The 120,746-nt window shown below is 48.6% G+C and overlaps 2 protein-coding genes and 1 non-coding gene across 16 annotated transcripts; 2 read left to right on the top strand and 1 right to left on the bottom strand.

The window, feature by feature from the left end:
• Positions 1 to 303: 303 nt before the first annotated feature.
• On the bottom strand, positions 304 to 87,919 carry LOC142040230 (USP6 N-terminal-like protein). 12 transcript variants are annotated; one of them, XM_075047818.1, is made up of 20 exons: positions 87,825 to 87,919; positions 73,774 to 73,855; positions 65,649 to 65,826; positions 63,049 to 63,170; positions 39,413 to 39,700; positions 37,287 to 37,554; positions 36,393 to 36,542; positions 32,002 to 32,075; positions 31,411 to 31,496; positions 30,587 to 30,626; positions 29,781 to 29,861; positions 21,729 to 21,836; positions 17,432 to 17,541; positions 16,428 to 16,476; positions 14,824 to 14,944; positions 13,782 to 13,876; positions 12,029 to 12,094; positions 6,649 to 6,748; positions 5,219 to 5,371; positions 304 to 4,998 (listed from the first exon to the last, which is right to left on the bottom strand). In XM_075047818.1, the coding sequence occupies exons 7-20, from the start codon at positions 36,490 to 36,492 to the stop codon at positions 3,698 to 3,700; spliced, it is 2,484 nt and encodes an 827-aa protein (XP_074903919.1). In that variant the 5' UTR covers positions 36,493 to 36,542; positions 37,287 to 37,554; positions 39,413 to 39,700; positions 63,049 to 63,170; positions 65,649 to 65,826; positions 73,774 to 73,855; positions 87,825 to 87,919; the 3' UTR covers positions 304 to 3,697. The 12 variants fall into 12 exon arrangements, with proteins under 12 accessions (XP_074903919.1, XP_074903920.1, XP_074903916.1 ...); XM_075047819.1 differs by lacking the exon at positions 63,049 to 63,170; XM_075047815.1 differs by lacking the exons at positions 63,049 to 63,170; positions 65,649 to 65,826 and adding an exon at positions 38,307 to 38,728.
• Positions 87,920 to 88,041: 122 nt separating this feature from the next.
• Positions 88,042 to 88,114, top strand: TRNAA-AGC (transfer RNA alanine (anticodon AGC)). The gene has a single exon. It is a non-coding gene; the product is annotated as a tRNA-Ala (tRNA).
• A 4,862-nt stretch (positions 88,115 to 92,976) lies between these two features.
• Positions 92,977 to 106,965, top strand: RNH1 (ribonuclease/angiogenin inhibitor 1). Of its 3 annotated transcripts, none has more exons than XM_075047812.1 (10): positions 92,977 to 93,109; positions 96,834 to 96,939; positions 98,635 to 98,805; positions 100,569 to 100,739; positions 101,403 to 101,573; positions 102,429 to 102,599; positions 103,101 to 103,271; positions 104,213 to 104,383; positions 105,634 to 105,804; positions 106,225 to 106,965. In XM_075047812.1, exons 2-10 carry the CDS (start codon positions 96,854 to 96,856, stop codon positions 106,310 to 106,312), a joined length of 1,371 nt encoding a protein of 456 aa, XP_074903913.1. In that variant the 5' UTR covers positions 92,977 to 93,109; positions 96,834 to 96,853; the 3' UTR covers positions 106,313 to 106,965. The 3 variants fall into 3 exon arrangements, with proteins under 3 accessions (XP_074903913.1, XP_074903912.1, XP_074903914.1); XM_075047811.1 differs by lacking the exon at positions 92,977 to 93,109 and adding an exon at positions 95,114 to 95,181; XM_075047813.1 differs by lacking the exons at positions 92,977 to 93,109; positions 96,834 to 96,939 and adding an exon at positions 96,951 to 97,137.
• Positions 106,966 to 120,746: the final 13,781 nt, after the last annotated feature.

Below are 120,746 nucleotides of genomic sequence, written 5' to 3'. Positions count from 1 at the left end.
GATCCCTGGATTTAACTGTGGTAGAAAAGCAGGGAGGAAGGCAGAGATGGAGAGGAAGGTGCAGCTGAAGCACACTTGGTGAACCAAGCTAAAGGCCAGCAGGAGAAGGCAACCAGTCTTGCTGCAGCATCTGTCACTGTAAGAAACCTTGTGGAGTCTGATTTTATGCTAAACGTCTTTAACCGTTACCATTACAACTATGTAAAACACAGCATCAAATACTCTGGAGTGTCTTTGACTCAGTGTAAAAAGGAATGATTGACTCCTCCCCCCCTTACAAAAAAAAACAAAAGAAAAAAAAAGCACAGACATAAAAATGTTTTTATAAAGTAATAATTATAATACATTAGAAAGAGTCACGGAGGAAGCGTTCCACGCTGTAAACAAGAATAGCAATTAAAAAAGAAAAGCAGATGTTAGCCGGGCTCTCAAAGTGCATGGCCGAGAGATCCCGACCTCAACTGCCCTCCCACACTGGAGCTGGTCCCCAGACCAGTCCCTGTGGCTCCTGCTGCCTGCTGGCACCGCAGCCACTCAAAATGCTCAATTGCAACCCCACCCCCCACCCCCCCAAAAAAACCCCAAACCAACCAACCAAAACCCCAAACCTGCAATGTTGGTCTTTAAAACTACATGGAGGGCAGCAAGGCGAGAGTTGTCCCAGGGCTGCAAGGGCAGGGATGGGGCGGTGGGGGGCTGCTTTCCTGAGTTTGCTTGTGGTAAGAGTGGCTTTTGCTAAGGGGCTGAGGCCATTGTAGGAGGCTGGGGCAGGGGTGCAAGTGGCAGTTATTTGTCCTGCTGAGCTGCCACCCTTGCCCTTCTCCTTCCCTTTCTGTCCCCAGCAAAAGAGCTGAGGCTGGGCCATGTCCTGCCCACCCCAGGCTGCCACAGACTACCATGGCTGCACCTTCATCTGCAGCAAGAGGCAGACAAGGCGAGAGCATCAGTCATCTCCCAGTAGATGTGTTGATGTGCTGAAGTGAGAGCATCGCTCCAAGGAAAGCAATGCACATTGCTGGCTCCCAGTCAGCTCAGGCTACTTTGTCCCCAGGCACTCTTCCCAAACCTGCCAGCTTTCAGAGGCTGCAGGTTGCAGAAGAGCTTCTTGGGTGGCACAGGGAGGAGCTCAGAGACCTTCCCAGTGAGAAGCACACTAGAGGGAATGGGGAGCCTGTGTCTACCTGGTCCAAAGGTCACTGAAACCACCTGGTGGCTTCCCCCAGGCTTGGAGGTGACCAAGGACTTTGCTGCTCAGTCCTGTTAGGGCTTGGAGGGGAGGAACACCCCCAAATTCTTCTTGAACACCATGCACCATATACCATGCACCAGGTACTGTGCATTTGACAGTTCTCCCAAGATTGGAGCAAACCACCTTTTTAAATGTGAATACTACAGAACATCCCCGACACGCTGGGTGAGGAGCCTGGGTGCACATGCAACACGATGTGCAGAGGCTGTGTGCCCAGAATGAGGCGAAAATGTAAAAATGAGGGGAAAAAGGTCTTGGCTCTTGCACATGTGAGCCAAATGCTCACATTAGCAGGAGTCCTATGTGTGCTTCAAGGAGAGGACAGACCCCCAGGCTACAGAAACCAAGCCGAGAGGTGACCACCAGCCCTCAGATGCTTCTCGGTGAGCTCCAGAGGCCAGTGGCCTGCTAGCAAAAGGCAATCAATAGCTGTCCTGAAATACTGCCCAGGTATTTTAACACACATATAGGTTTAATTACTGTATGGTTATTGGAAAACGTACTCTAAATTAAAACCAATTCAAGCACCGTTGTCCTAGAAAGGACCCATGGCGTCTCAAAACACAAATACTGAACATTCATACAGCAGTTCTCAAAGAGCAACTCTTGACTCCTCACAACACCCCTGCGAGGTAGCTAACAGGGTTATCCCTGCTTTGCAGAGGGAGAGAGGATGGGCAAGGTTAGAGACTCAACAGAAGATTGGGTCTCCGACAGAGGAGGGGTTGCAACAGAAGCTGAGGGTGCTGTGGTCTGGCTGGCTACATCCAAAGAAAGATGGGGTGCTCCCTTCGATGCTCTCCCTGCTGCTAACACAAACCACCACATGAACAGAAAACAAACAAACAAACAAACAACCTGATAAACCCCACAAAGTAATTTAGTGGAAGTTTCTACTGGGCTTCCAGGTAGGCTTCAGATCAGGTTATGTTACTGAAGCAGCCTGTGAGATAAACAGTGTTCAAAGTCTCCTTAGAAGAGCTTTTGCCCAGGGTCTCCATTGAAGGGATGGAAATCCCACCTGCAGTCCCCTCTAAAGTGGCATCTGCAGCCACCCCTTCTGGAGAGCAGTCAAATACAGCACATCTGGCCTAGTTTAGCTTCTGCTGCATCCATCTTCCTTCCCAATGAAGTCCCTTCACCTATAGGGGTGAAGTAGATACGGGAAACAGGCGTTTGGACCAGCTCTTTCAGTGGGATGAGCTGTCCCTGGGTCCCTGCTCACCTTCAGCCAATGGTTTGGATTGTGCAGCAGCAACACCCTGGGATGGGGAGGAGATGGACAGGCCACCAGTATAGGAAGGGCATGTGGGCACCCACTGCGTTATCTCTTCAGCAGTGGGCTGTGCTGACAGTGATGCTCTGCAGCATCATCTTCCAATCCTCTGTGCCCAGGTTTCCTTCCTTGGTGGTTGATTTCTGGGTGGGCTAAACCAGAAGGGCTGGGATCAGGTTCTAGGCAATGTGCTCCCCTTCCTCAACTCCTGTGCTGGTTCCACCCTGACACATAACTTGCTCAAAGTAAAAGTGGGCTTCAGCTTGAGCACCATGATTAGACACCATCGCACCTCCAGCAGCTTGCTAGCGGAGGCAGGAGTTTTCCCAAGGCAGCAGCCCCTTTTCCTGTTCAATGGGAAGGCAGCGAGCCCGCTCGCTGCCCTGGACCTGTGAGGGAAAGGCCACTCAGCCCAAGAGACAGGGCTCAACCTTCATCACTGTCCTTATCACCTTGAGCACCTGGGAAAGAACCACCCCGCTGGCTGTCCTTTACCAGGGTCACACCAAAGAGAACCCCTCCACCCTGGCCAGGGACTCACCAGCCGTTAAACCTCCCCCCTGGGACCCCATCCACCACCGTGGCTGGAGCCAGGCACCACGCTGTGGAATTGCATAGAGTAGGCAGGAGGCTGTCTGTGCCCTGCCGGGATGCCATGGCCCTGCCTGAAAATGCTGCTGCCTACAACCGCGAGCCTGGGAAAAGAAATAAAGATCTATTGCTACAAAGGCCTTTGAAAGCAACGCTGTTGGCTGCGCTGATCGGGCATTCTAAAGAAAGCATTTCAGACTCCTACGCCTCATGCCCGCTTCCACAGCCATGGGTACTATGGCAGGCAGGCACAGAAGAAAACACACAACACATTCACCAGCCCCGCCTCTGCCCCCCAGCCCGACACGCGACAAGGCTCAGGGAGCTTCGAGGAACAAAAAAGTGAAAGCGTTTTCCAATTTGTCCATAGGAAAGATGCAAACCCAATTTGCTGGTGTCTCCTGGCGCTGGCGGCCACTGCTCCATCGCCTCACCGCGCACTCGTACCAAAGCACAGCTCCACAGGTGATGGCTTCTGTGCTGTCACCCCCACACAGCCCTGCTGAAGGGGGGGTCCCAAAAATGGGGCAAGGGTGCTGCTCCAGCACCTGCTTCCTCTCCCTCACCTTGCCCTGTCCCCACTAAAACGTCACTGATTTGGGCAGTTTTGCCAGGGCAGGAGAGCCTGAAAGGAAACTGTTCTCCGAGTGGGATTTGGCAACCTGCGGCAGTAATTTTGGTTTGGGGCTCAGGGGGGGTCGTGGGGCTTTCAGTGTGTTTAATGGTTTCTGGAGGCTTTTTTGGGCATCTACTTCCTCTGGGTCCAGCGCAAGAGGCGGTGGCATGGAGGTGGCAGGCAGGGGTCGTCCAGTCTCTGGCAGAGGCAATGCCACCTGCTTTCTGTTTGAGAAGTCCTGCTCTGTTGCATGGGCCAGGTGGAGGGGAGTGGTGGTTTTTATAACAGTGTAGGGACTGTTCCGCCCCGCCATGGGGGATGGCACCTGCTGGAAGGGGCAGCCCTTGCCCAGCCCCGCTGCCTCTGACTCGCTGCCGGATAAGATGGGCACGCTGCCACCCGCCAGCCCATGTGTGGGCAAGACGCCCAAGCCCTCCGGCCAGTGCACGGTGCCGGTAGTGTTCCCTGGGCCATTCTGCTGCAGGCTGGTGAGCTCCCCTGTGGATGCAGCTTTGGATGCCAAACGCTTCAAGTCCGTTTGGTCTGGCAGCACTGCTCTGCAGCGCTTCTCGGCTGACTCCTCCCTGCGCTTGCTCTCTGGGGAGCCGTCGTGCTGCGATGTGCCGGAGAGCTGCTGCCAGCCACCCGGCTGAGGATAAGGGGGTGCTTCGAGCGCTTTCTCTTTGCAGAGGCAAGATGCTTGTTCTCCTGCCGGCAGAGCAGCAGGATTTGACTGCCACACTGAGTGGTCCGTAGCAGAAAGCTCCGTGGTGCTTGAGTCGGGAGGACTCGGCATGTTTTGGAGAGAGGAGTCCAAGGATTCATGGTTGGCCAGGGTGGGGAGGGAGACCGACTCATGGTCCACCGTGGTACGGCTGGGGGTGAGAAGAGGCTGCTCCGGTAGCAGGGCTGTGGGCAGGAGGTGATGACGGGCCTGGGTCTCGCTTGCCTTCAGAAGAGACGGTGGCTGCCCGTTCCCAGTGGGCTCCACCTGACTCTCCTCTCCCGGTGGCCCCCCGCCAGGAGGATGCAGGTGGACGTCTGTTGCTTCAGCTGCTTCACTGTGCTGGAGGGTGGGAGTCCTCGCCTCTGCCACCATTGTTCCTCCTGGCACCCCAGGACCTCTGTGGGGATGGGGCTCCCTGTCCGGGGGGTGCTCACCCACCTGGCCATTCTGGCCATTGGCTGCCACATTGCCCTTCATGGCTACCAGGTTGAGGGAGAGCTCCAGGCCCAGGGGCTTCCGTGGGAATTCCTCAGGCTTTGCTGCATTGGAAGCAGAGGAAACAAACCCCAAAATGTGCATCAGTTAATTTTTGCATCTGGCATGCCCCAACTGCGGGGCAGGCAGATGCTGCACCCAATGGGTGCCAGACTTTCTGGGCTGCCCTGGCTCCCAGCCATACCAGAGGGATGCTCTGGTCCCCAGTACACACAGGTACCACTGGCCGTTCCCACTGGGCTGCCTGCCTTCCCCTTTACCCACCTGGCGGGGGAAGGTCAAATTTCATCTTGCGCAGTTCAGTCATCGACACCTGCAGTTGCTCAATGACGGCATCATCCTCGTACTGCAGGGAAGCGGCAATTTTCTCCTGCAGAAATTCCCGTAAATCTTCCAGCGCCATCTTCAGCAAGCGCTCTGGGGACGGTAGAAAGGAGTAATGGCAGTGGAACGGCCAAACTGCAGGGTAGCATGAGTGTGGGTTGCATTGCTTTGGTTTTGTCTGGGATTCTGCTGCTGTTCCCATGCTGCAGTGGGACAGCCTGAACGTTTTTGCCTCTCTCCCACCTTCCCGCTGTTGCTCAGGGTTGTCAGTACATTTACATATCTGTGCCACCTCTGGGCAGTAGCTCAGCAATGGCAGGACAATGGTGGGGCTGGGACCTATGCTGACCAGGATGCACGTTTTGGGCCATTTCTGGAAGTTCTCACCAATACCTCTAGGAGGAGGAAAAGATCCATGAGACTGACCCCAAGCATCAGACTGAACAGCCACTGCCAGCAGCTGCTGCCGCCACCGCCAGCCAGGGATGCCAACCTGCACCAGCCAGCAGGCAGGGACACAGGCAGAGATGCTGACCCACACCAGGGATGCAGGCAGGAATGGGATGCAGGCAAGGATGGGAGGTAGGCAGGAACACGATGAAGGCAGGGCTGCTGATCTGCACCACACATTCCTCAGGGAGGAGAGGTGATTTCACAGCCAGGCTGAAACTTGGGCCTGCCTGCCAATTTCCCAGTCTTTGCAAACAAACAGGATACTTGATATATTTGAATAGCCTGTTCTTCATTCAGCTGAAGGAAGAGCAGGATGGCTGTTTGCAGAAGCCGACACATGCAGTCCCATAAATCCCACTGGCCCAAAGGTTCCCAGCTTGCACTATCAGCATCACTCTTGTCCCACATTAAAGACCTAACAGGGTGACAACACAAGGCTGCTAGCTTATGGGAGTGGAGGGGTTCAAAGTCCCAAAGATATCAAGGTAAGAAACATCACTGCCTTAACGTTATGTAAGAAAACCAGGTTTTGGTCATTTTAGAACTATATTAATTGATTTATTTCTCCCTCTACAGCCTTTTCAGTTGAACTGCCACATACAGCTTTGCAGACAGATTGGTTGCTGCCTGTATTGCCCCTAAAAGTGTGGTGATAAAAGATATCAGGCGCAGCACACGGAAAGAGGCAGTTGGGAGCATTTCAGGTGGGGTTTGTTGTGTGCTGAGCGCAGCATTTCAACCCTTGCGGCATCTCATTTCCTGCCTGGAGCATCAGCACGGGACTGTGCCTTTTGGGGCCAGCGCAGGGCACCGAGCAGGCTGGTAGCAGCCAGCAAGGCTTTCTGGGGCGGCAGCACAGGCGTGGCCCAGCATGGTGCCACTTCTGCCATAGGAGACGCGCTTTGCCAGGACCTTACTTTTGTGCAGTTTGAGGATGGTGTAAGCCATGGCCGTCAGCACCCGCTCTCCTTCCAGGATGTAGATATCCCACAGCCGCAAGGTGAGGGTGAAGGGGGTCTGTTTCAAACACAAAAACAAAACCCCAGCTCGTTAGCACCACACTCATTAGCACTGATTGATGGGATGATGATACAGAGGTTGGTGGCATCACTACATCCCCTCGCACCAAAACACATAACAGGGCAAGGTATTGGATGTCCAGGACTCATCTGTAACACAAAAACCTATTTTATTGTCTATGGTTTTGCCTTAAAGCTAACACCCTTGGGTGGTCAGGAAAGTACTTAAAACCCAGCCGTGAATGCAGAAAAAGGAGAAACTTTCCACACAGGCATGCTAACACATGGATTCCCCCATCCTGGAGGGAGCATCATCATCTTTCAGCCTTGCAGGCACACAAAACCACTCCTGCATCCATCCAATTTGCCCAGACAGATGAAGGGCTATTTATGGAATAGGTCTGAAGGCCCAATGGTGCTTCACTAAGCATTGGAAAATCACTCTTTTGGTGTCTATAGAAGTGCTCTTCCTTATATACAGGCTTATTTCTGCTTGCTAGAAAAACCTCTACAAGAGGTTTTCACTTGCACCCGGACCCAATCTGACAACTAGGAGTGAACTGATATCCAAAATGATGGAGCAGCCCATCACTCTTAGCCCATCATCTCAGCGCAGTCTGCAGCAGACACACAGCCCACGGCCAAATAGCCAAAAACTCCCCCACCAGCACACACAGAAGGAAGAGGAATCAATAACACAGAAGAATGGAAGTTTGCAACAGCGAGGCCCTGCAGGAGGAAGAGACTTCCTCCGAAGCCTGAGGTGCCCTTGCAGAACTGCTTCACTGCTCTGCAGACAGGAGAGGAAAGACCCGTCACATCAGGAGATGCTGGAGCTGAGTAAGGCAGATGGATCTGCTCCCCATATAACACCCAGCGCAACTATGAAAAAGCAACGATAGTAGTGATAGTAGTAGTAGGTCACTCTTCTGAGACGTACGGAGGCACCCATCTGCCGACCTGACGCACTCTCTAGAGGTGTGTTGTGTACCGGGGGCTCGTGTCAGGGATGTCACTGAGAGACTACCAAGCCTTGTACGGTCCACCGACTATTATCCGCTGCTGCTGTTCCACATGGGCACCAGTGATACAGCCAGCAGCGGTCTGAGGAGTATCAAAAAGTATTACAGAGCCCTGGGAGCAGTGGTAAGGGACTCTGGAGCACAAGTAGTTTTTTCATCAATCCTCCCAGTCAAAGGGAAGGGGTTTGAAAGGGCCAGTCAAACCTGGTGAACCAACAAATGGTTACAGGAGTGGTGCCACAGCCAGGAGTTCGGTTACTTGGACCACAGGACTCACTTTGAGAAACCTGGTCTACTGGGGCTGATGGGGTCCATCTGTCAGAGAAGGGAAAGAGCATCTTTCTTCGGTCATAGGCTTGCGACGCTGGTGAAGAGGGCTTTAAACTACAGTTGCCAGGGGAGGGGAACCTCAATCCATCCCACTCCCACCAGTTTGATGCCAGTGCTAGCAACAGATGCCCACAGCCTGGAGGGGGATCACAGGTCAGCAGGAGAGCACCTGAAGAGCAGCACAAAGAAATTCCAGCCGGTAAGTCAGCTTCATCAGGGGCCCAACGTAACTGCCTCTATGCAAATGCAAGTAGCATGGGGAATAAACAAGAGGAGTTAGAGACGTGTGCACACCTGCAGGGCTTTGATCTTACTGGCATCATGGAGACGTGGTGGGATGGCTCCTATGACTGGAGTGTTGGAATAGGAGGATACAGGCTCGTTAGGAAGGACAGGCAGGGGAGATGAGGAGGGGGTGTCACCCTCTATGTCAATGACCAGCTGGAGTGCATGGAGCTCTGCCTGGGGATGGATGAGGAGCTTACGGAGAGCTTATGGGTCAGGATTAAAGGGAGGCCAGGGACAGGTGACATTATAGTGGGGGTCTGCTACAGGCCACCCCACAAGGAAGACTGAACAGATGAGGCCCACTATAGGAGGACAGGAGCAGCCTCACGTTCACAAGCCCTCGTCGTCATGGTGGACTTCAACCACCCTGATACCTGTTGGAGGGACAAGACAGCACGGCGCAAGCAATCCAGGAGGTTCCCAGAATGCGTTGATGACAACTTCCTTCTCCAAGTAATGGAGGAGCCAATGAGGAGAGGTGCTGTGCTGGACCTTGTTCTCACCAGCAAGGAGGGGCTGGTGGGGAATGTGAAGCTCAAGGGCAGCCTTGGCTGCAGCAACCATGAAATGGTGGAGTTCAAGATCCATAGGGCAGCCAGAAGGGTGCACAACAAGCTCGCTACCCTGGACTTCAGGAGAGCAGACTTTGGCCTCTTCTGGGATCTGCTTGATAGAGTACCATGGGATACAGCCCTGGAGGGAAGAGGGGCCCAAGGAAGCTGGATAATATTCAAGGATCAGCTCCTCCAAGCTCAGGAACAATGCATCCCAACAAAGAGGAAGGCAGGCAAAAACACTGGGAGGCCTGCATGGATGAACAAGGAGCTCCTGGACAAACTCAAACACAATAAGGAAGCCTACAGAGGGTGGAAGCAAGGAGAGGTAGCCTGGGAGGAATACAGAGAAATTGTCTGAGCAGACAGGGATCAGGTTAGGAAAGCTAAAGCCCTGATAGAATTAAATCTGGCCAGGGATATCAAGGGCAACAAGAAAAGCTTCTATAGGTGTGTTGGTGATAAAAGGAAAACTAGGGAAAATGCGGGCCCTGTCCAGAAAGGAACGTGAGACCTGGTTACCTGGGCCATGGAGAAGGCTGAGGTACTCAACAACTTTTTTGCCTCAGTTTTCACTGGCAAGTGCTCCAGCCACACTGCCCAAAGAGGGACTGGGAGAATGAAGAACCACCTGCTGTAGGAGAAGATCAGGTTCAAGACCATCTAAGGAGCCTGAAGGTGCACAAGTCCATGGGACCTGATGAGATGCATCCACAGGTCCTGAGGAAACTGGCAGATGAAGTGACTAAGCCACTATCCATCATATCTGAGAAGTTGTGGCAGTACGGGGAAGTTCCCACTGACTGGAAAAAGGGAAACAACCCCCACTTTTAAAAAGAGAAAAGAGGGGAAAGAAAGAGGGAAAAAAGGAAGACCAGGGGAACTACAGGCCCGTCAGTCTCACCTCTGTGCCCAGCAAGATCATGGAGCAGATCCTCCTGGAAACTATGCTAGGGCACATGGAAAATAAGGAGGTGATTGGTGACAGTCAGCAAGGCTTCACTAAAGGCAAATCATGCCTGACAAATTTAGTGGCCTTCTACCATAGGGTAAGAGTGTTGGTGGATAAGGGAAGAACAATGGATGTCATCTACCTGGACTTGTGCAAAGCATTTGACACTGTCCTGCATGACATCCTTGTCTCTAAATTGGAGACATGAATTTGCCAGATGGACCGCTTGGTGGATAAGCAATTGGCTGGATGGTTGCACTCAAAGAGTTCCAGTCAAGGGCTTGATGTCCAAGTGGAGAGCAGTGATGAGTGGTGTTCCTCAGGGGTCGGTATTGGGACCGGCACTGTTTAACATCTTTGTCAGTGACACGGACAGTGGAATTGAGTGCACCCTCAGCAAGTTTGCCAACAACACCAAGCTGTGTGATGTGGTCGACACGCTGGAGGGAAGGGATGCCATCCAGAGGGACCTTGACAGGCTTCAGTGGTGGGCCCATGCAAACCTCATGAGGTTCAACAAGGCCAAGTGCAAGGTCCTGCACATGGGTTGGGGCAATCCCAAACATGGATACAGGCTGGGTGACAAGTAGGTTGAGAGCAGCCCTGAGGAGAAGGACTTGGGGATGTTGGTTGATGAGAAGCTCAACATGACCTGGCAATGTGTGCTTGCAGCCCAGAAAGCCAACCGTATGCTGGGCTGCATCAAAAGAAGCGTGGCCAGCAGGTCGAAGGAGGTGATCCTCCCCCTCTACTCTGCTCTGGTGAGGCCCCACCTGCAGAACTGCATCCAGCTCTGGGGCCCTCAGCACAGGGAAGACATAGACCTGCTGCAGTGGGTCCAGAGGAGGGCCACGAAGATGATCAGGGGGCTGGAGCACCTCTCCTGTGAAGACAGGCTGAGAGAGTTGGGGTTGTTTAGCCCGGAGAAGAGAAGGCTCCAGGGAGACCTTACAGCAGCCTTCCAGTACCTAAAGGGGGCCTACAGGAAAGATGGCAAGGGACTCTATCAGGGAGTGTAGTGATAGGACAAGGTGTAATGGTTTTAAACTGAAAGAGGGTAGATTTAAATTAGATATTAGGAAAAAAAATCTTCACTGTGAGGTTGGTGAAGCACTGGAACAGGTTGCCCAGAGAGGTTGTGGATGCCCCATCCCTGGCAGTGTTCAAGGCCAGGCTGGATGGGGCTTTGAGCAACCTGGTCTGGTGAAAGGTGTCCCTGCCCATGGCAAGGGGGTTGGAACTAGATGATCTTTAAGGTCCCTTCCAACCCAAACCATTCTATGATTCTATGATCTCCCAGCAAAGATTTGAGGCATCTCACCAACACAGAAATTAATACTAGTCCTACAGTGACATTTAAGTTCAAATTTAGGATGCTGCGCTTACTCTCCCGAGTTTAGCATGACTGGCCATTGCAGCTCTTTTACCATGTTACTGCAGTTAACGGGATTTTGCATTTTATACAGCTTTTAGTGACAGACTGCAAAGCAGTGAGCTCCCTCTCAAGGGGAAGAGGTCACCCACTGTTTTGTAGGAGACGGGGCAGCAGAAAATTGAGACTGGGGACACAGAGGTGTCCTAAACATCAGCAAGTCTGGATCTTGCATTCAAGTGTGCAAGCACAATGCTGCCCCTAAAAATAAAGCAGTCTTGGCTTGGGACAGGCAAATTAGCTCTGGACAAATCAGGGTAATTTTCTCACACTTTCACGTGTCTCCAGTGCCCAGCCTGCTCCTTTGCCTGCAGCTGCTGCAGTGCTATTTGTTGAGGTTTGTGCCTCCAGCTCTTCTCCCTACATTGTTTTCAGAGCCAAAGTGAGGTTAATGCCTTTGCAGCAGTGCCAGTGGGCAAGAAGAAGATCTCTCCTGACTTTGAAGCTTATACTGCTGCTGCCAAGCCATCTCCCAGTGACCGTTTGTGATGAGGCAGTAGGAATTGGCTTGTCATCAGTGACACAGTTATTTTTAGCTTCTCCCTTATTAACTTTTTTGCCTTATGAGAGTGTGCATAATATCCCACCTTATAAAATATTAACACCTTCTTCAAATTATGATACTTTTTTCAAAAAAAAAAGGTGGATTAACCGTGCATGCAAGTGGCAGAGCAGCAAACAGCCTGCAGAGCATCCTCACCCGGTCAATGAAGCATTGCAGGAACCACTTGGTCGTGTAAATCCCTGTAGTCATCTGCTCTTTGTCCTAGGAGGAGACAGCAAAGAAAGGTGTTTCACCAGGATGGCTGCTGGAGGTTCAAGCAACTCGTAGGGCTTTTGGGGAGGGTGGTTGGTTGGTTGGTTGGTTTATTAATGCTGGGGTCTGGGTGCAGGATCTGGCTGTGGTTTGTCTCCCAACAAAGCCCCTGCTTTAAATACCAACGTTGAAGCCCTGCTTTGGCCCTTTGCCCAACACATTCATCGAACCTGATCCTCAATGTGGCCAGACTTCAGCCACAACTTTGGAGAGGGATTTCTAGGACAAGCTTTTCTGGTCGGATATCTACTCCAGGGATTTACAAAAACCTTCCAGGAACCCAATCCACGCACTCCTTGCAGACTACCATTTTTCTTTCCATAGCAATTCTCATGCGAGTCTCTCAGAGCACCACAAAAATGATTAACCCCAAGTATCCCCACAGGTAAATCCAGAGCTGCACAGTCAAGCCAGCTTTGCTAGCACTACCTCACTTGCACGGCATGGCTGCTGCAGAAGCAGAACGGCCTGACAGGCTAAGGAAAACTCTTAAAAACCTCACAAACGTCACCGCAGTCTATCACTTTTCTACCTCTGTCTGGCACCTGGTGCAACACTCACACACAGCTTTGCTTTTTCTGGCATGGCTGATAGCCTGGCATAGCTGGTACTGGGATGCACAGTGCCTTAAGTCGACATGACCGCTGCTGCAAAGCCAGCAAAGCAGCGGAGATGGGAAGAGAAAGAAGCCTGTGGGATTAATGGCCAGCTCCGGCCTTTGCTTTTGGCTGGTGCTGAGCACCTGCAAGCCTGGAGAGCCTTTGGGAGCCAGAAAGCACGATCAGCTTTCAGAGTCATTCCCATCCTTCCCACCCAGGTTTCCCCCCTCCTCATGGCTATAATTAAGTGAAAACCTGTCCTGGCTCTGTTTCACTTTTATGGCCAGGGCTGGCTCATTTGCAGCATGAAGGAAGAGCTGTTGCAGATGATGGCAATATAAGCAGCTTTTCCTGGAGCCGGGCCACTGAGCCCCTTAGGAGCATAAGAAACATTCAGGAGTCTGGCCACTGAATACCAACTGTCTACAACAAATGCAAGGGGGGAAAAGGGGAAAAAAAAAGGAAGCAGGTGTTGCAAAATAGTCGCCTAGACATTAGACTGCAGTTGATGTGTCCTGCAGATGCTCCTCTAGCCACAAAATGTCCTTGTACCATCTGCTAGAGAGAAAAACAACTGGATGTGCCCAAGCAACCAAACACACAGCAAATCTTAGACGCCTCCTGTCTTTAAACAACAGCAAAGCCATTAAATGCAAGCAGTTGGGGCTAATAATTATTGAATTAAGACTCCAGATAGTCCAGCATCACCCTTTGGGCTTTGCAGCAGGTGTAAGAACACAGCCCAGCCTCACTGCTGTATGCAACAGCTCCTTCTACCGCAGGCTCCCTGAGCCTTCCTGCCTGGTTTTAGATTTTAGCAGTCCCTACACTAATGATGACCAGCAAGCAAATGTTAACCATATGCCTCGGCAAGATTCAGGCACCCCATTTAATAAACACTTGCCTCTTTGCGGCTGAGGCAGCCCTACATGGTTAGAAATACATTCAGTTGTGCATCTATTTGGCAGAATATTACATTAATTGCTTTAGCATTAAAACATGATATTAGTATGGAGAGACTGATAGCAAAGAGATACCATGTGCTTCTTCAGTTTGGGAAACAGTTTGCTTAAAATCTGCTCGTGGTGAGCTTGAAATCTCTGCAGCTTCGGGAACCCAGGAATGAAAAAACCTTCATGAGAAAAGATGAGAGAAATAAAAAGTAATCAGAAAAGCTCTGCAGCAGTAATGGAGGCAGCCTCATTTTCTAGAAACTCATCCCCTGCATTGCCTGTTTAAGTCGGCTGGACCACAGCACGCCCAGCTACCTCCCTCGGCATCCCTCCCAGAGCCCATTCTTCACCCTGTCTGCCTGGGCGACGGCACCCTCAGCACCAACCCCAGCTGGTCCTTCTCAGTCCAGCCCCGCAGAGCAGACCCACTCACCTCCCCACCACCTGCCCGCCTGAGACTTGGCTTGGCCAAGACCTCTCTGAACACACCTCGGTGCTTACCAAGGTTCAGAGAAAAGCTGAAGATGTTTGAACACCACAACCTTGTGCAGCGCCCCGTAATCTAACAGGACATGCATATAAGACTGTCTGGAGTTATCATGCCATGATGCTTAGCCCTCTGCTCATGAAATAACCCTCTGTGCATAGATTACTGTTAACCACAAGTAAGACAGAAGGATCTTTAATGTGTTTGAAGTAAAATAATCCAGCACATTTGGTGGAATTACATCTCCACAAAAAACACAAGGGCATGTAGCTCGTGGCATGCTAAAAACAGAGCATTACATGATGCTCTTGGATGTACTTCTGTGAGACTGTTTAAAAACTCGTAACCTTGAGTTAATTGATTGCCGAGGGCAAGGCACTCCAGAGGGAAGATAGCACCTCTGTGGAAGTGTTAATTACTGAGCACTAAAGCTCAGTGCCGATAAACCACATTTTTCTCTGATGAGCTTGTCTGCCTCCAAGAGTGAAGTTCAGCTCTGTAGTCAGGTTGCATCGGCACATAATTAAGCCTTACCCACTTTAAACAAGTACCTGAGGAGAAACAAGGCTCTACTGACCAACCTAAAGAGCCTTCCCTCCCATCACAAGAGCCCCCATCTGCATCCCACCCCAGCCTTACCATGCATGGCGTGCCGCTGGTTGGTCAGCAGCTGTGCCAGTGCCCAAAATGCATCCTCTTCGTTTAAGTACATCAGGAGGATGGCTGCGATCTGGCTCATCCCTTGGCAGTAGCTCACCTCCTGCAAGACCCAAGAAGGGCACACGTGCTGCCATGCCGTCAGACCCCACCATGATGCTAAAGCTGCAGAAGCAGGTCAGGCTGCCTCTGCCTCCCTCTCCTCTTTCAAGGTTTGCCCCATTTCAAGGTCTTTATCCTATATGCCCAAATTCACAGTACCCATATGTCTACAGCATCTACCATGTCACTGACTCACAGAGTGGTCTGGCGTTGGAAGGGACCTTTGAAGATCATCTAGTTCCAACCCTCCTGCCATGGGCAGGGACACCTTCCACTAGACCAGGTTGCTCAAAGCCCCATCCAACCTGGCCTTGGACACTGCCAGGGATGGGGCATCCACAACGTCTCTGGGCAACCTGTTCTCATGCATCACCACCCTCACTGTAAAAAATGTCTTCCTCATGTCCAATCTAAACCTACCCTCTTTCAGTTTAAAACTGTTGCCCCTTGTCCTGTCACTACAGGCCCTGGCAAAAAGTCTTTTGATCTTTCTTATAAACCCCCTTTATATATGGAGAGGCTACAATAAGATCTCCCCGGAGCCTTCTCTTCTCCAGGCTGAACAACCCCAACTCTCCCCCTTTCTTCACGGGAGAGGTGTTCTGGCCCTCTGATCATTTTCATGGCCTCCTCTGGACCCGCTTAAGCAGGTCCTCCAGCGGGAGGTGAGGGGCTTGCAGGCAATGCCCACCACGAGCCCTGCTCAAGCCTGGAGGGTGAGGGACAGAAACCCCAATATAAGAGGTGCCTGCAGCTACTTCAAGGAACGGGATGACAAACAGCATGTGGCTATGATGCTGTTTTGGATTCCTTCACCCACGTGAGCACTGAAGTAATTAAAGAACAAATAAGTCTGGTAAAGCATTTATCTGGTATGAGGGAAGACAGGGTCTTTGTTTCCTTGACTCCCCCCCTTAGCATCTTCTGTGCCTTCTGGGGTAATTGTTCCCTCCTGGAGATGGAGGCAGTAGGTTCAGCTGCTAATTTAGGCTTACTCTGCCTGTGCCCTTCAGCTAAAAATGACTGGTTCGCTGTAATAAATCAGTGTTTTCAACAAGGATGCCATTCAGTGTATGACAAAGTCAGAAACATGATGGGCCTTCAGCCAGGAGGCTAGTCTTGTTGGAAAGCCAAAGGGCAATCCCTTGTTCTTTGCTGACACTTGCCCAAACTGCATCTGCCAGATGTCATTTACCAGGTGACAAAATGAACAAGGGTATGAAACAACTGTGCAAAGACTTGTGCTGCCTGCGAGTCTTGCAGCTGTCTGTACAAACAAGTATTAGGACTTAAAATTGGAATTACCACTGGCTAAATGTGGGGCTGTGTGTATATATATATATACACACACACACACACACACAAATCTACATGTATACACATATATAGATACATATAAAGCTTTTAAAAAATCTTTTTATATATATATATATACACATAAAGCACAACGCTACTCACTTTAACTGGACTAACTTACTACTTACGGTGTTATAAACAGAGTATGCTGATAGGACATGGAAGAGTGCCTGTTGCCTGGGGAGAAAGAAGGATGTTAAAACACCTGAGCACGAGGTCTCCAGCTTTGTATGCACACCAACGCGTACACACAGAGAGCAAAGGCTCTGAAAACACCCAGCCAACTGGTACTTAAGCATTTTGCAAGAGTAGGGCTCACAGAACCAGAAAGCACCTTGATGGACGTACAATGGGACCTCCTCCTTCAGGGGGGAGTCACCAGTGGCCCCACGGAGCAGGGCTGAACCAGCCTGCTCCTTCAGCACGTCTCCTGGGGAGACAAGCACGTACCTACACATGCTCTGTTCAACACACCTACTCTTCGGGTTTGGAGTGGTGGTGGGTTTTTAATAGACTTGCAACCACCCAGGCATCCAGTGTTATACACCCTGGGGAAAGCACTGCCACCATTTTATGAGTAGGTTCCTTTCTCCCTTCCCTCCTTGCTAAAGGAGTCATCACCATACAGATACGCAGTGCAGGCTTCCTTGCAGACTTTACGTTTGTGTAGGGCAGCCAGGTGTGACTCATCCAAGTGACAAAGCCACTTTGTCAAACCTCTCCGACCCCATCTGTTGTGGAGGCCATGTCCACACCATCCCAGCCTGCTCCCAACAGACACACCCCATCATCCCACCCATCCCAAACCAAGCCCTCTACAACTGCAACCCTAGCACTTTGGGGGACAAGGCACCGCAACAGGCTGATGCTTGGCTCAAGAACTGGGGCTGAACGTGGTCCAGTGTGGACCTCTCTGAAGAGAGAATCAGCAGCCCAACATCTGTGGGTTGTACCATGCGCTGATGGTTTGTGGAGCAGGCAGAGATGGCTTTGCTCTCCTGTGAGCTGCTCTGAGCCAGGGGGGTGGTGGCCAGTCCAAGCCAGTGGGCTGCTGGCCACCCCATCCAGCTCATCCCACACACACCCACCGGCACCGATGCCTGTACAGCTGCGCAAAGCCTCCCGTACTCACTTCACTCCATAGCGATCCCGAAACATGATGTGGTTTCGGAAGGTGCGGTTAACGTCCAAATCTATCTGCTTGATTTCTGATGAAAAGCTCTTTGCTTGTTCTTTCATTTGCTGGAAGGGAGAGGGGCAGAGAAGAAGGAGTCAGACACCATCTCAGCCCACTCTTCCCTTCACACAGCGAGATGGCATGCTTCCTACCACAGGAGTGGCAGGTCATGAGCTGCACAGAGCTATCGCAGAATGACTCAGGGACACTGCCATCTTGCAGCGAACAACTATCTGCAGCCTGCAGGTGAATCCCAGGCCCCTCGGTTGTGCTGCTGGCCCAGGGAGAAGGGGATGACCCCATGCTCATACACTATGGCAGCGGCAGCTGCCAACCCAGCCTTTGCCCACCTTCCAATGCAGATACCCAGTTTTCAGAATCTAGAACTTTTACAATTAAATTCCACTCTGATTTCTTTGTGGTACCCAGTCTGGCTGTCATACGGCATCGAGACCTCTGCTGGCGTTTAAGGAATGACACACTCCTATAACCAACACACAGATGTACACACCAAGTCCCTGAGTGCTTCAGAGGCTCAGTCATAATCAAGTTCAAACTGTAACAAGATGGACTCTATGAAGTGATCTCCAACTACTACTTCTCCTGCAGAAAGAATCATCTTAGGTTTAAGGAGTTTCCACTAATAAAGCAATTCTGGGGTATTCCCTTGGATTGGTGCAAATTTTAAGGAACTGGTAGAGTCCAGAACAGAAGCTAAATTCAAAGCCGAGAATCCCCATGCTCCCCCCATGCTGGCTAATCATTTAAAGCAGCATCACACAGATAAAGGACTGAGGTCCACTGCAAAAAAAGGAAATTCAAACCAAAGCTAAGCCCACCTCAACCAACTGTGCCCTCAGAGTCCCAAGCTGAAGATGCTCCATGGACGAATCCCACAGCAGTCCCATTCAGAACCCACTACTCAGCCCTGTGCATGCAGACAAGGACCATTATGCTATAGCCAAGCATCTCATCTCACAGCCTTTAGATATTGCTGGTGATCATGCCCTCCTTCTTTAATATCTCCAGGGTTAATTGCATTAATAAAATATATTTTGTGGCTGTCTTCAGGCAGCCCGAGATCCACCAGCAGGTTAGGGGCAGCAGACATGAGCAGCAAGCCCAGCTTGCCTGGAGCCCAGGGTCAGGACCCCTCCTTGCTCACATAAGAGACAGAAAATAGCACATCTGCACAGATACTTAATCATCTGCTCCAGCAGCTGCCTTCCTATGAATGCTTGTCAGCCTGATACAAGGTGCCTCCAGGCTGCTGTTGACCTCTCAAGGTGGCCACATCAGCTCTGGGGAACACCAAAAGGTCATTAACAGCATCCAGATGTGTCCAGCACAGCCAGCGCTGAGGGCAGTCACAGCATCTCGGGAATATTAACTCTAACCTTGAAAGCAGCTGTATGGAGGAGCAACAGCGCAGGGGCTATTTTGAATTATTGCCTGCACAAGACAAGGGAGGGTAAAAGTGATGATGGAATGAAGATCTGATGAACAACATCATTTCCCTGCTGTAAATACTGTGCTTTCTGCATCCTACAGCACCTTGCCCTCTATAAAGCAGACAGACTACCTGAAACAAGATGACTATTCATATGCACCAGGTCACTTCAGTTCAAATTTCCCTGCTAAAGGCCCTCTTGTTTTCCTGGCAACACAGAAATCTCCCAAAACTGTAAAAACTCCTGCTTTGGGTTTTTTTTTAAATCACTGCACCTGAATAGCAGGTAGGTTGCACAGCATTTTGTCACCTCCATGCACATATGGAGGCTTTATTAATTCTGCAGATAGTAAACAAGAAGCCCAGGATGGGTTGTTCTCCTTGTTTCCCTCGTTTAAGTCACCTGGGGGGGTCCACAGATGCTCTCCCGAGCTCATGAGCGCTGTGAGCCCTGCAAGCCAGCAGCAGAGCAGAGGCTGGGAAGCTGGAGGTCCCATCCCAGAGACCTTTTACAAAGCAGCAGGTAAAAGCCAGGATGCCTCTGTTCTGCCCCACGGCCAGCACATTTCTCCTGCCGCCTTCTCAGCTCTCCTCAAGCCCCCCTGGCTGTGGCTATAAAACCTCAGGGAGGCAGAGCATCACAACCACATTAAAACCAAGTGTGGCCTCTGGCCTCCTGCAGCATCGGCCTTGAGCTGCCATGGCCTTGAGGAAGACTTGGAGACTTGCACGGAGAGGACTTAGACAACAGTTGGGATAAGATAAAGCACTGTGGAAGCAACTAGACCAGGCTTTTTAATCGCATCACTCCGGAGGTAGCACGGACATGGGGAGCAAGGTATCCCATGTGGCTGGAAAAGTAGCTCCTCCGCCAGCCCAAGCGCAGGGGGCAACACCTCTACAGAGGGAGCAGTGGGTATAAAAAAAGATAAAATCACCTGGCATTTGCCAGGTGGCACGCTCAAAACTCAAGGCACATGCAAAAGCCAGGCTTTTGTGCCACGGTTCATGCCCCAAGGAGAAATGGGGTGGCCTTGGGACCAGCCCCTCCAGGACACAGGGCTGGGGCTGAGGCTTAGTCCCTTCTTGAAAGCAAAACCCCTCATCCAAGACCTGCACTGAGCCTCTTCTGGAGGAAACTAGGGGAGAGCTAATTACTAGCGGCAGGTGGCATCAAAAAAGAGGTAGATTAAGATGAGCTTGTAGGGGGGTTGCATCCAACAAAGCCTATTAGCCCTGAAGCTCCTGTTTATTGCAGACCCCGCTGGAGTACAGATAAACTCCTTGTGACTTTCATTTGTTTGGATTGCTTCCCTGCCTGTGCAACACAGCTTCAAGGGAGGGGGGACGATAAGAATTTGCATGCTGGGAGAGCTTTGTTATCTCTGCTTATTGCCGTGAGCCCAGCCCGCCTTCCTGAAGCCCCTGCACGTGACTGCGTCCCAGTGGCATCTCGCTATTAACATCTACGCTTTACTAACTATAATGAGCGTTAGCATCACCCTGCTTAATAGGCAGGGATTTTTAGAAACACGTGCTGGAAGCAACACTCGACCTCCTGCCTCTGAAACATAACTGTCTCCACAACGCCCTGATCCTCGCTTGGGTATGTGATGGAAGCTAGATCATAACACAAGTTTGGAAAAGAAGTTAATTATCAACCAAGGGCTTCCACACGCTACATATGGAAAGAGGCAGTGTAAAGGAGCCAAGATACCTGAAATAAAAAATAACAAAATACAGCAAGCCCAGTCACTTGGGTTCTTGCGAAACACGAAACAGAAATTGCTTATTTTATACCAAGGAATCTAAGCCTGCAGCATGCAGTGCTCTCGTAGGAAGCAACGCAAGGCAGACTTTTCTCCTATCTGCAGAGAAGATGAGTGTTTTTAATAGAAAAATGATTTTTATTTGATTTTTAATAGAAACTTTCAAGACAGTTATAAAAAGATTGAAGATGGAAGATAAAAGAAGCCACTTTAATCCAAGCTCTTCCAACACTGCCAGTCAACTTCCAGCTGCACATCTAAGTGTAAGCCAGGACCCTGTGCTCAGAAATCCCCCCCCTCAAGCTTGCAAGACATGCCCTCACCTCACCCTTAATTGGGTTTCTCAACTAATGACCCATTGTCAGCTTGTTTAAGGCTTCTGACCTTGCTGTGCATTTCAAAACGCCCCGAGTGAAATTTTCAAGCACACGGAGAGGTTTGGGGTACTCCCATCCAGCACCTACCCGCTTCGCTTCAGGGTATTCGTGGCTACTCCGCATCACTCCGGGGAGTTCAGGGAACTGCAAGCAGTACCTTTGCTAAGCTTCCCCCTCCTCTTCCCTGCATCTTTGCCTAAGGATGCAGTAACACTGACAGCATCTTTGTTTGCAGCTTCCAGCAGAATAAATGGAAGCAGCGTATCAGGGAAAGCAGCTGGAGAACGTACTAAAAGGGCCCAGCTTAATATACACACATGGATAAAGAATCTATACCCTTTGCATTTTCGGCCCTCGCTAATTTTAAGCCCTTCCTTCTCAGAGGTCGCAGCAGTTCACAGACAGATTGGGTCTCACCACCAGTGCATGTTGTAGGGTGCTCAGCACGCTGCTACCCTGCGAGGGAGGATGCCAGGGCTGGGTGCCCACCCCTGGCCCTTAAAGCATCCCCGTAGGGACCCCCATTTCCCTCCTGCCCATGTTGGTGGAGATGGAGACACCTGCATCCACCACGGGTCCGACCAGCTGGTGAAGCCCCACCAAACCAGCCTCCCCATCACCTTGCTCCCATTGTCTTTGCCAGGAAGAGCCTGTACCTCATATTTTCCCTCATTCTCCTTCTTCATCTTCTCGACATCCAGCAGAAGCGACCAGACCTGGCCTCGCACCTGAAGTGGGATCCCTTTGTACACTCGCCGGCACATCTGTGCGGAGGGAAACACATTGAAGGTTAGCGGGTCCTGCTGGTGGCAGAACAGATTTGCTCCATGGTTTGCTGATGCGGACCACCAGCCATCTGAGCGGACACACCAACCAATCACTTCCTCTGCCTGCGCTGGCGCAGTGAGGGCATCTCCAATCTGATGGATGAGCTGAGCACTTGCATCCATCAAAGACACCTACTCAGTCAAAATCAAGCCACATCTCATGCTTTGAACCTTACTGGAAGAGCTGGACAGGGACCTTTGTACATGGAGACATCTCAGGTGCTTCACAGCGGTCCCATTCCATGCACACCAGCCTGCCCATGGACTCCTCTCCAAGGACCAGACATAGCACCCTTGGCTTGGAAGCCTTTGATCTAACCTGGCATGGCTGTTCTCACCTGGATCCTCAGGGACTGGGAGAAAAATACATTTCCCCTTGGAAAGGAGAGCCCTTACCATGAGAGCCACAGGCACGTATCCACAGCAACTCTTGTGGCTTGACAAGTAGCAAAGGAGGCTGTGGGCTACACCAAGGGCTCTCCCCTGAACATGCAGGGTACTCCTCAAGCAAGGAGGGGGATTGGGGACAAATGTGCATGTGTCGCTGCCTCCACATGTTCACTTCATCTCACAGATGCCTCTTCCCTTTTTCTTGACATACAGCCCTCTCTCTCTCTAAAGAGACCATTAAATTTCAATGGAAAACAGAAAAAAGAGCTTTTGTTCCATCCCTGACTTCTTCCATTAAAAGAAAAAGCTTCAGAAAAAAAAGAAAAAAAGCCTCATTTCTGAATGTTTTCCACCCTTTCATTCACCCTACCCATGAAACTCCTTGCAGATGCACTACAAAGCCAACTGTGGCACTCCCCCAGGTTCCTGAGGACCCTGGGGTATGCTGAAGGACCTGCTGCACGTGCCCAAGCTCCAGCCACGGAGGGGATTTACGTTGCGACATGGTGATCCCTCGGGACCGGGCAATTCCTTGGGAGGGGACAGAGGTGCTGGATTCCCAGTCATGGGAATGAGCTTAGGGCTGAGCAGGGCAGTGCCCAACCAGGCAATCAACTGGAGCTACTGGCATTGCCTGGTACAAATGCATTCACTGCCTTCAAAATCCGTCTTCTTTTTCCATAGGGTGTTCTGCTTCCCGCAATTCACAGGGAAGCATCAAGATCCTAGCAGAAGGTTTCCTGGACATGGTCCTACCAAGTTGCCTTTGCATCTCTTACACCAAGCTGAACATCTGCTCCTGTTACCTTTCCTTTCTGACCCATCTCATGTCATCAGCTTTTTCACTTCTAGCTTGACTTTTTAATGCCAGCCTATGCACAAGGTTATAAAGACCATAACCATGGCACTGAACTGTCAACCCACCTGGGCTCGCAGCCTCCGAGAGCACAGACCCATGCTCCTTGTTTCGTTACCATCTGCATGGCAGCACTGCACCTACTGAGTGCAAAACACAGCCACAACGGCTCTTGTCCCAAAGAGCTAATATGAGACGAGACAGGAGGTGGGGTTCAAGTAGACAGGCTAGGGGACAGCAAAGAAATAACACCACTATCCCAGTCAAAATTAGTGTATAAAATAGCTATGTAATAAATGCCAAGACCACCATGTAGTACTAGGAGAGCTAGATGTGTGTTAGAACACTTTTTCACGTCATTATGGTAAATATTTCAGTATTTCTGCTGACACAGAAAGTGTCAGTGTAATGTATCCTGATCCTGTAAGTAGAATGGACATTCAACATTTAAAATCCAGTTCTCAGTACTTGCCAAATGCTTGCCCTGCCCCAGGTGTTGCCTAGCACCAGCTTTGAAGGTCTAATGCATAGCCAGGACCATACCCTACAGAAATCCTTTGCAAGATCCTGTCCTCCCCTCTGTATGCACCAAATAAGAGCTGCCCCCTATAAAGCATCTCACCACCAAGATGTGACCATGGAAGCCACCATCCTATTCAACACATTCCGCATTTTAAGCTGGACATCACTAATTCACCATCTGCACACCCAGGGGAGCCACTCCACTCGTCCAAGCTCACCTGAGGAGGCGTTTCTGGAGGGCAGCAAACCTTTGTGCCATGCAGACAGCTTCATGCCCATGGCTGAAAGACCAAGGAGACGAACAAGAGATTCCCATTCCCTAAGAGTCACTAAATCAAGATGAAAGAAGTACAATGCCTTGTGAGACACAAAGTGACGGGGTTAGATGAACCACATCCCCACAGTGGTACTGGTAAGGTGTCCACGAAAGCCTGGCTCCCACAAGCGCTTGTGACTTCATGAAGCAAAAGCTGAGATAGGATCAAGAAACTGGAGGATGTACCAATTCAGATAAAATCACCAATTCAGAAAAAAATTATTTATTTCTAATGGATTAGGAGAGAACAACTGACAGCTGCCAAGGTAGAAGATGATGCTGAGCTCCGTGGGAAGAAAGTGATTTTGTTTTGAATTCCCAGAGCTGGTATTGTTGTCCTTTAATGAATGCAACCCTCACTGGCATATAGCTAATGTCTCTAATGATTTTCTCTGCATGAGAGTGTGACAGAACAGGGGAGTTACAAAACACACTGAGATGGAACTGAACTGAAATGCCTCCCTGTTATTTATCCAAGGGCTTTCCTCCTCCCACCGCCTCCAGATGTGAAAGTGATAAAACCTCAGAGCTGTGAGTCACACGGAGTTAAAATGAGCAATTTTCCTTCATTGTGAAACTTGAAGGAAAACATGGAAGTTACCATTAAAAGCAGCATTTATGCTGGGAAGACAGCAGGTGATGGCAACTCCTGCTCCATGTGAGAAGAAAAAAGCAACCCTCAAGGTCACCATCTTCTGTCTCTTATAAACCGCTCAGCCCTTACTGATGGGAAGAGAGCACCTAGACCATGCCCCATGCAGACTGACTGACAGACCAATGCAGGGCAGGAAGAATGGACATCATCCCATTTCACAAATGGAGATGCTGGTGGTCGAAGGAATGGCTCAAGATGCTGTGTAGAAAGGCTGTGTCAGAGCCAAGGACTGAACCCATGGTGTTTAAAAACTTGCTCTGGGTTTTGCCATAGGATCATCTTCCCTCTTGAGACTTTAACATACAAGGCTTGTGGCACAGAGGCCATCGTCACCCCACCCCCATCTCTCCCCTCCCCATGTAGTTTGTTTCCAGTAGGTGGGATGGGGAAGACTATAAAAGTACAGACCTGAGCTCCATCTTCCTGCATCAGAGATCTCCTCTGAAAAGTACCCAACCAAGTGCTCCAGGCCTTTAATTAGAGGGGTGGAGTCACTGCCTTAAAACACGCGACATCTTTTTGCAGTAGTTAAGACACTGAAGTTCAAAAGGGTTTGGGAGGGGTGGGCTGGCTTTTTAAAGCAGAATATACATATTTCAGCTCACTTTCACATTTTGGAGCCTGTCACTGTTAGCTTCTCAGCCATGTGCATGGTCCACCAGGAGGAGACTGCGGAAGTAATGCCCAAGTTTTGGGTATGCATGGCAATTTCAGTGTCAAGCCTCTCCGTATACCCACCATACATCTACAAAACCCTGAAGTGCGGAGCAGCCCCCCTTCCTCAGTTCCTTTAGGCCTCAAAGACTGATCCTTCTGGAGAGGAAGGGCTCCTTCACTTCCTCCACCAGTGATGCACCAGGGGAGCTGAGCTGTGAAAATCTTCACCTGGAGTGGTGGGTGAAGCCTCCACCACCACCACCATGACCACCACCACCCTACAGAAGAGGACTTGTTTTTTGCACCATGTAGCCGCCTGATTGATGAGATGGTCATGCAAGACACTTGACAGCCTGGACTTGGTTGTGCATGGTTTTCTTTTTGAATAGATAATGGTTGCTCCCAACTCAGCTGTTGTCCCTGCAGCTGGAGCCTTGGCTATGCTGGATGGGGTGCCAGCAGGTCTGCAGGAGCTTCAGCAGCAAAGCAGGAGCAAATTTAAATCCTAAAGACGATGTGTTGGGGGAGGGGGCGACATTTACATTTATTACCAGGACTGCTTTTGGGGGAGAGGAATATGCTACCTGCCTTTCCAAAATGGCAAAAAACCAGCAACAGAAGTCACCCTGCAGCTCCCAGGCACAACCCTCTTTCTTTCCTGTGGCATTTGCGGGCAGACCTGATTTCAGCCAACCCTGCCATGACAAACATCTGCTGGCTCTCCCCAGCGTTAGCAGATTATTCGCTCTTGGGGGTCTGTGTCAGTCCATACAGATCCCTGATTCATCCTAAACCGCTTTGCTGGCATGTACTGGATTAAACGCCCTGCACTCCCGTGACCTTAGCAGAGACAAGGCTACCCCTGTGCACAAAGACAGGCTTTGCCTAAAAAACAGACAACTCTGGTGAAAGACATCCCTCTCTAAAGGTCCCATCCCACATGGCCAGCAGCAAGAAGCAGCTTGCAAATGATGCAGGGGTCGTATCCTCTTCCTAAGACTGATACTTCTGGCTGAAATCCACTTATTTCAGGGCTACGATAAATAAATTATCCCACTATTGGAGCACACACAGCACAGCCTCTTTTTTCTCTGCAAAACTGTGCTGCCTTAACTGTGTAGATTCTTACATGGCACCAACCATTTCCTAACCTTCCCAAGCAGAGGCAGGCTGGGATTTAAACTTGGGTTTAAAACAGCAGTGAAGAGGACACAGACCACCTGAGCCTCCCTGTGCTGAACCCTGAATTACACAATTTAGCACTTCTTGGCAGGTTTGTGTACCTGAACTCTGCAAAGCAGTGTGGTCCTTGCATGGACTCCTTTATTTTTGTACCCTTTTGGTTGTGGAAGTACAGCCAGGAAAAGGCACCACTGCATCAGCCTAACCCCATCCAGGCGAGGAATTGTGCTGGTGTCACTTTTTGTTGATGTTGCTACTGAAATTAAATCAGATTGCTAAGAAATGTGCCTAGAACAGAGATGGAGACAGATCTGATGCAGTGATGAGCACAAGGAACCCCAGGGCATCACTTTAACTGGGATAATCCTATTTGTTGCTCATCCTGAAAGAAGGTTATGCCAGGAATGATTTTAGGCATAGCTGGGCCATCCTGAGCTAAGGACTGTAAAAAGCCCTCCTCTTTAGGGGTTTTTTCAGCTTTTTTTCCTATAATCTGTGACAGCCACAACAGCCAGACTGCAACCAGCAACACACAGGGATGCAAACTGGCAACAGGTGGGGGAACAGAGAGCAAAACCTGCTGCTCTCTGGGGATGGCTCATGGCAGGGGTCTGAAAAAGCTGCTTTCTTGCCCACTGACAGGTGGTTGCTTTGGGGCCAGTGCCCTGGATGGGTACACAACCTCCCTCCTCCTGCTGATGTTTCACAACCCAGAAGCTGGGACAACAACCTACGCCCCAATCAGGTACTAAGATGCTGCAAAACACAACAGCCTGCTTGATAAGCCAAGAGTCCCTCTTCAAGCACTTGCTGTGGTCAGCCGTCTGCCAGCTCCATCACATGAACTGGGATTCATAAGGTTGGCCCTGAAGTCCAGAAAGTCCCAGCCTGGAAAATAAGACAGGTTTCTACATCACTCCAGCAGCACCAAAGTCAGGGCAGCTTCCCTGTGAAACTGCCTGGGGTTCCTGCAACAAGATCTTTTTCCCTCTTATGAAGCGCAGTCTATCAAAATGAACATCAAAGGGAAGGCTTCTGTCTTCAGCAAGAGGTTTTTTTCAAAGCTTACATCCTAGTCTTTATTAAAGTAATACAGAGCTGCTGTCTTGTGACACTCAGGCTTCCATCACATCAGCGAAGTGGCGAAAACAAACCTGAAGGAAACGTGCAATGCAGATGTGACAGCCCGAGTGCTCAGAGAGGGAACAAAACCAACCCACTCTGCTTTAGAAAGATCAGATTAAGGGCTTGTCCCATTTACTTTAGCTAGAAAAAAAACCCATAACCATCTGAACAGCATGACTGTGACCCAGCAAAAGGCCCCTGAAATGCTATGTCTGAGCTGCACTGACCTGTGGCAGCAGGAATCTCCGAGCAGCTTCCATGCTCCTGACAGAAGAGCATGGGGGTGCACATCCAGGTGAAGGATACAACCCAATTTTATTATTTTTTTTAAAGCACTTTTTTTGTGCCTGTCAGGATCTTTGCACTTAACGCTGCATGGCTGCTCTGATGTACAGACCTTCCTGCCTGCACTTGCACTGGCGCAAGGCAGCAGGGTGTTAGGCTGGACGGGACTGAAACCAAAGCTCCTTTCTGCTGCCCGGGGTCACCAGACTCCTCCTTCCCTGCTTGGGGCCAAGCATTGCTTCTCCATTTGCTGGGAGGGGGGGGTGGCCATTTTCAGTCCCCCAGCATGGGGACAATGCCACGTCTGTGCCCAAGAGTCATCAACCATTTACAGGCTGTTATAAATAACATCATTTATTTCACTACAAGAGCTCTGTGATTTTCTGACCCAAAGACCCTCAAAACCCGCTTGCCAGTCTAGCCCCTCGCCATCCAGCAGACCTGAGCGACATCAGCTGCAGCATGCTTAACACACCCGCTAATTATCGGGGTAAATCCAAAAGACAGATGGGGATCACTACCACTCCACACATCCCTCACCCCGGATCCTGTCTGTCGCCACCGGCTGACCCAGGGAAGCCAAGGCATGCTAAAACCACTCATCATTACACGTCTCAAACAGCCCCCAGGTCCTGAAGGGATTCCCTGCACTCTGCTGGAATTTGGTGTTTTACCCACAAGGCCACTAACCAATTAGTGCTAACTTCTAATTGGAAAAACCAAAGCCATGGGAGAGCATCCGTTTTTGCCCATGAAGCAGCACCGATAAACAAAATAATTAGAACCACCCTGAAGTGAACAGAACAATTATAAAACCCATAAGTCCATCTCCATCCCATCCCTGCTGTAACGAAGATAAGATTTTGTTGGTTTTTTTTAAAAAAGGATGAGACTACAACTAGTCTTTGGCTGGGTGAACCTGACATCACTCTGGATGGCCGGGCGAGGGAGATGCTCTGCTTGATGCCCACCCTGCAGCTATGCCGATATCCTCCGCACAACCTTTCAACTGAGCTCAAGTTTCTCCCAAGGACTCTCAGAAGGAGCTAGAAGCAATACAGCCAAACACCCTGCTCCTCCAGCCAAACAAGGAGGCTGTAGAGGCCGTGGCAATGAGGTGACACTGGGCTTCAGCCCTCTCCTGTGCAGAGTGCTGTAAGCAGAGCAGCTCAGGCGTAATACTCCTCTCCTTACCCAGCAAGGGTCCTGTCATTAGGTTCAAGGGTTTTTTGTTTCAAGAGGTTTGTAATAGGAACATATTACAAATATTATTTATTAAAACCAACTCAATTTTGCAGTGGCGTTTGGTGCAGAGCTTATTTTGAACACCAAAGCCAACACACAAGGCTATTGTCTCCATCCTTGATTTCCACAGATGGGTGCGCACAATCTAACGCCTCGGGGGCTTCTCAGAGGCACAGCTAGGACCAAAACACAAAATCTAGGTGGTGTCCTAGACAAACAGTTCTCCCTCCAGGGAGAATTATGAGGAACATCAGCTGGACCATTATCAGTCACATCTCCCACGCCATTCCCAGGTGGTGGAGACATAGAAGTGACCTGCAGCATGCAACGCCCCCGGCTCTCAGGGCAGGGACCCAGCTGGGCACATGAACATCTCTGCTGTGTTCCTGTTTGCACAGGGAAGCAGAAGTGCAAACACGCCAGCAGCATTTAGGAAACAATTTTAAAAATTATGCTAGTCAGAACAGGATTTTTCCCTTGACTGGTAACCCAGCAACTTCAAGGAAAGATTTAAAGACTAACAGGTAGAATTAGGCAGTATTTTCCGGTGATCTCTGGTTTCTCTATCAACTTTTCAAAAGCCTGACACATTAGAAGGATGCACCATTCCCATCCCTCCAGACACGTGCTCTTTCTTTTCCTCCTTACCTTGTCACTGTTTCTGTATTTGCCCCATTTCTTCAGCATCTTTAGCCACTTGTCCACGCGTTCGATTTCCTGCTGTTTTTGCTGGTGCAATGGGGAAGAAGACAAGACAAATTAAGAAAAAAGCCCCACGAGATACCTTCTGAAAACACAGAACTTCATCCTCTTTAGGTTTAAACTTCTACGCAAAGACCTTGCATTGCGGGTGGGAATAATCCACAGGTGCTTGCAAGAACTGGTGATTTCAACCCGTGGTAATTAAAGCAGCATTGGTAAAAACGAAGACACACAGCCTTAACATAGAGAAAGCATTTCCAAGATGAGTATTCCTTGACAACAAAAATCTTTGCAGGTTCAGCTAGCCTCAAATCGCATCATCGTATCAGATTGGCAGAAACGAGATGCTATTTAGTCCCAGTTAGCAGGGTCCTAACAGAGGACATGCTCCCAGCTCAGGGGAGATGATGGTTACCTGCAACCTCTACCACATTCTGCCACACGAGCAAACCCATTTTCAAGCCACAGCTGCTGAACACTGTGCCAAAGCGGAGAGGAAAAAGCCCAGAATTGCTTTAAAAGGTGTGATTTCAGTGCAGCATGGAGGATGGGAGATGCCTGACCCAGCAAAATAAAAGCTCCAACAGCTGAGCATCGTGCAGCACTCCCACCTCTGTGTGAACAGCAGTGACCAGTGCACCCTGGTTGCCTGCTTCGCTCTCGCTTGCACATTCGTTTCCTCAAAAACCATCCCCTCCCAGCCAGTGCGATACGGATCCGATACCCACAATGGCAGAGCTGGCAGCTCTCACCTTCTCCTCCAAGGCGGTGCGGGTCGGCAGCTCCTGCTCACTGGAAAAGCAAGGGGGTCACCGGTTACTCCATGGGCAAGAAAGGGTGTGGAGGAGTGTGGCCCGCTGCAGCTCAGGGACCGCCTCAGGCACCTGAGGAGATATGGCCTGGGGGCTTCGTGACTTTCCTACAGCTGTCCCTGAGGAGGAAGAGGCACAAGAAGCACCAGCCAAAACCCCACCACCCTATGGGAGCTGCTGGGGGATAATCAAGCACTGGACATCGCTGGAAATCCCGGGCATAAAGCTCCCCTTCAATAAGCACATGATCAGCAATTAAAAGGGTGGGTGGGATGGATTTCTGGACAGCCATTGCTTCAACCCCCCCCCCCCCCGCACACAAAAGACCTACTACTATAACTTTTTGTTCGGTATCTCACTTAGGATGGGGATTTCCTAAGGGAACAGAGAACTCGGGTATCTTGTCTCACCTCTTCCTACACCTCCCTGAATCATCAGGGGCAACCACAAGAGCTTCTCCCTCTGCGACACACCGCAGGCCTCCACGGAGGCAGGGGAGCACCAGCCTGCACCTTCTGATGCCAAACTTGTGACGGGAAACCATTTCTGAGCCTTGCCTTGCAGCAGATTCAAAGCATCAGTGTTTGAACACGTGTGGTTGAGGGAGGAGGCACATCTAGTCTTTCCTCCTGCATTTGAAATTGATCAAGCCAAGGCACGGAGCGGCTTATAGGGAAGATGCTGGGTCTGCCACACTCGGTGCAGATGGATGGTCTGCACAGACGCGCGGGTCAGAGAGGACAGGAGAGGGCAGGAGGACTTACTGCAGGAATCCAAACCGGTCTGTAACCTTATACAGCGTGAAATCGGCATCTTCCCACGGGTCAATCTGAGCTCCTTCCTGCCTGCCCTGAAAGCAGAAAGGACACCCGTGAGCAGGCCCCAGCATCGGGAATGCCCCAGTGCCCGCATCCCTCCCTCCCCACATGCTAGAAGGCCAAAACCTGCTCTAAAGAGACAAATACAATGCAGGCAAGAGAAAAATGCACAAGTTCAGCCTATCCAGCATCCCCGGTGTGCCTCTGCTACAGGTTGGGAACGGCTGTCCATCAGAGAAACCAGTGCTGTCAGGCATAAGCCACCGTGGTGTTAAGGGAGCACTGAAGCACTAGAAGCCCAGGACTTTTTGGTATCTGTGCTGAGTGTACATGGGATCTGCGAGAAACTCTGGGGACGTGGTGAGACGGGATGTGCAGGCAGAAGCAGGCAGGGAGAGCTGGCATGAAGCCTGATGGCATGAGGGTTACTGGGGTGATGCCTGCAGGCAGGCAAAAGTCCTTATTTGAAGCATTCCTGATTGATTGAATAGCTCCAGCCCCAGCCAGCATGTCAGGCAAAAACATCAAGGTTGGTACCTTCTCATACTTGGCAACGATCTCTGCTTTTTCCTGGGCTATTAAAGACTCTATATCTTTCTTCATGTCAGAAGCTGTAAAGCAAGAACAAAAAAAAGAAAGGGGGAGGGAAGGGGGGAGGAGATAAGTAAATGTGTACACAGTATGGGAAATACTTTAGGAAAGTGCTAATAGAAAAAACCTTTGCTGACAACTTTAGCTTCCAGCCATATCCCATAGCTAAAATCAGGCTGCGGTTGAAAAGCCCCTGCACAAAGCGTGCATGGAGCTTGCCTGCACGCAGCAGGACTACCAGCTCCCCCGTCCCCTGCATAGGGACACAAATGAATTTGAGCAAGGGGGAGTCTCGTCTGCTGGAAGACAAGATGCCGTGCCTTTGTTCTTAGGCACAGACATGCCTGTATGAAAGACATTGTGCTTTTAAATTGAGACACACAAACCAGCCACAGAGCTCCTGCACTGCACAGGTTGCGTGCCAGCTGGGCGATGCACAGCATAGCATTTGTGTGGATGACAGCAAACCACCATGCTCTTGCCCTCAGCTATGGATGTGAAGCCATGAGATGCTCTGTAGGGGCATCCAAAGGCAGATTTAACATCAAAGGAGAAGTTTTTGTCTGCTGAAGTGTGCAGGGAACAGGTAAATTTGCCTCTAGATGATTACCTTCTATACACAGCCCCAAAAGAAAAACAACACAGCAGCAAGATGACCGCAGAGTCCCCATCTACTCTGAGATGGATCAGTCTTGGTCTAAACAAGACCTGATCTAGCTCCCTGAGGTCTGTGCCCACTGCTCTGCTTTGTCCTATACACATACATATGAGCAAGATAACTTCCCACGTCAAATGCAACTTAAGTGTTGTCTTGTACCAGCCCAAAGGAGCATCCTCGCTGTCAAGCCATAACTAGTTCCTGGTATCTTCCCCTTGCTCCCCTTCCCCAGTGCTTAGGTGCCTTTTATTTATTTTTTTTTTTAAAGCTTTTTAAAATAGTTTTAAGTTTTTCCCACACTTCTGCTATGAATTATAAACTCTACTCAGTGCAGACAGGATAAGCACTGGGAAATCATGCTGTGTTTATCACCTACATGGCTCCATCCTTCAGAGTCCTGCTGACTTGCCCCAGGTCCCAGACAGATACTATGCATTTCAAGAACAGCAAGGTAAAATAATTTTAGTCTACAGTTGCAAGCGGCTTAGTGTTTGGAAAAGTTTTTGAACACTTAAGAGTATAAAGCCTCTTAGAATAGCTTGTTATAGGGGCAGACTGCATTTTGCCTGCTCTAAGGAGGTTTTGCCTATTTTATCTGCTGTAAAAAGATTCAGCAGGGTTGGGAAAAAACTGCTAAGAGCCACCACAGCCTTAAAATATTTTCTGCACTGTCACATTACGAATGATCCAGTGATTTACCCAGAACATCTGAAAGCTAAACAACTTCAATAATACAGTCCAGAGGTTTCTTGCAGGGCTTGAAAGCAGCTCCCTGGAGCATCTGGGATCCCCCTAGCAGAACAGACTTGAAAGCCTCCCACAAGAAATTACAAAATTTTGAAAAGACTTTTGAAAATAAAAAAGAGCAGGTTGACTGCTGCTCAGGATGACATGTTGCATCTAAAGCTGGAAAGCAAATCCTGCATTGCTGTGCTTTAGTCCTTTCCCAAAGTGCTGGTGACCACCTCCTTGCAGAGAAGAGGAGCATTGCTACCCACAGATAAAACACTGTGCAACAGCTGCTCAAGAACAAGTTTACTCCAAGGTGCCGTTGCAGTCTCTAATGGACACCAGGGGCCATCCTGACCTCCCTTCAGGAGGAACCTGAAGGGTTCTTGTTGGACATGCTACCCCAGCTTCTGGCTGAAGCCGCATCTCAGCGGCAGTGCTTGGCACTGGATGAGCCTGAGCAGCCAACGGCGTTGCGCTTGGAATGATCTGAAGAATGTGATTTTTCCTTGAGGGATAAAAATATGAGCAATAAAAAAAAACAACTGGGGGAGATATGATGAGCAAAAGCAGCAGTGCTCGCCAAGGCTCAGCTCACTTCTCTGTACCTTCGGACAGCCGTAAGCGATTATTTGTCTCATCTTACCAACTCCTTAATGCAACCTGCTTGCTGCCACTGTGTCATTCAGGCACGGATGGAGACAGCTGGGAGATCCATCTTTCCCTAACTGTTCATTTTGAAAGTAGCCATTGCTCCCAGTTGCCAGCAGTGTGATAGAAATATTAAACCACACACAATAATCAGGGCTACCAGGGCAGCTCTTTCACGAGATGTTATCAGCCAACAGCACAGGCATTTCACTGCTTTACACTCACCTATGCAGACACCTGAAAAAAAGGAAACTCTTCAAATTCATGGCAGGAACGGGTGTACCTTTCCCTGTTATTGACTCCACAATCAAAACACAACAAGGATAGAAATATTAAAGTTTCTTTTGTTCTCTTATTTTTCCAAGCTGCAGCTCTTCAAATGTTCCCATGAATTTTGCTCAATACATGTTAATCACAGCTTTGTTTTTCAAAGTAGCAAGGTCTGAGTAACTGTCTTACGGTGTCATCTAATATAACTGCATCTTCTTCTCACATCTTTCTTCCACAAAGTTTAACTCAGGGATATTCACTCCCCCACTTCTGACATTGTTTATTGGTTGTTATGGGGCCAAAGAATTCAAATGAGGTCCTTAATGTGCTGCTAAAAATACAAATATTCTGCAGGCTGGAGGGAAAAAATAAACTTTATGTCAAAATTAATGGGCAATTTTTCAAGCCATTTACAAAGTGGAAGTTATTCTGAACGTCTCTGACCACACTCTGTAATAAAATAACCAAAGGAAGAGCGGCTCGGTAACATGGGAGGGTTTACACAGCAGAAGACAGCAGCAAGACCACATGTATCTTGGCATCTGCCTCTGTAAAAGCCTCTCTGCAGCCAGAAAGGCCAGACTGGTGCAAAGGAGCCAGTTTTGCATCTCATGCCTGGAATGTGCACATTTGTTTTCTCTTTCTACTAGAACAGCGCAAAAGTCCAAATTTAGGAAAAAACTTGAAAGCAGAGAAAATGGTTGATGGCAGTGGGAGGGAGGGAGAAGGCAAGTGGCTGCACCGGCCTCTGCGTCTGACCACAATACTGCAGCTTTTTGGCGTACAAAGGCAATGCTGTGCTTGACTAGGTGATTTTCAAAGTACTCTGGAGAGGTAACAGAATACAGCTTAGCTCTCTAGCAGCCTATATCAAAAATAGATATTGAAGTTGGATATATTTATTATTTAATTCTGCACGTACTTGGATTCCAGAGTAGTTTGACACCATGAAGTCATAGCATTTGCTTGAGGGAAATGACACCTCGTGTATAAGAAAACTACTGAGACAATTTATTTTCTGCAGAGTTTGAGGAAACACATCATTCTGCCCTGATATAAATAGGCTACCTATAAATAGGCACAGACTGTACCTGCCACGCTTCTCCATATACCTATATAAGACTGATAACTTTCTTTTTTTTTAAATTTACCACTCAAATGACTTTCCCAAGCCTGCCACCCAATTTTCTCCTGTGAGTACTCTATTTTCCCAGCAAACAGAGTTTGTTTTCCCCATGAAAAATACACAAGGTGAAGCAGCTATGAACACGAATGGTAAGAAACTGTGAACAATGCAAGAATGGTATTAGATAAATTTACTAGGATATCAGCAACAGAAAGCCCCAAGCCATGCACACTTAAATTCAGCTGGGAAACAAAGTTACCAACTAGTTCCTTTTAAAAAGAATGAGTTGAAAAACCCCACCATCTGTCATCTTACACTAAAACTTGCAGCTTCCAGTTTACAATTTAAGGAAGTAAAAATGAATCCCAGCAACAGTAAGCCTAAAGATGCTTAATGAAAATACATGTTACTGCCTACCCACTTTGAACACTATCTAGCCATCAGCAAACCTGAAATAAAATATCCAAATTTTGGATGAGAAGAACTTTACTGAAATTAATTTGCCAGCTGAGATCTCAAGTATTGGCAAAGGAAAGAAGGTGTCTGCATCAAAAATCCAAAGACTCAGTGTAAAAACTGTTATCCATAAATCAGATTTACTGTTGCAACCCTCCCCCCAGGCCCCCGTATTTTCCCAGTAAGATCTGCCGAGCTCCCACTGCCCTGCACGAGGTGGTACCCACCGGGACCAGTCTGGCCAGGAGTGTGGAGAACCTCTGGCCAGCAGTCACCCCACCTGCACGTTGCAACCCTGCTCACTGCTCCAAAGAGGAACCCAGCATCACCCATGGCCCGGGGGCAGGACGCACACACATCCTCTGTCACCCCCATCCATGACAATGTCTCCCGCCTATAAACCCATCGGCCATCACCCTGCCTGGTTCATTCCCCCTGTGCCGGTACCTGCAGAAGACACAGATGCCACCACCTCTTTCCACTGAGGTTGTTTGCCAAGGCCACATCTGCAGCCACCAGGTCCTTGTCTCCCTTCCCGCTGCTCCATTTATATGAAACAAGGACAAACTTCCATTAAACTCCACCAGGACGCGAGACCTGTATGCAGAATTTAATCCATCAAAAATGCAAATGGATGTGGTCTAAGGACTGGAGCTGAGACATCGAAGGCTCAGCCGATGGGCCCTGCGGGTGGTTGCACATCAGCACGCCTTGAGATGCCCTCTTGGAAATTCACTGCAAATGTGATTCCAGATCCAACTGCTCCGAGCCCACCTTGCAAAGCGGTTTTGCTGTTGGGACCTTGGCCAGAAAGCAGTTTCCCAGCCTTTGAATGGAATAGCTGTGGTGATGCTACCAAGCAACCCACCTGAGCCAAAGCTCCTGAATTTTCAGTCTCTTCAAGCCCTTTCTGCCTCCTTACAAGGAAAGTACAGAAGTTTTACACGCTTTTATACTGGTTTTACACAGGTTTTATACTGTCAGTCTGCACTACCACCAGACTGTATTGCTTGACTTCACCATTTTGCTGCAAGGTGAGCTGTAGATCCAGTGTCACTGGGCAGAAGGGCTTTTGAAAATGAAAATATCAGTAAAATCTCCTCCTTTTAGGAGTACAGCATAACACCTTGTTCTCAACCTTGGGCTGGATTTGGGGATATTCTGGAACCCAATTTTTAAATATTTTATACTGTAGAAAAGTACCTATTCAAGCCACTTGAGATGACAGACCACATTTTGGTTATTTCTCTGTTCCCGCTGCATCCACCAGTTAGAGCACATTAAAGGCAAGCACGATGCAGGCATACAGCCAATTGAGTTACAAAATCTTAAGTTACCTACCCCAAGCAGAGTCATCGCAACCACGTGCACCCCTGCTCAGCATGCTCCATCTTCAGGGCAAAACTTCTAAAATTTGCATTTTTGCTTCAGTAACCTTTCACAGCACCGTACGTTTCTTCTGTCCAGCTGCACCCCAGCCCACAGAAACATGTATAATTTTTTTTCTGCATGCTATTGCAAGCAGAAGGTCATTGAAAAAGGAGAAAGGAGTTTAGGTGAAGATGTGTTGGAGTCCTGAGTGTGCCCAGTTAACGACTAATAGAGACTGCTGTTAGGAGAAGGAAAAAAAAAAAGAAAAAAAAAGGTTTTGACTGACACACTGTACTTAAACACCACGCCGGCCTGTATCAGACTGAAACTACCGCTGTGGAATAAAGTAAAAAAGGTACACACTTACTACAACCACATCCACCACTGCTGAAACTCAACAAGTTGCCGTTCCTGTTTCACGTTCTATTTTAAAAGCACATTTTAACACAGCATTTTATGTCTTTAGCTGTCTATGGCATAAGCCTGCAATTTTTCCTTTGGGGAACAGGCTTAAAGGAAATGCTTATTCATCTATGCAAGTGGAAATGCTTATACAACATGTGCTAAGAGGCGAGACCCTCACACACAAGGCACATGTGGAGTCTGCATCACTTCCCAGCAAAGCACTGCTCTCACTTGTAAAGCTGCTAGTAGTTGTAACAGCGGCTCACGCGCTTGCACGCTCTGGAATAAACCCGGCCACGAGAAGCGGCGCAACAGTCTGCTTGCAAAGCGGCTGAAGCAAGCTGCGAAAAGCCGAATAAACCCTATCAGGGTTTTATTAAGTGCATGGAACAGGCGCCTCGAGATGCTTCAAACCGTGCAGGCTATCGGCTCACAGCAAAGGCCCCGTCCTGGTTGCCTGGTATAATTCGGGGGACACAGTCGGCTGCAGCAAGCTGAGGGGAGCTGTCGTCAGAAGCTCTTCTGCCACACGCTTAAAGCCTTTCAAAAGCAAAGCCGCGGGGTTACACCACAGTACGGACCTACCAAGCACAGCCAAAACGAGCACGGCTTTGGGTCTGCTTCGATGGCACTGCCACAGCCCCAGGAAAGCTCGAAGCCTCCTGAGGCGTCCGTGAGGAGCTGCGGGCTGCTGCGGGCCGTCGACGAGCCGCAGGAGGAAGGGAAGCGAGGGCCACGCGCCGCCAGCCGCGGGCACAGCTTCTGCTTCAGGAGAGCCGGCTCCCCACGCGGAAGTCGAGCTGCTCCCGAGGTCTCGGTGCAAGGCCGGCCAGCGTCCCCACCTCCAGCATCGCAGACGACGCAGTATTTTTGGCCAGAAACCCAAATTTCAATCCCCAAATGGGCAACACGCTCAAGGCGCTTGCATCGAGGACTTCTGCTGATCCCCATCCGCAGCTCTTCCCTCGTTAGCCAACCCAGACTCAAACGCCCTGGCCAGGCACCAGCTTCAAAAAAACACATCACCGGGCTGCACATCACCGATCTTAGCCCAAATCCGGCACTCACTTACAACCCTGCTACCGAAAAGGAAATCAAACTTGCACTCGCAAAGTGAATTATGACTTCAGGAATGAAATTACTATCAAGCAGGATGAACCAAGATACAGGAGATCCTGTTTGCATGTTTATTTCCTTGACTACAACAAAAACTCAAGAGCACACAAGCAAACTTTTTTTTTTTTTTTTTAGGAGCATGAGGACCCATAAGCCAGCTGAATTGCAAGGAGGTTTGTGTTTTAAGTGTCTCAGTGTCTTTGAAAATGACTGCCCATAGATCACTTTATATGAGCCACAGATGTGTTAAGAAAATTCAAACGCGCTCCTGTCCCACTAAACTTGCATTGTATCTGAAACTGCGCTGGATAAAAACACGCTCACCTCCCTTAGTAGAGGCACTGGGAACTCTCAAGTGAGAACCTCCACTGCAACTCGCTTTGATGCCACCAGCAACAACCCAACAAGCCAGAGCATCCAGCATCATCACAGGCGAGATCCTGCTGATTTATTAGCATGTATACCCACAGCACATGATGGTTCTTGGGGCGATTCCCACCTGCTCCGGAGCTGGTCTGTGAGGTCAGAGAAGGGAGCGTGGAAATTCAACCTGGCTCCAAGCAACATGTCCTTACCTGAGCCTGGTATCAGGTGCCGAGATGCATCAGTTCAGGTGGAGTTGTCCTCTCCCCTGCGGGCATCTACGTGGCAGGAATTGGTTGTCTCCGCCGTGGGGTGCCAAGGACCCCCAGCTGCTGCAGCCCACCAGACAAATATCCTTTCGCTTCACCCGCGCTGCCCCAGCTCAGTGCGGCAGCTCTCCCCTCCACTCCTTCAGCACCTGAGAGCTCACTGTGAGGGGCTGGGAGAAAAGGCAAGGCGGGAGGTAATCTCCACGTGCGCTCTCTCTTCACCTGGGCTCACTGTGAAGGAAATAAGAAGTTGGTAAGTTTTGCAGTTCCGGCATGGTAGTGGCATCATCCTTTACCAGCGCAGGGGGTCTTTGCATGCAGAGGCAAGGCAGGTCCCATTGGAGCAGGCAGCAAGCCCTCAGCCTGGTGGGGAAGGAACAGGCTGTAACGGGAGGGCACCCAACAGCAGAAAGTAAACTACGCTTGTCTGTGCTGCAAGAAAATCCTCAGGGTGGGTTGTGCTCCGATTTTGTTGATTCGGTGGGTTTTTCAGGATGAGTTTCCTCCCCACCCAGCTCACAGCATAAGCCCAGCCCAGCACGGACTTGCGCTAACACAGAGGACTTGTTATAGGGATTTTGTTTGGGACTGGGCAGGAATTTTACAACTATCTGACCATACATGCCAGCCTGCATGCCTTCAGCTGCACAACATCATCTTGTCGCAGGGGTTTCTCCAGGGGTGCTCAGCTCAGACATAACCCAGCACCTGGTTTGCAGCAGGGGCTGTGTTTTAGCCCATTTTCTGGCCTGGTTGAGTGCCAGGGGATGGAGGGGCTTCCCATGTAGATCTCAGAGTCCATCACACCTTTGTACCAGCAGACACACATGCTACTGGCAACTCAGCAGGCAGAACATGCCCCCTGCCCAAGCCAAAGGCACAGCGTGACACCCAACTTCGGCCGATCTAATATCATGTTGCCACCAAGAAGGGATGCAATGGGGGATCCAGGCCACTCCTCCAGGAACAAGCTGGGGGGAAAGGGAGATGCAGCATATAGGACTTCGGTCAGGTTAAGACCAGTAGCACACCATCACCAGCTCACACAGCCGAAGAGCTGGCACCGGCGGCACTGCCTAAGTCACCTCCTGGCACCTGCAGTTCTGACCCGATACATCCAAACAGTTAATGCTGTTCGAAGGACACCAGAGCTCAACATACAGCTATCATTTTTTTAAAATAAGTTTTTCATTCTCACCTCAAGCAACCCAGAGAAGCAACGCACTGGTTTCACAAGTGTGAAATCAAGACATCACCCCAAAGCATGACGCTTCTGTTGGCAACCAGCAAGCACCGGGAGGGGGAAGTGTGCACCAATGCCCAGGAGAGGAAGCACAGCTTGCTTTCGTCATGAACAGCCACTTTAATAACACCACCTCTCCTCCGATCCCCCTCAGAAGCACCTGTGAATGGACTTTTCCCCATGTTCCTGGGCTGTCCTGTGCCAAATTTCCCTGCTGTCACCCCCCCCCCAGCACCCAGACACAATGAGTCAGAGACCCCAAAGTGCAGAAGACTTAACACCCTTTCAGAAGTGGCCACCTCTATCATCAAGCAACCTGTAACACAGATTACATTATATTTACGTTATCACTGAGTAGATTATAATGTGGTTTACATGTATTATAATGCAGATTACACACATTTCCCTCTGTTTTCCCAATTTGCCCCAAGCTTTTAAAGTACAATGGCAAGCTGTGGTCACAACGATGATAATACTTTGCCACTAGACTATGGCAACACCATGAAACCTAAATACATTGGCCAAGTCTTTTAGTTATAGAAATAACTAAACAAAACATGTAATGCTGCATTTACATGTTATCCACCCCCCTCAATACTACCAGCATGCACACCAGCGCTGCCAGTAAATAAAATCTCAACCCTCTCGCCACCATACTTCCTGTGCTCCCAGCACTTACCTCTCACTCTCATTTTCACACACATTTTTTTACACTGTGCCTTGGGCTCTTCTGCCCAAGGATGGAGACAGGAGGAGAGAAGCAAGAGGGCTGAAAAAGACATTTGCTCTCCTCCCTGCTTACGCTCAGTAAGCTCAGCCTTGGTGCTTCTGCAAAGCTCAGCTGTTGCAAAGTCAGAAGATGCAGCTTTAGACGTAAGCTAAACCCTCTGAGAAGAACAGCGAGTCTATCAGCAATTCTTCATCAGCTTCTATTTTTAGATCTCACGGGAAATAAAAGAGCATCCAAACATTTTTTTTTAAACTCTTTTTGACAGAAACTCATCTTCTCCAGACAACAATAGCAAAAAAAACCCAAAAACAAACCCAAACAAAAACTGGCACAAAAAAACCCAAGGTGCACGAATTGTTTTGTTGGTTTTTTTTTAAAGCACCATTATTTAAATGATTTCTCATTTAAAAAAGAGAAGTAGTAAACTGAAGAATGCAAAAGTGCATGTGCTGCTTTGGGAATTCAAGACTAATCTTCTCTCTGCATTCCCTCCTTCCTCCATTCCAGTGTCGTCTATAAAAAGGCCAGAAAAGCGGGGGGGGGGGAGGAAGGGGAAGGGAGGCAAATCCCCTTTTTTCAGGTGATGCACTGACCTGGAAAGGAACTATATAAACATGGAGCTTAGGAACCAGCTTCTTCTGTTTGCTTAAGACTGGAAGAGTAGTTTACATTTCCTTAACCATAAACTAAAGGAAGTTACAACGATGGTCATTATCCACTTGGACATGCATTCCTCTCAAAATACTGTTATTTTATTCTTTTCAGTCCATGTAGCAACACCACGGGACACGCTACTCCTCCCTTTTACCATCCCCATGGTTGTTCTTGCCTCCAGCTATACATGGCAATTTTAGGCAAACTAAAAGCTCTTACTGCATCTCCTTTTGCTGTTTAAAACTTTTCCTGCTTTTCGGCTCAGTGGCCACAGCCAGCTAGAGGCCACCCACACTTAACGCGTGCCCGAAGCAGCGGGGTAAAGACACGCATCCTGGCTGATACCTAAGATGTCACCCTGGGCACTGCAGAGCTAGCAATGGTCACTAGCCAAAACCAAAGGAACAAGGATGAAAAAAGAAGCTATCGTGCTGCCAGCAGTCCTTGCTCTCCTTGGCACAGAGGGGCGGCATCTTTTTAGAAACACAAATAAGGAAATAACAAACGTACTATCGCATAAAGGCACTGGGACAGCCGAAAAAATAAATGGGTAGGAAGTTAAAAACCCACTAACAACAAGATGCAGCTTTTCCATGGAAAACTCACCCAAAATAATCATCAAGGCGAATGATTTATAAGTTACAGACATATAAGTTCAGTTAAAGTGAGACCTACGCTGACCATATGGAGTCTTGCACCACTTGCCAGAGCCCCTGGCTGCACCCCATTTTTAGGAGGGGAGGCAGCTTGACCCATTAGCCTGACCCTGACCCAGACTAATGGCCATCCCCTAGGAAAATATGTATTTTAAATGAGGTTTTCCGAGTACCATCCTCATTCCTTCAACTGCTGTAATAAGTTTAATCAGCTCAAACCGCCTCCAAACACAGAACCCCATGCAGTAAATTATTTGTATTTGGCAGCCTCTGCAGAGGACACTCGCTGACCGCTTTGCTGGCAGTACCTTGGACTTGCATTACCTTCAAACAGCATCTCTGGACTCTAATGGGCGAGCTGTTGTTAACTTCTTTTCTTCTACCAAAGCCCCGCACAGGCATATTTGGTAACAGAAAGCTTCAGGGGAACAAGAAGTATTTGATCCGACACTGGGAAGTACTGAGAAAATGTCTCCCAAAGCTCTATTACAGCCCTGAACCATATGCAGGACAGCGTTAGGATACACAAAATTTTTAAGGAGTATGAAAGCAATCTTTTTTTAATTACAACATAACCTTTCCCTTCCTTTTTGCTTGTTGATAACTCCTAAAATTACCCCAACTGAACAGTGACAGGAATTTTTGCTATTTTTTTTGTGCAAAAGCAACTTTTTATATAAACAAGAAAATTTAATGGTTGTGTTCCCTTTGAGGAAACTGTTCACACAAGAAGTCCCCCCCCTCTTCCCTTCATGGAAAATATGTTTATAAAATCCAACTGGAGGTGAAGACTTAAGGCAGATGTAATATTTCAGCTTACGAAACAGCAATGGTCATGTAGGACATGGCTTGCCCGGCAGCCCCCTCCCTGGAAGTGTTCAAGGCCAGGCTGGATGAGGCTTCGAGCAGCCTGGTCTAGTGGAAGGTGTCCCTGCCCATGGCACGGGGGTTGGAACTAGATGATCTTTAAGGTCCCTTCCTGCCCAAACCATTCTATGAGTCTATGACACCCTGTTAAAAGCAGCTCGCCAGCTTATGAGTCAATGTAAAAATAACTCAAGGGTTCTTGTTTTTGTTTTTTTTAATAGTCGAAATCAACATCTGTGTCATTTGGTCAGGGCTCCAAAATACATCTTACAATTCACAATGTATTTGGCTGTTACCACTTCACCATGGTCAAAGTAAAACTAAACCTGACACTAAAAATGGATCCATTGAGACATGCAACTTACTGAGCAGGGAAAATGAAATGGCACTGATATTTTGAAGTAAGCTGTATTACTGCAATAACAGTTTCTGTACTTTAGATATAAGTGCAATGAAAAGATGCTCAGGGAGCAGTGGAAACGCAGCCAGGCGGGCTGGTGCTGGATGCTGGTAAGAGCTAAGTGTGGGAGAGGATGCGACTCTCCCGGCCACTGGCAAAGCCCTAGTGCTGGCAGCAGGCAGCTGGTGAGGTGCCATGCTGGGCAGTGACCAACGGCAGTCAGCATCAGCTCTGGGCCATCAACAGCAGCCAAACCAGTGGTCCCAAAACTGCGGTCCGAGCCCACACCGCCAACCACAACCCTGTGCAAGTGCAGAGCCCATCTCCCCGTCACTGCAGCGGGAGTCCCCAGTCCCGGAGCAAAGCCATGCTGGTCCCCAGTGCAGTGGGTGTGAACAGCTGGCACAGTTGCATGTCTGCTTGGAGGATAAAATGAGTCTTCCCCCTTCCTTCACCAGCCCTACGTTCACCCAAAGCTCCCAACAACACTTTTTTCCATGCAAGCGCACCCTCAGCTCTTGGGGTATTCCCTAATTAGCTAAATGCCAGCCTCCAAAGAGCTCGGCAAGGACTGCTCATGTCACCACGCTGCCGTCTCACGGGCTTTATCAAAATGGCAGCACTTTCCCCCGACCCACAGCAGTAAGGGTGAGCCCCCGGCACGCACCCCTCCATCTGGGAGATGGCAGAGCACTGCCACACTTCGTGGCACGTACCACCACATAATGACATATGCCCCCAGCATCCCCAGGCCACCTCAAACGTCAGTCAATCAGAAATTCAGGTTTGCTGACTCAGCATCTCCCCCACCTCTGGTTTGGAAATCTCCTGTGATGATCACAGCATCAGGAAGAGGCACGGATTCAGCTTGGTTTCTGGGGGGAGAACGCTACGCTGGAGTACATCATCTGGGTCATCCCTCGTTTTACCCCACTAGGGACTCAAAGGTGGAGGAGTGGCACAATGAACCCCATGTGTGGAGTCCAGCTCCACGTGGTACACGGAGAGCCCCGAGCAGGTCTGCTGTTGACCTGCACCCACAGGTGCCACCATGGAGCTGAGTGCCCTTGGGGATGTAAAACCGAGTCAGCCAGGTGACACGGGCAGACATCAAACAGGATGTCATCTTTCCATTTCTAGTTTTTCGGAGGCATTCAGGCAGCACCTTCAATCAAATATGCTTGAGAAAGCAACACAAGGCACTTCAGAAAAACCAATGCTCAAAACTGCAGTACATCTATTACCTACAATTACTGTTTACCATGTCCTCAGCATTTCTGATGTGAATAATGGACAGCAATGGAAGTGGGATAAAAGCAAGTCAAAGGGGACCACAGCAGGCTCAAGTCCACTAATGAAAATGTTTGAGAAGGGTTCTTCCAGTGAAGGCTGGAGCTTGCATGGGGAAAGTGACAGTATGCATGGAAGAACTAAAAAAATTACAAAACCCCATCTCAGATGAGATAAAAAGCAGAGGGAGAAGTTTAAGCAGGTTACATCACTGCCACAGGCTCTCAAGCATTTGGTACGACAGAGACCCATGCAAGACTGCCCATAAAAGCAGCAGCAGCAGGTGCTGTTCTCCCCAGGAAACAAACACAACTCAAGTATCACCTGTGTTTCAAGATGCAGTCTTACTTAGCTGAAGACATGCTCAGCTAAAGAAAAAAAAAAAAAGATAATTTCAACTTGAAAGATGCATTTGTCTTAAAAATGCTTTAACATTCACCCAACAAAGCAACAACTTAGACAGTTCACTTAAAACAGCTCATTTATAAACACAAAATTTCAGTTAACTGCTACAAAAGACATTTGCAAGCAGGGTGATTATTTCCTCCGCAGCCTGGGAAGTGGGAATCTTCCTGTTCCAAGATCAAAACCTGGGAGGGCTGAATACATCCTACCAAAGTGCAGCTGGGCTCGGCCCTGTGCAAGAAGGCTTGGAAAAGGGAAGTTGTCAATAAATAAGCATCTGAGGGCAGTGGAGGGTGTTTTGATATGAAAGGCACAAAGAAATCCCTTTTTTTTTCCCCCTAAAGTAAAGAGTGGGGCCAACATAAAGAATAAGATGCATGTTCAAGTTAGAACATGCCCGCAGGCCTTCGGATAAGACTTCAAAATAGAATAGCAATTGCACAGGAGTTTTCTGCATTCTGTTTTTTACAAAATGTCAAGTCCTTCAGCAGGAAGGATCCTTCCCAGAGAGCAGAGATGAGAGCTGGTTCACTCTTTATCATCATCTTTATAATAGTGAGGAGCCTTTAATTTAAAGCACAGTTGCTTCAGTCTTGTCCTGGCCGAGTACAAACCAAGGAGTTCGTCTTCCCAGTTCCCATTTCCCCTGTAAGCCTGGCCCTGGATTCCTGTCTCGGCTCACTGGTCCACTGGTCGCAGACCCTCCTTTAGCACCTGCTTCAGACAGATGCACAGCTGCAGCAAAACAAAAGCGGTGCCTTTCCCACCTGCTCCGAGCAGCCTATCCTCTCCTTATGGATATCTCCCCACCGGACCCTCTCCTAGGACCCACTACAGGAGCACGAGCACTAAATGTCTTTTGCAGCAGTAATTCCTGCACTGCGCTAAACCTATTACGTGTTTCTCCCACTTCCTTCCATTGACAGAAAACAAAAGCTTGTACTGTTGCTCACCGTTATCAGAAAATATTTGCTTTCCCAGATTGTTTCTCCCCTCCTCGTTTCGGAAGAGTTTTCAGTAGAATAACAGGCTCGCTTCCAACAAAAAGCAGCAAGGGGTGATTTGGGACAGAGACCCTTCTGAGCCCCCCTGGCAAATCCAGCCCAGACACAGGCACAGCCCAGTCCTGCCCTTCCCATCCCTGCTGGGGACCGCACGCTCCAGCACCTCCTCCGTCAGGAGACGATGCTCCAGCTGCCTGGCCTGCAGAGATGGGATCAACTCTGCAGTGCTGACCTGGCTTCAAGTAGCTGTCCCTGTTTTCTAGCTGCAGATCATCTCCAGAAGATACTCTGCCCACTCTGAGCATCTGCTGTTTCTCTCTTCTCACCATGCACTGCACTTCCTTCCTGCCAGATCCCTTATCACCGCGTTTCACCCCAAAACCACCCGGATGAAACTTCCACTCTTGCTGATGCTGCTCTTTTATTCAGCAACCAAAGGAATCACTCTTGCGCCAGGCACTAAGCCCATGGTGGTCCTGCCAATGAGCGACACAGAATTAAACGCAGGTGTCACGTGGAAACGCGGTGCTAAGCTTACAGGTCCCAAAAAAGCACTGAATGCATGCACACGCTTGGTCACTTTTTATTTTTATTTTATTTTTTTTAAGCAACCAGAGTATCAAGTGTCAGGTCCTAAAACCAAGAAGGGCAACAAAGGTCCAAGTATTATTCAGGATATTAAATACTCAACTACTGCAACCCAAGCTGACACTTTGCAAACTCCTAATTAAAATCTGCCCATGATGGCTGTTGCCAAGCCCGAACACCTTTTAGACCCATGTGGTGGTTCCCTGCAATGAAAGCATTACCTAGACAGCTACTCCATACCCCGAAACCAATGCAAGGGAAAATGTGGAGTCGCAGACAACACGCTCCTGCAGGAGCTCAGCACCAGCCCTGCATTATCTACTGGTGAAAGCTCGTAGGAGGTCTCATCCAGAATAGGAAAGCTCAGGTCTTAACTCTGGCAATCGCTTTGGCATGAGGCTCCACCTAAGACTGAACAGATTTTGAAAATATGAGCTTCAAAATAAATAAATTCTTGGTCCAAGAACACCGGAAAAAAACAAAAGACCACTTTGGCAAGTTTCTGGTGTTAAATGATCCATAACCTCTTCCAAGCAAGATTCTCTTTACCATGGCAAGTCCTGCCCAGCCCCGGAGCAGCACAGGGCTTGCAAGCCTCCCCATACCCCTGCAGCCCTGCTCCTCGCCGCTGGCAGCTGCAGGATGTGGGCTCAGTGCTTCGGGGAGCAGTGACTTTTTTTTTTTTTCTGACCCAAGGCTGGACCAGTGACCGCGTGTGGTGTCAACACCTTCAGTAGGCTGGGCTGTCATTTCTGACGGTGCTTGTGGTCATTAAAAGGCACCACAGCATGAAAGGGCTTGCTGGCAAGCAAAACAGTCTCAGCTCAGGGAATGTTTCCTTTATTTCATTTATTGGCAATTAGCAGAAACTCCTCATCACCGATTTGGGTATTGAGAAAAAAATATCTATATAAAGAAGTAAACAACCACTTAAACACCTTCCTTGTCCCTTCCCCAGGCTCAGCCCAAGCCAGACACCTTCCCCAGCCCCCCCACCAGCATCAACGTCCCCGATGCCCACTGCGATGCAGTGGCATGCCGCCAATGCAGCACAGACACCTCTTGCCTGTCCTTCTTCCTGCCCGTGTTCACATGGCATGCGTTTATTATTTACATGCAGCTTAACTGCTTTCCTCACCCGATGTCATCAGAGGCAAGTGCAGAGAAACACCTAACCGTGCAGTTCACTTTGGAAAGCCCGACCATCTCTGCTGGTAACTACCAAGAGACAGATAGCATCAGCAACCCAACCTGAAAGCCCTTCTTCTCCTCCTGCTTTTTATAGCACTGCTCTTTAAGAAGCTTTTTCATGGCCACTTTGATGTTTGCAAAAGCCCAGGACCAGCTCACCTGATCCCAAAGATCTGTGATGGCTTTTCAGTCTGTAGACATCAGGCAAGTCCAGCAGCCTAGGGACTGATGAAGATGACCTTCAGGATGTACATTGGAATTTGTTGGCTTTCTTACCATCTCAGAGACATTCGCAGGTAAGTCCCAAGTGTCTCCAGACAGCCACAGCCCAAACCACTACACAAAGACCTGAAATTTAAGTTGCCATTACTTATGCCTGCCCTCCCATGAGATTCCTGCACTACAGCATCTCCATCAGCATGTCATTCCTCTGTCCAAGCTTTCCTCTTCCAACCTTTTAAACTTGTCCAAATTCAGTTTTTTGATCCCATTCTCAAGTGCTTTTAACTGGCAATCTTACAGCTGCTGCAGCCAGGGGAAAAACTGAAGTGCAAGCCACTCCTCTGACCTGGGAAAGGTCCCTCATGAGATGCACCCAACTCTAACATCACACGTTCTTAGGCACCAAAATCCACCAGAAAACAGATTTCAATATTTCTCCTGCCTGTGGGCTGCTCCTCCCTCTTCTCCTCCCCCCAGCAACATGCCTTTGGCTGAAAAAGTTTCTGGAACTACAAAAACTTTAAAGAAAGCATTAGAGAAATGTATTATTAAGAGAAGGTCATAAAAGAACAACAACTTGAGAATAGCTGCAGCTAAAAATACCTGATCCCCACACCCCTTCTTTAGAGAAAGCATTATCAGATATCACTTCCCAACGTTAAAAACATGTATGTTTGTTTTTTAATTAAGGTGGTATTTTGAACACTGAATTTTCTTGCCTGGGAACACAACAAGAGACCTTGGGAAAAGACCTTGGTTGTTTCCTCAAAGATCCCACTTTTCTGTGCCATCTGATGGTAAGATACTGTCTGAATCTGGCACCTGCAAATCTGTATTCTCTTCTAGCATCACCTAACTTTGCAAAATAACTTTCTAAAGAGACCAAAGTATTTTGGCCAGCCATACGGAGTTGCAGAGTGTTTGTGCAATATGGATTTATTTTTATTTTTTAATACTTCAGAGTATCGAGGTGGAGAATGTGGGAAGGAGATAACGTCAACAAGCAGAGCAGCAGCGCAGAGGAAGCATTGGCACAGGGCTGGAAACCGCCTCTCGCCTGACCCAAATCCTAGGCAGGGCTGGAAGAATCTGCATTATGGACAGACTGATTTGGTTACTCAGTATGCTGCCCAAAATCCTCCCAGCCCTAAAGGGTGTAATCGACATCTAGTGGACAGCAAAATAGCCATGATGTACAGCAATCTGATGGCTTCCTTACAAAAGTAGGATGAGCAGACTAAATGGAGTCAATTAAATGCCCCCCAGCAAACAGTTTTGTACCACCTCATTGCTTAAATAAGCTCTGGTTTATTGATCACGTAGAAAAATATCCAGGAATTACTGCAGGTGGGTAAGGGAACACCTGTGCTAACATTTCAGCAAAGCAAACATGTACAAGGGGAAGGTTAGCATACCACAGCATGCTTTTTCCTCCAAAGATGTAAATGAAATCCAGGAATAACTTCTCCAGAAGGTCCCAAAACCTTGCCCAGGTCACACTCTTTACTTTCTAACCCTTAACAAATATATACCTTTCCCCCATTCAGAAATGCTCAAAACAATACTTTTTTTTGAGAAATCACACACACAAATATAATTTTGTCAGTCCATTAATTTGGTGGCCAACTCTTGCCCTGCTGTCCCTCCCAGGTACCCCCTTCCCTCCACCATAAAACAAGCAGCACATCTCCTAAGTGCCCATTTCCCCTGCTCCCTCATCCCTTTAGACCACCTGCTCCCCATCAAAGTCATCTGAAACTGGCCTGATGCAAAATTTAGCAGCATTGAAGATACTGAGTGTGCAAGCCTCCTGCTTCCCTGAGAAGTCAGGGTGAATACCCACCAAAAAGCACTTCGAGGACTAACCTGAAAGCGATGAGCAGGAAGACAACCACAGCTGTTATACTGTTAAAAAGTTGGCTAAAGGAGACACACCAGTCTGCCGGGGGACCTCCCCGGAGGAGGATCGGGGTTCTTTTGAAGGACAGCCACTGAGCAGGACCACGGAGATGCATTAAGAAAGAGGCAAGGCTCAGCTTCACGGCCACCACCTCCCTCCATCCGCTCAGCCCGGAGGAACTTGGAAGACGTGCCCACATGATGTCATTACTGGGTTGGTGTCTAAATAAAGGAAGCTTTTTATAGAATTTCCCACTGACAAACTTAATCCAGTAAACCCCGATAGCCAAGACTTCGTCAAGCAGAAGGGAAGGAAAAGGGAAAACAATAACTGTACCATCGCTGGGGCCAGGGCAGGTGGGTGGCGTCTCAGGAAAGAAACCAAAACAAACCCAAATTTACTCCCTAATACATGCATGTCGGATAAAAAGCACAGGTAAGAGAGCAGGTAACTTAAGGGAGATGTGTTTTTACACCATCTGTCACAAGGAAGTGCAGCCTATTTCTGCGCCAGGGTAGGGGAGAGAAGGATGAAGACAAGGAGGGAGGATAGGGAGAGAAAAACTTTACTTAAAGAGAGTAAGTAAAACATACTTCCATGTCAGAGGGGTTTTCCAGCTTCATATTATTCATGTGGTAATTACTGTGCTTCCTAAAAGCAAACAGGGTGTTTCTGCATATTCAGAAGACTCTTGGCTGAAAACATCTTAAGCTCAAATCATCAGCAAGCAGCATTTGGCTGGAAGTTCTCAAGAAAAAATACTAACGAAAGCAAAACCATCCGGCAGTTAGTCGAGTTCATGTGTGCCTGCGTGTCAACCTCTTCTTTGTAACCCTTCGTCACTTCCACAGCACTAAAGAGCGGTTCCCCTTCCTCCCTCTGCTCCTCACTGCATCTTCAGCTGGGCATCCACTTGGAGAGCAGTTGCAATAGCCTAGTGACTCATGCTGCAGTAATGTGGGTGGGAACTGCTCCCATGCCCAGCTTCTAAGGACACAGCCTTTTATGGTATTTTTAGAGTGGAAGCTGTTGTGGTTTGCAGCACTTTGCCTTTTGTCTTGCAGGCGCCTCAGAGAAAAGAGCTCACGCTCCCCCGGGGCTCCAGCATGCAACAGCAAGGAGCCCACGCAGGTGATGAGCAAGCCAATGCCAGGCTCCGTGGACTTCCTCGTCCAGCCACGTCAGGGATGCTCCAGGATGTCACCCGCTCCACACGGCAGTGCCGTAGCTCATCCGCAGGCTCTCCCACCTGCGCCGTGGGTCGTCGGGTGGTTCCACTGCCCCACAGCCTCCACACCAGATGTAAGGGCAGGGTGTGGGTGTGAGCTGTGCTGCGGACACCTTAACTACTGCAGCCCAACTCTGAGTCATCCCCTGCATCCCCTGAGTCTTACCACCCTGTGGCAATACACGGACAACCTCTTCATCATCTCCAGTGATGAGCCACCAGACATAGTGTTTCTACCCTTCACGGGCTGCCAGAGTCCCATCTGTCTTCCCTCGGGGTGAGTCATTAACTTAGGACTCCATCTCTCCACCAAGTAGAAAATTAATTCTGTAGGGTTTCTACCCCATAGAAATTTAGCTAAAACAGGGCAAGAAGTTTTTAGGGAAAAGCACGCAGGGGCATTGCACTGAAACCAGGTTAAAAGCATCAGGGAGAAGTGCAGCAGCAGAAAAGACACTCTGCAGGCTTGTGGACCACAGCACGTGCAACTCAAACTTGGCAAGGTAACGAAGCAGACTCAGCTGCGCTCTTTAAAAGCTGAGGGTCACATGTGAGATTAAAAAGAGTATCCCAGAACATTACCCCAGAGGGCTTGAAACAGGACCCTGGCTGCAAAAGTGCAGCAGATTGCTCTCCAATCTCCTTTGCACCTGAAGCATTATCTGCTCTAGAAGAGAAGGGCATGAAAGTTTCTGCATCCCCAATCACAACTCCAACCAGCTGCTGATTTTAGTCCTTTTAAAGCTGTTAAATTCAAGAGGAAAATAAATTATACTCTGCACATGCCTAAAAAGTCTAGGAGAAAAGCTATCAGGATGAAGGAAAAAGTAGTAATCAGTTCTCCTGATGTAAAGCCACTGACATTAAATATATTTTCTTATTCCTTCTGAAATCCCAGTAAGCTCTGCAAGGAGCCAGGACAGACGAAATGACAGACCGTCCCTACAGACGGATTTCACCGAGTGGGAAGACACAGTGAAAAGCTGTTCTGGAGCGACTTCTCAGGTACAAGAGACACAGCAGAGGGGAAGTTTGGGGGAGGTCCATGTCAGCAAGCACTACACAGTCCATAACATAGCTTGGTGGTGAGACAACAGCAGCAGAACACTGCAACCAAAAACCCTCCAGCCCTAATACAAATTAAAAGGGGATTCAATGCATTGCCCTTGGCACAGCAAGCCCCAACACCTGCTAAACAAGATGCCCCACACCAGGGGCACAGCCAGAGCTCCCCAGACAGACCAAGATGGAGTCTTTTGCTTCCCAAGCAGATGAAATACATTTCCAAGTTTAGGGAGTCTTCTTGCTATTAGATAATGGATCGAGATTAGAGAATTAAAGCTTAAAAAAAAAAAAAAAAATCACGTGACAGGCTCCATCCTGTTCAAAGGAACACAATGAATTTCCTGTAGTCTTGCCCTAAAGACCACAACATCACACCCGATTACTATCCCATCTTACTCCTAACTCCTGCAGAGCCAGCTTGGTCATTGGAAAGCAAAATGAGCTCTGCCTTGCCTCATTTCTCATTAAACTACTAACTACACAGAGCAGTGGCTGTGTAAGAGGTAGGGCAAGTTACTTAATTTTCATTATCCTTTACTTGGACGAGCATTATCAAATTTGATTTAAAAAAAAAATCATGAAGAAAAACAAACTGAACACAATAACCAGCCCAAAGCTCCTACGGACAGAAAAGGGACACATCCAAGCCTGAGCTCAGGTTCACGTCTCCCATACCAGAGAGACCTCTCTGTAGGAAGCCTTTAGGTTTCAAAAAATGCCATTCATGCCCCGGGGAAAGCCAGGGAAAGGAGGAAATGCCACTTTGCCCCAACACGCTCAACTCCGCCACTGCTGCAGGCTGCCCTGAGCGTGGTGTGCTGGCAGACCCCCAGGGACCTTGCCCCACAAGACCATCCACCCACCCTCGCCTCCAGCTGTGCAGGACACCTGCATTTAACATCATTTTGATACTTTCGCCCACAAACAAGAAAGCTTTTCCAGCCAGCGGGTTCTCTGCAAACCTAAAAGCATCAGATGCCGATTCCTACAGAGCAACAACCTCCCCTAATGCAGAAGTTCACTGGTGCCAGCGCAGCCCGGGCTTGGATGCATCTGCCCTTGGATGTAGCCAGGCTTTGTGGCTGTCGGTGTCTCCAAAGGAGCAAATCCAGGCAGTCCCTCCAAGCACTTGCAGCCCTCTCCTCCTCCAGCAAGTGCTCCGGTGACCACCCTTCTGAACCCCACCAGAGCTGGGGTGCAGCTCGCCGGGAGCGGACCAGCCTGTGGCTTGCTGGGACAGCTGTGGGAAGAGATGGATGCCTTCCTCCCCCCCTTCACCTGGAAAGGGCTCCCTGGAAAAGCAGGCTGGGGGGACACAAGGCAGACATGCGTATCCAGAGGAAGAGGCACGGGCTTACAGCGTCGGTTAGCTGGAGGACACAACCCTGGCTCCGCTGAAATGAATGGGAATGTTGCTAATGAATTTACAATGAAACTCAGATTTCCACTAGTCTTCACACAAGGCCCATCTGAACTAGAAAGTAGTGTTTGCCGGAAAGGCTGAGCTTTTCTGAGCTCCAGTTCCCCATGAGTTTTCTCTGCTTATCTACTTCCTTCCCCCTCCCAAATTTGTAGATGGGTTCAAGCCCACAGGAGCTTCTGCTCTGGACACACCTCAAAGTAGTTCGCATCATCAGGGTTGAGTTTGATGTAATGACTACAGGAACCCTTGCAAGGGAAAAAAAAAAGATAATCCGAGAAATTACATCCTTCACAGGATCCGCAGATGGTGTATTCCTGCCAGCAGGACCAAAATTGTTTAAAAGACAGGTAAGAGCCTTCCAGAAGGAGATGCAGACAGCAGCAACAGACCCTAACGCCCAACTTTCAAACCCCTTTAAGATGAAAAGGAAGTTCTTCATTGGCATCCCAGCCAGGAGAAAAGAAGGGGACAGCAGACTGTGACACAGGTGGTGCTTAAAACAGACTGCCCATCATTTTACAGGAAGGGGGGAAAAAAGCGGAAAGAGAAGCATCCCACTGTATGCAGGCTTAACAACCTATTACCTTCACCAGTCCTTGGCATGGTCACAGCCTTCAGCTACGGATCTGCTTGGCTGGAGCCAGTCTGCAAATTATATAGTAACTGGAGGCTTTAAAAGCCTTGCAAGAAAATGCAGTAAAATAAATAAGAATCAGCTGGGCAGGTTCTGTCTGACAAGTCATTTTTTCCCCATCCAATACAACGCCACGCTGAGAGACGTGGCATGAATCAACCCATTTTGGCAGCGCGCGTCTAGCCAGGAAGGGCAGGACGCGTCACTGCGCCAGTACATGGGGAACACCCTCCAAAGGGCTCTGTTTACCCAGCAGGAGCCAATGCAATCCCTACACAAAGCCTGTAAGTACATTTAAGGCTCAAAAGTCATCTGAAACAGGTCCATTCTCCCCTCCCACTCCATAAATACAATCCAAATTGGGTCATCTCCTAACAATAAAAGAATGACACTCATTTAAGCCTCTGTTGCAGTGCTGACATAATCTAGATCCTTTCATTCTCCTTGCACTGCAAGTGCTAAAGATGCTTTTGTACATCCTCTGAAGTACTCCATTTAAAAAACCATGGTAACTAGGGCATTGCATTCAGCTGCTCATGAAAAAAAGCCATTCCCCTTTCCTCTCTCAATAGGCTCGTAGGAGGCTTGGACAGAAAAACATTGCCTAATTCAAACTCCACCAGGATGGCTGGAGTTGGGCACTAGGGATGGGGGTGAGCACAACTACTGGGTACCACTTGGGTCTGCAGTGTGAAAACCTCCAGCTATATGATGCCATATGGAGAAGGAGAGCCCTTACCTGTATCCAGCAGCTAAGCAGCACCCAAAAGTCCCATTGTAAGTCACCAAGTGTGACAGCGCAACCGCAGCATTTAATAGGTAAAACATTGTATTTTCCTTAAAAACTACTGAGTGCTCCTAAATCTCTCCAGTTCTTTTTAGGGGGTGACAGGATTATTCAGTTCCAGTATTTTAGCTTGACAAGGACTGGAAGAACCAAGCAGCAAGTTTTTCTGTTATCTTTGCATGGCAGTAAAAAATTAAGGCGCTTGGTTGTTTTTTTCCCCCACTCATTCCTAACGCCTCAGACCTGTGACACTTTCCTGCATGGCAGCTTTTGAAGTTTGTCTGCTGGCACTGGAGTTGTCCTCCTTTCTGAAACTGAAACATTCAGAGGTGTGGGCACAGAGATCAGATGGAAAGAACAGGGCAGCTCCCACTAAAAAAGCCATTAACTGGGGAAAAAAACACCATTGTAAAAAAGGGACATTTGTCTAAAATGGAAGGCCCATTATTTGTTTTTGTAAAAAAGAAAAACATTCATAGCTCTGTATTAAAAAAAAGTAATAATAATAAAAAAAAATCGCATGCACCAGCAGCAGAAAGTCTATCAACTTTAACATGACCTAACTGTTCCACTATCCCTTATATATGATTTTAGCAGACTTTTTTCCAAATCCCACTACATACTGTTACGAAGCCACATTCCAAGATTTAAGGTTTCAAAAATAGAAGCCTTTAACCATAACGTCTGCAAAAATACCCCATCAAAAAAAAAAATTTAAAAATGGAAAACTTCAAGTCCTATCCTGTTATGGAGGCTGTTCCCCAAATGATGCACAGAAAGACATTTTGCATCTGTCCGTAGGAAGCAGCGTCGGATTCACGATAGCACTGCCACAGAGGACTTTATAACAAAATTCATGCCTGTTTGAGAGAGATGCAGGCTTGGGAGAAGACAGACAGTTTTAAAGATTTAAAGAACATATTCTTAAATGGGGAAACCGAGGCACGCAACAATTAGCCGATTCTTCATGCAGCAGAAAATGTATTTCTTCCGGCTAACGCAGTGTCATCTTCGCCAATGCAGGCTGCTGTGGCAAGAGATGTGAGAGGGGTGAACTGAGGGCAAGCTCAACTGCTAATTTTTAATTCCCTGACTCCACTCCTGCCACCATCCACTGTGTTATTTTTCAGGAGGAAAACAGGAGAAAGCTTATAAAGGAAAACAAGACAACAACAATTTACGGAAATGCTCACAAACAGGTCAGCCTAGCTCATGTTGAACATGGGGCCGTAAAATGAGGTACCAGCATGTGTCCCAGCCATCTTGTGAGACATGCAAAGACTGAAGGTGTTCAGAAGCTGAACTATTATGCCCTTAGTTCTAAATATAGGGGAATAATATTAAAAAGAGTCTGAAACTTATGTAAGTAGCAAAGAAAAAAAGCTAAAATAACAAGGGGCTTGCATGAGACTCCCCCATTGCCACTGCAACATGCATGCAACAAATAAGTAGGTTTTTTACAGTCAGTATTTAGCTTTGTTTTGTTGCTATTTTTCTTGAGACTGTAAGAGCACTCTCCTTCATATGAACCTTACAGGAGGAAAAAAAAATAAAACCAGAAAAAGCTGCCACTCCTGGCATTGCTCTGGCAGACCTCTGCTCATTTCGGCTTTCGAAGGCAGAAATTCATTACGGGAATTAACGAAGAGAATTAATGCAGAGGAGCGTGTCAGGGAGCAGCAGGGTCCTGAGGCTGTTCCCTGTCACCTCACCTGGGACTAGTACAGCAGCTCTTGGCTGTGCTCGCCCATCTCCACCGTGGGCCAGGCAACTGGGAAGAGTTTGCTCACAGTCGAGTTTATGAATGTTTCAGCAACTGCCTCCTTCTTCAAGCAGCTGCCCAAAAGCTTACCCAAACCTGGGTGCCCTGCCACATCATGCAGCTGCCCTAACTGATGAGCTCCTCTGTTTGTAAACCCAAGCCCTGACAGACACTCCCTGGCACACAGGTAGGTTACATGCTCAGCACAACCGCAGATGCTCGCTGCTCCCAACCTGCCGCAAGGCTTCTCTGTTCCCTCCGCCACGCACCTCCTGGGACACCAGCCCCTTGACTTTGGACTGGCAAAGGCTGGCACTTCACAGGCTCTGCCTCAGCAGGCAGGCAGAAGGTCAGGAGAAAGCTCTCCAACAGCAGTGGATTCTGCTTTGCAAAGCCAGACTGTGCCGAGTTCCACGTTGCGGTGGAAAGGACACGTGGGCACACCAAGCCCCACGGAAGTTTGGCTCCCGGGACCGCTAATGCCAACCACACTGTGACAAGTCACCTTGTTTAATGCATAACATCTGGCATCTTTGGTTCATGCTTTCCTCCGCCCTTCAGGGGAAGGACATGTCCATGGCATGCCTCAACCTGAACAGCAGAATTTTGGTGGCGTGTTGCCACAAGATTCTTCAGGAACACAAAAGACCAAAGAAAGCGACTTGCATTTGGAGCAAGAGACAGAGAAGTCCGCAGTGCTCTGTTGTGGCACGGGAAAAACAGCAACCAAATGCTTTTCGGAGAGCTGATGACAGCAGCCTGGTTTTGCTGCTGCTATTCCTCAACTAACATTGGTCACATTCTGGTCCCAGGTGAAGAACAAATCCTGCACGCATAGCGAATACAAGCCTCACAGGAAACCATGACAGGTACCATGGGACCACCCAAAGAGTGAGGGGAGAGGCGAAGTCCCACCAAGCCATTGGCACTCAGCCAGGCAGGCAGCTAGTTCCTCTGCTCAGACCCATCATCAATTAAATTAGTCATCATAGTGTTTGGGAGCCCTTGCCATGGGCAAAGGCCCTTCTCAATCTGATCTTGCACCAGCCACCAGAAGATAGGGAAGGGGGAGAGTTTTAAGGAAATCCCATTGGAAAGAGAAACCAAGACACACAGGAAAAGTTTCACCAGAACCAGTCACCACACAGTTTCTACACTATTGCTGTTGATGGATCTCCAATCCTCTCAACATGGACCAGCACAGAGAAAGGCTTAACTTCTAGCCTGCTCCCTTCATCAGTCACCTGGAGCAAGGGCCCTCACTGTTCATGGTAACTGGCACAGCTCCCCTCCAGCCTCCAAAATACATACCAAGTAATACCATATCTATATGCACAAAGCAGAAATCCATAGACATGCAAAGAAAAATCTTTGCTGAGGGAAGACCAGAAAAACCCACAGCTGACACAGACCTGTCCTCCCCAAGCACCACAGTAAATAAGCTGCTGGAAAGCGTACTATCTATTGTGGAGCATGACGATCAATTCACTGGATGTGTTATTATTTCCATCAAGCCATCTCAAGCAGTAGTGCTCTTGCATAGGAACCTGTGAGTTGGGCTTTGGATGTGCTGGATTTTTATGTGTATGGACATCAACTTTGGCAATTTTGAGGAAACGAGGCTGGTTATTTTCTTATCACAGCATTTGGAAAACTGAAACGAGTTCGTTTGCAGCTTTCAGTACTGTTAACTGCGTGATTAAATGGAGAGAGCAGCCAGCTTCTGTCTTCCTCTAGATGAACCACTGAAATCATGCTGTTAGCAAGCATCGCTCTTACTTCATTTTTAGCTGGAAAGACAGACAGTGCAAAGGGGTGTCCAGCTACAGAATAGAAAGACTGATAAATTGCCTAATGTTTCAGCAAGAGAATAAATGCAAGATGTGCAACAAAAATGCCTGCTGAGTAATAGATGTGGGGTCATGTGGGCATGTTTCCAAATTCCTTCTCTTCAGTATGTTCAACAACTCCTCCAGCGAGAAAGTCAATGCAATGAAGCACAGAATGCTTTTTCAGCTAAGTCTGTAACTACCCTATTTTCTCTCCAATTACAAGGTCAGTTCTAATCCTCTTCAAAGCATCCACAAACCGTTTGCCGAAACGCAGACTCCAGAGCAGCACAGTCAAGGCAGATGGTATATCATCATGAAATATCAAGCCATGGGCATCACAAAAAAGGCATCTATGTACTGAGGCAAGAAACAAAACAACCTGCAGGAGCCACTGGTGTCATGCAAACCATGTTAGGAACAAAGAACAACTGTTCACAGTGAAAGACCATGAGAGAGCAGATTAAAAAAAGTCAAACAGAAGGAGGAGATACTTCTTCCAAGTGACCCACAACTGGGCTGTAGAAAGCGTCTGCAAGGTAACATGCAAACTGCAGGAGAATAAGACCATCCGCAGCTGTTAAACCCAGCGACTCGTTCTCCTTCCCTGAGCACCCACTCTGATCGTCACTGCGGGGGGGATACTGGCCAAGTTCAACCTTGGCTGGAGCCAGCGTGGCAGGTCTTCCACTCTTGAGCTACCACACATTGGCATTACAGCAAAGCTGGGAGAGGTTTGCGGTCCAGCATTTAAGCCCTCTGTCCTGGCATCTTAAGAGACCATCTCTACAATACGAGCAGACAAAGGAGGGATCACAGATACTTCTAACTGTCCTTGCAGGGAACCACCATCAGCTGCTCTCTCTTGGGCAGAGGATTCAGAGGGGAACATTTTCTCTGGTGCAGAGCTCCAAGCAGCAAGACACAGCATGTCCTGTCTTCTCCACAGTGTGTCACTCTGAAACAGAAACTGCAAGTGTTCAAATGGACAAGAACAAGTGCAGCAACCCTTCATCAACCCAAAGGTAGCTCAGACTCCAGGACTGAGATCCCCAATGAGCCGCACAGAATTTACCCAGCATCCACAACCACCAGCCCATTACAAAAGGCATCCAATCTCACGATTAGTGGGCCACAAGCTTTACAGAGGAAACTTGAGGACAAGAGGCACCTCCATCTGCCTGGACATCCCTGCCATGTCCACCAGTGCAATCTTAGATGCTGCACCACGCAGGTCGTCCTTACAAAACTCTTATGCCACCAGACAGGATGACCTTCCAGGAAGACACGCCAGGATCACCTCTCTACACCACAGCTTTTCCACAGCAAACACTTACCAAAACCATTAATTGGTGGATGATGCCAGAAGGCTGTAAAAACTGGTACACACACACACACAAGGAATAGGAAGATGGAGCCGTGTCACACTGCTGACTAGAGGAGGGTTTAAGCCACTTTATTCCTGCACTTGTCCTCTGGCAGTTGAAGGACCAGGGCAATGCTTCCAAGCTGTTCCTCTGTTTGACCAAGTGTCCAAGTTGAACCCTGGGACAAGCAAACCTGCCAGGGCAGCTTCAGGTGTGTTTTTCCTCCAGAACGAAAACGTCTCTCATTAACAGCAGAAACATTCATAGCAGGGAGGAAGCTGATCAGCTCCACTTTAGGGTTGCTCTGTCAGAAGATGCATGAACACAGCAAGGTCCAGGAAACAGGTTAACAGCTCATGCAGAGGACATCCCCATCTCCCTTCAACCAGGAACAGATGCAACACCAGTAACAGGGAGCAGAAAGATCAAGGATCCTTCTCTCTGTGGCAAAAAACCATCCAGAACAAACTAGCAGCAACAAAAATCAGGCGGAGGTCTCTTCTTCTGAAGGTTTTCAGCCACTTCTGCCTCGAGAGAGGAAATCACAAGGACTTCACGCAGATCATTCCACTTGTCCTCCAAGCCAAGGCACCTTGTCAGCCTTCTGCCTCAATGTCAGAAATCGTGTGTGCGCGTAAGAGGAAGCATTCGCTCGCTGCTTTAGCTACTTTCCAACCAGGTTGACCAAATCTTCCTGTTTCTTTGTGCTCCTCCTTGTACTTCTCCCTCTTGGCATCTGCTTCAAGAGTTCGTGCATGCTATGAGCAACCAGGCACTCTCACACCAGGTTACTCACTTCTGAATACAAGGAGTCAAGACTTTTAAGGTATTAAAATGACAGGTTACTCAAATTTTATGAGGATGGCCTCACCAGCTGCTGGTTAAAGACTCTGAGCTCTACAGACATTACAGACAGTAATAACGAGAGTGATGATCACAATTAAAAACTCTGGGCCAGGCATCTCTCTCTCCACAGAGAGGTGAAGATAAGTGACGTGACACTAGCCACCCCCAGGGCTGGCAGGGACTGTTCAGCAAAGGGGTGTGAAGCCCTTTGCAATTGGAAAGGTGCATGCAGAAATGTGTTATGCTTCAGGGCAGACAAATCCCTTCACTGAGAAGGTTAAAAGCAGGACATCCCATCAACAGAGTCTGTGCATTCATGGTCCCCCAGCTGTGAGAAAATGAGAGCTGACAGCAGTGCCAATACAAGCAGTCTGTCCTCTCTCCTGTTCACTAGATTTACATGCCGACAATGCAGCCTGTGGGCATATTGTACCTGCTCTTTACATTCAGCATCCAGCTAAAACAACCCTTCCTCTTGTTTCTTCTCCCACCTCACACCAGCCAGGCTTCTGGCAACTAGAAGAGTAACCAGCACAAATAGCCCTCCTGCTCCCAAGTTGGCAGGGATGCATCCTTAACCCAACATTACAAATTCTATAGTAATAAAAACACTAACCTAAGCATTTCTGCCTTGTGTCAGACTTTCAAATACACCAACCCACCTCAGCATGAAGCTAAGTATTCTGCAGATCAGGGTTCCTACCATACTGCCATAGGGAGATGCTCGTGCAAAGCAGCCAAGCAAGTCCCTTGGTGCTGCCACACACCGGTGCTGTGCTCTGCTTTACCACACAAGCCGAAAATGGGAGGCAAATGCTGGGACCAGGTTCCCTTTCTCCCCACTGTACTTCACGTCAAAACCACAGTGGAGAACAGAACCCCAGCTGCTCTGGAGAGGTGCATCTCATCTAAATGGAGCAAGTCCTGAGACATGGCTTTCCTGCATCCTAGCTCAGCATCTTCTGCCACTCTTCATCACCCAGCCTGCTTTTGCCTAGGATTGCACCATAGAAACCTCTGCATAACCATCACTGGACTATGAAATGCCTGCCACCTCCGAACTGCAGGTTTCTGGCCAAAGTAGCAAGCCTTTGGAGGTCTCCGATAGACTTGTTTTTTCCTCCTTCACCTATATCTGTTCATCTGAATAGCAGATGCTTCCTTTGTTAGTTTTGGTTTCTGTTTTGTTCAGAGATTTGCTTGCTTTTCTTATTTGAGTTGCTCTTAACAAAAAGTCCAGCTCCAGGCTGTGGCATAACCCATGCATTAGGCAGGCTGACTGCTCTTTTTGATCTGCTAATAATGGCTGGGGTTTTTTCTGTTCAATTCCAGGGTAGGCGAATAGCTCAGCCTCCAGGGAAAAGATACAACAACTTCATATATCTCAAACCAAGCAGAGTACTTCAGTGCAGAGCTTGCAAAACACGCACTGAGTTGGTGCCCTCCAGCATCTGCTCTGTAGACAGAGCACACTGGGGACAAGCTTACCAAACTGAGAAGGATGACTGCTCCTCGCCTCTTTGTTGCGGAGGGTGTCTCAAAAATCATCTCCAGAACTCAAGAGCATCCAATGAGCATCCGTCTCCCTGCTACTTTCATAAATTGTAATTCTAGATTTGGAAGGAAAATAACGTGCAACTGAAATTAATCCAAAGACTTGTCTTCGGTAGGGTCATGCTTCCCACCAAAAAGGAGGTGATTGCCCAATTTGCAGACAAATACAGCTTATAAAGTACTCAATAAGCATGAATGCTGTGACTTTCCAAGTTTAGTCCAATATCCAGGGCAATCCTTCATTAGATATATTAATAGTTAAGTATAATATGAATAGTTACGTCTACAAGCACAGTTTTACACAGGTAAAAATTCACACTGTATGCATTTTGCAGGGTGTTCCCATCATATCGATACATAAATCATATTTTCATGTGTGCAACTGCAACTATTAAGAAAGCATTAGGCATCTAGCTTCTAAATTATTAACAAGTCTGTTTTCTCACACCTCATCCTTGCACCTTTTGCAATCTTATTGGGGATAGCAGGGGATTATTTTATCATGGATACCAATAGAAACGTGATGAGGGAGCAAGTACGGCAGAACAGAACTGCCTTGTACCTCTGCAGCATGCCAACTTCGAGGGACAGAACCAAAGCAATCCTTAGTAGTATAGGTATAGGAGCCATTTTAGCTATACTAGTATACCACTATCATTACCTCAACAGCATAATTAATGCGTTATGTCAAGGCTCTAACAATAGGCTCTTTAAAAGGTGTGCCACCTGCAAACTCTATCTGTATTATTTTGCTTGACAGAGTATGTCAAGCCTGATACTGTGCTCGGGCAATGGAAAAAACACACTTTCAGGCAGATCCCCAGGACAACCACTCACAAGCAGACACAGCAGCTAGTTTTTCCACAGATGCTGTGAGCTGGGTACGCTTGCAGGCTTTTCCATACCAGATATATGAAGTCCCTTGACTCAAAGAAAGTTTAATCCAAAGGTCTTCCATCAGGAAAGCAGGAGTCTCTTTCGCAACAGGCCTGCCAAACCTCTAAGGCTAGAAAGCTCAAGCAAGCTGTATAGTCCTTTTTTTTTTTTTCCTTTTTCTTTTTTAATTTTTCTTCCCAATTAACATACCAATAGCTTTGGCATCAGAATACTTACAGAAACTGTCTCTCTCAGTGCTAACACTAAACATTCATCCAAGAGAGCTTCTTAACTGAGGTAGAGGACCAACTAATTTAAACACAACCCAGCCTACCTGGAGGGTTTTTAATACACCAGGCAAAAAGAGTCAAAGAGAGAAACTGCTGCAGCACAGAGATGACTACCACTTGTCTCATCTTAGAGGCCTGAAGGACATCTCCAATTTTGGTGGCAGAAAGAGAAGGAAATGGCTTTTTCATTCAGAAATAATATTCAGACAACTGTCTGAATTCAGGATTCAGGCAACTGTCAACTACAAGCCCTTCTGAAAATTACATTTTTTTAATTGAGCTCTAATTCTAACCAGGATTTTCAAGGAGAAGCATAATCAACTTCTTACCTTATACCTTTGAAATTTTTAGGTAATCATCACTACACCTACCTAAGGGATGCTTCAGAGACACGGTTAGGTCTTTCATTAAATTATTCCTTCATTTAACCTACACACAAAGCTTTCTGAAGGCTGAACACCATAATTTTAGGCTGGTATCAGAAAACAGCCAAAGAAACAGCTGCTTAGAGCAACCTCAAGTGAAATGAGGTTAAAGAAGGAAAGAAAGTACCTCTTTTCCTACAGAAATAAAAGTCATTACCACGCTTGGAGTGTTACTCCAGGTCAATATAAGCAAGCACTGCATAATTTTGAAGAAAAATAATTAATATCCCGCCACACCTATCACCAAGCTTCTCAGAGGGGCTGACACAGCGAGGCACAACTTGAAAAGAGGTCAAGGGCTGAAACAGGAGGACACAACCTCCTCTTCTCCAAGACCCATGAACAGCAGCAAGCATGCTTACTCCAGCTGCCACAAAAACCTAACCAAGGAAAAGCATCTCCCCCAAAACAACAGAAAGGTTTTAACTGTGACTAGAAGTACTTGAGTTTGCATTTCTAAACACATGAACTCAGAAGAGATGCTCTGAGAAGTGTTCCTCTCATGTGGTTTCTCTAATAGCATCATCATTACAGTATAAAGGGGAGAAACTAATTCATTCAACATGCATTCAGCCTCTAGTTGCTTAATACAAACATTTCTTTATGACTGTTTAAGTAGTCAGATGGCATGGAAGCTGTTTTGACTAGAAGACACGCCACTGGTTTCTCACATGTGGATTTTATTGCAAAAGTCTGGTGTAATACTGGGAAAAAAGCTAATTCAAAGGACAAATGAGAACAGTGACTTGAGAAAAGGTTATTAATCTCTACATGTGTCCCATTCACCCCCTCCACCCATTTTTAATTTTTTTTTTTTTTCCTATCTTAAAGGGCATGATAGCTGAGGACCATGTTGTTCATTAGAGTGCATCCAACTCAGCTGGTCAGCTGCAGCAAGTACTGGGATTGCACCGTTGAAACAGTTAACACTCAGGAAACTTACCTCTTGAGCATCAGATCACAAGGTGCAAACACTGCAAGGTCGTGGTAATTCACTGGTGGTTGAGAACATCTCGGTGACTTGCAGTGGGTGGCTCGCATCCCATCCCTGAGGAGTTTGCTCATCGCAGTCCTCCCACTGCCACATCAGCAGACTCCAGGTACCCAACGGGCGAGGACATCTTGTCCCCCTCGACAAGATCAATGTTCATTAGCAGAGAGGGGAAGAAGTCAGACACATCCTAGGAGACACCATTGCTATGCCACAAAGACCATCTACCTGGGCTGATATAACCCAAAGCCTTTCACTGATATCCAGTGCTCAAAGGGGAGGGGGAAAGCCCAAAAATGCAAATAAAGCCCACTTCTCACTTAAAAGATGCTTAGTTCCAAAAAAAATCTGAGTAAAGAAATTCATTATTGCAGCTCATTGTAAATTAGGGAAGCCAACCTAAGTCTTTGCGCAGCCAGAAGATCACTCTCTGAACAAACCAAGAGAAGTTTGCAGGTGTATGCCATGCTGACCATAGGGTCCAGCCTCTGAGTTCAACATAGGTAAAGAGATAAACATCTTCGGTGCAAAGCTATGTCATGCCTGTTAAACACATATGCACACAGATCCTAATAATAACCTGTTATTTCTGGAGGGAATTTGGGAGGGGGAAATAGGCATTGGGCTGGAAGAGTAAAACAGATTTAACATGTGGGATGCTATGTAGAAACCAGAAGTAGCAGGGTTTGTTATGTCGTTAGAAATGTTTCAACAAAAGTCAACTCCATCAAGCTTGCGAAGTCCTGCTTAAAGCTGAACTTGGCCCAATCTTAACTGAAACCTGGCCAAAACCCAAGCAAAAAGCCTGCAAGAATCACGCTTTCAGAAACTCAAATGTGAGCGCTACAAAAGCAGTTTTCCTGCCTGGAGCTCTGGACACAAGACCTTGTGTAACAGGAAAAAAATATTTTCTGCAAAGTGACCCGAAGGACTCCAGAAGCATTTAGGAGACTGCTTTAGTCGAAGTCAAAAGGGGGGGGGGGGGGGGAAGCCCATAAAATTTGAAGACAATGTGAACAATGCTGAGCTATTCATTCAAAAATGAAAGCTGCTGCTGGGAGAGAAGGGGAAATGCCCACCACAATGGCTTTGGAAAACACTGCCCAAAACCCTCAGGAAAGAAAGAAAAAGAAAAACATACTTTCAGAAATCAAGGATGATAAGAGTAACACAGAGGAATTACAGCAGTTGCACGCTACGAAATAAAGACCAAAAAGAAAATTGCCGCGGTCAAGCCGCTTATCCCAGCTCCCACAAGCCCGGTTTTCACCTGCTTTAATCCAGGAGTGCATTTAGCAGAAACCCGGCATGGGGGTTTCAGCAGCTCCCAGCACTCACGCCCGGGGGGGACACAGCCCCCGCTCCTTCCAGCCCTGCCGCCACGCCGCAAGGCTGCCTCTGCTTTGCACCGAAACGGGGAATGGAGGGTTGGTCGTTGGCCCTGTGAGCCCCTCTCCATCCTCCCACACCTCAGAAATGAGCTACACCTCCCGACGTAAAGGGTGGGTGCCCTCCCAAGATGGGATGATGCGCACGTGGAATAAACACGGGGCTGTGGATGGGAACCGCAGCAAGCATCTCACTTGCCTTCTCATTACTTAAAGAAAATTTGTGTCCTCTGCTCCACCTCCTTCCTCCACAGATCCCTCCTTTTAAAAATCCTCATTGCAGGAGACAGCCAGCAGGGGCATCTTTCAAGCCACCACTGATCTTGCAGTGATAAATCTCGGTGTATTTAAATGCAACCTGGTATATCACTGGCAGACTGCGCTTCTCCTTGGTGTGGTCCTCACGGTGCAACAAGGAGGTATGGAAACCATCAGCAGGGGCTGATGGCAGCACTATCGGCATCATTGCGTGCTGTGCATGTACCAGCCCCTGTCCTTCTAAAGCAGCCTTCAGACAGTCCCATTTCCACTCAAAGCATGGCGAAAGAGGCCCCCAAAACAGCTAACCTAGCAAAAACTTTTTTTAAAAACTGGGTGTTTCAGGAATGAGTTGATGCACCTGGAAGAACCAGCCACTTCCTTGCGCCGGCATCTTTCCAGCCTACCAAAGCCTACCACAGGCCCTGCCACAGGAATTTTGCAGGGTTAGAGAACAAAGAAGGGGACAGCGAGCTGCAATTCTAAAAATCCACCAGAAACCTTTGCCTTCAGGTTGTCATTTCCACCTTCTTCCTCAGTCTCGTCTTCCTGCACCCCGGCAGCCCAGTATGGGACCCTCCAGCATCCTCTCAAGGGCGCTTAGAGAGTAAAGTCCACAGCTGCACACCGGCCAGCTGTGACTTAATTCTGCTTCTCCTCTATGGGCTAAAAAGCCAGAAGCAATGCAAGACCAAAGATCCCGTATGGCCAGAAAACTGGAGTTCACGTAGACTGCACCATCCATACCGTCCTGGATGGTCCAAGCAAGAGGTCATAACTTCAGTTTGATAAATCACCAGCACACCAAACCCAAGTATTCCAACAATGCTATTGCTCTCCTTCCTTTGCCTTCAGTTACAATATCTCAAAGACTTAAAAATACTACTTATTATTTAACAATCCAGCAATTCTTCTGAGAGCTACTTAGGGTGGAAAAAAAACCCAAACCAACAATCCCTAATCAGATGAGACCAGCAGGACTCCAAAGCAGAACACTGGTGTTTGTCTAGAAAAAGCAGCACCATTCAGACAGTCTCAAGCAAGGAGCAAAACATAGCCAAAACAAGTCTTAATGAAAGCTGTATCTTTTGTCTGAGGAAAACAAACAAGTGAACTACATGGAAACTCAGCCAAAAAGAAAAAGCAACACAATCCCCTGTGAACTGATAAAATATTAGATAGCCCGTTGCATTTCTAGCTTAGAGAGAAAAAACAGAATATCCTTAGAGTTTTGTTTCTTTCTAATTCTGGGATATGTTTTTTGGCAGCAAGCCTGGGTTTCACCTGAGGGTAATGCAAAAAGGAACATAAAAAACCCCAACGTGAATGACAACTGAAGAGAAGCCATCTGTGTGGGTGTTTCTCTTTCCAAACCAGACTCACAGTGAAAAGGGTTTTCCAATGAGTCAGCCAAAGAAAGGGAAACTTCATCAAGAGTCGCAGTGGGATCTGCCTGGAGAGTATGCTTCATGCAAGTATTAGGGCTAAAACCATTCCCCCTGCCCACCGCCAGCAGCCCTCCCAGATGTCCATCTGTCCATTGTTCCTTACCTTCCCTTTTAAAAACTGCAGCGAAAGCTGCTGGGAAGCATGCAATGCATGGCAAGTAATTACAGAGCAAAGCAGAGCAGAACAACCTCAAGGGATAAGTAGCAATTTAGACAGGCACCAAATGCTAACCCTCCATGAGAGCTACGTGAGATCTCTGCACGTGAAAGCAAACTGAAAGACACTCAAATTGGCGCTGTCACTCTTAGAGGGCTGGGTGAGCACGAACTAAAATGCCCAAGGAACAGATCTGCATGCCACAACCACTCATCTAGGCCAAATAAAATAAAAATGGTGATCTGAACTTTGCAGAAGTCAGGTCCGTCCTTCACTGCAGGTAACCCAGAGATACGCCTTCCCACCGCTGCAACCACATATGCAGACCTTGGTTTCAGCATTCAGCCAGAGATGTGGCTACCAGACTACCTGGGACTGGAGGCTGCCAGCCAAGCGAAGCTCTCAGCCTGCTCAAAACCCAGCACATTTGCAAGACACAAAGTCAGGCTAGAGCAGATGGAGTCTTGAATTAGGCTGCTCAGCTTCCATCCAGCTCCTTCCAGAGCAGCTCCTCTACCACCACTGCAGACAGGGTATTGCTTTGGACATAAGCAGCTTAGATGCACCTTTGGTCCAACCCAGGACAGCTATTTTCATGGCGTCTTTGCCAGCAGATTGCAATATGTGCCCACATACTTTAAGCATAGTTCAACAGTATCAGCAAAAATTCACTGATAGGAGAAATATTTTCCTACAAGAGTACTCAAGGCTCAAGGTGGACACCTCCTCCTCCAAGTACTCACACACATACTGGAGCAAAACCCTTCTGGCTTTTTTCAGCCGAAGATCAGAAGAAAAGCTGACACAGGGATGCCCCAAAATTTCTGCTCATTTTGTAACAAGCTGCTGTAAAAGGAAATTGAGCCAAATATTCACATGCTTAAGGCCATTTAAAGTAGAGACTGGCTTTCCCAATGTCTCAGGGTTCTTCTGGCCTCTGAGGGCAAGAGACAGAGCAGAAGAGAAATACCTTTTGGGGAGAAAGCACTAATAAGATAGGAGTTCCCCTGAAATAATTAGCAATATAAATTAAAAAAAAAAAAAAAAAAAAAACAAAAAATAATAATAATAAAAAACCCCCAACCACCCACAAACTTTCCCAAAGGAAAAGCTTCAAACTTACGAAACCTCTGTATCAACAGGTCATCGGGGGTATGGCAAGCACGGGACCGACTGCTGCAGCAACACTGGGACACATGTAAGATGTTCCGCATCCCACAGGGGCAGGGGATTTGCAAATATGTTCGAAACGAGCAAGTCCCCAGGGAACCGGGGAAAACTGAGTAGCTAAAACAATCCTATTTGCCAGCTGATACAGACAGTTTTTCAAGAGGAAGATAATAACAGGTCTTAGGAAAACATAAGCCCACCACCCACCCCAGGAAAGAAGACGGTACTTAATTTTTCCCAGTCTTCTCAGGAAGCTCAGCAGGAAATGGCAGAGACTTCCCCCACTGCATAAATTCTTTTATCAGGTTAAATTAGATTAATTCCTCCTGGGAAGATTACTGCTCTAGACAGTTGATGGGTGCTCTTACCTTGATTCTCATGGTGCTTCTACCCCAGTGACTGAAACAGCACTTAAAAGTTTCATCCCCAATTCTTTCACAAGGATATGGCTTCATTACCCGCAGGCAACGTATACCCACTCAGACCAAACACAGACTACATCTAAAATTCTAGTGCTACTTCCCCTCTTTCTTCTGGTTTCCAAACATTCAGAAGAAAATTGAAACACAACAATTCTCCTTATTTTCTTAATGGAACCATGACAAAGCTGCTGTGCAATTGTCTGCTATGGGGGAGGCAGGGGAAAAGAAGGATAAAACAAACTGCAGGAGTTAACCTGCAGCAGCAAACAAATCATTTATGTGCCCACATGTGGAGCTGAGCCTCATTTGTCAGAGGAATAAGTATCAAAGGATTTGCACACAGTCATCCACTCCCTGGTGTCATCCTCAGACAGCTGGTGTTTGCAGCATTAACAACTAACAGTAACAAAGATGCCTCTGTAAAAGCAATGGTGGAAACGTCAGGGGATATGCAAGAACAAGAAGAAAAGATCTCTGCACCTCTGAAGGGTAGTTGTTCACATGAGAAGCCAGTTTGAGACCCAGAAGGGTTAGGAGCACTCGGTGAAAGCAGTGAGGCATATGGAGACAGTTTGTGCCTGGAGCAGCAGCTGGGGAAGAGAGAAGAGACAGCTGCAGCACTGCCCCAGGACATCCCATGTACCACCCTATTCCTTTCGGGGTATCTGACAAGGGTACTCAAACACGGGGATGATAACGCCTGTATCATCACAAAGCTTGACCCTCAGCGAGCCCAGTGGCCCTGAGCGTGGGTGCGACAGGACAATGCACTGCAATGCACTGTGTGGATGTACTCTTCCCATGGATGCTGCCGTTAAGGTGAGTTTGCTAACTCACTGCTCAGGGTCAGGCCAAAAGGTTGGTGACATCGACCACCAGACCCTGAACAGCAGTTCCCATCCATCCACTGTTGGTTAACCTCTGGGGCAGCTGTCACAAGGAAAAACAAGTGAAACCCAGACCAAATTAGCCACTGCAGCAAACAGAATGCTGTTCTCAACTCGTATTACCCATCCTTATGCTCTCACAACAGTGTCTCAAGCTGTTTTTTCAAGTCAGCATTTAGCTTTTTCGCTAGCTAATATGACATTTCCTCTCCCTTCCCCCAGCCCGACTATTTGGTGAAACCGCTTCTTCTGCAAATTGCGCTGCAAATGCTGAACTTTTGCCAGTTAGACAGGGAAAGCCTTGACTAAAAATAAACCACATTTCAGAAAATAGATCCCTTCCCAGTACGATGGAGTAGTGGATAATGCATGCAAGCAGACCTGCCAGGAGAACACAACCTCCAGATTTGCATGAGAATCTCATCAAGCCCAATAGACAGACAGTTGCAACCACTGTGACTTGTCCCATCTTAAAAAAAAAAAGGGGGGGGGGGAGGGGAAGGGAGCAGGGTAGGGTTGAGGGTGCTGGGGTAAATCAAGTTTCCACCTGTTTTGGCAGGAAGAGAAGTGCCACCACCACCATTTGCCTGCATCCCCTGTGAACCGAACTGCTCATAACCTGTACGGGAGGAAGAGGATGACACACCGCTCCCTGCACGGCCACTACCGGAGGCAAAACCCTCTTACAGGAAATTCACTGCAATTCAGGCATGTAAGAGAACAACTTGGGCTTTTGCCACCTGAGTCACCAGGAGTCTGGGGCTCTGACTCAGTGCTGGCTCCCTCCAACTCAGACACACCTGTGACAGCTTGCTAGCAAATGGAGGTACTCCTACCTTTGCTGTTCCCCTTCTCATTACAGTTCTCCCCTTAAAAGGGGCCTTTTACACTAGAAAATTAATTTAAGAAAAGGAAAGTACAGTGAGAAGGCTAGCATGGGAAGCACAGGCAGTGCTCTACTAACCAACTCTGCTTTCAGCTCCGAAGCGGAGAGCGTGTCTGCTTGCATGGTGCGGTAAACCCTGGGAAATACAGGGGAATTAGGTGGAAACAGCTCCGCCCTGACGCCTACTCTCCAGCACATTCACTGCACCACCCAGACAGTCCTGGATGAACCAGGTTTTCAAGAAAGGTAACTTTCCATAATGAATCCATTTCACTTTTTTAGGGATCAAGAAAGCTTCATGCAGCAAGTTACAGTTACGTCCTCCTAAAATCAAATGGGCCATTCAGGCAGGCCAAAGGCAAGGCAATGCCGTTTTGGGATGAGATCCATCAGGAAGAGACATTTGCAGGAGCCTCTTTTGCTCTGTAAGCTCTTAGGGCAAGCTGAAGGCTCGAGCTCCGGGTGCCAGCCCAATCCCTCCTTGCCCATCGACGCTTCTGAGCATCCATCTACCCACTTCTCAGACCTCCCCTGAGCAACCACAAATGGCAAAATATTCCACTCCAATTTCAGGGGTTGGGCGCACACCTCTGGTCAGCTGGGAACATAATTCCAGTTAATAAAAAAGCAGCCTGCAACCCAGCCCTGTATTTTCTCCTCCTCCAAGTAATGCAGGAATTGAAATCAAGGTGCAAGCAGACCTGCTGGTAGCACAGCAAGGGGCATCACTGAAAGCATGTTTGGCGTCTTGGTGACTACAACCGAGTCAAGCAATCCACTTACAGTGCCAGTTGCAGAGAGTGCAGATGAGATTTTTTCAGTTGAGCACTGATGCCTTAAAGCAATAAATACATCAAGTAACTCAGGCAAAAGGATGCATGGGGCAGCACAGCGGAGGCAATACTCCACTGTTTCTGACAGCCATCAGTGGCAGAGCAGAGCAGTAATTATCCAGGAAGGAATAAACTGCTACAGGCTGTTCTTGCCGTACATTAGGAAAACAACAGCAGATTTGTTTGTGGTTGGACACCAACACAAAAACAGCTTCCTCCCACCCCCACTCAGGACGGTGAGCAGATGCACGCTACATGGGAGCTACAGAAGACCAGCAAAGCAGGAGGGTGCAGTAGTGATGCATGCAGCCATGAGCTCAACTGGGATTCCCCAGCTGGTGCTACAGGAAGGAAAAGGCTGTGCCTGCGTTAGCAAGGAGCATGGCCTCCCAGGAGTTGCTCTGCAGCAATGCTGTGTTTTCCAGGGCTGTTGGCAAGGCTAAGTGCAAGCCTCACCTTCTGCCTGGGTGTTTTCACAACACGTGTGGATGGAAAAAAACCCATTTGTTGCAGAGCATTCTCTCCCACAGTATCTGTCAATCCACACCCATAAGGCAAACCTTGCACACATTTCACTCTTGGACACATACAGACCCTCTCGCCCTCACCAGCAGCATGGCAAACATACCTGTTCAGAGCATCAGCTTCTCTTAAGGCACTGACAAGGAGCCAGAACACAATCCCCATTGGCATACAGGAACTGGCAAATCCTGTAAGTGTTAAGAAAGAATAGTAATTAGTGACATTAATAAGAACTGGCTGGCAAAAGGGAAAGACACCAAGGCAACCTCGTGAGAGATCGAAGGTGTTAGATCCGTGCCCTGAACACACTCCTGCCTAGCCCTGGCACAACAGTGGAGGTACCTGGCATGAGGCTGTCAGGGGACTTCTCCAAAATCACAGAAGGAAGCCAAGGTAAAAGGCAAGACGATGAGTCCCAAACCAAGGCTGTTCATCCAGCAAAGCCTCCTCAAGAGTCAGTGCATGGAAGTCAATGTCTAAGTAGAGGAGCAGAAAAGAGGCTGACAAATGGGACAGAAGCGGTCACCTGCGCAACCCCCTACTCCTCTCCCTGAGATGCTGCTGAAGATCTCCTGCTCCACAGCACTTGTGCAATTTCTTCTAGTTTGCAGAGCAGATGAATCCCATCTGATGTCAGAGCCAGGCTGCTTCCACTTTTTCATTATTATTATTACTACTATTATTATTATTACTGATTCATCATTATGGTTTCATAATATAAATGGTTTTATATTTCCCACTGATTGCTTTCTATAAAGCTTTTGTACATTAGTCACACAGAAGACATCTAGCAGCACTGAACAAAAGCTGTGACATAAGTCACCTCTGTGGGCTGCAGAAACACCTTGCTGCAGGCATGTGAAGTGCCCACTGCATGCCAAAGAAGATGTATCAGAAAAAAAGATGTTTTACCGGAAACAATTCTAAGTAGCGTAAGGAGACATTTTTCTGATGATACAACTGAAGCAAAGGTCACTGCATGTAATACAGTTTTACTTTTCCCATTCCGTTCATGCAACGGTTCAGGGACAGCAACACACACAGTGGATGAACAACCATCCTCAAGCACATTGTAACAGAGAGAGAATTTGGAAGTGGGGGGAGGTAAGGAAACAGGGTGGGACGACTTCTCCAGTCAAAGCAGCAAACTGGCAAGGGGAAGGTACAGGATCAGCCTGACAACATCTGACATATTTCCTGCCAACTGGACCTCATTATGAGCTGCAAGAAAATTTACTCATGAAGTGCACTGGTTTACCTTGGACTAAGAAAAAGAGACTTGCTTGTTTTCCCTAGTCTCTGTGGGTGACTCACAGACATCAGCCATTGCCAGCTGGTATTTAAAGAACTGAGAAAAACCATAATCCATTCGGCTCCCCATTTTCCCCTTTCTCCTTTCCCATTATGGAAGGGCTGAAGGCATTTCTAAGGACAAAAACAATGCTGAAGACCACAGCACAGACCTTGGACTCCAGCCTCAAGCACAAATTTTCCATCACCATTTATGATTGGTCTCCCTGTTGCTTTACATTACCACTCTAGCCAAAACACAAGAGTTATTTACTCGTGTTATGTACCTCCAGGAGGGTCTTCTGTTTTAATTTTGAAGTCAGTAACTGGACACCATTCTGCAGTGGAACATAAAGTCTCTACAAAGACAGAAATAATATGACAAATCCAACCTGGCCAATAATCTTCAGTGGCAGCTTATTTATAAAGTACGGAAAGACAACTTTCCTCCCCCAGCAAGAAAATTCATACCTTAACTTCACATGGCTTACATCTAAAGGGGCTGCATTAGCTTTGTAGGACTTAATCTGCATTGGCATCAACCCACTCCCGCACCAAGGCTCAGCACGTGGGGGAGAGCAGCACGGCTGCCGTGCAGACAACCTTTTCCCCCTTCCCCCTCCAGCTCCTTTTTCCTCTAACAACTTTCTCAATGCGACTGCTACTATTAGACAACATTGCAGAAACACCACTGGCAAAGTTCAAACTCCTCGCCTCCCGGTACTGCTGAGCAAGGCAAACAGAGATGCTTGTAGCTTCTCTAAGTGCTGCTGGATTTAATCAAACCCATATGAAGGTGGCCTGGCCTGCCTTCCCAAAGCAACCGCAGCTCTCAGACAAAGCATTTTGTCCCACAGCAGCCAGATATACTGAAAGCACAACTGAGTGCCAGGGAATCAGTCCCCCCTGTTCCCGAACTCCCTTCTCACAGTGCCCAGCGGCATCACTCGCCCCAGGGCTGCTCCTCCCCAGAGACACCACCATGCTCCAGGCATTGCAGAGCATGGATGACACACTCATGCCAGCAAAGCTCCTCTGCTGTCTTCCTGCAGCTCCAACTCGTCCACCAAAATACACATTTCTCAGTGTCACCACCCCAGCGACCTCCTTCTGTCCTTGACCTCGACATTGCAACGTGTTGCTTGTTGGCAGACTGAACTAGTGCTGCAGAGACACAATAACATTTTATTTCATCTAATGCAGCACATAAAGATTCACCAGAATTTAAAAAATAGTTATGAAGCATAGGGGCAGAGGACTGATCAATACCGGGTGACCTACAAAGGGAGAAGGAAGCGTCACCAGATCAGGAGTGAAAGGTGCAAGCAAAACAATGGGGCAGAGAAATAGGAGGGCTCTGCAGAGCAGGAGTGACCAGAGAAGTCCCCCAGGCCATAAGCAGTAAAAGAAAAGGAAGGCACATGACCTCGGGGGACCTGCCAGACACCAAGCTTGACCATGCAGCTTTGCTAAGCAGATACACCCACCATAAAAGAAACTCTACTCTGAAGCCTAAATAGGGAGATGGGGTGTTTTCCTGCCAGCTTTGAGAAATAATAAAGCTTTCTTTAAGGGGCTTATGCTTATTTTCTCCCCCCGTCCTGTAACGATCTTGCAACACCAGCAATTTCAAGCTCAAGCAAACAGCTCTGACCTCCCATAACCAACAGTAAGGCTGAGTGTCTGTGCTGCTTTTAACAGGAAGATGCACAACCCCCTTCGACACAAGCACATATGATGAACTCCTCAGATAATGGCTAGTACGTTGAGAGCGCTACCAAAACCACGCCAGCTCCCCACTCAACAGACCTTGAGAAATCATCGTCAAGGCAGTAACGTGCTTGCAACAAGCACCTAACAGAACATCTTTTCAGGCTGAGATGGGACAGATAAAATGTTTATAACAAGTCAGGCAGGAAGATAAACCTATCCCTAGTCTTATGGCTAGAGGAGAACAGGACAGCAGGATTTGTCCTGCTCCCTCTCAGAGAGGCATTAACACATCAGGCCTTGGTCTGCAGCATATTTAAGCAGAGAAATCATAGAATCACAGAGTGGTTTGGGTTGGAAGGCACCTTTTAAACATCACCTAGTTCCAACCCCCCTGCCACGGGTTGAGGCACCTTCCACTAGACCAGGTTGCTCAAAGCCCCATCCAACCTGGCCTTGAACACTTCCAGGGATGGGGCATCCACAACCTCTCTGGGCAACCTGTTCCCATGCGTCACCACCCTCATTGTAGAAAATTTCTCCCTTATTGTCAATCTAATATTATCCTTGATATGTTTAGCAGAAGATTTTATTTAAAAACTGTGCTCAAAGTCCTCCCGGAGGGATACCTCCCATGGGTTAACTGGGAAGCTGCATGTTTTCAGCACGAACATGAAGCCATCAGCCAGTGCACCTCAAAGGACTCTACCAACATGGTAGCCTCCCAGAAACGTTAACACACTTTGCAATCCTTACCCCTCCTTTGCAGGGAGGGAAACCAGGGTAGAAGCAAGATGTGCTCTACCAGGGCCTACAGGGCAAGCTGTGCCCAATCCCACGTGCTCATCAGCTTAACTGATCCCAAAGTATCCTTTGCTGCCAAAATAGACAGTCCTGCCTTTTCCCTTCTCCACCCCCTTCTACACATCCCAGTCATCTCTACACTTGTGGTAGAAACCATCATTTGCTTGATCCAACTGGAAGCCATCCCAGAAAGAAGAAAATAAAGTGGAAGGATTTCTGGCAGGAGAACAGCCTGAGATCAGCTAAAGCTGATGGGAAGCACGACCTCAGAAAGACAGCACAGTGGTACATGTGGAAACTGAGATGAGGCTTTCAAGCTACGATACTTCAACTCATCATAGCTTTGTCTTTGCACAGGGGTAAGTCACTTAAAAACCACTTTAACAGTTCCATCCACTGCTGAACGTGCCCAGCCACTCACTTTTCTAAAGACCCATCCAAAAGAGCCTGGTGAAGTGCTGCCTGAGGTCTCCAAACTAGGCTGATGCACTCAGAGAGCAACACACCACAGCTATGCAAGCCTCACAGCTTACCGAGGAACAGTGGTAAAACAAAACTTCTCCAAGAGGTTTGCGGATTTTATTTTTTTGGTGTGTTTTGCCATAGCTGAAAGGTATTCTCAAATGGTTTTCAGAAGAGGAGAAGGGCAAACATATGCAAAGGATCTAGCAAAAGCTCTTAAGCAAAGCAGACAGCAGGATACTGAAAATAAATATGCAAAGCCCTTTGCAACACTAAAGTTCAAATCCATCCGGACATTTCTGAGGCTGTCACGGCAGCCCATAGAAGAGGTATTCCAATTCCTTGCAGAGAAACCCTGGAAAATAAGGATGGAAAAACAGAAGCACAGGCTCAGACTTGAAGCCAGCCCTTCACCCTGACACGCAACCTCCTTCAACACCCACCAGGAGCATGGAGGGAGAACGGGACACAGCCCTGCGTGGTTCCCACAGGCTGGCTTGTCCCCAGCACAGGGTGCCCTGAGCACCCCCCACCTCCATCCCGCTTCTCCTCCAGCACAGGGGTGGATGGAGGGGTCCCGACGGATCCAGGTGCAGCTCAGGGTACCGGAGGGGCTGCCAGCACAAGCCTTCAAAGCCCAGTCAGCCACCTCACCTCCAAAACCAGCAAGAGCATGATCCCCACCTAAAAAAAAAGTACACGCCACAAAGCTGTACCGAGTGGAGGGAGCCGATGCACCGGCATCCCCAGAGGTACCATCCAAACATTCCGGCAGTGGTCCGGGAGCTCCCGGAGCTCCCCCACCCCTAGCTCCTTACAGAGGTGAAGGAGGCAGAGCTAATCCTCTCATGTTATTTCTAAGTTTACGCAGCATTAGTCACACAGGCTCCTGCGGAAGCTGTCCCGGGGCCCCCAGGCAAGCCTTGCCTGCAATGGCTGCCATGCTTGCACCGCAACCACCAACTCTGCCAGCTCTCGACACAAACAGATGAGCACAGTTAAAACCCTCACATTCAAGCCTCCTTTGAACACCCTTCACAGAAATACCCAGGGCTGCTCCTCCATTAAATGCAGCTTTTTTTTTTTCCCCACCAGAAAAAGCACAAAGCAACTCAATTTGAGTTTCCATGGCATTAAAATCAATTCACCAGCTGCGCATCTCCAACTTCCCCATTCTCAGTCTTCCTGATAACTGTTACCATGTGGAGCACATGCGCACCCCAGAAATAGCCAAAAGCATCCTTAAGAAAATTATGGACTTTACTACAAAGCTCAAGCTTTCACCTCTGCAGAAATTAATCTTATCTTAGTTTTAAAGAAAAAAAAAAATAAAAAAAATCAAACAAACCACAACAGATTAATTCAGGCCAATTTTTACAGAGCAGAGTTTTCGAAGTCAGCTGCAACTAGCTGTAACCACAGAGCTGATGCTAGGCAAGACACAAGAGCCATCACGCGTGCCACATTTATGCCAGGAACCTTTTGGTTACCTGCATGCCACCTCCCGGCAGCAGGGACTTGGGGCAGAGCACAGCTCCTCAGCTTGCAGGAAAAAGCAGCTCATGCACTCACTAAGATGCAAGGAACCACTCATAACAGATGGAAGCAATGCCCACGCCTGGCTCAAAAGACGGACTGCCAAAGCAATCAAGCCAGCCCTTCGGCTGCACCTCCCCAGAGGTCTCCTGGCCCGTGCCACAGCTCTGCTTTCCCTGCCGGCTTTGCAGCACCAGAAAGAACCATTCTGCAACACAGCTTTGCAAGCTGACATCTGCAGTGGGGGCAGCCTCTGGTGCACAGCCTCTTTTGCTCATTTCTTAATGTAATTTCTTGAAATAAAACAAGAAGAGCTAAATTCATGCTCTGTCAGCTCAAGCTGATAGACACCGGCTAACCCAATCTTTTAATTTCAACGCCTGCCACTTCCAGCAGTCGGAGAATATGGACTAGCAGCACTGTTTGAGCCACAAACTAAAGACTCTGGGGACAGACCTCTCTGGGGACAGACCTCTCTGGGGACAGACCTCTCTGGGGACAGACCTCTCTGGGGACAGACCTCTCTGGGGACAGACCTCTCTGGGGACAGACCTCTCTGTCCATCCAGCTGCTCCCATACCAGATCCAGCACCCTGCAGGAGATAATCCCCCAAGGACCAAACTGCTTTGACATGCCACAGGGAGAGGTCAGTGGAGATCCAGACGGCATCCATGCCCAAGGCAGGAAAGCAGTAAGGGAAGAGATCCCTGTAAAATCCCAACAGATGACCTGGAAAACCATTTCCCTAGACACACAGGGGGCTGACAACAGTCCACCACTGCCAAAGAGGGGCAGAGACCCCCCCATCTCACACCTGTTCCCTCCAGTCCGCACTGGAGGGAAAAGCTCTGGCTGCCACCGGACCAAGCGCTGGTGCACGAGAGGGCAGGAGCTCCCTGCACTCGCACCGGTCTCCAAAAGGCCAGAATAAGCAAGGGGAATTACAGACTGAGCCCGAAAGCAACGCGTGCACTTGCCAAGCCCAGTCCGCTCCTTGTCTCGACATAAGCACCGTGCAGTTTTTTCCAGGGAAACCTGATTACAGCACCCCACTTTAAGAGGCAGCTAATTGCATTTTAAACATGTCAGCTGGAAACAAGTTCAAGCCCTTCAGTGGTTAAGGTCTTCTGAAGCTTTTTGCTTTTCTCAGCTATAACATTTGTTATATATCCCTCCTTCCCACTCCCAATTCAACTCCAAATTCCACCCGCTGTATCTCATGGCATCTTCTCTCGCAGTATGGAAGACCCTGAGCAGCCTTCAGCCAGACCTCTTTACCGCACAGAGGTACCAAAGCACAGCCATCAGATCACCCCACAAACACCCAAAGTTGAGCAGACACAGCGTCAGAAGGTCTCCAGCCTCAAAAACTCAGAGAGGACCCAGAGGAGCTGACCGCCTGATACCACAACATGAATTAACACCAAGTCCAGTTGCTTGTGGCTTTTCAACAGGTGTCTTGTTAGAGCCCAGCACTGAGGCAACATCGCTCACCAAATGTCATGCTGTTCAAGGTATCTCTAGCACTGCTGAGCATCCTCAGTTCATGATCTGCAGAGCCCACCGTGGGATTTACACCATAAGCTCAAGACCATTAGAAGGACAATGTTAGCAGGCTCTATTTGCTCAGCCTCTAGACACCTAGAGCAAACAGGCTCGGAGTCTGCAGGAGGCCAAGCGATGGTCCTACCAGCCCTTTCTCCGAGGAAGCGGTGTGATAGGCGTCAGTCCGCAGCAGCTCTGGCTGTTCCTCCACAGCTATGCTGGCACAGTTGCCTGGTCAGCTATGCAGCAAACCAAATGGGGATGCAGATGTGGCTCAAATATACTTGGGTAAAGAACAAATTCAGTGCCGGGTCACTCAAAATGTTGTCCCAAGGTGGCAAGAAAGTGGCTCAACCATGCACCTAGCCCAGAAGAGCCATCGAGCAAATCAATGCTTTGCAGATCAGATACAGGTTTCCCTGTGAAACTCATGCAGCAAGTCAGGGAGCAAAGAAAATAGTGATGCTTTGAAACAGTTTGAGCAACTTTATCTAGTTAGTGTTGTAATCAGCAGCAATAGCACACTCAACACTTCTGACCCACTTAAATACCACGCAGAGGAAACGAACGTATTACATTCTCCCTGGTAAGTCCCCCTCATTCAGACAACGATGTTTCATGACCAGTTTTGACTCATGGAACTGGGGGAAGAGGGAAGAGAGAAACAGTAAGAACAAGACACCACAGACACAGCATTTTTTGAGAAACTGAATTTCTAAGCATGCAGGTCATTTTCTTACCTGCTCCCTCCTCGTCTACTCTGTACTGAAATGTTTGACAAGACACACAATTCACTATCGGTGCAACTTTGCTCCGCTCAAGCCCAAACCAGATGTCAGAGCTACAAAAGCAGGAAAGCAGACACTCAAAAATTTTATCTTGGGAAGAGAAAAACACGCTACTAAACTAAAACTTGACTAGTCAGCTACAATGCAAATGCGGGAAACTTCAAAAAAAAAAAAAGCAATTGCACTAGCTCAGACCGATACCTACATCCCCCCAACATCGTGCCACTGTGGCGGTGAGTGGCAGACGTGGCTCTCGCACACTTGGTCGAGGCAATGGCCAGACAGGTTTCCACAGTACACCCTCCACACACCTGGCAGGCTGCAGCTTTAGCAGCTGGGGAAAGGCATGCAAAGCATGACCCTCACTGATGAGGGAACAGAACTGAAGGGAAGGGGAGACAGGAGATTTAAAAACTCAAGCCAAGCAGCAAGTCTCAATGAGATCCCGCAAGCGAGCTGGCCCAAAGCACATACATCAAGAAGCCAGGCATGTCTGCACAGCTACTGCAAAGAAAAGTAAGAAATGCATGAGCAGGTTGTGGACTTTGGAGGGCTGTCCCAGCTGCTGCTAGGTCACTGGCAAGGCATGCACCCCACTTTGCTGAACAAGTGAATCTCCCCCGCACCTCTCACAGCAGAGGAAGCATCGGCAAGCTGCTGAATACACCAACAAACAAGCATTTCTGAGCAAGCTGGCTTTAAATCTGCTGTCAGGATGCCAGTAGGGCCCCAAGGCCTAAGAAGATCAGATCTGTACTGACGGACACTCGGGCAAAGCTGGCATGATGGGGGCACATGGGGGACTGAGCATCCCCAGCACCTTCTTTGGCTTCACCGACCTTTTTTCCCCCGCCTTGGACTGATGACAAGCAGTTTCCCACAAGGAAAATCCTGTGCTGAGCTCCAAAAGTCGGGGGCAAGCGCCTCATTTGCTTGATTTTTGGGGTACCTCAGCACTGGGGCTCACTGGTGCTGTGCGCTCCCACCGTGCCAGATGCACAGGAAGCTCCTCTGCATAAAGCTGAACGGTGCTGGCTCCCGTGTTTGATTTCCAGGATCCAAGCCACAAGGAGAGCTAAAAATATCCCAATTAACCATTCCTTTGCAACGCAAGACTCGCTGATGGTGCCATGAGGGTATTATACAACTGCAAACAGGAAGATGTGGTCTGCAAAAAAAAAAAAAAATCAAACTGGGAAAACAGCTGGCCAGGACAGTAATCTCTGAATTCAAGCGTGGACCACACTGCCCAAAAATGTGGAGGAGCCTGTGCTACTTGCAATTGTGGTGGCTAGCTCCGATGTGCTTCCAAGCTTCCTGGTGTGATATACACAGGGTATCATTTTTGCTCTGCATTGATTATACACAGCGAGCTTGTTTTGGCTATATCCCATGCAAGCTGCCTCCTGAATTGGCTGGTTGCTTAGCTCTGTGTCATCCTGCATGTCAGGAGTTAAGCAGGAAACTCTTATTCCTGGTAAAACCCATTCTAAAGAGACAGCTAGTCTCCAGAGCTAAGGATTTCTTTACATGGAGATTTAGCAGTAATTTTTTTTATCACTGCTTGGTCTTTACGCTGACATCTAGACTTTAAACATCATCTGTGGGTAATACAGGAGTACATTACTCACAGTGGCACACCCGGGAGAACCAGCAAATCCTCTCCATTTGAGCCCCAGTGTCAGCTTCACCCTGGAATTACATTTATCTCTCTAGCACTAGGCTCCCATTAATGGAATTACCAGGCAGGCTGCTTCAGACTTAACACTTGAGAGAGGCGGGCTGGGATGGCACTGCTCCAGCCTCAACCCGCAGAGCCTGCGCTGTTTCTCCATCCTCCAACGAGCTGCCGCCCTAATGAGCCCGACCCCATGACGAGAGCCAGGGAAACAAAAGAAACAAACCCGAACTGTCCAGGGCAATCAATATCTTTCTAAGAACACCCAGGCCTCTTGCCAGCTCTCTTCCAACCCCAATTTAACTCTCCTGGAGCAGACAGGGGGATGGCACACGCGCGAACGACCTGGCAGGATGTTGAGCTGGGAAGCACAGCTGGTGCTAAAGCAGACACTTAGGGAGGCGAATCTGCACCGGTCCCTCTGCAAATACCTGATGCTGAGGGTGTCAAAGCAAACCCACAGCTAAGGAAAGCACCCATCAACCTCGAAAAACACAGAGCAAGCACTCAAGCCTGCACACTTGTTTCAGAAATACCCACTGCTACATAGAAGGGGGAGGCGTGTTGCAGCAAACCAGCCAAGACTTCCAACCTCAGCATGGGAGATTATCTTGCATGTGCTAGAAAAACTGCTTTCCATCACACAGCAGCTATTGCACCGCCATGCTAAACGACTGGCAGCATGGCACAAACCAGTGCCTTAAACCACCCCTGCACTACCCAGTAAAACAGACAACTGGGAGTGCCACAGGCTGCCAAAAGCTAAAGGGGATGCAGCAAGCAACACTACCACAAAGCTCCACCAACAGCACTGCAACTTCAGCATCTCTGGGGGCTGTCCTTTGCACAGAGCAGCTGTAAGTTTGTTTAGGTGTGTTTTTTCCCAGTCACCTGCAAAGGGACTTCTCTGTCCTTGGGAGGAAGGGAGGGAGCGCAAGGGGAAGACGCAAGGGGAAGACGGAGATTCACTAGCGCTTGAACAATGTTTGCCCCATGTACGGAGTCCCAGGTGCACAGCACTGCCAAAGTAAAAGATAGCAAGGGGAAAGCTTCTTTGCAGAGTATAGACGTGCTCTTAAAGCAGCTTGAGCTGTGGGAGCTGAACTACTCTCTCCTGTAATTAAAATGCAGGAGAGAAAAGCACAGGAATTACTCCAGCATGGCTGTGAAGGACTAACAGGCTTTGAGTTTCAAAGTCGATCTTGACACACAGTCTTCGGTGAGATTTTAATACTAAAAAAAAAACCAAAACCAAAAAACCAAAAATACTTTTTGCTCTGAGAAAGGATCCTACACAACCCTGTTATTAAACCACACAAGGAGCAAACGAGGGAGGCTGGGGCTGACGAAGCAAGGGTGAAGGCAATCCTCTCTTCCCCCATCCCTGCATTTGCTCTGCCAGTTGCTCTCAGCAACGTAACAATTCAGGGAGGCAGACTGCCCTGTGACAGGAAAAACACATGTAACACCCAGGCGGTGAAATCTCACATCTGAGAGCATCTATGCAAAATGCAGCCTGAAACATTTTTTCCAGCTCCACAGAGTCGACTTCTGCAAAACCAAGCTGATGAAATGCTATCGTTTGCATTGAAGGTGAGATTCACCAGCAGGAGATACTCTCAAGCATCTCCCTATTTTCTGCATATCAGAAGAAAAAAAAAAGCAGCCCGTGGACAAGATTACAGGGTCCTGCAGCTCAGGGTGATGCAAAACAGACAGGAGGCCATCAGAAAAAGAAATGACACACGTGCAACGCTCTTCAGCCTGGCATCCAGGGGAATAGCTTAGGTAACAAAACTACTTTCTTTTTAAAATAACAACAAAGGTAAGGAGCCGTCAGAATTATGAGTCATGCTCCAAGATAAGAAATCATACTGCTGGATGGGTGCGGCTGCTGCTTGTTTGGTTGCTGTTGGGCTTTTTTTAAAAGATAAACATGTCTTTCAGAACATGTTTGTTGGCCAATCTTCCCTCTGCTAAAAAAAAAAAAAAAAAAAAAAAACAAAAAACAAGAAGGAAGCTCACAACCATGAAAATGATAAATGAAAGGCAGGACAGTTTCTGAAGAGCTAAGATCATGCGTCACAGGCCCTTTAAAGTAAGATGCAACATATTAGTATGTTGAAAAGGACAGAAGAGAAGTAAACTTAAAATTCCAAGTACTTTCATAAAATATCATTCAGAGAAGCTTTTAAGCAAACTCTGTAAGAGGCAGAGCCCATTCACAGACAGGAACCTGTCAAGGAAAAGAAATAAATAATTTTTAAAAATCTATTTGTTAATTGTAAATAGGAGTATTTCATCAGAAATTCACCGTCTGGAGGACACTAGCTCAGCAAATGCATCCAGGAGAAAAAGTAACTTGTACATCAGCAGAAGAACTAAGGCAAATCCCTTAGGAAGGGTGTAAAATTGAGCAGAGAGTAGTTTTGAATCCAACAGAACAATGGCTTGAACACAGCCGAGGTAGAAGTACAAAAGTATTGCAGGAAAGGCAACAGTGTAAAGCACGCAGGAGCTCGATGGAGCAAAAGCCGCAGCAGGTCCTGTTGCTCTCTCCAACCTCCCCGCTGCTCAGTGAAATTGGAATAACTTGGGGACAGGCACCACTGCCTGCAGCCCTGCCAGCTCAGCCCAGGACTTTGCTGTTCTCCAAACATCAAGGTGTCAAGCAGCCACCACCAAGGTTATACAACAAAAGTGATTTTGTAATCCCCTTGGTTTAGAAAGCATTTGCATTGGCCTTTGCAGCCATTCTGTTTTCTATTTTCTTATTCAAGAACATCAGAAGGGAAGAAAAGTGACCAAGCACAAGGCAAGGCATTTACTAGAATGACAGATTTTTAACTAAACCCTGGATATCGCCACTGCTAAAGACTGCTTTAAATTAAAGTGTACAGCCCATGAATAGCCTCCTCTTAGCACGGTGCTGGCAGAGAAAGGTCCGAATGCTCTCACCCGCTTTGCTACGCACTCCCTGAGCAAGTGCATCCCCTTTTCCCTCCAAAAACGGGGCACCAAATTCCAGCTGGTCAATGCAGCTCCCCAGAAGGCCCCAGTGCATGCCCTCATCTGCTATATTTTGACAATCACCCAAAGATCCCTGCTCCAGACTCAGCATCTCCTTCCTCATCCAGCAGAGAGCTATTGCCCTTAACCCTACTTCAGCTGGAGTACAAGAGCAAACGGAACCATTTCTTGAGGGAAAAGACCTCATGACTCACCACAGTGCCAGATTTCACTTTTTTGGGTGCTGTTTTTAAAGGAGGTGTCGCAAGGCAAGGTGGGGGGAACCAACTGCAAGCGGCAGGTTAACTAATTCAGGCACTTGAGCTGCCACATCTCCAGCTGCCCCTGCCACCTGCAGGGACCAAACCCGGCCACCCCACCAGCGTTGCCAGCTACGTCCCAGGCAGCAGGTATTTTGGGGGCTGCCCACTGGGCACCCAGGCCATACCTGTGCCCCCCCATGCGTCCCCAGAGAGCAGCAGGGCTGGGGAGGGCAGGTGAAAGCTCACCACCCTGTCCCCTGCAAGGAGCACGCCCAGCTGCTGGGAAGGAGAAGCCTCCCCTAACAGCAACCGAGGCGATCACAGGCAGCTCCTGCGCTGCTTCATCCGGTGGGGGGGGGGGGGGAACCTAGTATTCGGGTTTTGTTTTGTTCTCTTTTGACCTCAATGCGGCCCCACCACGACTCAAAGAACCGCCTCAGCCCCCTGGCAGAGTCTCTGCTGGGTGCAGAGCCCCATGCTCTGACCTCCACAGAGCCCCCCCTCCAAGAACACAGCCTTTTGCAGCACCCCCCTCCAAGCACACAGCCCTTTGCGGCCCCCCCCCCCCCAGCACACAGTCCTTCACCCCGCAAAACGCTTTCCCGTGCACGCCAAGCCCTCTGCAGCCTTCCCGAGGCCCCGTTCGTCCGGCCCTCCGGACACCCCCCCGCACCTCACGCTTTCCCACCCGGGGGTGCCCCAGACACACAGGTCTCTGCAAACCCCTAGATGCTCCCGGGCACACAGATCTTTGCAAACCCCCGCGCAATGCCCGTGGGCACACAGCCTTTTGCAAACCCCCCTCCGGTGCCCCCGGGCACACAGCTTTCTGCACACCACACCGACCGATGCCCCCACGCCTGCAGCCCTCTGCCAACACCCCCCCGCCCCCCGATGCCCCCAGACCCATGCCCTTTGCAACCCGCCCCCCGCCCGGTGCTTCCCCACGCACGCTCCCCTCGGGCTCCGCACGCCGCCGCGTCCCCGGGCGGACCCCGCCGCGCCCCTCAATCCTCTCCCGTCCCGTCCCGCTCCGTGTCCCCTCCGCTCCGTGTCCCCTCCGCTCCTCACCGCGGGGCGCCGCGCGGGCGGGGGCGAGCTGGCGGCCCCGCCGCGCATCCTCCCCGGCGCGCGCCCAGCCCGACCCGGCCCGCCGCCGCCAAGCCCTGGCCGGCGCGCTCCCGCGCAGGCGCAGTAGGACCCACGAACGGGACGTGGAACGGCCGGCGCCGCACGGCGTCTCGCGAGAAGAGAATAGAGCGGCGCCGGCAAGGGTGAGGGGTAGAGAGGGGAATTAGCTCAAATGGTAGAGCGCTCGCTTAGCATGCGAGAGGTAGCGGGATCGATGCCCGCATTCTCCACGCCTTTTCTCCTCGGCTCCTACGTCGCAGCATTCTGTCTGTACGATCCACCGATACGTTTTGCTTTTTTCTTAAAAATCCCTTAAATTCTTATTTGCTTCCTTAAAATTTCTAAAGATACATTTGTTTAACCCGTAGTTAAGGCAAGCAGAGCGCTGCCTGCTGTATGTGCAGCACTGCAAGAGGGCCTTTTGATTTCTCATTTAATATTGGACAAGGCCAGCAATGGGGAGCAGCACCCACTCCCCCCGGTGCTCCCCAGGGCAAGCTCTGGCCCCAGCCCTCACCGGCTCATCCTGTGCGAGAGCAGGAGAGCCCCAGAGATCCCCTCTCCTGGGAGCCTCCGAGAGAGCCAAAACATGCATTTGCCTTAAGTAAATCCAAGAAGGAATCAAAATACCTCAAGGAGGCATTGATGTATGTGCCATTTAGTCAAAAAAAGGGCAAGATTTTTCCCAGTTAATTCATCCAGTTCAAGCAAATATTCAAATTCTTCACACTCTGCTATTATTCTACTGCAACAAGCCACAAGGAGTAATCAAATGCTTTAAAGAAAAAGAGAGCGAATTTTAAAAACTGGAGGTGTATCATGAAAAAAACCCAAGGAATAGGGCTTAGGGAATATTCCCATAGGAATACGCTCTGTTGGCATTTCCATCCCAACCACAAACTGAACTGGAAACCAAAGGTGGAAAATAATTCTGTGGACTTTCTCCCATTCCATGTGTGAAGAAATGACCTTTGTGACAAATTTCAAGGGCAAAGAGTGGAATTCAGCTTTCAAGCTGCTCGCAGCCCCCAGCCTACACCTGAGCAAACTGCAAAACATCCCATCCCCAAACTTCGCAGTGGGCCTGGGGTAGGCTCACCCCTCTGCAGAGCATATGCCTAAGCCCTGGGGTTGTTGATGGGGGAAAGAGTAAGAAACCTTAATATTACTGGGTCTCCTTCTAAAAAGAATAAACCTGGGGAAACTCTTTTTGTCTGAATAAATCTCACGTGCAGAGTATTTGCAGAACAGCACTACTTAGCTATGGTCTTCTGGCACATATATAGCCACACCATACCTCAGGCTCAAGTCACATTTATTTTACTCTTCAACTCCTGCAGGTCTTAGAAAGTCCTTCTAACCCCACTGCCCTTCTTTATAGGCAGCATAGATGTTTAAATAACACAATTCCCAATTAATTCCCAATAGCCCAAAGAACAACTGGATTGAAGAGAGGATGCGGTGGCTTTTCAAAGTAATTATTTGGCACAAATACCTGTGAATTCTCATGGGTAGTCTCATGGAGTCTAGAAAGAGATGTCTCCACCAGCAGTGGACATCCACCAGTCCTTTCCAAGAAAATGGCAATGGCAACATGAAGTCTGAAAAACAGATGAGTGTATGGTTGTTGGGGTTTTTTTTTTTAGCTTGAAGATTTCATTCTTGCCTTTTAAAGCTGATTTACCCTCAGGCTTCTGAGTCCCAGACAAACTCATGAAATAACCAGCTGTCCCTACAATGGTCTTCAAAGCTTCAGCAAACGATTCGAGTCTTCCTGTGCAGGAGGATTGAACAGGGAAGTGAAATCCTTGGCAGTCTCCTGTTTCATCAGCTGCTATGCAGCCGGCATGAAGAGATTGTGTGTGAAATACACTTGTGTCGATGGTCCAGTCCTCTCCTTTTCCCCTCTAGCTTTGGCCTCACCTCAACCCTCAACTCTCAACCCCTGCAATATCTTGGTGATGGAAAACTAAAGGAGGACCATAAATCTGGTCAAACTGATGCTGCATCGCCCTCTGCAGACTGGCAGGCAACAATTGCCAGGGGTTGAGGCAGAAGATGCAGAAGAAAAGCTGGGTTGAGTGAAAAATTCCCCTGACCATGCTTTTTCTACAGGTTAATGCAGTGCAGTGGTTGATGAACGTGTCTGGAAAGCCCCATTTTCTTGGGGTCTCATTTTCACTGGACCCACGGTGAAAGACTGTATACACAGGGATAAAATATTACGCATAGACTCACAACACTATTTCATTATAATGATTCCCACAGCCCGAAAAAATAAAACCAGCATGAAACAAAGAGACCAGCTTTTCTTTTACAAGAACAAGATGACCACATCAGAACAGCTAAAAATTCCTTCTTAATGGCTTTCTTGTGGGAATCTATAATGAGCTGCCACAGTATGGAGCATCCACATGTGTGCGTGCACACATGAAAGCTGGGGTGAGTATTTGCAGAGGAGCCCAAAGCTTGCTCTGCCACCTTGCAGCTCCCAAACACATGCTACCAGGATCTGTTTATTGTCCTTGTCCTTCCTTTTTTATTTTTTCTCCCAAGGCATCAGCTAAGCCACAGCATAGAGTTCTCCACTCCAGCTCCACAGATGCTTTTGCTCCCCAGTGCTTTATCAGCCCGCTGGCTCTTCAGGAATGACCCAAGTTTTGCATTTCCTCCCCCTACAAAGCCTTACTTCAAGTTGCACACAAGCTCAAGGAACAAATGGCTTCCAGCAATGGATCAAGTAGGAGTTAAAACAAGGCTCTCAGTGCAACAACTGGAGCTGGGCACATGCTTATGACTCACTGTTTTGATTGCCATGGCTGAATTTATGTAATGAATTTGCTGGTGGGCATCGCATTGTCAAGTTAGCAAAAGATCTGTCACTACCCTGAAAATTTCATTGTCTTTAATTGCAATTAAGTATGTGGACAGAGGCATCACAAAAGCAGAGAGGACAGAACGGGAAACTGCTAGAGGGGGAAAAGGCAAAACTTTCAGCTTATGCTAATGAGCTTAATTTAAATATCCTTTTGTAAGTATGCTCTAGGGTTATGTGTGTAAATTTAGTTTTAAAATTAAGTCAACTTAAATGCAGAGACACATCTCAACTTCCTCAGGTCCCAGGATGCAAGACCTACCACCCTTGCTGGGTCCATGCCAGCTGTGCCCACAAGTGGCAGGGCAAGGCAGGCAACACCGTGATCTCCCTCCCTGGTACAAAGGCCAAAGGAGGGGGGACGCCCTAAAATAAGGGGAGATAAATTTGAGTGACCTCAAAAAGGACATGGGGAAATGGTGGTAAAGAAGAAGGGAACACATGGCAGATGTCACGGTCAGACTCCTCAGGCAGTCAGATCTGAGTCCGTGCAAACGCCCAAGTATCCTCCATGCCAGGAGTCTTCCACTGTTTCCGTTGAAAGACATACACATGCATTTCTCACCGGTGTTTGCGATTGGCTTTCTCAGCCCCATTTTGCATCGTTTCCTCTGGACTTGTGTGTATCTCAGTGAATAGGACAGCCTGGTCCTGCTTGCTGGGGAAAGGGCAATAGATTTTTCCCAAGATGCCTTTTGTTGTCCCCACAGTGAGGGCAGCCAAAGGGATGACAGGGAGATAGAAGCTGATAGCATCTTGGCATGGCTACCTAGCTTGTAAAGCTAGTTTTTCACCAGCACAGACCAGCATGTAGCAGGTACTTTGTCCAGAGCAGAAGGTCTACAGAAGGTCCACGTGAGATAAGCCGCACCGAAACCTCTAACAAACACTAGACTTTGTCCTTTAGAGGCTCCTGACGTGGGTGGCGGAGCAGGAACCGAGAGCAGTGAGGTGTCAGCAGTGGCTGGATAGGAAATGACACCCTTGCTGTAGAGCTGAATGACAGGCATCTGATTTCAAATTACCTGGTGGACCAGGAGATGATGCTCTTGCCAGCATTCACTTACGTCCTAACACTAGTGGTCTTCCTGAAAGGATCACGCTAAACAAGAAGGGAAGAGGCATCCTTCACCGGCCGCAGCACCCCAGCCATCCTCCTGCCAGGGACTGCCCTGGCAAACACCAAAGCCAGAATTTTGTGCCATCCCCAAGCTCATGGCTGGGGTTCAGCAGGTTTTGGGTCAGACCCAGGGGCACAAAGACTGTTCTAGCAACCCCTTTGCATGGACGACCCTGGGAGAGAATAGGAAAGAGGTGCATCCTCTGGTGTTCAACTCTCTTCTAAGCACTAACGAAGGTGGGTTTCAGCTCTTTGAGCTCTTCTGGTGGTCGGTTCCCATCTCCTCCAGAAGAACAATAAAGGCAACTGGGGAGAAACCTCTAATGCTCCCCCTGGGGTGCAACAAAGGCTGTGCTTCCCAGCCTGTGACGCCATCTCCTCTGCTGGCATCAGCAGCCACAGGAAGGAAAAATGGAGCTCGCCTTCTGCCTCCGGTTCATTTGCAGTCTATTGAAACATTAATTAATCTTCATGCCATTGAGGATGGGGGGAGAAAGCGGGTTACTTCAACCTGCAATTAGCTTGCGATGCAGCTTGAGCAATGGCAGGGTAATCCTTGGGGAGGGGAAAAGTCAACAGGAGTTTGGGAGGAGGAGGTGTAGGACTGGGGGCCCTGCTTGCTGCCCAGAGGCAGTTTTAGGGAGGCATGACCAGGGCTGTTCTGGGGGGACCCTTCCAGGCTGTGTGAGCATCCAGCTCATGCAGGAGCGGGGGGCTGCCTGTGCCGTAGCCCCTGCCAGGGGAGGTTAACCCCCAGGTGAGGTGACACGGAGGCAGTTATGTGCTCAGCAACCCTCCCCATCCAGGCAGGACAGGGCTTGCCTGAGAAATGGAGAAACTATTTGCAAACTCCAGCATCTCTATTCAGACTTTAACACTGTGGTGGCCTCATTTTCGGATGGATCCTTCAATGGCAACTACTCCCTTGCTCTGGGCTAAACCCTGGCTAGTGGCTACATGATCAGGGGTAAGAAGGTAAAGCCGCCTCTATCATCATCAGGTTTTGTGGGATGTTTGCATCATCACTAAGCCAGCTACGAACACATACGGAGTGCGGCTCCACGAGCCTCTGAAGAGCTGCCCTGGGAGGAAAAAAGCCATCACAACCCAAAACTGCTTCTCTCCCTCTAGCAGGCACCATGTGTACAACAGCAGAGGTTGCATGGTAACGGCAGCAGGAAGGCGTCAGCTCTGCCCTCCTCGCTCCCGCAGAGCGCCGAGAAGAGCGAGGTACGTATCAGCAGCAAAACCGGGCTCTTAAACTCCCTGAACTTTCCCTTCTGCTTACCGGGGAAGAGCGCATAGCGATTTTAAAGCTGTGCATCGCAGAGGCTGCTTTGTAGGGAACGGCTGGTTGTGGTTGTGCTTAACTGGACTGTTGTTTGGGCCAGGGGGATGGGGTTTGTAGGAAGAAGAAACCAGGGGAGACACTAAGATTTGGGGGGGGGGGGGGGGGGAAGAAGGGAGGAGACTCAGTATGTTGCCTAGAAAGCTCTCGGCACTTCAAAACCTGTATTCACTCGGTCTTGTGAAAGTCTGAAAGAGCTTTTACAGGGGCTAAAAGTACTGGGAAACAATAGAGAGACAGGGAGTAGCTGGCAGCCGGAGGAGGAAGCGAGCTGAGCGATGACGAATGCCTTCCAGCCCCAGCCAGGCACTGGCACCCTTGCTCCTGCCACGCCACGGGACAGATGTGCCAGCAAGGCGCTGGTCACTGGGCTCGGGTGGGCGCAGCGGCATGGGGAAAGCCTGGGGAGGGTGGCAGTCATCACGGCAGCAAAACTCCAACGTGCCCATCCTCCATTGCTCTCGTGACTTTGTCTCAAACAGCTTAGAGGAGAGGCCTTTGTGCCGGCAAGGTGCGGCTCCTCTCGCTCGCTCGTCAATGTGTTGTGCTAATGAGGGAGACAGAATACGAGAGAAGATGAGTCATGGATAGGACTGGTGAAAGGGGTGGAGAGGGGGGACATCCCAGGCTCTCCAAGCTGGGCCCCATATGCAGCCGCCTGGCAAGCTGGAAGTCAGGGAGATGACTGAGGAATAGAAATTTTTGTTGTCGTTCCCGGTTCAAACAGTTCCCGGTTCCGACCTCCCTGGGGAAGTACAAGGAGGGGGTCCTGTCCCCCCTGGCCAAGACCCTCCCATGTTGCCTCTCCCCTGGGTGACCTGCCTGCATCCCCATCATGCTCTAGGTCCCAGCATGGGGCAGAGGTTGCCCTCCCAGCCTGGGTGGCACACCTTCCCGTTTAATATTTGATCCTCCCATCCCTTGCGCAGCCCCTTGCTGCAGGGACTTCCCCCTCTTCTGTCTTGTTTCCTGTGTATCCCAGTGCTCCTGCTCTGCGGGGTGGGGGTGGGGGGGAGATAGTGGTGGATGGGAAAAAGGGGCAACAGGGGAGTGGGGGAAAAGGGAAAGGGAGGAAAAAGAGGAGGAGAAGAGGGAAGTGGGGGAGAAGATTAAAAGGGAAGAATGAAGAAGGAGAGGGAAGAAATAGGGAAAGAGGAGGGAAAGGGGAAAAAAGGAGGGCAGAAGGGTGGAAAAGGAACAAAAGAGGGAAGGGGGAAAGAAGGGAGGAGGAAAGGCAGAGAAAAGAGGGATGTGGGGAGAGCACAGGAAAAAGAGGGAAGGGAGAAAGCGGGAAAAGGGGGAAGGAAAGGAAGAAAAAGAAGGAAGAATGAGGGAAGGTGAGGAGTGAGAAAACAGAGGGAAAAGAGAGGAAAAGCAGGGAGGAAAAAGAGGGAAGCGGGGAGAGCACAGGATAAAGAGAAGAAAGGGGAAGGTGAGAGGGAAAAGGGAGGAAAAAGAGGGAAGTGAGGAAAACACGGAAAAAGAGGGAAGGAAGAGGATATGGAGGAAACAGAAAAAGAAGAGGGAAGGGGAAGAAGGGAGGAAAAAGAGAGGGAAAAGAGTAAGAGGAGGGAAAAGGGGGGAAGAGGGAAGCAGGGAGAAGTCGGGCAAAAAGGGAGAAAGGGAAAGGTAAGAAGGGGGAGAGAGAGGGGAAAGGGGGAGAAGTGGCAGAAAAAAGGGGGGGAAGGGAGGGGAAAGAGGAAGAAAAGGGGAGAGAAAGAGGAAAAAGGGGAAGAAAGGGAAAAAAAGGGGGGAGGAAGAAGGAAGAAGGAAGAAGGGGACAGATCCGGCCCCGGCCCCGCCCCGCTCGGCTCCGCGCCGCCGCGCCCGCGGGGCGGGGCGGAGCCGAGCGGGGCGGGGCCGGGGCGGGGCCGGGCGGCGGCGGCTGCGCGGGCAGGCGGGGCGGCGGTGGGAGCTGCGGGGCCGGGGAGCGGGGAGAAGGGAAAAAACTCGGGTGAGTTCTGGCGTTAGGCGGTAATCGTGGTGCAGGTAACGGGAGGTGGGAGAGGAAGAGGAAGAAGCAGCCGCCTTGTCAGCAAGGAACAGCGGCGGTGGCTGGCGTGGGACCGAGCCTGTGCCCGGAGATAGGGAACCCCCCTCAGCATGCAGGAAGGTGCAGAGCTTGGGGGGCGGGGGGGCTGGGAACCCTTTTTTGATCCGAGAGAGGTAAAACAGGGAAAAAAAAATACAGTGAGCAAAGTCGGGAGGCGTTTGCTACGTTACACAATTGGTTTCCTTTGATCTGTTCTCGCACTTATTTGCACTGGTTTGGGTCGGCACTGGTTTTTTAACACCGCGTGATTCAAGCCCCTTTACACGTGGGGCTGTGCTGCGAAGCCTGAGGATGTGGTCCGTGACTCTCACCTGACATTGCTCTGCTTCGGGTTCGGGAGGGGGGAGGCCAACTGCGTGTAGGGGAGCTCTGCTAACGCTGTTCTCGGTGTCCTGGTTTCCTTCGTGTGTTTTAGGTGTGCGGGCTCAGCACCTCTATCGTCTCGTGACATTGCCTCTCCCCGTGTGGGTGAGGGATTTATTGTGGGCAAAACCTGATGTGGGCTCTGGTACTGAGCTCACCTCTGTGAAAAGCCTACTTTGGGATAACCTTTGATTTTATGGTAGGAGGAGGTAAGCGAGATGGAGGAAGACAGTGATAAACCGTAGTCGGTAACGCCTGGTAGTTTGTTTTTTTACTGTTCACATTCCAATGTGATAGCTCAGGAGATTTTTTTTATTTTTTTTTTAGAAATACCCTGTAGTCTGAGTCATGTTAGCAAGGCCAAGATGGCAAGACTGCATTTTGTCACCTACTGGAGTGCTGCCCTTAATACTATCCCTTGTAGACTCAGACTAGAGTTCAGCTTTTGGCCTTGGCATATTTTTGTGCATGTTTAGCTGGAGCTGCTCTGCAAGGCACTGTGTTTACATCAGTTCAGAAATGCAGTTTGACTGCACAGCAAAAAAAAATTCCTGCTTACCAGCTTCTCTGTTCTTGGACTTGCCCAACCAGAGTGACCATTCAAAGCTTGGATATCAAATCGTGGAGAAACGCTTGTCCCATCTGCCTGGGTTCCACCTCTCGCATACAGACGTGTGGCTGGCAGGATTTTTAATCTGAGCCTAGGCAGTTCTCATGCTAGTCTTCCTCATTCACCTTTACTCTCTCAAAAATACCTTAATTTTAAGTATAGCTTGAGGTCCTGCAATCAATCAGGTGTGGCATATTGGTAATACTCAGCAGCTGCATGGCTCAGTAGTGCAATAGTGAGAGAGTAGCACCAGTGCCTCTAAAAAGCTCATTCTGGTTAAGCTCCCTTGGAGAGGGAAGGGGAGTGTCTTACTCTCATGCAAGCAGCCTTCAGATAACAAGCTGTTGCCATATCTCTCTGGGATCTGTGTGCTTTTTGCCTCTCAGAGTCCCAGACAAAACCATTCCAACGCTGCTGGCTCATACTGGTGCTTGCAGCAGGCTGGTGTTGGAAAAACACAATCTGTTTTCTTTGCACAGTGTAACTCGTGGCTGAGAGCTGGGGGGGGGGTGAAGAGGATTGATGCTTCTCAGTCAATGAAAAAAAAAAGTTTGAATTTTTATTTTTTTTTAATTTTCAGATCTTACCTCACCTGTCAAAATGGAGCTTGACATCCAGTGTGAGGAGATGAGCCCATCCAGATGGGCTGAACTTCTCTCCACAATGAAATCCTGCAAAACCATCAGGTAGTAACTAGTTGCGTATCATCCCTTACAAGTAAGAACTGTTGCGTTCCTCTCCTGTGTTTTTCAGCTGCAGAACTGTTGACCTGTGACTTAGACATTGCACAGTTACAGGAATGATTCTACCTATTTTTATCCAGAAGGTTAATTTAAAGGGGAGGAGAAAACCCCCACCCTCTTGCAAAGTTTTTTCAGCTACAGGTAAGCATCCTTTGGTATGAAGTAATGCTGTCCTTGTTCTGTGGCGTGCCGTAGAACTCAGCTAGGTAATGTGGTTATCTAAACATTTGACCACTATTTTGGTAATTCTGTCTTTCTCCCTCAAGAGAGGGAAGACATCTCTCTGAGCTCATTAGATTGCACACTCTCTGGGCTGCAGGTCAGATGCTGTCAAGTAACTGTTACTTAATAGTCATGCACAAGCCACATAGCATCAGCTTTTAATTCTTCACTTGGCCTTCGAAAGTACCTGCCTTGTGTGTTGAGGGAACCATCTCCTAGAGTGTAAGCTGTAGGACAAGGTTCAGAAGAGTTGCTCCTGCACTCTTCCCCCTCTTCTGGTTGGGAATTCACAGCCCACAGGCTGGCATTGCCTTGCTTGGGCTGGAGAGGATAAGCCACTCAAGCCAGCGATGGCTTGGAGGATATCAGGCAGGTTGAAAGTGACTTGCTTTTGTTTTGCAAAGGAGCTTTTTGCAGGCAAGCTTCACGGGCCTGACTCTGACTTCCCAAGGTCTGCCTTGGGTGGCAGAAGGCAGTGGGATGGTTATCTGCTGGGTAGAGGCTGGGCTGCTCAAGATATAGTGGATAAGAGTGGCTGCGGCAGGGATTGTTAATCGGTGTTGAACGTGATTGCATTGGGAGCTAAGTCTTCTTGCCAGAGGGAGGGAATAAGCCTACTAGAGCCTCGGTTTTCATAGGGCTGTCTAAGGAGAAGTGACCAGGCAACTTTCGGCAGTCCTGGCTGTGGCTGTGCCTGGGGCTGTAGGGTTCTTCATGACACCTCCCTTTTGCCCCATGTCTTTTCTGCCTCCCTGTACACGTCCCTGCCTGTCCTGAGCTCCCAATCCTTTCCTGGCTCTCCTTCCAATTCAACTCCCCCTCCATCAATTTAGCAACAGCTAGAAAAATGCTGATGTCCAGGGGGAGAAGCCACTGCCGTGCTGCAAACTCGCGATTTGTGTGCCGAGAGTCGTGCCGGAGACATGCAGGCTGGCATGACTCACCTACATGAGACCAAACTGCCGATGGATGTCTCTGGGGCTGGCTGAAGACCCAGCTTGGCTGGTCTCAGTGCAGAACCAGTCTGACAGCCTGTAAGCTGGCCTCTGGTTAGAGGTGGCTTCAGACACCAGGCAGCTGTTTGCTATCAATGTTTAAATGAAGGTGCATCCTCCTGCTGAAGCCCTGCCACGGAGGGGGGGATGACTTGAGTCACGCACTCTCTTCTGCACAGCTCGGAGGTGGTGCGTGGCTGGGGGAACTGCCGTCCAGCCCCTCCTGTGCTGCAGCCCTGCAGAGAGAGCACATCTTGGTTTGGGCCATGCGTCACCCAACAGGCTGCGCACATACTTACAGAAGCATCCCAGGCACCACAGAGGAGTAAATTGTCCACTTTGCTTCCATGGGGAATGCTCCAGCCAGGGAGAACAGAGCAACCCTGAGGACTAAAGTGTTCCTTCTCTCCTTCTTTTTCAGGCTGGATGACTGCAATCTCTCCAGCAGTAACTGTGAGGATCTCTCCTCCATCATCAATACAAATCCATCCCTCACAGAGCTGAACCTGAACAACAACGAACTGGGAGATGCAGGCATTGAACACTTATGTAAAGGGTTGCTGATGCCAAGCTGTAGCCTACAGAAGTTATGGTAAAGCCCCATTGATTGCCTTGCTCTAACATGCTTGCAGTCTGCTGCAGGTGAAGTCATGAGGCAAACTAGTATGTGATGGTAGTAAGAGCCGTGCCAATGCACCTCAGCAATTACCTAGGTCAGATGGTTGGAAAACCCAAGTAGTTTTTATCTAAGTGGTATATTTATTGGAAGACTCCAGATCATCAGTCTGTCTTCCTTTGTCTTCCAGCACCGAGGGAGGGACAGGTAGTGTTTTCCCAGCCAAGTGAAGGCTTTCTGGGGACTTTCTTTAGAAGAAGTAGCACATCTTCCCCCAGCCTTGGCAGCTGGATTATCTGTTTAGGCCAGTTTAAACAAAAGGATGACCACAGAGGGCCCCACTGCCATCAGCACATACCTGACATTTTGACAAATGCATTTTTCAGAGGGCTCTTCTGCCAGGTGTAAGCACAGCGTTTAGCATCTGGTCCAGTTTGCTTGCTCCTTTCTCTAGGAACCAAACAAAAGGGAGTTCTTGTGAGCCTTGATGTTTCAAGAGCTGTCAGTCTTTCTGCACTCTACCAAACTGGCTCTGCCTCAAGCCTTGTCTTCTCAGCTGAGCAGGGCCAGCTTGGCTCAAGACAGCATGCTTTGCAGAGGCACCAGCACTAGCGTTAGTGGACTTCCCTCAGCAACCATGGAGCAGGAGCTTTAGTCAAAGCCGGTGGCTGCTGCCCCTGCTCCTCAGTGACCCTCAAAGTGATGCTACCTTCTCTGTCCAGCACCTTTTCTGCAGGGTACTGGAGTCCTCCAGCTCCTGAGGTGGGTCTGGGATCTTCATGACACTACCTTGTGAAAATTATTTGCCTTGTATATCAGATATGCCTGCTTCAAAGTCCCTGTGCCCCTGCAATGAGGACTTGCTGACAAATAGAGCGAAAGTTGATGGTGAAGCTAATCAAACTGCAACTTTCTGATGGGCCTTCAAGAAATAACTGTGATACTCTGTACTGGAAGACTAACACAAGTAATTTTTCAGAGAATTTGTCCTACGCTTCAAACTTCTCCACATGCTTAAGTAACAGCCTGGATTAGGCTGTTTTAGTTGTATAGAAACATAATTGCCCATTTTGGCATTCTGGTGAGGTGCCTTAGGGAACAAAAGAGCAACCAAACCCATGTCAAACTTAGTACCGCCATGCACAACACCTCTCCGTTGCCGGGAATTCTTGTCCGATAACTCTAAACGCCCCATAGCAATACCAGCATGGTTCCTATATGACCAGCCTGAGTGCTGAAGGATCAGCTTCATAGATCCTTCCTGTAGTATACCATTAGATTTCTAAATGATATCCAGGGATTTAAGCCAAGTTGAATGAGATTTTTATTTTTAGCTACTCTGGATCACATTTCCAGAGGGGGCAAGAAATTGTAAGATGCCGTTGCTTTATCTCTGGGATAAGCCTCGTGATGATTAAAACACTTCTATAAAGCAGATGCAGTTCTACTTAATGTAGGGTGGATCCATCTTCTTCTAGAGGCGCTATATGAGCGATTACACTGAAGGAAGCATGGGAGCTATTGTTCATGCTACAGGTATAATACTAGCTGATAAAATATTTTGGCACACTGGTAAAATAGCAGTACTAACCTGGACATACTGTGTTCTAGAGGGTTACGCACTGTTAGTGCCATGGCATCCTTTCCAAGCTCAAACCCTAGCAGATGTGTCTCTCTGAGAAGAGCCTCTGTAATTCTGGGGGTGCACTTCCCTCACCCCGGTTGCCTCTCTCCTTCAGGCTGCAAAACTGCAATCTGACAAGTGCCAGCTGTGAGACTCTCAGCTCCGTCCTCAGTGCACAGCCATCCCTGACAGAGCTGCACGTAGGTGATAACAAACTGGGAACTGCTGGAGTGAAGGTGCTGTGTCAAGGGATGATGAACCCCAACTGTAAGCTGCAGAAGCTGCAGTAAGTAGTCACTGGGCTTTTTTGGTCATCAGACAGGTCATGCTTGTCTTTCTCTTGAGAAAAGCAGGAGTTTTGTTGCCAGATAGGAATTTCTTCTTGTTTTATCTGAAATTGTGTCATGCTTATTCATGCTGATAGGTCTTGTGGGTTTGTAAGAGCTGGGTGTCTATTCCCAGAGGCTTTTTTTAGCCCTCCTGGCAGTGGTGGCTGTTAATGCAGGACCTCTCAGACACCCAGGAAAAGTCTGATTCTGCTGCACTTAGTCCTTGTTTTACAGCTGAGTGGGACCCAGGTCTATTTGCAGCCCCCATCTCCTCCCAGGAAGGTTCAGTGGTGAGGCTGTGTGATGTGTTGCAATGCAAAACTGAGTTGTGTGTTCAAGGCATTGGTTTAATGGAGGACTAGCGTAAAAATGGGGTGGGTAATTAGTCTTGCTAGTGTCCTCTGGGGTCTAGTTTAAGAATTAATGCTTACTGAAATGAGCAGGGAGACGCTGTTAAAAACTCTTATGGTTATCTCTGTTTTCATGCGTTGCGTGGTCTCAACTCATGTTGGCATGTTTTCTGCCCTGGCTAACACACACTTTGCCCAGCTGATGTCTTGCGGATAGCGGGATGTGGTGAAGACGGTTGTTTTACCCCTGGACTACTTCTCTTCTCGCAGGCTGGAGTATTGCGAACTCACAGCTGATATTGTGGAAGCTCTCAATGCTGCTCTGCAAAGCAAGCCCACCCTGAAGGAGCTCAGCCTGAGTAACAACACACTGGGAGATACAGCTGTAAAGCAGCTGTGCCAGGGACTGGTGGAGGCAAGCTGCAACCTAGAGTTACTACAGTAAGGAAGAGCTGGTCATCTCTAACTGCAACTAGTCCTGCTGCTAGTCATACCATCCATAAGACAGGAAAAATTATTGTCAGGAATGCCTGAAATTCAGGCCAGATTTTTTGCTGGCTCAGATTGCTGTAACTGGAAACTGCAAGCAAATGTCTGGGCCTTTCAGTTTTGGGGTTTTTTTGACCTTTTTTTTAGCATGTGAGTCTGAGCTCACTCTTCTGCCTGTTGGTACAGTGTGAATGTGTACCCCACATAAGGGGTGCAATTACAAGGGGTGACTGCTCGCCAGTATCTCGGAGCAGAGGAGCAATCACCCTCAGTGGCTCCAATTCTTACCCTTGAATTACCAGCCAGATGAGTATATTTATTCAGATCTCTTTTTTGCTTCAAACCAGAGATGCTGGATTTGGCCTCCTATCTGGTGTAAAGCCTGTGAAGGGGTTTAGGGGAGAAGCCCAATTCATTTTATCTTGCCCCTGTAATTCAGCAGGGGTTGGTTGCCAGGGACTCACTGTGTGATACACCCAAAAGTTCCTCGTAAAACAGACAGTCAATATAAAGGGGGAGTTTGGTAAAAACGATCCTTGCATTAATGGATGTGAATGGGTAGGTCAGAGTAAAAGTGCCCTGCAGCCTTGCGGAGCGCAGGGGCAGTGTGTTGCCTCACCCAGAGCCTGTCTAGGATACCTGTATCATCTCTGACCCTTGCAGGGTCTAGCAATGCCCAGCTGAGCTGCACTGGTTTGCAGCAAGGAACCAGCCTGTAGACCCTCCTCAGTCTGAACTGGGGGCGTTGGGGTGTATTTAACACAGAGGGTCTGGAGGAGCAACTCCAAGTGTGCTTTTTTTCTGCAGCCTGGAGAACTGCGGCATAACCAGCGATAGCTGTCGGGAGATCAGTGCTGTTCTCAGTAACAAGTCATCGCTGATAGATCTCTCCGTGGGGGATAACAAGATTGGGGACTCTGGTCTGGTTCTGCTGTGCCAAGGACTGATGCATCCTAACTGCAAAATCCAGAAGCTATGGTAAGAGTAGGCAGAGGTTACTTAAATCCCTCTTGCAGCCTCTGAGCTATCTATGTTGTGCTGCTGGTTTGCTCCTAAGCAGAAAGTTTCTCAGTTACACCCCCTAGTGAAACAGGAATGCCTCTACTGTAAATTAGTTACTTCTGAAAACTGCGTGACTGAAAACACCGTGAATGAGCAGGACCGCACTGAAATCGCTTGGGTCAAATTCTGGGGAAAGGGTGAATGAAATTTGTGATGGTGTTGTCTTGGCTTCCTGTTGAGTTATTTGTCTACTAGAATTGCATGGTCCTATTTCTTTTTTTGTGCTACAAACAGAGCTTTTGGTGCAACGGATGGGAAAGTAAGGAGAAAGCTGTGTGGTATGATGCATGAATAGGTTTTGTAACGGATAGAAGAAAATGAGATGATGTAAACAGAAATTCAGAATACTAAAATAGGACTCTGTTTTCTAATCTAAGTCATTCTTGGGCCAAAATAATGTTTTGTTCTTCCCTGCAGGTTATGGGACTGTGATCTCACAAGTGATAGCTGTAAAGATCTCTCCAGACTCATCAGTACAAAAGAGACCCTCACAGAGATCAGTCTGATAGACAATAACCTGAGGGATTCGGGGATGGAAATGCTGTGTCAGGCGCTCAAGCATCCCAAGTGTAAACTCCAGGAGCTATGGTGAGCTGCTGTTAAGTTTCACATACCCACTGCCTTCTTTGGAGACCCCACTGAAGAAAGATGTGGATGAAGTAATGCCCACCAGACAGATCCTCAGTTGCGATGGTTCCATGAACAACTCATGCCAGTTGTTACCTAAAGGATTTAGACTTATGGAGCTAAAGGGATTTGCATTTCTAAACTTGTAGACACTTTGAAGTTCTGCCCCATAGTCATCCTATTATAAGCAATAGGAGACCAAGCATCACTTGCAGAGCTTCTGTCTAATATATTTTATCGTGCAACAAATGGCAGCTAAGAGACTTTTGAAGTTTGAAAAGCTTCATATAATAGCAAAATGAGTGCTGTGATCAGATATCTCGGGTTCTTCACTGGATCCAAGCTCTCTCATTGATGAGCCAAAAGAAGGCTCTAATGACATAAACTGTTCTCAGCGTCCTCTCTGCTGACAGTGTTACCTTTTAGGCTAGGATGATCTGGTATCACGTGGCCAGGAGAGGAAAATTGTTCTTCCACACAGAACTTGAACAAGCAGCACTTGAATTTTCCTACATTGCAAGTTCAGCTCCAGCCCCCAGCTGCATTCTTCCCCTGCACTGGTGGCCTGGGAGTTGATGAGGTGCCTCAGGAGTGCACAGTGGAGCTGAGAGTGACTCTGAGAGCGGCACACTTCATCTCTGATGATTCTTATGCTTTATGGGCATGTGCGTTTCCTAGGTGCTTGCTCCGAGACAGACATCCCAAATACAAAGAGTGGGAGAGGTGCTGCTTAGAAAGGATTGAGCAGACGGGGGGTTGAGAAGAGGACAGTGATTGTGGGAAGGCTTTGGTTCCTCTATTCCCACTGTCTGGGCTCCTGTGAAGCAAATGTGAAGAAGTGAATGGTGCCTGTTACTCTTTAGATTCCCCTATCCAGATCTCATGTCACTTTTGCCTTGCAGGATTAGGGAGTGTGGGCTCACGACCGCTTGCTGCAAGGCCGTCAGCTCTGCTTTCAGCGTGAACAAGAGCTTGAAAGTACTGCACATGGGCGAGAACAAGTTGGGAGATGCAGGTGTTGAACTTATGTGTGAAGGGCTGCTGCACCCCAACTGCAACATCCAGTCCCTATGGTAAGGTGCACACTCAGAAGTCGTCTTCTTTCTTGCTGTGTTACCCTTCCAAGAACGGCATGCAGAGAGAGGAAGATGGCAATAGATCATAGCATGGTATTTTTTTGCTCACGTGAAACAATTTATACCACACACTGATGTTTAACTAGTCCACTAGCAAGTAAATGGGAGCTACAAGTGCTTCCATGTATCTTGTCACTCATGGTCTCTTGCAAGTGCAGGCTGTCACCCATGCGAAAGTGCATTCATAGCCATCCACAGGTGCTCTCCCAAGTGCAGAACTGAAAGTGCATGTACCTTCAGGATCTAAAGCAAAGTGTGGGGAGGCTGGAGGGATCTTGCTTTGTTCTGTGAGCTGCTTGCTGTAGAGCTTCCTGTGCCCTTCTCTGAACTTGCCCACAGGGCCTCTCTCAGGTGGGACACTGAGATGGAGAAACTGCTGGTCCAGGTCTGGCATGTTAATTCTCGTGCCTGCCAGCTGCAGTGCAAAGCCTGCCTGAATTCACCAGTTGCCTCCTGCTTCCCATAGTCTCTATGGGTGCCAGCATAAGCGCTGGTCCAGCAGTAGGAGCAGGAGGCCAGTTGGAGCATCACCTCCAGCCCTGTAGTGGGATTCACCTTCCCCATCTGCCCGTTGCCTTCCCAGGCAGGCACTGAGCTCAGGACTGGCGTGGCTGTGGCCTGCGTGATGCTTGGGGCACCATGCTTGTCTCCTCCGTGCCATTTGACAGAAGCCAGAGCTGTGCTCCAATGCCTGAGACTCGCAGTGAGTGAGTTGAGCAGATGAGTCGTGGGAGACATCAGTAAGACTTGAGGTCTCTGCCCAGAAAGATGTGTTTGCTGACCAGTTAAAGCTACTTGTCTCTCAGCTGAGAGGCCTCTGTTGCCCTTTCTAGAGAGATGCTTGCAAGTCTCAACTTTAGAGATGATTTATGATCAGTTTAAATCAAAGAGAAGATTATGCATGATGTTGAAGTTGGGAATATCTTCTTAGGGTTCCTTCTCCTCCTGCAGCCACATGTCATTAAGCTTTAGGGAGGACTTTTAGGTGTTCAGTAGTCACCACGAGAACGGCTGTCTCTGTGGGAAGACCACGGACCAGCCCCCACTGATGTTTTGGAGATGCCAGCCTAATGGGGATCTCTGGTCCATGCAAGGGATGTCTGTGCCTGTTGCCCGAGAGTGGGCTGATGGGCTGGTTTCTGGAGCCAGTGCTTACGGCACTGGCCTCTCCCTCCTCTTCCCTGCAGGCTGGGTAATTGCGATCTCACGGCAGCCTGCTGTGCAACCCTCACCACTATCATGACTAATAAGCAGTGCCTTACTGAGCTGGACCTGAGCTACAACCCTCTGGGAGATGAAGGCATCAGGAAGATCTGTGAAGGTTTGAGGAATCCCAGCTGTGGCGTGCAGCAGTTAATGTGAGAGCTGTTTGTGGTCCTGCTTGTGTTCTTCCTGGGAGGTCCTGGGGGCTGCAGGGAGGGGGCCGTGAGCACCAGCTCTCTGGGAATTGCACCTGAGGGCAAGTGGTGACCTGGAGTGGGGGTCAAATGCCATCTGCATGTTGCAAAACACCCCCTTGTCCCTTCCAAGTGACGTGACCACAGTGCCTGGATCTGTTTTGGTCCATAGCGCCCAAGAGCAAGGGGAAGGTGCTGCTGGGGAGGGAGTAATAGGGTCCGATGTTGTAAGGCATGTTTCTGGCTGTTGGGCCAGACTCTCAAACCTAGACAGGGCCCTTCCTGTTATATGATCTTCCCATACCAGCCATTTGTGCATCTTTCTCTTTCCTTAATGGGAGGATGCTTACTAAACCAGCTTGTCTTTTTGTTTGGGTGCAGTTTGTATGACATTTACTGGAGTCCTGAAGTGAATGATGAACTGAGAGCCCTGGAAGAGTCTAACCCTGAAGTGAAGATCATTTCATGAGTGGTGACTGCCTGCAGAGCAACGTCAAAGCAACGTCCTTTTCTTAATCTGAACTTTTTCATACATAAAGCTGATTAACTGAATAGAGAATTTGCTTGTACCAAAAATGTTTGTTGATTCCCTGAGTGGGTGTCCGGGGAGCTGATCAACCTTCTGTGCATCTCCGGATGTACTAACTCCGAGGCTCATGAAAGCGTGGTACTTTTTCACTGCAGCATTAGTACCCTTGAAATAAACAATTACTGGGCATCTTCTAGAAGTGGGTCTCTACCCTTTAGGAGCTCTTTAATCCTATAATCCTTTCTAATGCATTAGTCAGGCTTTAAAGGGAGCTCCTTTCCAAAGGCAGGAGAAGAACTACCTACTGTATTATTACTGGGTGGTGCTTTTGCCGGGTCTCTGGGGAAGGCTCTCTAAAAAAACAAATGGTTTTTAATCTAAAATGGAGCTCTCCCCTGCCTTTCCCTAGAAGAGTTCTTGGAAAAGCAGTGGTGGCCAAGGCACTAGAGAAGAAAGAAATGAGCAGCTTATCAGCTGCATAACTTGAAAATTGGTGTCCCTTGAAAAGTGATTTTCCTACAAACAAAAGATGCTGTGTGCATTTCTGCTAGTATGGGAAATGATTAAATGGTTTGATATGTTTGCTCTGGCAAGAGTGGTTCTACAGGAACTTTATTGAAGTCTGTTTGCAAATAATTAAATGCTTCATTTTTCTACTTAGAAAAATATGATATATCTGTATATTTCTACTTTAAGACCAATCCATCACTTCTGAACTACAATACTACTAATACCTTGTTTCACATGTTTGCTTTTGGTAAGTTCCTAGCTGAGCCATGTCAGGAGAAGATCTTGGTCAAGGCCTTAGGTGGACAGCAAGCCTAGGAGACGTTCCCCTGGTTTCAGGGGATGCTGACTGGGTTTTCTTGCCCAGTCAGAGTTTTAATAAACCTTGTTCTAAGGAAAAATGCAGCTGTTGCACACCTAAAACACAAAAGAATGAATGTAGTTTAAAAATGTAGGCGACAAACCTGCCATTGCCCTGCAGCGGCCTTGCAAGAGGAATGCCGAAAACATCCTGTTCCCCAACATCTCTCTTCCTAGAGTGGTCACTTAGTGTTCTGTTCACTTGCAAATCCTGCCTGGGCACCCAAGTTAAAGGTGTCCTCCAGGCTTTGGCTTGCGGTGCTCACATGCTCATCTCATAGAGGCTGTAACTGGCTTTTCTTTGACTTAAGGAAAGCTTTGATCTAAGCATAGTTTCTACAGTAGCCTTCACAAATCTCAAATGGTGCCTGACAAGTAGCTTACGTGTGTCTTGAGACAGGCGTGAAGGATAGGATTTGTTTTTTCCTCAATGCACATCTCTCTTGAGGATGCCCAAAATGCTAAAAAGCCATGGCTTTCTGCTTTGAGAGCTATTTGGTCTTCTCCATCGAGGGCAGAAGCAGTTCTTGTGTTTTAAAACCTACCCATCCCAAGGGGCTCTTAAATAGGCTTTTCACATTCATGGTCTCTCCTGGACTTGGCACGCATGGGCTCGTTTCAAGCTGGGGGAGAAGATAGGGCTGAAGAGGGGCAAGAGCACGTGTAGGGGGAGCCACAAAAATCAGGCACTGGGCTGAGTGTAAGGACAGCTCTCAAAAAATTTCAGCAAATATCAGAAGTGGATTTCTGAGAGTACCTGATGTGGTAGGTAATAGAAGAGGTGTTCCAAAAGGGAAGCGGAGGTGCTCCTAGGCTGCTCCTGAAGCAGGTTGTGGTCAGGCAGGTTGGAGGTGAGATAGTTTGCAGGCAAATCCTCCCTCGGCCCTATCTAGCCACCAGGATGGGCTGAGGACTGCGTCAACCAAAGTCAAACCTGGGCCAAACTAGCCTGCAGCCAGCACCCGTGCATCAGCAGGACGTGTTCCCCGCAGCATCCCCTGTGCTGGCTACCCAGGGGGTGGCACTCTCCCCTTGCACTGCAGCGCAGCCGGCCTCCAGCCCTGCCATGCCTGGAAAATACCTCTTCTTCCTCCGCTGCAGGCAGAGGAGCACTAAGAGGGGTCTGCCACCATGGCTCCACTGCAGGCGTTCAGCCTGTGACGGCATCTTCCTACCTGGGGATAAACCGCACATCTGCCTTGGTTCCTGGAGTGGTTTTGCATTCCCTACAAAAATGCAGACAGGATTTGGAAAGGTCTCTGCAGCACATGCCACTTGTTCAGTCACCAGCTTCAGCAAGAAAAACCACAGAGCCGTATTTTGCCATCTCAATGAGTTCAGAGCAGCTCAGGTCAGGCCAGCCCAGCAGAGCTCTGCAGGTCCACCCAGGATGAGGAGGAACCTGTGCACCCAGATTATGTTGCTGTGCTTTAGGACAATGTGAAGTCTTGTGTTTGGCTCTAAAACACAGATATAAATCCTGGGATCCAGGAGCAAGCCCCTGTAGCAAGAGACACTTGTGCTCATAAACAAGACTCAAGCAGGGATTTGTATTCCTAGAAACTCATCTGGTTTTATTTGTCTATTAGTTGGGCCAACTCACTTCCCTGACAAACCTTGTCATAACCGTAAACTTGGGAGAGTTGAAAGACAGAGAAATTTGCTCCTGCATTTTATATGTATGGGTCTTCACCATTTTAAGCTAAAACGAGTAGGCAGTAGTTAAGAACCTTTCATGTGGACAAGATAGTAGGCTGGCAGTCAAAAACCTTGCTCATACCAGGTTCACAGCTGGAGCACTCAGCAGCTCCTGGAATGTCGCAGTCACATTCTGGTTCTCAGTCAGGGCAAATGGTTGGACCCACTGTACCAGTGGCTCACAAATACTGACTTTCTACTAGCAAGGGTTGAATTTCACCTAGTATAATGAAGCTTAAAGATAAAATGATGCAGCCAAAATAGAAGGTTAAGAAATCCAGGTATGACTTTCAGTTTTAAGCAAATACTAGAAGCTTAAAAGGCATGCCCCCTTGAGATCAAATAGCAGAGAACTTAAATCCAGAGAGAGCAGGTTTGTATTTTAGATCTCAGTAACAGCAGCAGTGGGTTAGCATGTGTTAAAGCTTCAGGTTTCTGCTAGTAGTTTAGGATTCTGCAATAAACTTAATTTTTCACTCATCACAGCATATGATCTCGAGCAGGGAGGTCACAGTGTTCCAGTTAACGTTGCCAGAAGCAGTAAAGCAAACATTACCGGCCTCACAAACAGGTTATACCCCAGCTAAACCTGCTACTTGCTTTGGAAGAGCATCATGTCATGGCTGCCCTGACACCCCTGACTGCTCTCTTGCTGCCTGGGCTTTTCGGGAAGGAGCTCCAGCACAGCAAGGCCCCAGGCACCAGCTCCAAATAATACAGATGGTAACAGCAATTTCAGTGCTCCAGCTGAATCTGAAAGGGGAAATCAAGCCAACTGTGTTTGAAGGGTTAACCACAGCTCCCCCCTTTCTTTGAAAACAGTGCTTGCCATCTGAGTCACACCCAATTCTCTACTAAAATAGTGTGAAAGGGAGTTACTTCTTGCCTGAATTCCCCTTTTGCATGGAAAATTTTGATTTTTCATTATAATTTCCAACCTAATGCTTCCTTTCTGTGTGCTTAGTTCTTCAGTCACCCCTTCCTCCCCAGCACCTCCTTTTCATTTCATCTCTTTTACCAATGGGGAAAACACACACTGAGAAAAAAAAAACAAACCCAAACTAAGAGGGAAGTCCCTCTCCCTATAAGGCAAGAAGAGTTCTGACCTACTTTACCCATTCACCTGCTCACAGCTGCAAACAAACCATGGACATCTTGCATTTCTCCTCTTGGGGCACAGCATCACAGTCCCCTCCGTCCTCGCTTCTCCTACTTGTCTGGCACCCACACCATAAATGCAAGCTAGTCAAATGCACTCCCAGGTTGGCAAGGACTTACGAATTGACAGCTTTATGAATATGTGAGGTTGCTCTTGCCTTTCTCAGCTAAAGCCAGCTGCATCCACCAAGGGAGGAAATTCCTGGCAGGAGGAAGAAACGCACTGGGTCAGATGCCTGCACGGATGATAAGCCTTTCCAAGCTAGAGGGCTGGGCTGGTTTTGGCTAGGATAGAGTTAATTTTCTTCATAGTAGCTGGTATGGGGCTACATTTTGGATTTGTGCTGAAGAGTGTCAATAGTAATACAGAAATGTTTTCGTTACTGCTGAGCATTGCTTGCACAGAGTCAAGGCCTTTTCTGCTTCTCGCCCCATTCCACCAGCGAGCAGGCTGGGGGGCACAAGGAGTTGGGAGGGGACACAGCTGGGACAGCTGACCCCAACTGACCCAAGGGATATCCCAGACTGTATGTCGTCATGCTCAGCATATAGAGCTGGGGGAAGAAGAAGGAGGGGGGCACATTTGGAGTGATGGCATTTGTCTTCCCAAGTCACTGTTAGGTGTGATGGATCCCTGCTTTCCTGGAGATGGCTGAACACCTGCCTGCCCACGGGAAGTGGTGAATGAATTCCTTGTTTTGTTTTGCTGGTGTGAGCGGCTTTTGCTTTACCTATTAAACTGTCTTTAACTCAACCCATGAGTTTTCTCACTTTTACCCTTCTGATTCTCTCCCCTGTCCCACTGGGTGGGGAGTGAGCAAGCGGCTGTCTGGGGCTTGGTTCCCAGCTGGGGTTAAATCACGACACATGGGGTGACACATGGGGTTTGGGACCATGTACCTGGAGAGATGGAAATTTTAACCAGCTAGTGTATCATGGCCTATCTCGTTTGAAATTAAAGGCAGGTATGCAGTGGGAGAAGTTAATTGTTGGCAGTTCCTCAAGCCCTTGAAGATGTTCCAGACCAGACGCTCAAATAAAATTCTAAGATGGGCTGCCCATCAGGCTGGCACACAGCAGCCCATAATATCCACAGAGGCAAATAAAGCACCAGCACAGCTGTTGTTTGCACATGCATCCTACAAGAAACTCATGCAAATCCTCTGTTGTTGCTTGCTGTTTCCTACTTCACTGTCAATTATTACCTCCCAAGAACCACAAGGTGTCATCAGGACGGTGCACAGACCCAAGGTATCCTGCAAAGCCAGCACTTCCCACTCTAACTTACTTCTTTACACTGTATGTATTGTTTTCGCCTTGTTTCACACTTCACTTACTTAGATGTACCCTAATTATGCTTTGCGGATGATTAAAGCACCTCTGCTTCTGGGTACAGAAATACTCCCCAGGCCATATTGTAATTGTCTAGGAAACATTACCTGCCTGTCATGACTTCTAGGTGTAGCTTGGCTAATTGAGCTCCTTGTAGCTGGGTTAGATGCATCAGCTCATCTCTAATGTGCAGTAACCACAAATCAAGCAGTGAGGCTGCACTTGGAGATAATTAGAATATAAAGCACCAAAGAGTTTTCTCCATGGCACCTCCCACAATGAGGGAAAAAAATACTGTTTTGTTCATCCCTGACTGCAGCGGGGAGCTGCTGCTTTCTTCACAACAGTCTCCCAGGGGATCCATTCCCCCTTTCGTGCCACAGCCTGCAAAGCAAATCTAAATTAGAAGTGCTATGTGGCATGCAGCCATGCCTCCTAACTACAGCAGGATCAAAGATAGCTATAATCCCAATGAGGTGGGTTAGAGTCAGCTAATTAATGGTCTGGGGAAGAAATCTGTCCAGATTTGGATGGCTTGATAGAGAGCAAGCAGAGGTCCCAAGGCTGGAGAGACAGAATGGGACCGATCCAAGGCTTCTCAGGGAAAATCATTGAAGCCCAGGTGGGGTAAGTAGTGAAAACCAGATGAGGGAGGACGGAAAGCACTAGAGGATGGTGTTCTACCTCCTTTCTCACCTTCCTCCCCAGTTCTTGGCCCTGTAATCTCCATGTAACTTAGCACCATCTTCTGAAAGAGAGGACCACTCCTGCTTTTCAGATGGCTCATTGCCTCTAAGTGTTTAAAGTATCTTTAGGCTCCTGGATTTCATGCCTGGCAGCCCTAGAAGGGTATGGGATGGCATTGGCACAGCTGAGACTATGGACCTAGCTCCAGTAGTATGTGCAGAGACTTCCCATTCACTACTGGCATCCAGCTGCAACAGCCCCAGCTCCAACACCCGCAGGACATACTTGTCAAAAAAAAAGAGATCCTATTGCTTTGGAGAAAGAAAGGAGAGTTAAAACAACTGCACAACAAAAGCAGATGAAAAGCATGCACTTTTAGCCCACTCATTTATCCTGTGCTTTTTATGGGCTTGCAAAGCTGGGAGGACTTCACATATCAATATGGATTGGTTTCACCAAGAGCAGCAAGGGGTTATAAATGCTCTCCTACAAGCATCTAGAAGCTCAGCCTTTCTCATTTGTGTCCTGCTGTCCAGTGCCTGCTGGGCCTCTCCTGGGAGCTGCAAGGGAGCTTCGTGTGGAGCAGCATTCACTGTGACCCTGACAGCCGGATTTTCCAAGTGGGCACCCAAAACAGCAGCCCTCCACAGTTTTGCTGGAGTTAATTAAGCAGCAGCCTCTCCACCACATTGTTCCCCACATACACCCTGTTCTGAGCTGGCTTCATCAATATTGGCTCCTGTCTTGCTGGCCAGGGTGGTAACTTGTTTTTCTAGTACAGCAAACCAATCTTTTATCATGTCACTGATGGCGTGGCATGCATATGCTCTCAGAGGGCTCCCAAGGACTTGCTTTTATACCATTTCTGAAGGTATGATTTTTAAGTTGCCCCAGTGTTGAGTTAGGCACTTGGGAGGAACTGGGAAGGGGATCCTCTTGGTTTTGCAGGGAAATACACTGATGTCCCCAGCCTGTGAGACCCTGGCAGGGCTGTTGATGCTCTAGCAAGGCAGCCAAGCTCCTTCTGGAGTTGCCTCTTGTGGGGCTGCAGTGCTCTTGGACAGGGGCTTGCAAAAAGAGGAGAAGGGTAAGATGTTTTCTGTTACTAGCAGAACTGCAAATGTATGTGTGCAGGAGTGGCTGGGCTGCAGTAGGATGTCATTCACAGGATGGGGAATGAGTGACAGCCTGGTTTAGGTGACATGGTCATGGGGAGGACAGGGAGATGCACGTGCAGTATCAAGCCTGTCCTGCCCCTGTGGCATGACAGCAGAGAAGTGCTCACATTAGTGTGGTCCTGCTCGCTTAGTGATGCTGGGGCAGCTGCTGTCTTTATACCAGACCTATTGCAAGGGGAAGCTGATTTTAATCAAGGTCCATGAGTGCTGGACTAGGCATGATGGTTATGGAGGCATTCAACTGCACTGTGTGCTCTTATTTAAATATCTGCTATGTAATTCAGAAGCAGGTTCTTAAAAGTAACTTCTGTCAGGTGAATGACAGCCAGTTAATGAGTTTGAAAATGTGAGTGTCCACTGCCCACACAGAGAACTCAGTGAGGGTTAACAACCTTAGGAGGCTTTTCTAGGACAAGCCAGTCAGTGCAGGGGTCTCCTGTCCCTCCCTTGCTCACTCATGCCCTTACAAGAGAGCAGGCAAGACTCCTCTGCCTTCAGGATGTTATCACAGGAGGATGTCAGGGTCTACTTGATAACACCAAGGTGTCCTTGGCTCACAGATTCTCCAAAATCACCCTGTCCTGATAAAAGCCCACTCTGCACTGGCAGAAATGTGCTGTTCCTCTCACTGATGCGATGGTACCCTCGGCTCAATTACTGTTTCCCTTCCCCAAGACAGACATCCAATACTTCAAGCTCCCTGCTATTGTGTGAGCTGAGAGCATGCCCAAGGATCACAGATACATGAGGCTTTGGGCAGCCATCTGTACCGGTGGCTTTGTACCTGCTGGATGAGCACAGAGTCATGATGGGCACTTGTATCTATGGGCAAAATCTGGTTATGTTCTTTGCCTGGAGGTTTTGGAGATCTGCTAGTGGAAGGAGGCTTAGATTCATAAGCGCAAGTGTAAGGACTGGTCAGCACAGGAGGAGGTGGTGTTGTAAGGCCCCCTGCTAGGGAGAAACTTCACTAGTCTAAAGACAATATTTCATTGCAGGTTAGTAGTGAGTTAAATTTCTTGGGCAGTTTCAAAAGCTCCTCTTAGTCCCATTTTTTTCAGGAAGCAAATTACTGGGAAGCATTTATTTAGACTGAGATTTAGGTCTCACTCACAGAAGGATATTTCTGCTGGTCACCTCCTGTTCTTTGCTATTGCTTCATCTCCAGCAGTGATTGCTGGTAGTATGTTTCACAGTGCCCCAGCAGTTGCATAGGGTTCTGCACCAAAGGTACAGATAATAAACCACGACACCTGGTATGAATATCAACTTGTTGTGAGGTGAAGAAATCACGAATATTCAGGGCTTCTGTGCAGGAAGTTTGACTAAACTGATTTCTGCTTTAAGCTTGTTTTGGGATGCATAAACCAGAAGCAATTTCTTGGAACAGCTCTTATCTGAAGCTGGGCACTGTTTATTGGCTGCTCTTCTTTGCTAGAGGTGGGTAAAATGTTTGCTCCCTGGTAAGATTAGTGTTTAAATCTCACCTTAAGCAATCAAAAAAGAAAGACAGTAAGTGCTATTCGGTACCAGATCTTTATTGTGAATGGGTGTAAAGGCATGGATGGGAAGGGCTGCTCGAACACGAGCTCCCTATCCCTTCTCCTTTCCAGTTGGATTCAGTCCTCTCCTGAAGAGGGTGATAAAGCTCTTAAGGGATCCTTAACCAGATGGCACTGGGTGAATCCCTTCCTCCAGTCCTCATTTTGATTACTCAGACTAAGCAAGGATGAAAGACTATACCGAGCCATAGCCCAACAGACCACCATTCATCTTGGAGCAAAACAACACAGACAGAAGCCCAAACTAAGCTGCTGTTTCTTCCTAGGACTGTCAGGTTCCTTCCAGGGGCAGATGACAAACTCTCCAGATCACTTTCTCCAAATTTCCAGAGACTTTCCCTTGTCTCCCATTACAGAGACCCATCAGGCTCTCACACCTGCCCAACAGATCAACAAGTGAGCACCCTGGTCCTGCTTCTCCCTGTGTCTCTCATCCTTTTCCTAGTGTCTCCTTTGGCTGCCTTAGACCTCCCAGACTTGATCTACAAACCACAGCTCCTCAAGTGTCTTGCTGCCTGAACGGGTCTGCAAATGAGTGGCACGTCTGAAAGGAAGGCACCAAAATCTCCTTATCTGATGAAGCTGCCTGCTAAGCCAACAGCTTCCTAACTACTGGCCAGCACATTTCTCATCAGCTAGTCAAGCTAGTGATCTCCCAGATGTCAATGCCATCACAGCAAGCCAGCCAGTCAGATGCTGATCCTATAACCCTGCAAAGGGTTTTCTTTGGATCAAACCCAACAAGCCAGATCCAGTAAACCAGACAGACTTGGCCCTTGGTAGTACATTCTCGTGGTTGCAGGGAAGAGCAGGATAAGGCTCAGGGAAAAGGAACAAAGTTCAGAAGAGATCTGGAGCAATTGCTGTAGGAGGAATGACTGGCTGAGCTAGGACTACCTAGCCTGGGAAAGGGTGGCTGAAGGACAGGAGAGAGGTCTGATGGCAAGAGTGTCTGGAGAGGGTGAACAGAGAACTACTCTCTGCTGTTCTCTTTCCAGTTCAGGATCTAGGCAATGACAAAGTAAATCATCAGGTGAGAGGTCAGCTAACTAAAGGAGATGATAGTTCTTGTGTTGGGTGGGAGAACTTCTTGGTAGAGGATACTGTGGAAGCTAGCATCTGACACCACTTAAAAAGTCAATTGGATGAATAAATGGAAATAAAAAAAATCCACTGAGGCTTATCAGAAGCAAGTAAGGCCCTTAGCTGCATACTGCAGGAGGCTGCAGGAACATTTTGGGGGAAAGTATCATTGGGTGCTTACCCTGGTCTTATACTGTCCCCAAGCATCTGCTGCCAGGCATTGTCAGAAGGCAATAAGCAGAAGGGCAAGTAACCAGGAGGCAGCCAGCAGTTGTGAAGTAGTGCTATATGGAGGGCAAGGAAGCAGGCTGAAAAAAAATAATTGTGGGAAAATCACAGGTGTATCACATTTCTAGTGGCTTTTCACCTGGGAAGACCATAAGCTGCCTTGTGAATAGCTCTGGACAAAAGCAGGGCAATCCAGCAGATGCCTGTTTGTGTGGCAATGGTGAGGACAGATCTGTGACAATGTGATACTGACCCTGTGAGCACAAGCACAGGTAAATGACATTACCGACAAGTCCCTGTGAGGGCCACAGGATTAATGTTGTACGGATGGGTCTGAGCTGCACATACATCCATGTGTACAGACCTTTTCCTGCTTGGCTCATACAATGTGGAGAAGCAATAGTAGCAATGCTGAGCCCTTCTTTCTCTCTCTCGGAGGAACAAGACATGGTACAGAAGAGGTCTGTCATGCTCAACTTGCACAGCTCGCAGATGCCCTTTTCCAGTACCTGGAAGTAAGGGATCTTGGCATTAGCTATCCTCTTGTGCCTGGTGGCCCTGCCTATCTTAACTTGCCAGATGTGTCAGCTCCAGGAACACAACAGGACTGGAAAAAGTAAGTATGGGGCAATAGTGCTCAGCACCCACCGGGAGCCTGTGTTTCTGCCACCCTTTCCTCTCAACAAGCATCTTCCACCCTGGGCCAAACACAGGAACTGAGCAATGTCCTCAGCTTTTATGCTTCCATTTGCCACCATTTCTGTGATAGTCACTCTGTGGCAAGCTGCATGTCCAAGATCTCCATTACCTGATTCAAGACAGGTAAGGGTGCAGGTTCCTCTTGTTAAAATTAAGTTGGCTCTGTGTGTGAGAAGACAAGAGGTGGGAAACTGGGGCAGGTCACCTGTCCTGGTTGTTAGCTGCAAGGGGAAGAAACAAGGCACACATTACAGGATCCCACAAGCACATCCTGCCCATACAGTTGTTGTAGCCTTGCTACAGGCCAGCTGCTTCTTCACCAGGCCAGACACATAAGCATGGCTTCTTCTGCTCTCTCCAGCCCAAATGTTATCTCATGCCCCAGGTAATGCCAGGCTCACTCACTCTTCCTTGCTGTCCGCAGTTCTTCCCAGCCTCCTGTCACCCAGACTCAGCAACCCCACTCTGCTTGGATGGCTTTTACAAAATAAAATAAAATAAATTATCTCTCCCACCTGCTTCTTCCTCCTCTTTCCTTCTCAGCTGTGCAAGGTCACAAGCCGTGACCATGGCTCACCCCACTTCTCTTGTCCAGAAGCATCAGGCCCAAGTGCCATCTAAGCACAACTTGCTAGACTGCTCCGAGATACATTTTTATTGTAAGCAGGTCACAAGACTGTCCCAGAAAGTCTAAACTATACAGTATTCACACCAGGTGGTCAGTGCCAGCACCTGCACGATGCCAATGTTAACACCGGACCCTTCAGCAGGTCCCACTAACAAGACATTGCTGATGACAACACTATCCCTGCAGGAAGAGAGGTTGAGCAAGGCCATGGGATCCACTGTCCTCCTACCCACACCCTAGGTGGTGGGGGAAGAAACACTTCCCACTGAACTGGGATCTTTCCCAGCTGGACTAGCCCTTCCCTCCAGGACAGGGCTATGCACAAACTAAAGCAAATATAAGTGTAAGACCGTGTGACAGCAATGTCTTCATCCACGGCACTAATTTTTAGGGTACCTTGTCTAAATGTTCTGCTTTCCAGAGACAGGATCCTCAGGAGTTTTTAAACTTTAGGCTTTCTAAAGGCTTTCACAAACTACCAAATAAAAATCCCACTCCAAGACTCCAAATGTCTCCATCTCCAAGCTGGATGGCATTTACTCAGCTTTTCTTTATTCCCACAGAGAAGAGATGCCACAGCAAAGGCTGGGGTGGGATAAAAGCAGAGAATGGCATTTGGGGGAAGAAAACACCACCTCTTCTGCATGATGTCACTAAGCAGTGCAATGCAGACATCAAGGCAAGAACACTGATGCTAGGGCAAAGTCAAAAGCCATCCTCATTTTCAGAAACCTCACAGGGTCAAGCCATGGACTGACTGACAGTCCAGTAGAAAACAAGACCCAAAAACCTGTGGCAAGAAAACATACAAAGAGAGAGACTCTCTGTCTGACAGGAATGGAGGGAGAAGGAAAAAAGAATAGAATAGAATAGAATACATTCTATATAAATAAAATATTGCTCTTCCACTTATATTGGTGTAATATAAACTATTGCTCCTCCACTTAAACAGAAACCCTTCACATGTGGTAACAGGGCCACGTGTGCACCAGGGCCACACATCCACTTGTCCCTGCTCCCCTGGCAGGACTAGACAGTCACAGAGACACACAACAATGAAGGGGGGACCAAAGCACTGATGCACCAGGTGAGCAGCCAGCCCCACTCCCGTGATTTTACAGGTATTGCAGCCCACCCACAGCACCTGTGCACTCAGTTCCCATCCTCCATTGCCCCTCAGCATCCCAGAGGGTACTAGAAGTAGCCTGGATGGCAAATTCAGATTTTGACCTCTCGTAAACAGGGCTGCTGGGATGCTTCAGCTCTTCAGGCCACAAGCAAACACAGCAGACTGGTATCACACTGCACGATGGGGACCTTTGCTCCTGTTTCCAGGTGCATTAAGGAGAGCCGCAGAGCTTACAATGTCTGCTGCCAAGGGAAGTGAAAACACTGGCAGAGCAATTCTGGGGGAAACTGTTGCAAAAACTTTCACTTGATCAAAAGTTTGACTTCTACTTGCTTATCCTTTATCCATCTCTTAAATTTTTACCGACAGAGGAGCAATTGCAAACCTTTCCCATCCCCTCTCCCTCCCCCATGACTGAAGAGACGCAGTTTCTTCTCCACCTCCAGCCCGTGTCTCTGTTACCGGACACGGTTTCCAGTAAAATGAATTCCTCAAGTTCCTGGTGACCTTCCTGCAGCTGGCCAGGGCTCGCTGCGAGAGGAGGAAGCTCAGGCACGCAGCTCTGCTGTGCAACGCCACACCAGGAGGAGAGCCGGCTCAGCAACAGGAGAGAGGAGCCAGCACAGAAATACCACCAGCAGCTGCTAAGTACAAAATGGCTATTAGAGGGTTGCAGCTGCTCCTCTCTAATTAAGAGAAGAGCCAATGCAGAAAGAAAAGCACGGCGAGACGGGAGAAAAGGCTTGAGAGAGAGCCCATCCTGCATGCCCAGGGGCGAGGAAAGCAGCTGCTTTGGTGTGCTTGCTCTCCCTGTTGCAGCACAGCTGTTGGGCTCTGCTGTGCATTTCACTCACTGCCCAGCCCGAGCTTACACGCGGCTCTCGGGCAAGGCCAGGCTCTTTCCAGCTCTTTCTTCCCCACGGTCTGAACCAGGACTAAATGCTTGCGCTGTGCCAGAGAGCTGACCTGACAGGGGAGAGGAGCACGCTGGGCGCTGGCAGGACCACACAAGCCCTCACAGGTCCCCTGGTTCTACTGCAAAGGCAGCAGGTCTAAACACACCTTCTTCTCTTCCTACCACTGTAGGAACAGGAGGAAGTTCAACACTACCAGACTATAAAAGACCCATCTCTTCTCTTTTCCTCTTGTCCTCTTTTTCCTGAGGTGGAGGTGTTACAAACTGAGCTGGATGAGCCGTGCACCTGCCTCATCTCCTCCTCCACAGGACCAAGGACCTCAGCAGCATGAGCAGCAATTTGGGCCTCCTGCCCCACTCCCAGGACACACTGAAGTTCTCCCTCCTCTACCACAGAGAGCAATGTGAGCTGCTTTTGACTGGGCTGGAGGGCCGGGAGCTGCCTAGCCGCAGGTGTGCCAAGTCTGCCGTCCAGGTCCCACTGCTGAGGCAGGTCCCATCCCACATCTCCAGGTTCCAGTGCATGGTCCAGGAGTAGCAAAGCCAGGTGGTGAAGAACTGCAGCAGGCCACCCTTTGGGGACCGCTTTGCTCCTGCAGATGCCAAGGTGGAGAAGAGCACCTTGAAGCTGGAGGTGAGACAGGGTGCTAGCTCAGTAGACATAAAGAAGGGTGCCTTGACCAGAGAAGAAATGTGTAATGGCTTCTGGGGATGTGTCCTCCTCTTACCCCTCTGAGGAACACAGAGGGGGTTAGTCACCAGGTCAGAGTACAGCCAGCCAGGAGGTTGGTCCTTTGGCAACACGAATAAGACCAAGATTGCCAATTACCAGCATCAGCACCCCGAAGGGTTGGAAAGCCTAGAACCCCTAAAACACTTTCACATTCAAAGGGGCGTCCTACTAATTTCTTGGGCATTTTAATTTCTTGGGGTCTGTGGTATTGATGTAGGGAAGGATTTGATTTCTCTGAAATCTGTGTTTCCTGGTGCTCTGCGTTCTCCTGTCCTTTACCACAGGCATTCCCTGTGGAAATGTGCTTGGATGCACAGTCCTGCAGCAGGAGGTGGCATAGAAACTGAGGCCTGGGGTGAATGCATGGCACTGCAGTGAGTGAGCTGAGGGATGTCATACAGTGCAGGGAGAGCAGACTAGCTCTAATGGAGATAACAGCGTGAGCAGAAGCAGCCTACAATTACTGTTAGCCTCTT

Source organism: Buteo buteo, chromosome 16, assembly GCF_964188355.1.
Source record: "Buteo buteo chromosome 16, bButBut1.hap1.1, whole genome shotgun sequence".
Lineage (NCBI taxonomy): Eukaryota > Metazoa > Chordata > Aves > Accipitriformes > Accipitridae > Buteo > Buteo buteo.
This window is presented reverse-complemented; position numbering and strand designations above follow the sequence as displayed.

Coding starts and splice junctions, on each gene's coding strand:
- LOC142040230 (XM_075047818.1), bottom strand. CDS start 36,492: ATGGAGCAGCGGGAAGGGAGACAAGGACCTGGTGGCTGCAGATGTGGC. Junction 21,837..29,780: donor AATACAGAAACAGTGACAAG/GTAAGGAGGAAA, acceptor CCCTCCGCACAG/ATGTGCCGGCGAGTGTACAA. Junction 14,945..16,427: donor CATACTCTGTTTATAACACC/GTAAGTAGTAAG, acceptor TGGGTCTTGCAG/GAGGTGAGCTACTGCCAAGG.
- RNH1 (XM_075047812.1), top strand. CDS start 96,854: ATGGAGCTTGACATCCAGTGTGAGGAGATGAGCCCATCCAGATGGGCT. Junction 101,574..102,428: donor TGCAACCTAGAGTTACTACA/GTAAGGAAGAGC, acceptor TTTTTTCTGCAG/CCTGGAGAACTGCGGCATAA. Junction 105,805..106,224: donor TGTGGCGTGCAGCAGTTAAT/GTGAGAGCTGTT, acceptor GTTTGGGTGCAG/TTTGTATGACATTTACTGGA.